This window comes from Corythoichthys intestinalis, chromosome 10 (assembly GCF_030265065.1).
Source record: "Corythoichthys intestinalis isolate RoL2023-P3 chromosome 10, ASM3026506v1, whole genome shotgun sequence".
NCBI lineage: Eukaryota > Metazoa > Chordata > Actinopteri > Syngnathiformes > Syngnathidae > Corythoichthys > Corythoichthys intestinalis.
This window is the reverse complement of record NC_080404.1, coordinates 23,765,698-23,909,876: the sequence shown is the minus strand read 5'-3', so window position 1 is coordinate 23,909,876 and position 144,179 is coordinate 23,765,698. Positions and strand designations below refer to the sequence as shown.

Below are 144,179 nucleotides of genomic sequence, written 5' to 3'. Positions count from 1 at the left end.
CGCAGTGCATGAGTCACGTCACGGCAAAATAACCAACTGCCACCACGCCAATAATATACCGATTGACAAATCAGAGCAGTTCACGGCAAAAGAAAAATAACACTTTGTGAGTTGACGGTTCCGGTAATAATAACCACTGCCTAGTCGATTGAATCCTAGCAGCTAATTTGGGCAAAAAAAAAAACTAAAAATTAAAGTTTACTCACCAGTAATAAAATGTCGGCTGCAAACGTAAATGTGCCTGGATTTAGGTTCCCACAGGCGAGAATGGTCCACCGTCCACGGAACCGTCTTCTTTAACTGTTCCTCAATTGATTGCTTTTAGCAATTTGCTTCTCCTTTTCTTCTCACGAGGAAGAATGAAGAACTTGAAATGCGGCTCCGAACTCTTTCTTGTGTTACAACCCGCAACACAGCAACTTTTAGTCATTCCGACAGAAAAAAAGACCACAAATAAGACAAGTTTAACGTGTTTGTAGTACTAGTGTTGCACCGATACCATTTTTTTGCCCCGATATCTGGCTGTGCAGTATCGGCCGATACGATACCATACTGATACGCCGATCCGGTGCGTTCCGGCTCACTTTCACTCCTGGTTCCGTCACATTGTATTTCTGTTGTGGAAAATGGAGCAGGGAAAACGCAAGTTCTCTTCCGTGTGGGACCATTTTGATCTCATATCGGAGAATAAGGTATTTATTTCAATCTTCACCCAGTATCACAGAAACTTTCCACTTGCCATGTTTAATTCTTCTAATTCCAATGATTTTCAAGATAACCACATTATTTTATGCAGGTGAAATGTCGCATTTGTATGTCCGAACTGTCATTCACTAATACAGTGCCTTGCAAAAGTATTCGGCCCCCTTGACCCCTTGCAACCTTTCGCCACATTTCAGGCTTCAAACATAAAGATATAAAATTTTAACTTTTTGTCAAGAATCAACAACAAGTGGGACACAATCGTGAAGTGGAACAAAATTTATTGGATAATTTAAACTTTTTTAACAAATAAAAAACTGAAAAGTGGGGCGTGCAATATTATTCGGCCCCCTTGCGTTAATACTTTGTAGCGCCACCTTTTGCTCCAATTACAGCTGCAAGTCGCTTGGGGTATGTTTCTATCAGTTTTGCACATCGATAGACTGACATTCTTGCCCATTCTTCCTTGCAAAACAGCTCGAGCTCAGTGAGGTTGGATGGAGAGTGTTTGTGAACAGCAGTCTTCAGCTCTTTCCACAGATTCTCGATTGGATTCAGGTCTGGACTTTGACTTGGCCATTCTAACACCTGGATACGTTTATTTTTGAACCATTCCATTGTAGATTTGGCTTTATGTTTTGGATCATTGTCCTGTTGGAAGATAAATCTCCGTCCCCGTCTCAGGTCTTGTGCAGATACCAACAGGTTTTCTTCCAGAATGTTCCTGTATTTGGCTGCATCCATCTTCCCGTCAATTTTAACCATCTTCCCTGTCCCTGCTGAAGAAAAGCAGGCCCAAACCATGATGCTGCCACCACCATGTTTGACAGTGGGGATGGTGTGTTCAGGGTGATGAGCTGTGTTGCTTTTACGCCAAAGTTATCGTTTTGCATTGTGGCCAAAAAGTTCAATTTTGATTTCATCTGACCAGAGCACCTTCTTCCACATGTTTGGTGTGTCTCCCAGGTGGCTTGTGGCAAACTTTAAACGAGACTTTTTATGGATATCTTTGAGAAATGGCTTTCTTCTTGCCACTCTTCCATAAAGGCCAGATTTGTGCAGTGTACGACTGATTGTTGTCCTATGGACAGACTCTCCCACCTCAGCTGTAGATCTCTGCAGTTCATCCAGAGTGATCATGGGCCTCTTGGCTGCATCTCTGATCAGTTTTCTCCTTGTTTGAGAAGAAAGTTTGGAAGGACGGCCGGGTCTTGGTAGATTTGCAGTGGTCTGATGCTCCTTCCATTTCAATATGATGGCTTGCACAGTGCTCCTTGAGATGTGTAGAGCTTGGGAAATCTTTTTGTATCCAAATCCGGCTTTAAACTTCTCCACAACAGTATCTCGGACCTGCCTGGTGTGTTCCTTGGTTTTCATAATGCTCTCTGCACTTTAAACAGAACCCTGAGACTATCACAGAGCAGGTGCATTTATACGGAGACTTGATTACACACAGGTGGATTCTATTTATCATCATCGGTCATTTAGGACAACATTGGATCATTCAGAGATCCTCACTGAACTTCTGGAGTGAGTTTGCTGCACTGAAAGTAAAGGGGCCGAATAATATTGCACGCCCCACTTTTCAGTTTTTTATTTGTTAAAAAAGTTTAAATTATCCAATAAATGTTGTTCCACTTCACGATTGTGTCCCACTTGTTGTTGATTCTTGACAAAAAAATTAAACTTCATATCTTTATGTTTGAAGCCTGAAATGTGGCGAAAGGTTGCAAGATTCAAGGGGGCCAAATACTTTTGCAAGGCACTGTAAGAGCAGAGCACCTCCTCAATGCTGCATTGCTGAGGCATTATCAAGCCAAGCATGAGAATGAAGTTCCCGATACACTCAGGATGAACACCGGTATAAAGTCATTCCCAGCTGCATTTTTGATAATTAGAAATCGGTAATTAAACTGTGATTTTTTTTTTGTACAGTCCCCTTCATCCTTTGATTTTTGTTTTTCTGTGCTGCCCACTGCATGTTTAACAATCCAGCTTCCAGGAAGCAGTCAATAGACGAGGCACTATTGAACTTCATTCTCAAGGGCTGTCAGCCCCTCAGCATTGTGGAGAGTGAAGGTTTCAAGGAACTGATCCAGGTCCTTGAACCCTCATATGTTTTGCCAACCAGGAAGGTTTGTGTGGAAGTTATATGAAGTACTAGTTGCTATAACTAAATTATGTCAACTGCAATTTAAATTTGTATATTTGTGTTTGATTTAAGTTTTAGACCATCAAACAAATTGTCAGGGAAATCCAACTTTGAACTCCAAGACAAGTGTTACCTCGATAGCTCGATTAGAGAAATAAATACGACTCCAACCTTGGATTGATTTTCTTCGAAGTCTTTATAAACAAGAGCTCTTGGGTACAGAATGATGTGACCCAGCCAGAAGCTGTGATGACCCAGAAAGTACAAAGCAGTACAAGAGGCTGGAATTCACACCGGTAACACACCAGAAACGTGAACGTCGCGTCAACGATTCCGCCGCGATAACGCACCAGTGACGCTCAGCGGCAATTCCCATAGGACGCGTTTCACGAGCACCGCGTCAGTGGAGAGGCTCGATCGGTTCACGCAAGGATCGCAAGATCGCGCGAAAATAGCGGGTATTTAAAGATAATAAAACAACAACCATTTGCCTTTCAGACCCGGCATATTGGCCAGCTTTCTCTTTGAAAGAAAGAACAAAAAAAGTCATGTGCTAAAGAGAAAAGCAATCCCAATGACAAAGATTTTAACATGTATTTTACAAATGAAATGCCTCTGATTTTTTTTTCCTAATGAACATTTTTCTAAGCTTTATTGATGGTTATTCTCAAGTTAAAGCACTACGCAGAAATTAACACATTTAATTGTATAGCAGGATTTGTGTATAATTCATATTCATTAATTACAGGTGTTTTAGCTCATTTCAATTTATTTTATTTATATGGGAGATTATTTTATTATGTATTTATGTTTTACAAATGTGATGTAGTATTCATTTATATTCTATATTTTATGTTGTATTACTTTAGTTACTATGTGAATATTAGTTCCTACTTGTTTGGTTGTGGTAGGAGGGTTTTTGTCACATTCTGCTGCTGGTTAGATTTTGTTTTCCGTTACAGAGCCGGTGGTGTGGGCGTTCCCCTCATCGCACCTGCGGCTAATTCCAGCAACTCAACATTAGTATATAACGCCGGTGATCCATGCCAACGTTGCCGAGATATTTGCTTGCTGTTCACCATTTGACACCTGTACTTTGGAGGCTCGCTGCCCACCGCTTAGTTTAGTGTTATTTGATCCCCGTCGACCTCTTGTCACGGACTCCTTTTGTTATTCTCCCTTTTTCCGCGATCGCGTGTTTTTTTAGTTGTATTAAAAAACTCTTGTTACTATTCCCTCAGTTGTTGTCTGCTCTTGGGTCCAATCTTGTTTTCCGCGTTCGTGGATCGTAACAGTTTTGTATTGAACACGGTTGTACTAATGCGCCGAGATTAAAAGCAGAGGTGATACTGTCCTGCCGTGTTGGTTGTTATTATTATAGCAGAGAAGTCAGCAGTAAACCAACAACAAGTTAACTGTGACCCGATCTACCCACAACATCAAGAGAGCTGATGGACTCAGAAAAGTAAGTTACGATTGCATATTATTTTGAAAATTGACCGGATCCACCGTATTTTTACACGAGTGACTTCCGGCCTGCCTGATCCTACCTAGTAGTATTGACGCAGGGGGGCCGCGTCTCGCGTCAAAAAACAAACTCTGCTATTCTTTTCATGTGCAACGCGTTGAGCACTTCTGGGACGCGTCCAACACGCGGCCGCACTGCAACTGGTGTGCATTGGCTGATTGACTTGAACGGCCTTGTTTCACTGCGTTATCGCGGCGGGATCGTTGACGTGACGTTCACGTTTCTGGTATGTTACCAGTGTCAGAATTTATACTGTTGAAAAGGGCGGTGACGAAGCCCACCGAAAAACGAGACTAAGAAACGAAACTTATTATATCACAAAGCTGGGTATTTTTCCATACAAAAACATCTTTGAGCTGAGACCTTGCGCACCGGTCCCAGCTGGAACAATGATAAGAAACCTCAGTCCTCCTTTGTATTCATTCAGGGCATATTGAAAAACAACGGAACATAACAGTCCATATTTGGGCATATTGATACTGTCTACAATTGTCAAGGCCATGAGAAGGCCCACTCAAAAAGATTACAACAGATTATTATAACAATGATACTCTATGCTATAATGTTCTCATGCAAGGATAACAAAAGCATTCAACATATAATGTATAATGGTTGTGTTTTAAGCATGAATAAATTCTCTCACACAAATAGTGGCCAAAAAGTACCTGGAGGAACGGGAACATGTGGAAATGGAAGTACAGAAAGCTGTGGCAGTAAGTATAACAGCTGACATGTGGACATCTGTGAACATGGAAGCTTACTTGGCTTTGACCTGTCACTACATACATTTGTGGTCAAAAGTTTCCATACACTTGTGAAGAACATAATGTCATGGCTCTCTTGAGTTTCCAGTTATTTCTACAACTCTTATTTTTGTCCGATAGAGTGATTGGAACAGATACTTCTTTGTCACAAAAAACATTCATGAAGTTTGGTTCTTTTATGACTTTATTATGGGTGAACAGAAAAAGTGATCAAATCTGCTGGGTCAAAAATATACATACATGGATCTGAAAAAGCGAATCAGTAGCCACGTTTACATGCTGACTTTTATTCATACCGATTCAAATCATTCCGAATGGAAATTTCACATCAGCTGTTTACATGTCACTTCATCTATTCCGATCCAGCGTTTACATGTGACTGCCTTTATTCCGAAAGGACGTTTGACAACTGCCGTCTGACATGCGCAGATTAATCAAAACAAAGCGTCACGTTGCAAAACATGGAGATCGATCGTCAGATCAGCTGCTGTTTTAACTTTTCGAGTGGAAACAAAACTTCAGAATGATACGCCGTTCATTTAAAAAGTTGTGTGGGTGCGCTGTGCGTGTGCTTGGAAGCCATGTTGCAAGTGACGTTACTTACGTCACCAAGTGACGTCACCACGTCAGTACGGAGCATGCGCAGAAAGAACGCAACCAGACACCATTCCGCTTCCCTGTTTACATGATATAATTTTTCTTCTAATCGGTTTGGGAAAAGGAATATTCCACCCCTGTGAATCGGAATGAAATTCCATTCGGTTTGGGCCTGTTCATTCCGAATGAGGTGTTTATATGGAACACATTTATTCGGTTTGAACAAATATTCCGATTGTAATTGGAATATTTGGCTCCATGTAAACGTGGCAATTGACTTGAACAAGTCAGGAAAGTCGCTTGGAGCCATTTCAAAGCAGCTGCAGGTCCCAAGGGCAACAGTGCAAACAATTGTCTGTAAGTATAAAGTGCATGGCACTGTTTTGTCACTGCCACGATCAGGAAGAAAACGCAAGCTATCACCTGCTGCTGAGAGAAAATTGGTCAGGAGGGTGAAGATTCAACCGAGAATCACCAAAAAGCAGATCTGCCCAGAATTAGAAGCTGCTGGAACACAGGTGTCAGCGTCCACAGTCAAGCGTGTTTGTCATCTCCATAGACTGAGAGGCTGCCGTGCAAGAAGGAAGCCCTTGCTCCAAAAGCGGCACCTTAAGGCTCGACTGAAGTTTGCTGCTGATCACATTGACAAAGATAAGACCTTCTGGAGGAAAGTTCTGTGGTCAGACGTAACAAAAATCGAGCTGTTTGGCCACAATGCCCAGCAATATGTTTGGAGGAGAAAAAGTGAGGCCTTTAACCCCAAGTACACCATGCCTACCGTCAAGCACGGTGGTGGTAATATTATACTTTGGGGCTGTTTTGCTGCCAATGGAACTGGTGCTTTACAGAGAGTAAATGGGATAATGAAGAAGGAGGATTACCTTCAAATTCTTCAAGATAACCTAACGTCATCAGCCTGAAGATTGGGTCTTGGGCGCAGTTGGATGTTCCAACAGACAATGACCCCAAACACACATCAAAAGTGGTAATGGAATGGCTAAATCAGGCTAGAATTAAGGTTTTCGACTTGTGGACAACGCTGAAGAAACAAGTCCATGTCAGAAAGCCATCAAATTTAACTGAACTGCACCAATTCTGTCAAGAGCAGTGATCAAAGATTCAACCAGAAGCTTGCCAGAAGCTTGTGGATGGCTACCAAAAGCGCCTAATTGAAGTGAAAATGGCCAAGGGACATATTAGCGCTGCTGTATGTATATGTTTGACCTAGCAGATTTGATAACTTTTTTCTGTTCACCCATAATAAAGTCATAAAAGAACCAAACTTCATGAATGTTTTTTGTGACAAAGAAGTATCTGTTCCAATCACTCTATCAGAGAAAAATCAGAGTTGTAGAAATAACTGGAAACTCAAGAGAGCCATGACATTATGTTCTTCACAAGTGTATGTAAACTTTTGACCACAACTGTAAATGAGAATTTGCAGTTGTGTACGTCAGTGTTAGGTGTGCAATACTTTCCACAAAGTCACACTGCAAACAATTTGGCCCAAGTCAAAAGGGGCATGATGGAGGAATGGGCCATAAGCAATAAACTAAAGTGTCTTGTGACTAATGCAGCCACTAACATGATAGCATCCACAAGACAACTCCATATTCGCCACTCAATTTGCATTGCACATACTCTTAATTTATTACGAAATCATGTGATCAAATCCACACACTTACAGCCATCAGACACAAAGCTGTAGTAGTGCTGGAACATATTTTCGTTCCAGCACTACAGCCAAGGAGAAGCTTGCTCAGGTGCAGCAACAGATGGGACGGCCAACACTGAAACTCGTCAATGAGGTACCCACAGTACTTATGATATGCTATTGAGGCTTAATTATGAAAGGGAACCAGTGTGGGTATCTCTCTCCTCTCTTCAGACTGATTTGACTCCACTGACAGCTGATGAGTTCACCATCATTGGAGAAGCACTTGTCGTGCTTGCTCCATTCCATCAAGCTACAGTGGAGTTGTCTGAAGAGAGGCGAGTTTCAGGTTCAAAGGTCATCCCGATGATGAAAATGCTTTATTTTGCACTTGAGCGTCATGCTTCGACCTTGCACACATAGACAGCCATGCAACTCCATGATCAGCTCAAGCGTCGAGTCACCGACACTGCTTCTAGTCTGGAGTCTATCAGTGTGTTAACACTTCTAGACCCCAGATTCAAATCACTTGGGTTCCGCAGTTCCTCCAGGTGCGCTGAGGCAGTGACGAGACTGCGGTCTGAGTGTGCGCGGGTTATCGGCATTGGCGGAGTTTGATTTTTGGGGCAGGGGGGGCACAACATGTTGATGACCCCGAAACGTAGTGTCAGCAATAAAATTAACTTACAAAAATATTTATAATCATAAGTTGACAATGAATGTTTTTTTTCCCCCATCATTCTTGAGGGGAATTCTAAATCAGGCTGCTTAGGAAATACTTTTTGCCAAGATTGTCATCCATTGAATAAGGTACGCCCTCTGGTGTCGTGCCAATGTAGTTACCCCAGTCAAAAATTGTATCCCCTGGGCAGAGCCATATAGAGGTAGATTTGTGTCTTTATTATTCAACCCCAAAAAATGTCGCTTCAATTAAAAAAAAATGTGTTTGAATGCAAAAATAAATTCGAAACTCCATGTGTTTGAATGCAAAAATTAAAAAAATTAAATTTTAAAAAATGCACGTGAAAGCTATTTTTCTTTGATTTTTTGTTTTGTTTTGTTTTGTATTTTTGATTGATAAGTAATGTTGATGTGTTTTGGGGCCACATTTTGGCTAGGACATTTGTGTCTATATTATTCAATGAAAAAATAAGTTGCTTCAAAAATAGATTTTAAAAAAGAAAACCATTTCAATCAAAAAAAGAAAAATTTCAATCATAGAAAAAGTTTTTGAATGCGAAAAAATATTTGAGATTGAAAAATTTGCATTTGAACACTTAATTTTTCATTGAAAAAGTTTTCTTTGATTGAAACAATCCTTTTTGTGTTTGGTCCATATTATGGTTAGGATATTTGTGTCTAAATCATTCAATCCCCCCCAAAAAGTTGCTTCAATCAAAAAAAAAAAAAATTTTCGGTCAAAGAAAAAAAATCATTTTTTAGCATATTTCCAAAAAAAAATATATATATATATATGCTAAGCAAATGACCATCTAAGGTGCTCGAAAAATAATTTGGACCCATTATAAAAATACATTTTTGTTCATTTCATTCATTTTTGTTGCAGTTTTATTGCTTTTCAACTTTTATATATATAGGAAAGTCAATTACAAGCAATGACACTTTTCGGACACCAGGGGGGCCTGCCCCCCCATAAAATCCACTTATGGTTATCGGGTGCACAAACGAGGCCCAGCCCAGACCATCATCTCAGCTCTCTGCAACCATATCTGGCATGTTGTTCATCATTATGTTTTATTTGGAAGTTGTACTAAAATGCTAGTACATGCTAAAATGCTATTGTGTTTTTCGATGGCCTGCGGCAGCATTTGGATAAAGAAGTGGGAAGACAAGGAGGGAATGCTACTGTTGATGCAATATCAGAAGTGCAGCGATACATGGCAGAGCCAAATATTGCACGAAATGCAGAGCCACTCCAGTATTGGAAGAGCCAAAGATCTTCCTATGCACATCTGTTTGAACTCGCAAAGGAATTCCTGTGCACACCGGCATCCTCTGTTCCACGCGAGCGTGTATTTTCAGGAGAAATTGCAAGCAAGAAATTGGGATTTTCACATTACTTTATGTTCACATTATTCAAAGATGTGGAATAATACAAAATGAATGCAAAGATTTAAATGATTTTAATGAACATACTAGGTCGTCAAATCAGTGTCAGTCTGTCAAGTGGGTTGCCTGTAGGATTTTTTTATGTCCAGCAAGTGTCAGTATTCAATGACACCGTACCAACACTGTGTGTCAATGTGTCGACATGCTTCACGAGGCCTCACGGACCCGTCACTACTCTCAGCACCTTGCTTCGCTGCCTTTTTCTCGCGCAAACGCCCACTTCTCCTTCTACGCTTAACTAGTAAGCATGTCATATTGTAGGGGACAGCGGCCCCTTGGGGATGCCGGTAACAACTGGTTGGCTGGTTACTTCCGCTAGCTGTTTGTGCATTATGCCTCGAAAGTGTTGTGTCTCACAACAAGTGTCAAATGCCACTAAGAGACAAAAAATGAAAATTCATGGAAAACAGGGCAATGGATCACATAGGCATCTTTTATATTTGTAATGTTTGTGAACAAGACAAAATCTAAGAGTTGCCTGTTCTGACTTTGAAGGTTAAAACAGCCCACTCAGTCCTGTGAGAGACCTGCACTGAGAATCACACCTGTTCCCCTTTTCTTGTTGCTGGGGTGTGTGTGTGTGATATGTTTACATAAGATGATCCTGCTGGACAGTTGTTATTACTGTTGCACTTATTTTCAAGTTTTGATATTTTCTACAATGCATTTATTTTTTTAGTTAACTGATTAAGAAGAATGGTAGTTGTAGGATTTTAATGTATGTCCATGTTGTTTTCTTTGGAGTAAAATTACAGCTCTGTTGGAAATAAAACTTCGGATGTGCATCATTAATCTTGGTGTGGCACACTGATTCACAAGAAAATTTGAAAGTGGCACTCCACACCAAAAAGGTTGCTGACCCCTGTTCTTTATTACATGATCCATTCTATAACATCTTTCACATCAAACATGTTTATATGAACTGATTGAAGTGAACTTTTTCATTCCCCAAAAACATAGCAACATACCAACATTTTTTTTTTTTTTTAACATTTTTTTCACCTATATAAGAATGTAATGGTATACAAACTAACTTTGAAATGCCTTTTTCCTGCTGTACTGAACCGTGACTTGTGTGTGCCGTCACACCCCTAATATATAGATATATTTTTCAATATATTGGTGAGGCTCTGAAACTCTTGGTAAGATAAAACAAAAACATTATTATTATTATTATTATTATATTGTAGCATCGGCAAGTACACCCACTACTGACAAAAATAATGCTGTTAGTAATGCCGTTATACTCTAACGCCGTTATTAACAACACTGATGGCGAGTAGATGTCCAATACATTTGAAGTGGAGAGGGTGGCAGCAAATGTTTGTTCATTTGCTGCCAACCCTCCTACTTCAAATGGATTGGAAGTTTAGCGCAGCCAATGAGTTGTTAATGGATTTCCTTAGTCTGAAAGGGCAGGTGAAGACTTAAATTTATGGGCATTTTACTTTGTCAAATTGTATTGAATGCATCATTCGCTGTCTCAAAACTCACATTACCAAAAAGTTTTTTTTTTATTGGCCACGTAGTTTTTGAGTTAATGCCATAGCAACACCTTAGCAACGAGGGACGCGCCTTGCTGCCGGCAGCTACCTGATGACGTCAATTCCCGAACTCCTCGACAGCACTCCAATACGAAAGTATAGCACCATGCTATTCTCACCATTTATTGCAAACATTTTTTGGGTTTTACTCGCGAGATTCCTTATGCCATCTCGATGTGTAGCGATGAATTGCTCACACGAAGGCTCGAGGCCAAAAAAAACTTCTGCTAGGATTTGGACATCTTTTTGTGAGAGTGGAGCGGAAGAACTTCTCCACGGCTCTTCGATCGCATCTTCGTTTTAAACATTTCTGCAACGACAGCTTTGAAAGCCTAAGATGATACAACCTTGGTTTTTCAAAGACGTAAGTAGACCCTTACTGGCTTTTCTGATTCTAAAATTTGATGCAATTTTCACTATAATAGGAGGGCAAAACCAACTGCCTGTTCCTTGAAGTGCGACCTGTTTTTTTTTTTTTTTTGTTGCTTGCCTGTCATTAGACAGCTGACAGGTTGTCTACTCATGTCAATTTGATACGTTTATTACTTGAGCGCAACCTGTTTTTTTGTTGCTGTTGCTTGCCTGTCATTAGGTTTGTCTATTCATGTCAATTTCATATATAGATCTAGTAATAAATGTAACGACTTGTCTGTTTATTCGATTAATGATAATTATATCACAGAATGACATGGGAAACAAAGGTTAAGTGAGAAATTACGATGCTAGACATAGGCCTTTCGCCAAGTGTCGAGCTGCCAACCGGCGTCATTACCAACGTCTGCTGTGTCGAGTAAATCATTGTCATCTGATGCCTCAGGCTCAAACGGAATTAATGGTGGATGATCTTTCCTGGTAGCCTTTGCCATCGTTAGCGTCACGAGACAGCGATCCTGAAGGTTACTTACGGAGGAAATATCACTGATATCGCTGCTGCTGCTGCTAGGCTCGCTGGGGATAGTCTTCTGTTGCGTTCGGGAATTTACATCACATTTCCGGGTTTGGTAATGCAGTAATGACGAAGTGCTAAAAATTTTTTTTTTAAATATCCTTGCAGTTACACGTTAGAAATTACATGTTTTTTTTCGACGAAATTGTCCAAAGTTTATATTTGTAAAATTACACCAAAATCCAAAAAGCTCTTCACCTGCCCTTTAAGTGTTGCAGGTGTTGTAGTGTGTGCTCAATTCAAAAAGTTTATTTTTAACAACGACAGCCACTAAGTTAAATAGCGACACTGTTGGGTATCTTATCAGGCGACATGTTGCAGTAAGGGAATTTCAGTTGGCAGTTCCTCGCCTTGATGTCGCAGCTGATCTCTTTCAGAGTCTTCCGGAACTTCTCCATAGAAGCTTTCACCGTTTTTTCCAGGAAGTGCTCATCAGGGTACATTCCCAAGTAGAGCTGTAAGTACAGAAAGGAAAATGCGCAAGTGGTGGCAAGTTCTTCACATACCGACGCATCAAGGAGGTACCTCGTTCTTCTGGAACTGGCTGAGTGCCCAGACAGCCCCCAGGTGCCAGCTGGAGCGTCCTCGATCCGGAAGACTCTCCATGATGAGGGTTATATCCGCAGAACCTTTCCGATCGGGCGGGGGCTTCCGCATGGTTGATGGAGCATTGGGAATCCAGGAATACCAGTCGTACTTTGCAAACGGAGAGAGATTTGACATTTAAGCAATTCTACTGAAAAGTAGATGTATTTTAAAATCTCCATGTTGATGATGAAATACTTGGACTGAAATCTCTAATCTGTAGCGTACTTGTCCGAAGTTGACTGCTGCATGTTGGGCCGAAGCCGTGAACACGATGACGGTCAAATATTCGATCAGTTCCTCGCGGGATTTAAGCGACTCGGGGAACTCTGCGAAGAAGGTTAGCGTGTCAACAGATTGCTATTGTGTACGATGTCTCGCAAACATTGGGTTACCCACCACATTGATGGAAGTCTCTCATACCATAGTCACGTACGTCTTTGACAAAAGCCTGAATTTCTTCGTCTACCTGCACTGTTTCATCGCTACTGTAGTAGATGTCGATCACGTCGGACACAAAGCTGCAGGAGCAAAAGCCAAGTCAAGAATGCGCAAGAAATCTTTGTTCCTTCAAATTGTGTTCACCTCTTAGTGGCCTCCCACACTTTGTTGCCGTCGTCTCTGTAGAAGTAGGAGGGCAGCTCCTGCTTGCTGTCCACACCCCGAGCTTTGATCTCATCCGGGAAGCAGAGAGACCTGAAGGTCAGGGTCTTCATGACTTTCTGAATCAATTGGACGTGACCGCCTCCACCTGTGGCATTTGCCTTCATATGGGGGAAAGAAGGAGATTCTTGGGATGTTTTCAAAAGTAATAGCAGCTAACCCTTATTTCTCTTCTCTTCAGTTTCCCTAACTTGAAGCTGTGTCAACCTTGGATCTTGTGCCTGGTACTAGGTCTTCAAAGACCCCTACGAGACCTTCAGAGTCAGGCAAGAATAGCCTTACAAGCCTCTGAGACTGAGCACTGGCATACCCTCACATTTTTAGAATTTGATCCTGCCTCTTTGGTCTTTGAGCTGCTGCCCCTGGTCTCTGAGGGCACGAGGCATGGCCAGTTCCTGTCAGGCCTTTGGATGTTACCTCAGACAGATAGTTTTCAATTAACTCTTTCGGTCAAAGTATGAAGCCCTGAAAGGCAAATTCTGCAGTCTCTCTGTACCAACTGTATCTCCATTGCAGCAAAGTGTGCTCTCTCCCATAATCATCAGAGACTACGTCGCCACTAAATTTTCTTACCAGAACTTACTTTTCTAAGGCTATCCTCAGGCAAACAACAACCAAGTTAGTTTAAGGAACTCACCTTATCAAAGAGACCCCGCTCACAGATAAGCTCCTCTCTGGCCTTGGTGTTAATGGCGATGGTGAAACGGATGTGTGGAATGAGTAGCTGTGAAGAAGCACATCGGCTGCTAGATATGCCAGTCCTCCATTCAAAATAATGAGCAAGAGTTTTCACCTTGAAGACGGGGTGGACAGCAGGGAGCTGTCTGAACATGGCGATAGCAAACATCTCAGAAATCAGATGTGTTCTGAGCAAGTGCGTGACCGTCTGGTGGTGCTGGAAGTCGGATGAACGCACCCAGATCTTTGCCAACAGCCAGTCGTGCTCACTGTCTGTAGGCAGGAAGATGGGGTTGTCCTCACCTGGAGTTTGACCCAACTGTGACGCGAGGAGAGAAATGACGGTAAAAGTAGCGCAACACTTGCTCATCTTCAAAACAAGAATACCTGAATTGCTATTGGCAAGATTTCGTTCTGTGTGTTCTTGTACAGAAGACAGATGGGAGCGGTCATGTATTGTGGGGTCAGGGCGTCTGTATCGTTTGCTTTGACGCCATCTAACACGTCATAGTCCACTATGTAGATGTTACCGGCCTGGATCAATCAAAGAAGCACGGGACACAAAAGGTTAGGTAGCTTTGTGCCAAAGACCAGGCAGACCTAGACTTGCCCATAATGTCAAGATTTTGGGAATAAAACCAAGTCTACCTTCACTTCCTGTTCAAGGGTCAATTCCCTCTCCAGACTGACGGCCACCATTTCATTGGTGACGGGAAACTTGTCAGGAATTTTGCTGATCTTTTGGATGAGGACAGGATTGCAGCCGTTCAAGAACTGGTAGCTGAACAGGAAATCCTCTTTCCAGTGTTGCATCACATACTCTGGAGCCCAATTGAAGGAAAATTTGAAATTTCAAGTGTGAAAGATTCAACAAAATATCAGAGGCTGACCTGAGCTAGTGTTTTTGATCCTCCTGAAGATCTTTTTAAAATCATCGAAGTCCTTCCAGGATGACTGGAACTTGTGTATGAAGTGGTTCAAGAATAGGTTCTGGATTCTGCAACGTTCATCATCAATTCACTGTAACACCTTTCGATTGGCTGAGGACCCATCTGTGAACTAAAATGTTTGTGAACCACGCTAGCGCGGTTATGTTACTTCTGGAAAAGGGAGTGTGCAGTTTCAGTTTTCCAGGTGAGTGTTATGCACTAGCTGTCAGGATATTTCAGCTTCAGGCAATTCGATGCGATACATACGCTTTGTTGTAGTTCAGCACGAAATCCACTGATTTTTCACTGTCAAACTGAACGTCCCGGGGCAAATCTCGGTGTCTCTTTGCATCAATGCTCATAGGAAATCCTGGCTGCCACTCCATCCATCTTCAAGGTATGAAAGCAAGTTAGAGTGCGTGGTTCTCGCTAACTGACTGAGCAATGAGATTGAGCATACCTGAAAGCTTTGCGTCTTATTTCCAGCTCATTTTCTCTGTGTTGCTTGAGCAGGTTCGTCTTATCATCCTGAGGCAATCGAGCTACCGACCCAAAGAAATGTGTAATAGAAGAATTAACCAAAATCTGCCATTTTTTTTTTACTTACCTCGCCCATCCCGCAGTACAACTTCCTTGTCATCCACCAGCCAGCGATAGCATGGAAATTCCATGTTGTCTCCGCCTGGAGTCCTCACCGAGACGTACCTACAGTACCAGTCGTCCTTTGCTAAGTACTTTTTCTTCTCCAGCTTCACCAACATAATCTCACCCAGGGCCTCCTCCACAGTTATCGGGTAGGAATCCACCTGTGAGCAAAGATGTCAAGGTTTGCAGTGGCATTCATAAGTTTTGTTCCTCTAAAAACTGCTCAATTAACTCATGCTGTATATATGATACTTTTTTTCCCTTTGGAATGACTTGAAAATCACTGATTTACAGTGGGGCAAATAAGTATTTAGTCAACCACCAATTGTGCAAGTTCTCCTCCTTTAAAAGATTAAAAAGGCCTGTAATTGTCAACATGGGTAAACCTCAACCATGAGAGAAAGAATGTGGGGGAAAAAAAGAAAATCACATTGTTTTTTAAAGAATTTATTTCCAAATTAGAGTGGAAAATAAGTATTTGGTCACCTACAAACAAGCAAGATCTCTGGCTGTCAAAGAGGTGTAACTTCTTCTAACGAGGTCTAACGGGGCTCCACTCGTTACCTGTATAAATGGCACCTGTTTTAACTCATTATCAGTACGAAGGACACCTGTCCACAACTTCAGTCAGTCACACTCCAAACTCCACTATGGCCAAGACCAAAGAGCTGTCGAAGGACACCAGAGACAAAATTGTAGACCTGCACCAGGCTGGGATGACTGAATCTGCAATTGGTAAAATGCTTGGTGTAAAGAAATCAACTGTGGGAGCAATTATTAGAAAATGGAAGACATACAAGACCACTGATAATCTCCCTCGATCTGGGGCTCCATGCAAAATGTCAAACGTCAAAATGATAACAAGAACGGTGAGCAAAAATCCCAGAACCACCTGGGGGGACCTGGTCAATGACCTACAAGGAGGGCTGGGACCACAGTAAAAAAGGCTACTATCAGTAACACTATGTGCCGCCAGGGCCTCAAATCCTCCACTGCCAGACGTGTCTCCCTGCTGAAGCCAGTACACGTCCAGGCCCGTCTGAGGTTTGCTAGAGAGCATTTGGATGATCCAGAAGAGGACTGGGAGAATGTGTTATGGTCAGATGAAACCAAAATAGAACTTTTTGGTTGAAACGCTGGTTCTCGTGTTTGGAGGAGAAAGAATACTGAATTGCATCCGAAGAACACCATATCCACTGTGAAGCATGGGGGTGGAAACATCATGCTTTGGGGCTGTTTTTCTCCAAAGGGACCAGGACGACTGATCTTTGTAAAGGAAAGAATGAATGGGGCCATGTATCAAGAGATTTTGAGTGAAAATCTTCCATCAGCAAAAGCATTGAAGATGAGACGTGGCTTGGTCTTTAAGCATGACAGTGATCCCAAACACACTGCCAGGGCAACAAAGGAGTGGCTTTGTAAGAAGCATTTCAAGGTCCTAGAGTGGCCTAGCCAGTCTCCAGATCTCAACCCCATAGAAAATCTGTGGAGGGAGTTGAAAGTCCGTGTTGCTCAACGACAGCCCCAAAACATCACTGCTCTAGAGGAGATCTGCATGGAGGAATGGGCCAAAATACCAGCAACAGTGTGTGAGAAGCTTGTGAAAAGTTACAGAAAATGTTTGGCCTCCGTTATTGCCAACAAAGGGTACATTACAATGTATTGAGATGAACTTTTGGTATTGACCAAGTACTTATTTTCCACCATGATTTGCATATAAATTATTTAAAAATCAGACAATGTGAGTTTCTGTTTTTTATATTGTTTTTTATATTCTGTCTCTTATGGTTGAGGTTTACCCATGTTGACGATTACAGGCCTCTCTAATATTTTCAAGTGGGAGAACTTGCACAATTAGTGGTTGAATAAATACTTATTCGCCCCACTGTATATATTTTACATATTTGGCGAACATTGACGGCGCTAAACATCCAATCCATTTTGCCTGGGAGAGGAACAATGAGCATTCTGTCATTCTCCCAACATGGATTAGACTTTTACCTCTGTCAATGGTAAGTATATTAGGGCTACCGTGATCATTGACGAATCGAATAGCAAATGAATCGTCATATACGGTATTTTGATAGTCATTCAGAGACATTGTTGATCTCAAAATGGTCTAAATCCATTTTGTTGGACCCCCGTAACTTATTCTCAGCCATTGACTTGAATAGACATCAAATCCATTGATTTGATTGAATCCAACTGATTTCTGGACGATGGAAATTTCACATATTTACTTCCACAGGCCACACAAAATGATGTGATGGCCCCTGAGCCACATGTTTGATACCCCAACCAAACCCATAGCAACACATCTGTTTCCCTCAGGACAGTGACTGAGTGACCTTACAAAAAAGACAAAAAAGACCAGGGACTCATTTGACCCCAGAGTGATAAAATGACTTTGGCCATTGAGAGTTTCAGTCCAAACAGTGCAAAACTTGAAAGAACCTGAACCAATCAATGTTCAATTCCACAAAAACTGCTTCAAAGTTGTTTGCTTTTTTTTTTCTATATAAAAGCGTAGGAGGGGATTTGCGAGGCCTGTCCGCATACCTCCTTCAGGCAATACTTTGGAGCGTAACATGACACCGACTTGCATTTTTGTTTTTACATCTGCAGAGGTTTCCTCGCAGTCAAAATGATTTTACTGCTGAAAAACATAAATATGATCAAAATATGGATCAAATGTCACTTACCGATCCTCTTTCAAAGTCATCGTGCTGAGGTTTTTCCAATCGAGTCCTCTGACTAAACCCCTCGGTGCCCACCAGCGTTATGGAGATGTAGTTATCGGTCCCCGCCCGGCCTTGCGTCCCTGTGGCGACGGTCACCGTGTACGATGGCATCGCTGTCAACGATTGAAAAGTCCAAAGAGAAGTGAACGCAGAAGTGGGAGTTTCTCTGAGATGATAGTCTCCTCCTCTGCACCCCTTCAATGCTGCATTTGGCACCGGAAGGCACTTTCTTGCTCACAATGTACTAGAATGCATTCACAGCAGTATTAATCGCGCTTTATACAGCCAATGCCACAAAATGTAACAGTCCTAACTGCGAGCTGTTCTGCTCTGTCAGGCTAAGGAAAGTGATAAAAAGTACCAATTTTAACTGCATCTGGTGATAAGTTTGAAAGTAAAGCAATGGTAGCTTATAGTCGATAATGTTAACAAAATAAACCTGTCTCAGTTCTCTGCCATTGCACTGAATTGAGTTACATTTTTGTTATTGTTTGTTAAAACTTCATTTCAGGTTTGTGCTTTTTGTTAGGTTTGTAAAAAACTATGGGAAGTATTGATAGGGAAATGTTGTATCCGGATATGATATTTGAATGCAGAAGTATCAATACTCAGTTATTTGTTTTTGTACGACCACAGGTCACCAGAATTCTGTTTTCAGATTTTAATAGAGGTTATGTTCGCATTTTCCTTGTTGATGTGAACGTTTGTTTTAATGATGTATCTGAAATGGTGTCAATGGAAATGTAGTATCGAGTTGAACATTTTAGTACCAGGACAATGCTACTTCATGTAAGACAATAAATAGCTCATCATAACACATCAGATCATAGTTATGATTTCAAAATTCATGTCAATTAAACTCTTTGGCTTCCATGAGAGTGCTACTAGACGTCCGTTCTACTTGACGTCCGTTCATTCGCTGCCACCCTCCACTTCCAATGTATTGTACGTAGGTCTACTAGTGATAAACTCATTTAAATTCTCAGGAAAGGATGATTGGAAGGAACAAAACTGGACGTCTAGCATCGCCAACGGCGCTGAAACTGGATTATTCAATCCCAGCCATCCCAGTTCAAATGGATTGGATTTGATAAACTCATTTCAGTTCACAGCGAAAGGATGAAAAGAGCCACATGATTGGACGTCTATAACCATCAATGACAATCATACATGATCATTCAATGCTAGCCATCCTAGAGCAAATGATTTCGACATCTATCGCTGTCAATAGCAGTCAGTGAGTTGGTTGTTTATCAAACATGTTCAGTGAAAATTTCGAATCGATGCTGTCATCTATTCATGACTAAAACATGAGTAGAACGCAGCTGTTTAAAAAAAAAAAAAAAAAAAAAAACAGTTCGAATACTGTATTGGATAGTTTGCATACCACTAGAGGGAGCCAACTCCCAATATTTTGTTGCCTGGTACACCAGACTCACCGCTTTTCCAGCTATAGACCCTACTCACGTGACGTCACAGCCACGCCCCCGCGCCATGTTGTCCGTATACTCGTCATGTTAATGCATTAGCGCTTCGTAAATTCCTTCTATTATGGCGTGTTTTTCTGCTCGTTAACATTAATAATCAAAATGGTGAAGTCGTGTGTGGCGGTCGGTTGCAAAAACAGAGAAGATAGACGGAGAGACTTGAAGTTTTACCGTATTCCGAGAGACCCGGAGAGGGGAGCGAGATTGACTGCTGCAATTCGACGAGAAAACTGGGCTCCAAACGACGACCACAGATTATGTAGTAGTCATTTTATATCTGGTAAGATGCATTTAATATATATTTAGAGGGTTTTGGGCTGACAACCACAATTAAGATCATTGCTAGGCTAATCGCCAACAACATACACTCAGACGTTGTGAACGAACTACCTGAAAATATATAATTATAAGGGGATAATCAGACAGTTGTCATACAATTAATTTAAAATTTCACTATTGAGGTCAAAAGCCAAAAAATAAATTCAACTAGGGACAATCTGGAGTAGTGCTATCGCACTTCATATTTATTACATATTATATATGTATGTAGTGAGAGTGCTATCGCTAAACCATATAAACATTAAAAGCCCTAGCTCCATTGACAAATGACATGAAATACATTAGACTTGACAGTGGATGTTAGCAAGAACGAAAGATTTTGAATTGAAAATTTCGTAACTCACCTTCCCGAGCACAAGATTCTTGCCGAATTTTCGTGTACGAGGACCTGTTTCACCCAACCAGCAACGTAGCATTTATAAGCCTCCAAGCTCTTAAAGTTTTTCAAATTTTCGTGAGAATAGGCTGATTTTGTGTGGACAAGATAGTTGTAAATATCAGGGTCAGGCAAAGACGGCGAAGACAGCGGGTCGAAAAACATCGATTTAGGCATCAAATATGGATCTGGCGAATGGATAAACTGAAGCTTTTCCATGTAACGCCTTTTATGCAACGCATCCAATGAGTTTACAGCGTCAGATAACACCGGGGCTTCCATGAATTGCTCTATAACTTGCACGACTAATTGAAAACAATGAGAATAGGTCTAAAAAATACGGACAATATGGCGGCCGGATACAGCGACGCGTCATTTTGTGACGTAGGTGAGTAGGGTCTATAGACCCCACTCACATGACGTCACAACCACGCCTCCGCGCCATATTGTCCGTCAGGTCGTCGTGTTTACGCATTACCGCTACGTAAATTCCTCCTATTATGGTGTGTTTTTCTGCTCGTTAACATTAATAATCATAATGGTGAAAGTGTGTGTGGCGGTTGGTTGCAGTAACAGAGAAGATAGATGGAGAGACTTGAAATTCTACCGTATTCCGAAAGACCCGGAGTGGAGAGCGAGATGGACTGCTGCAATTCGACGAGAAAACTGGGCATCAAACGATCACCACAGATTATGTAGTAGTCGTTTTATATCTGGTAAGATGCATTTAATATATATTTAGAGGGTTTTGGGCTGACAACCACAATTAAGATCATTGCGAGGCTAATCCCCGACAGCATACGGTTTCAAATTCAAGATGCTTATTTCTTCCACCATCATTATATTTTGAATAATATTTAGCTGGTACCAAGTGAAAGAAGCTGGCCTCGTCTACGGATCATCAGTTAAACAGGTGTGTCCAAACCTTTTGCAAAGGGGGCCAGATTTAGTGGGGTAAAAATGCGGGGGGCTACCTTGGCTGATTTACATAGAACAATATATTTAAACAAATTTTAGCAAGCCCTTCTGTGTGTCACATTTGCTTTATTATTTTTTTTAATTCATAATGTCAACAATCTCGTCTTTGTGGCGTTCTCTTTTGACACTCGGGCTCTTGCGAAATACTGCTGCTGTGAAATTAAACTAGCTTCAAGTTGCTATAATTTCTCGCTGTGTATCTTCCCTGTAATGTTGTCGTACATGTCAGCGTGTCCTGTACGGTAATATCATTATCGCGTCACATCGAACTCTTTGAAAACAGCGACTTGTACGTTGATGGATATATATCGAGAGTGATGACTGACGGATCGAATCCCGGGAGCGACCGAGAGGCAAGGGCTGGGACAGACGGCGGACCGTCAGCTCGATCCCGAGATCCAACTACAAACTTTTTATCTGCAGCAACTTTTTTTAGTGGCGGGAATAGGCTTCCATAGATACGCTATTGGAGCTGGAATTACCGAGGACAGCGGGAGAAGGCCCGTCTGAATGCCACCGAGGGTCTTTTAATGTCAGGTGAAAGTTTGGCTTCCTTAAGCTCTGCTGTCTGATAACACATTCCTCGTATCCTCAACCTTCGTTAATATTTTTCTAATCATTTTATAAATTGTGATTTATTGACCTGTTTTGCACATGCACCAATCGTTTTAAATAAAACAATGGGATCATGTTGTCCAAATGTTTTTATTGCGATCATTATCTGCAATAAAAAAGAATGACATATGATTTTTGTTTATACGTACATACCTTTTATAGTATTTCCTTGTAACAACAAAATCCATGTCAGCCCTTCTGCATTCGGCAAATGTGATATAATGTGTAATTTCATCGCATTTTGGTCACTCAAGTGGCCAGCGTATCAATCTATACCTCACATCAACAAAGGCTTACAGGTTGTTATAATTTTGTCCACAAATGATCAACGAAGTGATAAGAACAATCATACCATCTAATCGACGTCGTGCTGAATCCATTTATGGAGATTCCGTGAGTTCCTCTGCTTTAATTTTGCAGTTTTAACTTTGTAAAAACACTACTTACTTACATATTACAACCGTAATTCATCTTGTTTTTTTCCTGAACCAAAAGTTCGAGGCAGACATTGTCCAAGATTGCGTCGCCCATATTTTGCTCAGGAAACTTGTCTATAGGGCTTTCAAAAACATTTGCTAATGATATTTTCAGTTTCCCTCGTGACATTTTGATGTACAGTGATCCCTAGTTCTTCGCGGTTAATGGGGACCAGAACCTGCCGCGATAGGTGAAAAACCGCGAAGTGGCAAAAAAACATTTTTGTGTGTGTGCTCAGTGTATTTATTTAGATTTAGCATTGTAAAGAGATACGTATAAGACATTTTTTTCTTCTTCACTTTTTTCCCCCCAAAGTATAAAAAAAACAAAAATAAAACTTATATATATACATATTAATAAATGGTTTTTAAGCACTACAAATGTAATAATTATGATAAGTTTTAAACATGTTTCTGTCCCACCGAATTATTTTTATACACGAATAAAGTAGAAAAATGTTTGGCTATATTTAATGCTTCATTGAGTGAGTCCACTCAAATCTGCTCAAGCTGCTCACTTACATACTATGAGTTGCCACAGCAACTGTTTAAAAGTGAAATAATGATTGATGCGTACGGCGCTTTGAAGTTCGCGTCTCTGGCAAGATCAAACCCAAACATCTGTTAATCATCGTTAATTTTAATAAGCAACTCCAGTGCACTGCCTGACCAACAAACAGCAGGGAGAGGGAAGGAGAGTGAGACTACGTGCTTGGCTCGCAACAGCTTATCTGTATTTATTGATTTTTTTCATCGAAAAAAAACATCCGCGATGGACTGAGGGCGCTAATTTTCAAGTGCGAAGTAACGAGGGATCACTGTAGACCATTTTTCTCAATTTGTGTTGTGAGACAAAAATTTCCATCATTTTGGTGATGTCATTTAAAGGTAAAACTGTCTTTTTATTGTGAAAATTGGGCAATATTTAAACGAGAACATCCTCACACGGCGACGCTGTTGGGTATCTTATCGGGGGACATGTTGTAGTAGGGCAGTTTCTTCCTCTGGTTCCTTGTTTTGATGGCACTGCTGATGTCGGCCAAGCTCTTCCGGAATTTCTCCATGGCTGCTTTCACCGGCTTCTCGATGAAGTGCTCATCCGGGTACGTTCCCAAGTAGAGCTAGAGGGTGTGAGACGTTTAGGAAAGCTTAGGCAAGTCTCCTAACCTAGCTATGATGAAAGGGATTTATAGAGCCACCTCGTTCTCCTGGTACTGACTGAGGGCCCAGACGGCCCCCAGGTGCCAGCTGGAGCGCCCTCGGTCCGGGAGGCTGTTGATGATCAGGTCCACGTCGGTGAAACCCTTCTGCGTTGGGGGAGGTCTACGCATGGTGGAGGGGGCGTTGGGAATCCAAGAACACCAGTCGTACTTGCTCGGAACCACATGTGACACTTGATGTTATTAGATGTTTCCTTTTTTTTTTTTTTTTTTTTTTGTGTTATCTGATTGGCTGCTATTGACAGCACTGGACGTCCAGTTCATTTTGACTAGCAAAGCGCAGATGAACAACTCTCCCACTTCAAATGGATTGGACGTCCTCAATGGCAGCCAATGCGTTATGAAATAAAATGGGTTCTTCAAATGGTAGAGCGCTCACTTAGAATGCGAGAGGTCTTGGGATCAATACCCACATTCTCCACCTAACTACCTCCGAATAAACCTGTTGAATTTTTTGCAGATGAAAATATTTTGAGTATTTGTCAACTAAGACTAGATAAATACTGTTTGAGTATTCGTCAACGAAAACTAGACGAATACCAACAAATTTTGAAATGACTAAAACTATTAAGCATTTTGTCCAAAAGACAAAGACGCAAATAAAAAGAGCTCCCAAAATCAACCCTGCAGTAAAGAGAATATGCATTAATTGAAAAATTAAAAGAAAAAAATGTTATAATTTTTTTTTTTTAAATGTGGGTCCGGTATTAGGGGCAGTTTACATGGCGAATCTGCGAAATGACTGTGTTATGGAGTGGCCTCGCGTGCATATGGTGTCGGCGAAGACGGAAGGCGAACACGAAAAATTCTGAATCCTGCCTCCAAAGTGGAAGAATTTGATTGCGGGGGATAGAGGGGGGCTTCCTCCGCATGCATATCAAAGGCTCCCGATAACATCAGCACTCGTACACATCAAATTGGGCGTGCACAGCGGTGCTACTAAACATTAAAACTGGGGTTGCGCCGATCATGTTTTTTTGCTCCCGATCCGATCCCGATCGTTTTAGTTTGAGTATCTGCCGATCCCGATATTTCCCGATCCGATTGCTTTTTTTGCTCCCGATTCAATTCCAATCATTCCTGATATTTTTTCCCGATCATATACATTTTGGCAATGCATTAAGAAGAAAATGAATAAAACTCGGACGAATATATACATTCAACATACAGTATATAAGTACTGTATTTGTTTATAATGACAATAAATCCTCAAGATGGCATTTACATTATTAACATTCTTTCTGTGAGAGGGATCCACTGATAGAAAGACTTGTAATTCTCAAAGGATAAATGTGACTTTGTATATTGTGACTAAATATTGCCATCTAGTGTTTTTGTTTAGCTTTCAGTAAATGATACTGTAGCCATTTAACGGTTCTGCCCAAATGCATGATGGGAGGTATTCCTGACTGTCTCAGGAAATTAGAATATTGTGTATTCTAATTTCCTGAGACAGTCCTGTATATATACACAGGACTGTCTCAAACAATTAGAATATTGTGTATTCTAATTTTCTGAGACAGTCCAGTAGTGGCACCAATTGATATATCTTCTCTGCGTTGGCAAATAATACATGGTGTTAAGAAAAAGATCAACTACTATCTTTCTTCCCCACATTGCTTCCCACGATAGTCCTAATTATTGAAAGGGGGATTGTAAGGCTTTAGCCAATTAAAAAAAGGTTCTAAAGACTGCCAAAACTCACTCTACTCATCTTACGCTGTCTATTAGCTCTATATATAGGTGAAATGGCGCCATTATAAATTGAATGCGACAATACGTGAGTGGCTCGTGCAGCGCATGCGTTAATTGCATTAAATATTTTAACGTGATTAATTTTAAAAAATTAATTACCGCCGTTAACGCGATAAATTTGATAGCCCTACTTTAAGCCAAAACTAAAGACTCTGGATGAGTGTAAGACATTTTGTCTGTAACGTTAAATACAATTAGAAAACGATTTAATTAATAAAAATATATATATTAAAAAAAGGCATGTCCGATATTTTTTTGCCGATTACGATACTTTGAAAATGACGTGATCGGACCAGATCCCGATCGATTGGGACATCTTTAATTAAAACAGCAAATATGGCGGAGTGTCGGCTTTAATTTCTTGTTTTAATAATATTTTCAAATTAAATATGTTGAATGTTTCCGTTTTTGTGCCTTTCTGAACAAGAGAAAAATGCCATTGCTTCGAGTGGGCAGTTATATTTTTTTTCCACGCTGAGGAACTTTGGTGGGGTCAAAGTGCATCATTCACTGTCGCCTTGTAAATCTGCACTGCCCCCTAGGGCCTGGCATGAGTACTACATCGTTTTCATGCGGAATTGCGACATTGTTCGAATGGAGACGGGCCCATATAAATGCAAATTTGAAATTTTTTGTATTCTCGGAGAGTCACCATGTAAACGGCCCCGTAGTTGGTGCTACAAAGTCGGGTGTTGGAATTGCTATTGGAAACCAAAAAAATGGCATCGGTGCAACACTATTAGGAAATGATTTACTACAGTATTTTGATTTCACGGTAAAAGAAAATGGGCAAAAATCAAAAGCCACTACTTTTTTCTCTCCCGCTTTGAACCATGCGCCTTACAGTTCAGTGGGCCTTTTACGAATAAGAATTTTTGCAAGCTAATTTGCTGCATGTCTTTTAGTGTATATATACCATATTCAAAGCCATATTTTTTACTTGAGTAGATTTCTGAATATGAAACATTACTCTTACTCCGCTACTTTGGGTCACACTAGTCGTTACATTTTTCCTCTTTATTCTATATATTAGATTTTACTTTTTTTTTCAGCGATACTAACAGTAGCTCTACCTGTTTCACCAATAAGACATCGCAACAATAATCACATGACTCCATTATACCAATCAGACTCAAGCTTGCCGTTCTATGATCAAGCTGGCCTGTTCAATCACGTGGTGTTTTTAAAGCTCGGTAAAAAAATTAAGCATTTGACAAAGAGCGCTGCCCTCAACATGACTCGAAAGTGTGAATTTTAATTTCTCTCCCAGATTTGATTTGGCATCGATTGACACGGAATACCAGAGATAAGATCCTTTTAATTTCATAATTGCAACTATTCAACTATTCAAACTAGGAACTATTTTTTCCACTAGAGGGTACCCATGCTCTTTGGATGAATGATACTTCAGTTATGCAGATTTTTTTTTTCTCGCCGGAATTCAGGGATTTTTTTTTTTTCTGACTTTTTTTTTTTTTTTTTGCTTGATGCAGTTATGTAATAGGGTATAGTACAGTATAATACTAAGAGTTCATATAGATCAGGGGTCCCCAACTGCCGGGCTGCGGACCGGTCCCGGTCCGTGGCGCATTTGGTACCGGGCCGCATAAGAAATAATCATTTATTAACGACTGCATATTGGCCAAATTAACTTTGGCCTGTTCCCCTTAACACACCAGTATCCCGGTCTACTCTAGATATAATACTACAGGATGGAATGTCGTCATAGAAATCCCTTGATTGGACTGCTAGCAGTACATCTTGTTCTGTATATCTATGTGCGCTTGTCCTCGATAATAATGTCTGGCGTAGGGTGGGTGCATCACATTTGTTCCCGGTGCTTTTGCATTGAAATAAGATCGAAAAAGAGGGGGTCGTCTTATATTCGCGGTCTTGACATAATACCCATTCACGACGCTAGATGGCGCCAGATATCATTGAAGCAATGTTCTGTCATGACTGATCTCAGCTACTCTCCCCATTCTCGACGCTAGATGGTGCCAGATATCATTGAAGCGATGTTCTGTCATGACAGATCTCAGCTACTCTCGTTTAACCAGTTTGCATTACTTTATTGCAATGTTTTTACTTATTCAGATTTGTTTCAAGACTACAGTTACAGTTAGACTTTACTTTGATGGTTAATGCAGTTATTGCAATTTTGTTGTTTTATCACAATAGATTGGTTTATTTACATTTCAAAAACCAGAAGCCATTCATTTACGAATGTGATTGCACTTTAGTTAACATATTTAAATCTTCAGATATTAAGATTTGAATGAGGCAAAATAACATGCTTTTTCTCTCATATTGTTATAATCATTTGTTTCGGATGTACTGTAATTATTTTCTGTATAAAAATTAATTTGGTGTTCAAAAAGTCTTTTTTCAAACTTGAGTCTTGAAAAACAGGGGGTTGTCTTATAATCAAGGCCGTCTTATATTCGGGCCAATACGGTAATTAGCCCCCACACTAGAATGACTGAAAAACAGACGTCTTTGGACAGATTTTTTACGGGGAAAAGGGCACATGACGAGCCAGAAGAAAACAAAATCTACGCAATTTCCCAATCACCCACAAACTGCAAAGGAGTGGATTCGTGACCCGTTTGTGAATAAACCGAGTGATTCGAGCATGTCTGTGCAACAGGAGGATCAATTTGTAGAGATCACAAATGACGGCGACCTTAAACGTACACTTGAGACAACAACTCTCCCGAGGTTCTGGATTAAAGTCATTCCAGAATATCCTGACTTCGCTAGGAGAGCATTGAAAACCGTGCTACAATTTCCAACATTGTATCTTTGTGAAGCGGGCTTCGCTCACTCTCCCATCAGACTTTGATTGGACCATCTCGTCTCAACGAAACAAGCTCAGGCCTCCCACTGATTCAGCAGGTGAGTTATTTGTACTTAACACAACGGGTCTAAAAACAAATGTTATTTTATATTTGCTGTATTTTTTTGCCGCACGTTGCCACTGTTCTGACAAATTTTCCATGCGCGTAACGTTAAAAATGGCCGCGAATGCAGCAATTCCAAAGTACACACTACAAACTTTCTTTTGATGGTTTGCCATGTTAGCTGCACACAACAACTGCACGCAGTGATAATAATAATAATCACATCAATCACTTAACGACTTCACTGTGTTGTTAAGCATTAATTTACGCCATTTTCGTGTTGCACATCTATGGTTATGATGTAAATCGTTTTTTAGCACTGTTGGATAACATTGAGAGTCCAACTGAAAATAAAAGAGGGCTTTTTCAACGTCACAAAAGCTTTGGGAGCAAAGTTTTATAAGGGTGCAAAATTTCAACACCAGTCCATGAAAAAACAACCCAAATCACACCGGTCCGTGGTACAAAAAAAGGGTGGCAACCCCTGATATAGATAATGTGTTGAGAAAAAAAATCCAACATCGGAAGCAGTTAATCCCAATGTTACCCATTACTTTACGAGTATTTTCACCAAATCTATTTTTTACTTGTACTTGAGTACATTTTTTGGATGATACGTTTACTTGAGTAATATTTTGAAGTATCGCTTCCGTTACTTGAGTAAAATTTTTGGCTACTCTGCCCACCTCTGACCGTAATACACCCGTAATTAAACGTTTTGGAAAATTTTCTCATCCAACAGAATGATGAAGCAGGTGTCTAAAAACCTTTTGACCGTAGGTATACTATCTATACACCTGTAGTTTATAGTCCATTGCATCTTACAAATGAAAAAAAATACAAATTTTCTCGTAAAATACGATTAGTCAGGTGCAACTTATAGTCCAAAAATGATGGCAATTTGACTGCACAACGTGCTAATTATACTAGTACATGCATGACATTCAGAAAAACAATGTTTCCGATTGGCAGAAATGTTCTGCATCGGGTTTTACGTACTTGTCCGAAGTTGACGGCGGCATGTTGCGCGGATGCCGTGAACACGATGACGGTCAAATATTCTATCAGTTCTTCACAAGATTTCAGCTCAGTGGGGAACCCTGCAGCCAATTGACAAAGATGCCATCTTGTGAAAGACGCATTGAACAAATGCAGAAAGGCCTTTTTCCTAACATCCGACCTCATGAGTTGTACCTACCGCAGGAATCTGAGTTCTGCATACCGAACGTACGCACGTCTTTAACGAAAGCCTGGATTTCTTCGTCTCGCTGCACCTTCTCGTTGCTACTGTAGTAAATAGTGACCACGTCGGATACAAAGCTGCAGAAAGAAGACGGGTCAAGTATAAGGATGTCCCCAACCCGATCGAGAAAACGGGGAAAAAAGATGTTTTTTTTAAAAACTTATTTCTTTTTAAGTGTGAACTCACTGGCTGCAACTGACGATGATAGACGTCCAATCCAATTTGACGCATTAAACCGTCGACAATCAATCAATATGATTGGATTGGACATTTATTCCCGTCAATGGCGGTGAAGCATGATCACACTATGCCAGCGTTCCTAGTTGAAATATGTCTACAACTGTTCATTGCAATCAATGATTTAATGGCAAATATATGTATATATTTTTAGGGATTTCCCAATTGCATATTTTCAGAGTCACCTGATTTTGAAAATCTGCCGATACAGAGTAAAAAAAAAAAAATGTCCAAAAACCCTACAAACTTCACATAGTGTGACCTGCCTTAGAGTTAGGGTTAGGCAACCTTATTTTGTGCTGCACAACTGACTTGCTGAAAAAAAAAACAAAGGATGTGATTTTTTTTTTTTTCTTTGCTTCGTTGAAACTACTGCTTTACTAATAACCCTTTCATATGGCTGTAATGGTGGGATAGCTTTGTTCAAACTGGTGGGGAAAAAAAAACATTTAGATGTGCCCTACACCTCCAATACATTTCCGAGGTATCCGATCGGGACTCTTTATCGGCAAATCTTCAAAATCAGGTGACTCGCATGCAAAAATACGTGATGGGACCTCCCAAGTCGAGTGAAGAAACCGAAACACTGAGTCATTTTGTATTGATGGTCCTGACCTCTTGGTGGCCTCCCACACTTTGTAGCCATCGTCTCTGTAGAAGTAGGTGGGCAGTTCCTGCTCGCTGTCCACTCCGCGAGCTTTGATCATGTCGGGAAAGCAGAGAGATCTGAAGGTCAGGGTTTTGGTGGCCTTTGCGACCAGCTGCATGTGACCGCCTCCACCTGTGGCGTTTGCCTTGACGGCCGTTTAGGACACAGGAAACTTTTTTTGGGATCAGGAGCGACTAAGTGTTAACAATCATTATTTGCAAACATGTCAACTTTAGTAGACGAGCTATAGAGCAGCAGCAGCAGGCAGTGGGCGTCGGTTTAGCTTTCTTGTGGAACATCTGGTTCTGTTCCTTTTTTCAAGCAAATAATCCTTCATATCACGTTTATACACAAGACGCTTCACAGTTTCCTTCCACAGTCTCTAATGTGGTATCAAGAGCCACTTTGTACTTGGATTTAAGGCCGCAACAATTAATCCACAACAAATGGATTAACAACTGTTTTTTAGTTCATTCATTGTTGGAGGCAATGTTGACCTCGAAATTTTCCAGATTTTTTGAGAGGCCCTTAAGACCAAATATTCTCTTTTCCCCCCCCACAAAAAACTAAAGGTTAAAAAAAAAGGTTAATATTATTTTTTTATGTATTCTTTTAATATCATTTTCCTTTTTTTTCAATTATTTACATTTTTTCAATAAGAAAAAAATTTGAAAGATCAAACAAATCCTTTTTTGAGGCCCTTAATAGCAAATATAAATATTTCAGTTTACTTTGGGGGAAAATTAGGGGGACAGTGAATATTTTGTTTTTATCTATTTTAATTAAATATTAAATATGAATTACCATATTTTTCGTACTATAAGTTGCAGTTTTTTTCATAGTTTGGCTGGGGGTGCTACTTATACTCAGGAGCGACTTATGTGTGAAATTATCAACACAATTTTATATCATTTCACATGTTATTTTGGTGTTTTGGAGTGACACGGATGGTTTGGTAAACTTGTTAGCATGTTCTTTATGCTATAGTTATCTGAATAACTCTTAATACCTATGGTCATGTTCGCGTTCTGCCTTTGGCAATGTGTGTTCAATTGTATTATTGACTTTCTTCTGAAATACATGCTTTTAGTTTGTGGCGCTTTCACGCCCAAGTGGGGGCGCACTCGCACTTGTTTACGCGAAGAAGAGCGCTCACACGTTAGAAGAAGGCGGACAGCTACGTAGCGTCTGAGCGAGTGGGCGAGAGAGAGAGAGAGAGAGAGAGAGAGAGAGAGAGAGAGAGAGAAACACGGCTGCGAACCTACGTTCATTGTTTATGCTAGTAAAATATCTCTACAGAGACAGCGCCTGTGTGTATCATCTTTTCTGTTGTTGATGTTGTGTGTTTTCCACCCGCGATCGGACACTAAAAGCCAGTTATGTGGTTGTTTGAACGTTGTGCTAATGTGAGCGAACGCATGCTAACCGTTTGTGTCATTGCTGTAATAGCAGCTAATTATCATTTATTTACGTTGATGCAAACCTGTTTGGTGTCGAGGATGAAATAGATTTGTATTATTTCTATTTTAGTTTCACTCTTCAAATGATGGTGTCATAACGACGGCCAAAATAAAGTCAGCAAATTATACGGACGTCCATCATCGTTATTTGGGAGTTTAGCTCGCTGTATAGCCAGGACTGAGCCGTAGCGTCCTGGTGAGGACAGTACATTCGCATTTCGTTGTTCATGCATCATGTAACATTATTATACTTTACACTTATTTAGCATGTTGTTCTCTATTGTATTTTTATTTTAAATTGCCTTTCAAGATGACATATCTGTTCTATGTGTTGGATTTTATTAAGTAAATTTCCCCCAAAAATGCGACTTATACTCTGGTGCGACTTATATATGTTTTTTCTTCTTCGTTGGGCACATATGGCTAGTGCGAATTATACTCAGGTCCGACTTCTAGTCCGAAAAATACGGTAGTTATTTTGCATTTTCCTTCTTACAGCTTTTTAACGAGAAAATATTGTTTTTGTTGTTGAAAACAGTATTCCTTTTAAAATTAAAACAAACCTTTATAGAGTAAGTGACTATTTTTAGTTAGTTTTTTTTTTTAAATTATAATTATAAATGTCTTTATGAATAATCTTCAAATATTTTAAATTAATAAATACAATGACAAATTAATACAAGTTACAACACTATTGAGTTGTTATTGTAGTTGTTTTAAATTTCATTGTATTTAATGTACACTAGGATGGTTGAAATTTAATGCGCCATTGATGGCACTAGACGTCCAATCCATTTTGTCTAGGAGGGGACGAATGACCGACCCCCTCCCCCCAAGTCAAAATGCATCAATGGAAGCTGATCAGTAGGAAAAAAAAATATTCTCACCTTGTCAAAGATCCCACACTCACAGATGAGCTCTTCTCTGGCTTTGGTGTTAATGGCAATGGTGAAGCGGACATGTGGTATGAGTAGCTGCGAAGAAATACATCTTTCGCTTAGCTCAATTAGCTACTTAGTTTAGCCAGCTTACCTTAAAGACAGGGTGTACAGCAGGGAGCTGCCTGAACATGGCGATAGCAAACATCTCAGAGATCAGGTGTGTCCTTAGCAAGTGTGTGATATTCTGGTGGTGCTGAAAGTCAGCCGAGCGCACCCAAATTTTAGCCAAAAGCCAGTCGTAATGATCGTCTGTGGGTAGGAAGATGGGGTTGTTCTCGCCCGGAGTCTGACCCAACTGGGAAAGAACCAGAAGTGATGATTGGCAACTATTTGATTTAGAAAATGAAATAAGAAAACACGACACAGCATTGACCTTTTTTGTTCCAATTTATTTTTAATTTTTTTTTATTCTTTACATTTTTATAAATGACTAACACAAATAAGAAAAAAAACGGGACCACCGGGCCCTCCCAGTTCACAAAGATTGGACGTCTATAATGGCCGCTAATGAGTTAATACGTACCACCGTACCTGTATAGCTATTGGCACAGTCTTGTTCTGTGTGTTCTTGTACAGAAGACAGATGGGAGCTGCCAGGTACTGCAAGGTGCACGGATCTGTACAGTTGGGTTTGATGCCATCTAACACTTCATAGTCTGCCATGTATATGTTACCCGCCTGCATTACATGACATGACAGACAATGCCTGACAATGAATATTCTACCATCATTAAATCCATCTTTTTTATGTGGTCCTCAGATGCATCACCTTAACTTCATCTTCTAGACTCAGCTCCCTCTCCAGACTGAGAGCGACCATCTCATCGGTGACGGGAAATTTGTCGGGAATTTTGCCGATCTTTTGGATGACGACGGGATTGCAGCCGTTCAGGAACTGGTAGCCGAACATGAAGTCCTCTTTCCAATGTTTCATCACGTATTCTGAAGCACAAGTGTTCAAATAACATCACACGAGGTATACGGTTTCAAAGACAAATTGAAGGCCGACCTGAGATGGTGTTTTTGATTCTCAAAAAGATCCTCTCAAAATCAGCAAAGTCGCTCCAGGACGACTGGAACATGTGCATGAAGTGGTTGACGAACAGGTTCTCAATTCTGGAAATGTACTTTTAATCATCTGCTTAATTTCCAAGTGTCGTGTAATTTGAGGACATACGTACGCTTTACTGTAGTTTAGTACAAAATCCACTCCTTTCTCACTGTCAAACTGAATGTCCCGAGGCAAATCCCGATGTCTTTTTGCGTCGATGCTCATGGGAAAACCCGGCTTCCACTCCGTCCATCTAAACAGGGGAAAAAGCTTAAGGCGTTTGCTAACAGACGGTACGGTCAGATCAGATTGCGCGTACCTGTAGGATTTGCGTCTCATTTCCAGCTCGTTCTGTCTGTGCTGTTTAACCAGACTCAACTTATCATCCTGAGACAAGTGAGCTACCGAGCCAAAGGCATAATTAGAGAATGAAATGAAATTATGGTCACCTAACCTGGCCACTGTTTGTGACTGTACCTCTCCCATCCCGCAGCACGACTTCCTTATCGTCCACCAGCCAGCGGTAGCACGGGAACACCACGTTGTCTCCGTCTGGAGTCTTTACCGAGATGTAGCTGCAGTACCAGTCGTCTTGCACCCAGTACTTCCTCTTCTCCAGCTTCAACAACAAAAGCTCACCCAGGTTCTCATCCACCCTCACCAGGTAGGAATCCACCTGCAACACGCCCAAACATGCAAATTAGGAACTGCAAAACAACAGGCTAAAGATTGGAATCTCTTAGTCTCACCAAAATTTGATATCAAAACGCCGCTATTTATTTCCAATGGCGCTATTCCAGTGGTTCTTAACCCGAGTTTGGTGAGTCACTTTAAGGGGATCGGCAAATGTTAAGACACGAAGAGCCCAATTTTCGTATTCTGACTAAATCTAGGCAAAGTAGTATTTTAGACCAGGTTTTGGACTGGGTTGCCCCCAATTTATTCCATTTCTTTCAACTGCTAGTCCTCTATCTGACAGGAGAAGAAAGTGGTTTGCTCAGTGTAAGGTCGGCTCGTGCCGGTGTTCTGTTATGAGGAAATACAACAGATCTACAGCCAATGTTGACTTTTGACCTGTTTAAAAACCTGATTTCAAAATGCGAAGATTATTATATATTTACTTTAATCATTCGCTGGTCGCAATGAAGACATGCTTTGCTTACTATTGCTTGCAATTAAATGTTTTTGTCTTGAACAAACTGGTAGGATGATACGAACGGTGCCAACCAGCTGCTCTAGACAGCGGGGCAAGGACAGCATTGCTATGTTGGAATATTTTGACACACATGTATTAATTCCACCTACACGCACACACAAAGCGAAACAAATTCACTCGGTGTCGCTCTTGCTTTTAACCCCAATCCCTTTTGAAGTAAAATAGCCCTTTGTTGATAGGGCCATCCGAAATAAAAAGAAAAGGAACGGAGGGTTTCAGTTAGAACGATTGTGGAATCTGTATTGTGTCATCTTAATAATGCATTGTATAGCTTCCCTTCGCTCCTTGCAAGCTGTTCACTTAAATCAAGTGCCTTCTCTCCTTATTTTCTGTAATGTTTATAAAGATCCTTTCAAGGATTTGTATTTGAGCTTGACAATTTGAACAGGAATTTGTTTAGATATTAGTGTGCAACACATCCTCTCAGACTGCAAGGCTGCACTGACACAGGGCCGGTTCAGGTGGCGCCATGATAAAGTCCTGTTCAAGCTGGCCGAAATCCTTGAGGCCCATAGGCTTGAAGCTAACAACTCCAGCCCGCTAACATCACACCAGGGTATCCAGTTCATCCAGCAAGGAGGCAAGAGGCACAGCAGAAGTACTAAACAGTGGTCCCATCCTTTCCCCTGGAGGCGAGTGGAACATGAGAGTCGACTTGGACCGGCAACTCTATTTTGGATAGACACCGCCTTCGAGAGAAAGACGGAGAAATAAGCCCACATGGCTGCTGCATGTCCCCAAGCAGGCTGGAAGGCAACAGTTTTACAAGCAGAGGTCGGCTACAGAGGCTTGACAGGAACCTCGACCCAGCGGCTCATGGTGTCACTCGGAGTCACGGGAATGATACTGAGGAAAGCCTTGAAGGACCTTGCAGAGGAGGCAGAGCAAGGTAGCTTCTGGCTCTGGAGGAAAGCTTGAGCATGGGGGAAACAAGGAGCTTAGGACCTGCGTGTTCGCTTGATATGCGGTCAGGCTTGCACTTGACTCAGGGACTGGGACTGCCCTGCAATGCATGGTCCCTTGAGGCTCAGCCCATAAGCCAGCTGCAGGGAGTGGCAGGGAGACGTCCCTGTCACTGCCTCACCACCGAGAGATGTTCCTGGATGAAAGGGGCGAACATTGATAAGGGGTGGGTCCTGGCTGACGACCCTGCAGCGGGCCCACCGGCACCGTAGGAGGTGCGACAAGCAGTGATGTTCAGCAGGTTCCACCTACCTGTACTCCAATCTAGCCTGCTAGCATAGAGATATTGGTTTTGAATTTGAAAAAAAAAAGAAGCATCCCAAAGTGTTCAGTGAATAGAAATGTGAAACTCGTGGGGTCCGGTACCTTTAGCAAGGTTAAGACCCACTGCTCTATTAATTTCCATTGGAAAACAAATATCAACAGGGAGTGAGCTCGGAATGCCCCAAAAATCAAAAGGAAACCGAAATGAACCCATTGACTACAATAGACATCTAATGCATTTAAACTGGGAGGAATGGCTGTGAACGCTTATCTTTCAGTGCTGGAATTGGGAGGGGCGAATGGGATTGGACGTCTAACAACATCAATGAAAGTCCATGAGTTAACAAGGAAGTGTCCTGAAAAGTCCCCAAATGAAAAGGAAGTGACCCATGGAAGAGCAAAGCATCTTCTAGTCTTATAATTGCTCTTCATGACGATAGAGGGTGAGAAGCTTGGTCATCCGTGAGGGACTCAGTGTCGAGCCGCTACTCCTCAACGTTGAGAGGAGTCAGTTTAGGTGGCTCGGGCATCTTGTTCAGATGCCTCCTGGACGCCTTCCTGGAGAGGGGTTCTGGGAATGTCCCACCGGAGGGAGGCAGACACCCAGGACATGCTGGAGAGAGGGAAGTCTGGGCTTCACTGCTGAGGCTGCTGCCTCCGCGACCCAACCCCGGACTAAGCGATGATGGATGAATGGATTGATGGATGGACAATAGAGGTCGTGATGTTAGGTTTAACTAAAGATTACTTTTTGACTATTCATCCAATTTTGGCACTTGGATAAGGAAGGGGACAGGAATTGTTTATGACTCATCAACTTAATGGAATGGATGTTCCTGCATCCCTAGAAGAGACAAAGCCTTTGAAGCAATTTTTTAAGGCGTGCGCGCATTCCGGCAGCTGCCAACACTTTGGCAAATCGGAAGCTTCTTTCAGTTTAAACACAGAAAGGTGGGGCCACTGGACAATTAACAAGTGTACAAAGAAGCAGTTGTTGGCAAAATAGTCTTTGCGTAACATGGTAAGCATACAGCAGAAACCTATTTCAAAATAAATATAAAATGAAAAACTTTCAATATTGTAATTTGTATTTATTTAAAGGAAAAAAGCAATGTACAGTAAATATTCTCTAGTTATTGTCATGTAAGTAAACGAGTCATTCTCATTTTGGGTCAAGTAGGCCACAGTTTTAACAAGTGTTGCCTCCACATATGCAGACACCAGTTCTTAATGAATTCTGTATATTTAAAAAAAAAAAATAAAAAAATCATTTTACATTAGATCTATTTATAATAAATGACTTCCAAGACAAATCTATTCTAAAATAAAATGCATGTTAGTAAAATATTAATTAAAAAAAAAAAAACTTGTTCTGGCCCACAATATATATATATTTTTTTGCCTGCCATTGTTGGCAACAGATGTCCAATTCATTTAAACTGGAAGAATTAGCTGGTGGGCCCCCTCCCAGTCAAAACGTTTTGGACGTGTAGTGCCGTCAATGGTAGCCAGTGAGTTCAATGACTTTCATATAAAAGGTTAAGGCTCTGCAAATACCTCATTTATTGGTGTGCAATAGATTGGTTGAAATGTCAACCCTGCACCTTTTATTTGATCTTCCTCTTTTCAGCATCATACATCACCTTACATGCACCTTTCTGGCTGATCTTCATCTAGACTCACTTACCGCACCCCTCTCAAAGTCATTGTAAAGCGGCTTGTCCAGCAGAGTCCTCTCGCTGCATGAATGCGCGCCCACCAATGTGATGTAGATGTAATCATCCGTCCCCGCAAACCACTGGCTCCCCGTAGCGACGGTCACCGTGTACGACGGCATTGATGGAAACGCTCCAAAATATGCTTTTACAGATAAGAACAATCAATTCAGTCGCCCGTCGACTTGAATGCCGCAAGTGCACTTCTCAAATTTGCAGATGTCCTCACTTCTCTTTCACAAATGCCACAAAAATGCGTAACTCTTAAAAGCAGATGTAGGCGGTGTGCTACGGGAACAGCACTGACACTCCTTCCCTCGTTCACTTGCAGACTTTACAAATAAGTGAATAATTGAAGCCTTATACGAGAGGTCAAATTTACAAGTCAAATCTTTCTGCGATACTAAACAATGCCTAGTAGTATACGGGATATGCAAATATCAGAGTACAGCGGTCCCCATTTTGGACTGTGAGGGTAAATGTTGTGCTTCAGACCAGACTAGCCGACAAAATCCAGTAATATATACATATACGTATATAACATTTGAACCCGGAGGACTACAACCCCTAGCAAAAAGTATGGAATCACCAGTCTCGGATGAGCACTCACTCAGACATTTTATCATGTAGAACAAACTAAAATATAGAGCTTGAAAAAATAATGAATTAGTTCAAAAGTTCAACTCTTTAGCATTCAGAAACACTAAAAGAAATGAATAAAAAACATTGTGGTGGTCAGTAAATGTTACTCTTATAGAGCAAGTGCAGGGAAATATATATGGAATCACTTCATTCTGAGGAAAAATAGATGGAATCGTGAGAAACAAATAATCAAAACACATCTCTAGTATTTAGTAGCACCACCTCTGGCTCTGAGGAATGGACTTGAGTATTCTTCATCAATTTGGTGCAGACTCTCTCTGATTGCAGTTGCCAGATCATCCTTGCAGGTCAGAGCCTTGCTGTGGCCTCCCCCCCCAATTTCTACCGCAGGTTTTCAATAGTGTTGAGATCTGGGCTACTTGCAGGCCATGGCATTGACTGGATGAGTCTTTCTCCCAGGAATGCTTTAACAGTTTTAGCTGAGCCATGATGCATTGTCATCTTGGAAAATGACGTATTTTGAATAGAAGGGATACGAAATCTGTCTAAAATTTCAATGTAAACATGTGCATTTATTGAAGATTTAACCACAGCCATCTGCCCAGTGCCTTTGCCTGAAATGCAGCCCCATATCATCAAGGACTGAGGGAATTTTGATGTTTTCTTCAGGCAGTCATCTTTGTAAATCTCACTGGAAAGGCACCAAACCAAAGTTCCAGCATCATCACCTTGTCAAGAGTCAAGAATCTGCATTGGACAAGGTGTTGAGAGTCAAGAATCTGCATTGGACTCTCTTGCAACGCTATTGAAAACCTGTGATGGAAATTGAAGAAAAAAAAAAAAAGGTCCACAGCAAGGCTCCGACCTGCAAGGATAATCTGGCAACTGCAATCAGAGTTGGTACCAAATTGATGAAGAATACTCATCAAGTCCATGCCTCAGAGACTGCAAGCTGTCATAAAAGCCAGAGGTGGTTCTATAAAATACTAGAGATGTGTTTTTATTGTTATTTCTTTGTTTCTCATGAGTCCATATTTTTTTCCTCAGAATGGAGTGATGCCATATATATTTCCCTGTACTTGCTCTATAAAAGTAACATTTACTGACCACCACAATGTTTTCATTCATTTCTTTTAGTGTTTCTGAATGCTAAAGAGTTGCACTTTTGAACTACCGGTAATTCATTATTTTTTCAAGCTTTTTATCCGAGTTTGTTCTACATTATAAAATGTGTGAGTGCTCGTCCGAGACTGGCAATTCCATACTTTTTGCTAGGGGTTGTAGTTGTGAATGCTCATCTTTTAATGCCAGTGATGCTGGTAGACATCCCATCCATTGTGACTCGGAGGGGCGAATGAACGAATGAGTGCCCTATACAAAATATCATTGCATATACTGTAATTGACTTTCCAATACTGAGCCACAACTGGGCGTACCATATTCAATGGACGTCCTTGGCCAAAAGCACAGCTGTCCTAAGGAGCCTGATTTAGAATTCCCCTAAAAAAGGATGGGAAACAAAAAAATGCTTATTTTCAATGTATGATTATAAATATTCCAGGCTGGAATATTTAGTAAAAAAAGATGCCGTCTCCTGTTTTGCTGCCGCCATTTTCAAACTCACCACGGTTGAGGATTCCGCAAAAATCTGCGTCTACTTCTCTATAGAAAAAGTCCTGCGCTCACACACGCACGCACAACCACACACACATAAATGGGATACCTGTATTTACGAGCGTGGGCTAAGCTACTAAACGAGCGTATATCTGGGAATTTCATTTTATTGCTGACGCTGTGTTTTTGGTGCATCAACATGTTTTCCCTCCCCCTGCCACAAAAGTCAAACTCCACCTATGGCCCTATAATGGGTTAACAGCAATAGATCAGAGACATAAATCAATCAAGACAACAGTTTTGAATGGACTGAACAGGACATCATTTAATGTCAGCCCCTGTTTAAAAAATACAAAGTAGCCAAACAGACACAAAATAATGCAGTATTTACATCCAAAGGCATCTTTCAGTCATTTCTGAAAACAAATTGATCAAGTAGCGCGGCACATTGTACTTTAAAAAAAAAAAAAAAAAAATTGTTACAAGTATATCATATACAGTATTAAATATATTTGATGATTTCATGATTTCCTGTTGTTGATACTGGAGAAAAAGAAACATGCTTTGTGAAGACTTATGTAAGCTCATTGTTTCTTAATCGGAAAGACTTTTTGGGGTAAGAAAAAAAACAAATCAATGAAACGGCAAGTTTTTAATTTATGAAAAACAAAACATTACAGCTCAACATTTTTGATATAATTTGTGAAAAAATAAATTGCCACATTTGATGATTATTTTCATAATTTAGCTTTTTTTAAAAAAAAAAGTGTGAGGCCCAATTAACTTGGATTAAATGAACTAATTAGGCGAGCCATTGATCATCTATTGCTGTCAATAGCACTGAATGAGTTAAAAAAAAATCTGACATGTTAGATATTAATAAATTTGTTCATCCAAAACTGTAAACCAACTGCAAGCAACACTGCCATCCAGTGCCAGCATGGAGCTCAAATAAATAGTAAACAGTTAAAGTGCAATTGTTGGATCTACATTCATCTTAGATCCAAATATGGACATCAGCATGAAAAATCACAAATGCTGTAGATTACAAATGAATATTTGATTTTTGGCAAAAGAGAAAGCATTCACAAAGTAGTCAGTTTTTGAAAATTGATAAATAGACTGCATATAAGGCAAATATGCTGATACTGGCACCCCAAATATTTAGAAAGCTGAACTCTAAATATTGCAAACTTTGATTTCAGTTTTATCAAACTTATCACAAACAGATGTCATTTCCCCCCTCACATATAGCAGATCATTTGCTGACTTTAATATTGTTCCCAGCTGCCAGTTGTATTTACTGTAGTCATGAAACACAGGATACAGTACCATGGTATCTTGACTTTCCAGATTTTCTGGTGATCAGCTACTTGTTGGATATTTTGTCAATGAGTATTATTTTATCACCTGGTGGCTAAATGGTGCACTTCGGGAAAATAAAGCACAATTAATTAAAGCATTTAGTATAAACTCAAATTCTTTACATTATATTTAATAATTTTATTGCCATTTTTTAAGGTTCTAACTTTACATCAACATTAGATTGTCCAAATAAAATTGGTGATTTTAATAACGATACTTCGAACTGGAAATTGAACAAAACGCCAAGCGTTATCAACATGGCTTTGTTAAAAATTCTAATGTCAGAAATGCCACAAAATTTTCAAAATTCTATATTGTGTTATATGTAAACATATCGTATTAAAATGATCGTATTAAAATGACCCAAAGTCAAATCGAATGGAATTTCCGACACAAATTTGTCAAGATATCGCATTAATTATCATAAAACTGGTGTTGTTGTTTTTTTAAGTCCAATATTTTCCCATTTATTGGTTGTCTTTTATAATAGTATAATATAATTTCCATTTAAATTAATGTGGACAGATGATTTCTTTTAACATGCATTAATGACAAACTCAAGTCAAGACACCATTGTAATGTAATAACACTGAATTACATTTAAAAAATATGATAATAATAATAACAATAATGAGATAAATTGGGGTAGGACTAGATGAGGTTTTGTACTTTTTCTTACTTCTTGAATTAAAAAAGTCATTTTTGAACTGATTCTGGAAGTTTGAAGTTTTTTTTCAATTTCATTTTAAAAAATATTTGCGTATTTCCTCGGTTTGAGATCAAGTGAAAATACCCGTATGTGTAAACAAAAATGTAAGAAAAAAAGTTCATCAGGTTAACCTGATTAAGTAAAACCAATGTGACACTTAGATTCAGTTTAAATTTCTTCTGCATGAAATCGAGACATCCAATCGATTTTGACTGGTGGGAGCGAATAAACATTTGTTCATTATTCAAAATGGATTGGATGTCTAACGCTGTCATTGCCAGCCGATGACGTATCGGGTGGGCTTCTCCCTCTAGTTTAGGTGGAGTAGTTGCTTCATGAACTCATAGGTTGTGAAGGCCACGGCTTGAGACGGCACGCATCGGATGTAGTTGAGGGAGAGACCTCGGTATAAGCCGTTCTTGATGCCGTACTCCTTGTAGACGTAGGACAGTGTTTTGCTCAGGGAGCTGTTCCAGAGGAAAATATTGTATTGTAAACCCAACGGAATTTTCTCTCTAATTCTACAGTTTATAGTGTTAGTGTATTATAGGGTTGTTCACATATTGACCATAAGATGTCGTACTTGCACTGGAAAAAAAATGCCTCTTCAAAAATGAGAACATGTTTTTTAGTGACTTTTTTTTTACCATGGAGTATTAGGGCCACACACACACACAAAAATGGCCCTACGACAATAAAATTGGAATATTATGATGTCCATCTCGTCATATTATGATAATAGAGTTGTAATGTTTTAGGAAAAAAGCCATATGTGATCATAGTCTACGCCTATGTATCATGACGAGAAAAATTGTAATGTTGCGTAATTTCACGTCACCTTACGAGATTCAAATCTTAATTGGGGCTGTCAAACGATTAAAATTTTTAATCGAGTTAATCACAGCTAAAAATTAATTAATCGTAATTAATCGCAATTCAAACCATCTCTAATATATGCCATATTTTTCTGTGAATTATTGTTGGAATGGAAATATAAGACACAAGACGGACATATACATTCAACTTACTGTACATACTGTATTTGTTTATTATAACAATAAATCCACAAGATGGCATTAACATTATTAACATTCTTTCTGTTAAAGGGATCCACGGATAGAAAGACTTGTAGTTCTTAAAAGATAAATGTGAGTACAAGTTATAGTAATTTTATATTAAAACCCCTCTTAATGTTTTCGTTTTAATAAAATTTGTAAAATTTTCAATCAAAAGAAACTAATAGCTCGCCATTGTTGTCATCGGCGAGCGGGACGTCACATGGACTCCCTGCCTTTCTTCTACAGTGTCTTAAACTATGTAAGGTAGTGATTGAAATACACCACGAGGTGTCAATGGAGAGTTTTAAATTAATTAGAGATCTAGCCACGGCAAAGTCTGAGTAAGTTTTATGCGTATTTTGCATATCTATTTTGATTGGGAATGCCAATTCTCTTTGCATTGAGTGCTTATCTTTTTGTGAACATTATTTTTTTGGAGAGATAAGAATATTATTTTTGTTGCGCTTTCACTAAATGGTCCTGTAGAGACTTAACTGTTCTGGCCAAATGCATGATGGGAAGTTGGGCAACCATGACTGTCAGTGGTGGCTGCAAATGGAATATGTTCTGCGTTGTGTTCCATATAGCGTGTTAAGATCATCTCCTGTCATTCTTCCCCAAGTCGCTCGCCACAATAGTTATGTTTGTTGTGAAAGAGTTGCCAAAGTCTATGGCAATAAAAGGAACGGTCCAATGAACGCCTGTGTCCACTCACATATCACCGCCTTTTAGCTCTAAATGTGCAAAAACGGCGTCACTGTAATCTGTTTGAGGCAATACATGAGTGGGTCATTCGGTGCATGTGTTAAATGCGTCAAACATTTTAACGTGATTAATTTAAAAAATTAATTACCGCCCCATAGCACGATAAATTTGACAGCACTAATCTTAATATTCCGAGAATATTACGAGCTTTAAAGTCTGAGGTGACGAAGCGCTACGTACATAGAGTATTAGCTAAATTAGCCGTACTGCATCCATACATATGACAAGTGTTATTATTTTTTTGTTATTTGAACTGTGATGAGAATCGATACCAGGAGCCAAAAAATGCTTTTGATGCAAAGATAGTACTTACACACACTTGTGCGAGTCAGGAAGTACAGATCCTAGCTGCATCCTTCGCCGAGCTACGTCTAAAGGATAGCTGGTAGAACAAACAAACAAAAATACATTTAGCTCAGAGTGTGCAATCCAAGGTGGGAGGAGTATCCTGTGCTTACGATATTGTTTGAGCTATGGCGCCGGCAACGCCGCCGCACAAAAGGTTGACTTTGGTCTTGAGAACCAGGACCTCGGGGTTGTCCGAGGACGGTCGGCCCAGTCTTTCGGGGAAGTGTTTTAAGCCGAGACTTTTCAGAGTGCCGAAGGTGAAGAAGGAAAAACCTGCGAAAAAAAATGTGAAACGAAAATATCAACTATTATTGAGACCTCCAATTTTGGGACTTATTATTTAAAAATAACAGTCTTTATGTGGTTGGATTGAGTTTTTTTAATTGCCAAAGTATTGCTCCAAAAAGGGTTAAATGATTGAAAAAAATGTTTTAAAAACTTTTGGAAAAAGTCCTAAAATTTCTAAAGATATCATAAAGTATATAACCAATTTTACCTGCATAAGGAGCCATTCCAATAAGGGTCGGTGTAAGCCCCCGGTAGAAGCCAAAGAATCCACCTTCCTGTGCCATAACATGCAAAAAATGTGAAAAACTCTTTCCAACCAACCCCAGCATGAGCTAGCGCACCTGCAAATAAATCGTCTGAAAAGCGTTGCCAATTCCGGTGTAGCGATGCTCCCCGGTCACCTGAAAAGCCAGTCTGGCTCGAACCACGTCCAATGGATATGTACATATCACCGCCGTCATACCTGCCATGGATCCGGCCATAAGGCGGTGAATATGTCCGGAGATCCCAAGTTGCTTACTAAGCAACTGAGGAGGAAATTTCAAAGATAAAGACAGCATTTAGTGACAAATTTGAAGGATTTGTTCTACAAGGGCCGGCCCTGAGCAGAGGCGAGCTAGGCGGTCGTTTAGGGCATCACCTAGTGGAAGGGGCGCCAAATTGCTTTGGGGGAAAACGATACTTGGGGTTACTCGTGATGATACACCTCCCGAACTTTTTCTAACATATCAGGTACATTACAACATGCTACAAATAAAAAATATTGGAGGTGTAAAGATAAATTCATTTGAATCGGAGTGGGTCGTCGACTGCCCGTGTTTACAGCTACGAATCAATTCATTGATCCAGTAACTTTACCACCATTAACCTATTAACCTGCTATTTTGTGGCACTCATGAGGCGGGGAGGAACAGTAAACGGTTAACTCTGGTTGTACACAGAATAACAAACTTCCATCTTCTTCTTCCTTCTTCTTTCATCTTCTACGAACAATGACAAATAATGGCAGGGCATTAAATCAAAAGTCACGGTCTCAGTTTCAAAACGAAACTAAAATAATCACATAACATCAAACTAAATACATACCTGTCAAGTTGTACGGTTTTGGCATAATTTGTACAAGTGAGCACTGATTTTTAAATGTGTACGCCGTACGTTCAAAATCTGTACATTTTTCGAGCATTCCTTTTTTTTTTCTCCGTTCGGATTTTGTCACCGTTTCGGCAACGAGACAATGTGCGTCACTACGTTGGTTGAATGACGCGAGAAAAGTCAGAGACACGGAGAAAGGAGGGAAGAGTGTTGTGACGCTGTTGCAAACGCGATGCTAGGCTAGGTGGCTCCACTTGATGCTACACTAGATATATGCATATAGAACTAGATGTGAAATGACAGACTCGGCGTTAGTAAACAACCGCCATTTTAAACTGTAGACTTCTCAGAAAGGCTCTGTTGTAGTGAACCTCCCTAGCGTACCTAAGTAACTTTTTATCTAAAATACTCCTAAATCGGCAAAATCTTGACTTGAATCTATCTTTAAATGATGGAACAGTTTTAAATCTTTCACATGTCGAACGCAGACAGAAGGGAACTAATGCAAAAATGGGGCAACTTTAACGGTTGATTCACAAAATTAAATGACTTCCAAACATAGCAAAGGTTACTGTCTTATTTAAAAAAAAAAAAAAAGAAAGAAAGAAAAAAAAAAAAAGAAAAACATTAAAGGTAAAACCAGTTACTTTGCCAAGTAACTAATTCCTCTTACATTCAGGTAACTGAGTTACTAACTCAATTACTTTTTGGGAGAAGTAATTTGTAACTGTAATTAATTATTTTTAAAAGTAAGATTAGCAACACTGGTCATAAAGATGCAGTCTGCAGAATGAAAAGTGACGAAAGCGGAGATTTTATTCTGCCAATTTGTTGCCGAACACAATTTGCCTGCAACTATTGCTGATTATTTCTCAGAATTAGTAAAAGAAATATTCTCTGACTTAAAATATTGCATCGGTAAGTTAATTTTATCAACTGACCTTTTTCATCTATAATTGGACACACTAACGAACTACCTTCAAGTCAAACTGTATTGCGGGCTGAAGTGCAGCCATCAAGACATGATAGAAATTGCCAAAAGTGCTACATACAATTATAACAAAAGTCACTGTTAAATTTTAGTAATCATGATGTAGCTGGAGATATTGTTCTTTGATTGCACCAGGTTATATGTTACAATATTACCGATAAATTCATATTATTTTAAAAATTGAGTTTTATTTTTGTTTCATATTGCACACAATATATAACGTTGTAAGATTGGTCACCAATTTGTTAGGGCATAGGTCACTATTTGTTAGATTGCCAATGGCCTTGGGTTGACAGGTATGTAAATAGCATTACTGGTAATGAACGAAACAATTGGAACAGTAACTGAAGAAAAAGCACAAAACATGAACTTTGAACATTATTTACAGCAGTTTATTGCATGCTGGGAGGCACGCAACATGTTGTGCGACAACACTGTTGACAGCAGGTGGCAGCAGAGGTTGCCTGTCCCTCCCAAGGGAAGTAAAAGTTTACATTGAGCAGTGATGGCCAAATGAAGCTTCTTGAAGCAATGAAGCTTTGCATCCCAATGAGTCAAAGCTTCATGGGGCTTCCTTTTCTTAAAAATACAATATCTAAAAAACAGACAATAGTTTAAAAATATGTAGTCATTTTGGTGGGGATGTTGGGGGGGGGGGGGGGGTCACTTTCGCCCAGGGAACCTAGTCACCCAGGGCCGGCCCTGTACAGTTCCATAATAACAGAAGCACTCTACCTTTTTGTAATTGTCAAAAGCCATGAACTGGATCGCACCGTAAGGAAATATCCTCACCATCATCGCCCCGTTACCCTTATACAAACCACGGAACCCTTCTTTTTTGGGCACGGCTTTGAGAGTGGAAAACACGCCTGCGCACAAATAAGTAATGATTAGAAATTGAATTTTGTTCTTATTTACAGACATTTTACCTAAGTGTTTGTAGTGAGGATTCTGTGCTTGAAGCAGAATCTTGACTCTGTCCAGAGGAGCGATAGTCGTCTTGGCACAGCATCCTGCCACACCTACGGCAGAAAAATACATAAGGTGAAGTTTTTCGTGAAAAACGCTCTTTCAGTGCCATTGACAATGATAGACAGCTTTTAAAGATGAAATTAAAACTTTAAATGGGTTTACCACTAGTAGTCGTCCAATCCATTTGAAGTGGGAGGATGGCAGCGAATGAACGAATGTTAAGCCCTCCCACTTCAAATGGATTAGACATCTAGCGGGGTCAATGGAAGCCAATGAGCCAAGTTCTTGTATACTAATAATATTTCTGACATAAAGAACAATTTATAATTTCCGTGATGGCAATAGCAGAAGACTTCAACTTTATGGCTGCCGCGATTGATTGACTAATCTGCAGAAAGCACTTTTTCCTCATGATGTCTTCACAAGGCTCAAAAATAAGAATGTGTTAGGTCTTACCTCCAGCTATAAAGGAGCGAAGCCAGTAGTGGTCCCTTTTGGTTGGAGTGCTGCCGATGGTTGGAGGTGTTGAGACAGCAGGAGCAGCAGACTCCGATGCCATCCTGGCTGCTCACAAATGCACCACATGCGTAGCTGTCAAGCACAAATGCCCATTTAATCATTTTTTAAGATAGTGGGTATTATTCTTCAGCGTCATTAATCCTATAATCAAGACATGTAACATTTTTTTACACTACGTCAAGGTGTTAGAGCCAATAAAATGCAGACACTACTATACTTACGGCGTGACATACTTTACAGGAAGAAGGTCGATTGGCAATTTTTTCCCCAATAGATTTCTCCGCCACCTTCTTCTTCGACAAGACCCTAGCTGACAAGAGACGACGCTAGCTAGCGTAGCGAATGTTAGAGTCGCCTACTATTCATAATTTGACACCAGAAATACGGCATAAATAGAAGTTAGAACAACGCTTCCGCTGCTCACTTTACATGGAGAAAAGTGCCCTTCGCTCTTGGTTTACCGCCGCACGCCAATGACGCAGAGGTGACGTAATTTTGGCGCGCCTTGGCGAAATCATGTTTATATTTTAAGACTTATTTTTATAACCTTTGGGAAAGTCGTTTGCTTTCAATTTATTTATGACTGTCAACATGTTGTATTTTTTTTCTTCTTCTTCTTCTTCTTTTTTTTTTTTTTTTTAACTAAATTATGATATATGTTGATTCTTCCCTTTGAAAAATGCGACTCGCTCTCCAAAACGAGACTTTATCATTGTATTATTTTCCCCCCTCAAGTTTTTTTTTTTAAATTTTACGACTTTTTTCTCGTGTGCATTTATAGTCACATTATTGAAATGTGCACCATTTTCTCAAAAAATGAATAGCTTTGTGATACATTATTTTGAGGACAAATCACATATTTGAAAAAAAAAAAACTATATTTTCTAAGGCTGGGGAATATCTCAGAGTTAACTCATATATTAATTACCATAGTTGATTATTTCAAATGCACATGAACGCATTGTGAGTTAGAATAGATTCATATTTCATCAATATACATTCTAAAATAAAAGTGAGCTAAAACTATTTTGCTTATACAGCCTGCGATTAATCGCAATGAATCTCATAGTTAATCATTTGAACTGCGCATTAACTCATTGTCTCCCGTTGATTAATCGCTAGTTTGTCACTAGTAGACGATCAATCCGTTTGAACTGGAGGAACGTTTATTTGCTTCCAGCCCTCCCACATAAAATGGATTGGACGGCTATCGCCGTCAGTAGCAGCTATTGAGTTAATATAGATTATTATCCAATCAATAACTGAAATAGAAGTTGGCAGTAAGTGGTTGCTGCCAGCCCTCCCGTCAATGGAACTTGCTGTCACAGCCTGTCCTTCCAGTTCAAATGAATTGGACGTCTATTGTTCAATGTATTGTATCAATGGCCGGCTATATGTTAAAAGGCACGCACACACTACACACTCCTCCGATCCGATCCGGCCCCCACTGACAGCTTCTTCCGTGTCTGGTTTTCGCGCCTCCCATCCAGCCCGCAGACGACGATTTCTACCGGGGCTGAGCCCGAAGAAGGTCGGTGTCTGGCAGGAGGGACCGCGGAGAAGCGAGCGAGCGGGGCTGCCCTGGCCTCAGCTGTGACACAAGAGGCTTTGACGTTTTGACGACGACCAGCAAGCCAGCGAACGTGGCCACCGGGCTCCCCCACCCCCTCGCCCGCCTGTCATGAGCGCGTCGGTGCTGGAGCTCAGCAGCCGATTGCCTCGCCATCAGCATCGGCGGGCTAAATTTGCCGAGGAAGGGAAACGCATACAAGGTCTCGCTGTCTCCGTGGAGTATTATTAGCTCTTCAGACGGCGCAACTGGCTCTCTCTCTGGTATGTCAAGCATTTTCTGTCTCAAAAAACGCGTCAATAAACCCACACGAGCGACACAACCGTGTAGAAAGTGGCGTTTGTCTTCGCCCCCCCCCCCTCCACCCACAACCCCAAATAGGCGCTTTAAACATAGGCGGTCAAGTGCAAAAAAAAAAAAAAAAAAAATGGGAGTAAAAGGGCGATGGGGGAGGCGTTTGTAAGGTTGTAATAAGCACGTTCGACTACAGGATCTGGCTCCGAGCCCTAGTCGGCAACGTGTTTGCCCTTTAAACTGCTCACGCCAAGGAGGAAGCGCTCGCGTCGTGTTTGGGTTTAACACAACTTGTTATGAATTCTATCTTTTGCTCGACGGTTTAGAGACTAGATTGTCCTGGGTCATGAGTCAAACGTGGCCACATTCTCAGTCCAGACATTTAGATTTTTATTATTTTCTGAACTATAAACCTTACTCTGCATTAAAACAATTATCTTTTTTTACTCTGCCCAGATGGTAAAGTGTCCTAGTGGTTAGCAAATCCACCTCATAGTTTTTAACTTTTAATTTTTTAATGCTAATTGTCCAATAGTAGTAGTGTTGCACCGAATTTATGCACCCAATACCGATTCAGACACCCGGTTGTGTAGTATTTGCCGATGCTGATACTGTACCGATACTTCGTTTTTAAAGAAAGAAAATCCTTGTTTTTCTATTAATACTAAACCACTGCATATTGAAATGTAAAGTATTTGCGTCATTCATTCACTGCCAACCCTCCCACTCTAAATGAATTAGACTTCTACTAGTGATTAACCAATTGCAATTACCAGCAGAACGATGATTGGACACCATACAATTGGACGTCTATGCCGTATAAGTACTGCTGCAACACTAATGAGCAGTCTGTGTTGCACCCTGCCTTGAGTATCTGTTTATTCTGTCCTCATAGGTCATGCATCGCAAGCTTCTGCGGCCCCAACAAACACACTAGAGGTGGATTTTAGACAGAATTTAAACCAAAATCTGGCTCCCATGCTGGCTGTAAAAAAAACATCCCTTCCATACCCTCAGCCATGCCTGCCACCACCAAATCTGCAAGGAGACGAACCCCCGCTCAGAGAAAGAATGGCCAGAAAATCGCTGGCCCTAAACGGCAAACCAGCAACTCAAATAAGGGCAGGGGGCGAGCCTCGGACCGTGTCCAGAAAGTTGCAAGTGTCCCCGCGAGGTCAACCGGCAGAGCTCGGGGACGTGGGACAGGTAGCCGCTTGTCAGGTCAGGGCAGCGTGTCCCCAAGTAGAGTTAACCATCCCCTTAGTGTAAAAGGATCCGCCAGACTTCGAGGTTTGTGCAAGGTGTCCGACCACTATGGCCAGTTAGATGATACCCTATGGCGGAGGAAGTCCCCACGCGGGCCGCAGTTGTCAGCTCGTTCCTGCTTGCCGCCTAAACCCTGCAGGGGCGCAAAAAAGACCAGGGGAGGAGCAAACATTAGAGATCGGCCGTCAAAGACCAGCAACACCAACGCGAATACCGATGAGGACCTCGAGAAGTCAGACCCCGAACAACTTCTGCCAGTTTCGCTTAAAACTGATTTTCAAGGGCCTGCTCACATTAAAGGTGCTAAAGAGGGCAGCCCACTCAAAGCGGACTCCCCGCCGTGTAATGACACCCTGGAGGACTGTGTGCCACGAGACAACCAGACCTGCATAATCAGTAAGGCTGTCACCGAGACCCCTGGGAGTGAAGAACTGCAACCGGACCTCTGCGACAACACAGGTCCGGATAGCCCTCGCGGAGTAGCTGCTACTCAGATTGCCTCTCTTGTTTCGCAAGGACTGCAAAAATCCTCTTTGACAGAACAAAAACTCAGCCACGTTAAAGATGACGCCGATGCAATCTTGGAAGAAACTATGATCGAGGATAATGTCGACTCTGAGATAAATCTGGATGTGGTGCCAGAGAAAACATCCGAGAAATTGGATGAAGTCGAGAACGAGAAGGAGGAACTGCCTGACGGCGAAGAACGACCAAAACAGAACAATTCTGGTGAGTCCCACCTCAGTACTGATATTCTCTTACAACCTCCGGATACACTTCAGTCCGTCGAGCAACTTCCAGAAAAGTCGCTAGACAAGGTGCTAACTGTCCCAAACACAGCTACCTCAAATTCCACCAAAGCCCCTGAAGCCTCAGAGTCACCCCTACCAGAGGTTGCAAAAGAGGATAGGACAGACATGCAAACTATTGTTCACGGTGCTATACTTTCAGCCTTGAGATCCTCTGCTGTACCAGAGCTCTCCGTGTTGCAACATACCCAGCCAGTAGCACGGAGTACTCCTGTTATTATTCGTAGTGATTCTGTTCTAAAAGAAAGGAGCTTCTGGGAGCAACTGAAACGTCTAGAGAACCCGTCTCTTACTGCTTTGCCAGCCAAAGATAGGAAGTCCTCTCCAGAACTGTCGGATCGCCAGAGCCAGGTCGAGACTCCGGGACAGTGTAACTCTGTCCCCAATGAGAATAGAGGTGTAGTCATTACAGCTCCTGAGCTCGACCTGCCGCCAAAGATCTCCACCCCCTCACTGGATGGCAGCTCGGCCTTCTCCTGCAGCTCTGAGAGTACTCGCTCATCCTTCTCCCTGGAAACAGAGTCAGAGACAGGCTATGGCGAATCCTCGGTGGCGTCACTTACCTGGGGATGCGAGGGAGGACTCCGCCCGCCTTCATGGAAGCAACAGCAGCGCAAGGAACGGCGGAAGCGGAGCAGGTGCGGGAGGTGCGAACCGTGCCTGAGGACCGTCAGCTGCGGCCGCTGCAGCTGCTGCCTCAACCGCAGCACCGGCCACCAGATCTGCAAGCTGAGGAAGTGCGTGGAACTGAAGAGAAGAAGACCATCCTTGAAGGGCGCTCTCCCTGCTGCGCAGGTCAGTTTTGTTTTTAATTTCTGACAAAAAATCCCAAAGGGTTACTACTATCGGTTGTGTCCTGCCACCTTCTAGCGAGGGTAGCGAATCCCTACTAGCAAGAATAGCGAGTCAAAACTGAACATTTTAGTGGTAAACTGAGATTCTATAGATGGAATGCAGCCTTCCTGTGAAATTTCTGAGTCGGGGGAGGGGCGTGGAGAACAGACATCCCATGTGAATGCATGTGTGACTAAAGTGAGTATGCTGGATGGTGCCTTCTTTGTTTTCATGAGCGGCAGCCGCTCAGCACGTGGTTGGAGTAATGCGTCTGTTATGCGGGTGCTAGTGTGTGGCTGAGAACTGGGAGGGCTGGCGGCGAATCATGTTTTTGTGCCATATATGGGGATGGATATTTAAATGAGGGTAGCCAGGTGATTAGTGTGTCTTTCTTCACTCTGAAGTTCTGGTTTAGATATCAGCGGTTGTTTGTATGGGGTCTGTGATTGGCAGCATATCTGGGGTGCGTATCCAGTCACAATGGAATGAATACCTAGCGCCGTCAATGGCACTGAAGCATGAGCATTCACGGCCAGTCCTTGCAGTTTGAATGAATTAAACTTCTACTGTGTCAATTGCTGGCAATGAGTTATATACTGTACTTTTAAAGAAAATAAACTCGAGAGTGCTATTGAGGGCCATAACCAGATTTTCTGATTGACCAGCTCAGAGAGAGCAGGCTTCGTCCTAAGCAGCCAAATTCAAATAATTGCCGTATTTAACACTTTATGCCGCCCAACTGTTGTTACATTTACCTTTGGTCTCGTGTACCCAAAAATGTTATTACTTTTTATCTTCTTATTATATCACCTACCATGCAAATATGAGTTCAGTGGGCTAATCCTTCATCAACTATTGCAAAATTCTCTTTTTTAACCTCTATGATCTTTGACCTCATTACCACAACATATAATCATCTCTTCTGTTTCATATTACAAGCAAATCCCTTTATTCTTTATATTGAGCAGAAACATATTATAAGGTACAGGTTATGGTTATCAATGTAAATTTCAACTGACCTTGTCTAATTTATATTCCTCATAATCTTGGTTTCTAAAGGCCAACATGTAATTTGTCCCCACATAGGACAGCGTTTGAACCCTAATGTTGCTTTGTTATCATCGTGTATAACACAGCTGCTGTTTGTAATTCACATAATGGCCCAAAATGACATTATTCACTATTTTGTTGGGGGTTAGGGTTTACTCTCCCTACCTCGGGGCCATTGTGTGGAAGCTTAATCGTGACACACGCCGATTAGCAGAAATGTCCTCATTCATTTTTATGCGTTGTTGGAGTCATGCCGCGCACCATGTGCGTAGCTCAATGGTCTCCATGCGGCTGGGGGGAGGGAGAAACCGAGAGCGAGGGTCCATGTGGCTCACTGGCCCTCCCCGTCCATCCATCCGTCCGTCCCAGGCAGATTAGGAGGGACTGTTATATAACACCTGCAGAATCACTCAGTGGAGACCTTTGTGCGCTGTTGCGGAGCATTGGAGGACAGAGTGCAAGCGTATTATAAGGAATGTCACAAAATGTGGGTCAATGTGCGGCTGGCTCTGAGACTCGGCTCGGATTTGTTTATGTACAAGGGCTGCCACGAATCGACTAACCCACTAATCTATGATCGAATGAGGCATCCTCTTTCGAGAGACTATTTATACTCATTTATACTATTTTATATTAGTATTATATTCATTTATACATACTATCTATACTCTTTGGCTGCCTTACACGCCATTAGACGTCCAATCCATTTGAAGTAGGGGGGCTGGCTCCTTGAACATGAGTGACCTGAACTCAACAAAAAGTGGCCCGTAAATGCCCCAGTAATAATATGTGACCAATGTACAGGAAGTAACCCAAAAGTACCCTTAAAATGAACAAGGAAGTGACCTAAAACGAACAGCGATAGAAATCCAATTCGTTTAAACTGGCTGTGAAAGCTGAATTTCAGTGCCATTGACGGCGCTAGACCTCCAATGCATTATGACTGCTCTGAAGGAACGAATGTCAAAATAGATTGGACGTCTAGTACCGCCAACACAAACCAATGAGTTAAAGTGGTCCCTAGGGTTGCCAACAGTGCCGGATTGCGCGGGACATCCTGGAATTTAGGAAGTTCAGACTGATACCGCCGTCTAGTTGTCCCTGAAGGTGGTTTTAGCATGTGGTGCTAATATGCATGTGTGCTTGCCTGCCTGCCTGTCGGCCTGCGAGGCCGATCATGACTGCCCAATACAAGACGAGGCCACAAGGGAGCCATCAAGCTGGCCTGAGTGAAAACAGACATGATTTAAAAAGAGAAACCTCCACCACAATTCTGCTCTCACACAAACCTGGCAAGCCTTTGTGTACTTACATTCCCTTTCGATCGGTTTCCTATCACTATTATTACTATACTGCACCGAAACAAACCACAGTTGCGGAAAACAAGAAGAGCTACAGACAAGCCACTACACGAGTCGCTCCACTTGGCCTCTGCCCTTTTTCACAATTCTGTGGAAGAGACGTTTGTCAGGAAGGGTGTGTGAGCTTCATCGGCACGACTGGTCCCCCAGCGAATAAATAGGCACATACGCTATTGCTAAATAAGCTATTGCTACATATATTGCCACGAATGAAAATACTGATGACTACGTTACAGATGAGTAAAAAGTCACGTCAGTTAAGCAAAATAGAGGAACCGCTTGGCTCTTAATGAGCGCAAATCTCATAGCAAGCATGCGCGTGTCTGGTCATATACGTATGAATGACATTACAGCTGAAACGAATACTCGAGCAACTCGAGTAACTCGAGTTTAAAAACTGATCCGAGTAGTTTTATTCACCTCGAGTAATCGTTTATTTTGACAGCTCTAAGCATCACGTTTTGCTTGGACTACTTTTAATGCGGGACGCGCTGATGTCACATACGTAGAGGAAGAAGAAGAAGAGAAAAAAAACTTACTGCAGCCGACAGCCGCTAAAAACGACGCCGACGTTGCTAAATACTAGCCCACACGATGCTAGTTGGTAGCAGGTAGTGTCTGATGAGTCTCATAGAGATCACATGTATGTTGAACTAGATGCGAAATGACAGACTCGGCCGCGTCTGGGCAGCGTTAGTAAACAGCCGCCATCTTAAAGCAGTAGAGCGCTAAGCGCTAATAAAGAGCGCTAGCCACTAATAAATAAGATTAACGTAACGTTAGCCCTGCGGAGGGCTAGGTTTCTATTAATTATGACCACTGTCGATGCTTGGCTAACGTGTCTTACATACAGGCTTTAACATAACATAGCGATGTGGAGTGATGAGGGTGTAAAATAAAAACTCAATAATGCTAACTATCAGTTTTAGCTCAGTAGTCATTGCTGGATAAAACACCAAGTATCACTGGTCCCTAATGTGCTCCAATACAGCCTGTAATCATACATTTATTTTGAACACTGCAAAAACTCAAAATCCTATCAGGACTTACAATTTAGACTAACTTAAAACTTAACTAGAACTTAAAAATGGCTTGACACAGATAGAAATTCAATGGAAACACGTGGGGAAAAAAATCCTAACATTTAAGTGATGTGTGTTATCAAGCGTAACGGCATTTTTAGATATATATATATTTTTTTTTTTTTTTTAAATAAGATCTAAAGGTTTTTTGAGTGAAAGCAGTGAATTTGTCTTTTTTTTTTTTTAATTTTAGTTACATCTGAGATGCAATTGTTGGCTGTTTTCAACAACATACATAGAAAATAAAGACATTGATTGACTGAAAATGGTTCAAGATTAGATGAAATGTCTTGTTTTCTCATGTATATTTATAATTGCTCTTCACCCAAAAATATATTTGTTTTATCCGATTACTTGATAGAATTTTCAGTCGATTACTCGATTACTAAAATATTCGATAACTGCAGCCCTAAATGACGTGAGTTTTGGGGATGCTACATATAATTAGACATGTGCCGATTACCCGTTTCAAGGTATACCGTGGTATTAAAACATCAAGGTTTCAAAACCGCAGAAATTTTCCATCATACCGTCCCTAAGGTATTATGGTAGCTGATTTTATGTCCCAAAAATGCATGGAGAAATCCCTCGCTTTCAGCAGTAAGGCTTAACCCTCCCAGCTGTGCTACACGATAGCTAGAGGAGGTGAAACTGCTGAATTTTTTCCTCCATCGATGAAAACTAAATCGCTGCTATGGGAATACTTCGGCTACTGAAAAGTTACAGACAGCCGTGGTTTAGAGGAGGAGGCCCAACCGACATGTAAAACATGTTTGTGCAGGGTGGCTGCCGAGGAGGCAATATCTCCCATATTATTTCGCATTGACACAAAATTAAAGGTTGGTAGACGCTGTCATGAACGTTTCCCACCAGCTACGAGAGTAAACTCCAGTGTGTTTAGTTTGTCTAGCGGTGGTAAAACATGCAGTGTTTCTCTCTAGCAACTGTCTGTGTTGAGAAAGAGAGCGTGTGCACAATGATTCGAGTCTTACAAGTGCTTTTTATGTAAAATAGATTGCTTTTGTTCTGATGGTAATAATGTTGAGCTGTGGCTTTAGGCTCACCTAAAGGATTGCATTTATTTTTATTTTACAGTATTAAAAAAAAAATGTTATTTAAAAAAAATCTATTTTAACTTAACATTATACTTATGTTCCAATTTGCTAATAAGTTTTGAAAAATAAAATCCTGTTCAAAAGAATTTTTTTTTTTTAACCCGGGTATCTCAAAGTAACACATTTCAGAGCTGTTAATTGCAATACTGTGAAACCGTGATATTTTGGCTTGAGGTTAACATACCGTCAAAATATCATACCAGCACATGCCTACATATAATGTTAATGTTTTTCGTGACTGACCAATAAACAATTGATCTCATCGATCATGTGTCCGCCTCAAGCAAAATGATATCCAGTTGGAAACACATGAAGAACATGTGTTTCCAAGTGGATAGGAAATGACAAATTTAATATATATATACAGTGCTGCTCGAAAGTTTGTGAACCCCACAGCGATGGTCAGATTTTTTGTAAAAAAAACTAAAATAACCTTATTAAATGTTAAGTTATACCCAAATCCACAATACTGACATTCCAAATAATGGACTGAAACAAAAGAAATAGTTATATTGTCATTCTTTATTTAACAAAAGTGGTTGATTTAAGAAAAACTCAGATATCATGTGTGCAAAAGTATGTGAACCCCTTCAGTTAATAGGATATTGCGCCTCCTTTTGCAGAGATTACCTCAACCAAACGGTTTCTGTAGTGACTAATCAGCCTCTCACATCGACTTTGGGGGATTTTTGCCCATTCTTCCTTGCAGAACGCAGTCAGTTGAGAGAGGTTTGATGGGCGTCTGGCATGAACTGCTCGCTTCAGATCCCGCCACAGCATTTCAATGGGATTTAGGTCAGGACTTTGACTGGGCCAGTCCAGAACACGAATCTTCTTCTTTTTCAGCCATTCCTTGGTTGTATTGCTGGAATGCTTTGGATCATTATCATGTTGCATGATCCACCTTCTGCCAAGCTTTAACTTCAAAACAGATGGCGTCAGGTTATGTTCTAGGATTTGACAATATTCCTCAGAATTCATGATTCCCTGGACTATGTGGAGTTGTCCAGGTCCTGAGGATGAAAAGCAGGCCCAGATCTTGACATTCCCACCTCCATGCTTCACTGTTGGGAGAAGGTTCTTTTGGTGGTATGCAGTGTTGACTTTTCGCCAGACATGGCGGTTTTGGTTGTGACCAAACAGTTCAATTTTGCACCTACATCAGTTGATGAAAACTCTTTTTAATTTAGTCTCGACAACACAACTGTTAAAAAAACAAAAAAAAAAACTACTGAATTGATTGATTAGGAAATCAGGTTGAAATAATAGAAAATTCCAAAATGTTGAGGGGGTTCACAAACTTTTGAGCAGCACTGTATGTGTATATATAAATGTGTGTGTATATATATATATATATATATATATATATATATATATATATATATTATATATATATATATATATATATATATATATATATATATATATATTATATATATGGCGGAAAACACTCAGGTGACTTGAAGTTCTGCTCTGAGAGCCCCAATGTGACCAAATTTCAAAATTGTCTGATATGCATGTGTGATACATCATTGGAAAGCTTAAAATCTCAATTTTCTGGGGGAAGAAAAATTTTGCACAGGAGGGCAAAAAAAAAAAAAAAAAAGGGTTTTTAAACAGCAAAACCCTATCTAGAGGGGAGAGCACGCGAGAGCAGAGTTACAGACGCCGTAACTGTAACGAGATATTATCGCGTACTTACCTTGTTTCAATCCAAAAACTCCATGTCGCATGTATCACTGTGTGTAAAGACACAGCTGTAATTGGCCACAGCTGCATTTTTGGGGGATTTTATGGGTGAAACATGGTGATATAACAAAGGTGGCGATGCAGAAATCGCAGACATAAAAGAGTGGTTGAGATTTTCTTTTTCATGTATTTATCCTTTTGAACGTTTTTTTCCCCCCAATTTTTCTTTGTTTGAATCGATTATTATCATCTAAAATATCAGGAAAAATGCGACAGTAACAAAAAAATACAATTTAGCGGTAGTTATGAGGTAGATATCTGTGACTTTTTTTACAGACGCCATTTTTTTCATTGTGACATAATTTGTTTAAAAGTTTAAAATATGCGAGTGACTAATTTTTTAAAGTCGTTTTTTTCTTTTTAAACAAAATATTAGACACCAATTAATGATCCAAAGCTAAAAATGACAGACATTTTGTATAATATATATAATTACTTACCTTGTTTTCATGGCTGGGTTGAAACAAAAAACGGTTGCACGACGTCTGTAAACGGGGGTTTCCAGGGTAAAACGGGCAAATTAAAAATAGTTCGGGGTCTTAATGCACCATGAACCTGCTATGGCAGCATATAGACATATTGTTCTATCAAACACAACAGTTGTTTTGGCTTAAAATACAGCTGTTTCTTTTAAAGAGGAGTGCAAGAGCCGAAACTGCTTTTTCAGTCTTGTCTGTGTTTTCCGCCATATATATATATATATATATATATATATATATATATATATATATATATATATATATATATATATGTATATATAAATTCACATGAAACATCCTAAACAAAAAATAGTAAACTAAGTAAAACTACTCCACTTTTGAGGTCAGATATCAGATGCGAATGTTCAAAGTCATGATGATTGTTGTTTTTTGTTGTTGTTTTTTTTCAAATTGGCCATTCATGAAAACGAATTTCAGTTTGGTTCTGCGTTGCTCTAGGCGTCAATAAATCCGCAGAAATGAAAACATTTGAAAAATGTCATTCTTCTGTACAGGTGCAGTGCCAATAAACAGTTCTCAGGAGGGACTGTTTCGAGCTCCCCCTTACAGACTGTCCCTTAAAAAGACCATTTCAAGATTTAAGTCCAAAAATTGCATTCAGGCTGTCCCTCCCCCTTTTTTTGTCTCCAAAACGGGAGCCGCCTTAATGTAAAGCAAGAGTAATGTGACGCTTCCCCCTGCTTGGTTGCCACAGCGACCACATTGTCTGCCGCCCACCTTTGACCCGCCTGCCTACTCTGAAGAAGGATTCTCAGGGTCATAATGAGGCTTAGCCAGAGATAACCAGTGTGCACGATTAAGACTATGAACTCAGTAACCTGCATCCAGGTAATGAGACTAAACTTTTTTTTTTCTTGTGCCACTGACAGCGCTAGACGTCCGATCCAGATCTCATGTCTACTTGCGATGAACTAGTGACAAACTCGTTTAAATCTACAGCAAAAGCAATTGGACGTCCATCATCATCAATGTCACTGAGAGAGTTAATAATATATCATGACGGTGAACTGTATTTGACTCACTAAAGTCACACGGCACACGTATGGTGCATAAATAAAACAGATTAATTATGAGGTGGTGAACATAATGCATGATATTTTGAATGTATTCATTTGTGTTATAGCTTAGTTCCATTTAAAAAGAAATTGTAAACTTTTGTACTGAAGTCCAAAATGATGACACGTTTTTAAAAATTTATTTATTTCGTCAATGTGCTTATTTTTTATTCTTCTTTTTACTTTTCTGTATGATAGTGTTTTTTTATACACTAAAATTGTCGTAGCCTATGTTTAGGACTTTTTAAAGTGTAAAATTTTACATTTAATTAATGTTTCAGTTTAATATTCAATGAATTAGGCATATTGATATTTTCTATTTGTATATATCATAAGATATAATGTATAATAGTTGCATTAATTGTATTATATCATAGCAGTATTAATACATTTGGTATCTATTATATTATTATATTTTTGATTTACTATTTTAAAGGTGTAAAATTAAATTTTTAATGAATCTTTTAGTTGATTTTTAATGAATTGTAAGCTCTTGTACTAAGATCAAAGTGGAATTTTCTATTCATTTTTATATCTCGTTCAAATTATAACATTTATATATTCATATATCTATATATGTAGTATTCATATATTGCGTAATATATTCTACTATTTATCATATGCTCTTTATTTACTCAAGTGTAAAATAATACTTTTAATGTAAGATTTAGTTGAGTTAAATTTGAAGTAAATTTTGCACTAACTAAATTGACATTTCTCTGTATTTTGATAAATTAGACAGTATAATTGATAAAAATTATGTATAGTAGCAGTATTTATATATTTTGTATCTATTCACATGGCGTATTTTAATTACAATTTTTTAAAAAATGTAAATTTGCTTTTTAATTGCGTCGAATAAAGTGATTTATTTGATTCTGGCGGTACGTACAATATGTCACGTGATCTCTTGTATTCCTGCTTTCAATCCATGTGCGTATACGTGCTGACTCACCAAAGTCTTTTTTTCTGTCTCAGCGCCAGCAGGCAGCCACGAGGCCCCTAGGGGGTTGGTTAATGGGTGGGGGTGCACAGAGGCCAGGGCTACGTTGCTAGGTGCTCTCCTGCATAGTTGGCGCATGGGCCTGTTTGTCGCTCAACGCGTAAGTTTGCATAAACTGAACTCCATCTCACCTTTGCGTGTCCTTCGCAAGGTAGGGGCGGAGCTGATTTCCATTCACGTCCATTTTTGGTCAAAGGAATGAAAAACATTTCACAAATTTAGCTTTAAAGTCTAGCAAATGTATGCAATGTGCTCCTGCGGGTCTCTTCCTGTAGATTTTTAGTCACTTCCTATTCATTTTGAGCCATTTTTGGGTCACTTCTTTGTTAATACGCCGACTGGCGTTGATGGCGTGAGACAGCCAATCCCTTTTGACTGTCGAAAGGGATTGGACGTCTAGCGCAGTCATTGGCACTGGAAGATGAGCTTTCAAAGCCAGTCCGTCCAGTTGATATAGCAGGCAATGTCATACCTGACAACCCGAGGCCGTTGGCAATCTTACAAATAGTGACGTATACCCTCACAAATTGATGACTAATCTTACAACGTTTTATATAGCGTGCAATATGAAACAAAAATAAAACTTAATTTTTAATATAATATGAATTTATTGGCAATATTGTCACATACATACATACACGGTGCAATCAAAGAGCAATCAATATTTTCAGCTGCATCATGATTACTAAAATTTAACAGTGACTTTTGTTATAATTGTATCTAGCACTTTTGGCAATTTCTATCATGTCTTTTGATGGCTGCACTTCATAGCACTTCAGCTCGCAATTCAGTTTGACATGAAGGTAGTTTGTAAGTCAGGGAACATTTCTTTTGCTAATTCTGAGAAATGATCAGCAATAGGCAAATTGTGTTCGGCAACAAATTGGCAGAATAAAATCTCCGCTTTCGTCACTTTTCATTCTGCAGACTGCATCTTTATGACCAGTGTTGCTAATCTTGCTTTTAAAAAATAATTAATTACAGTCACAAATTACTTCTCCCAAAAAGTATTTGAGTTACTAACTCAGTTACCCGAATGTAAGAGTAATTAGTTACTTGGCAAAGTAACTGGTTTTACCTTTCATGTTTTTCTTTTTTTTTTTTCATTTTTTCAAAAAAAAAAAAAAGACATAGTAACCTTTGTTATGTTTGGAAGTCATTTAATGTTGTGAATCAACTGTTAAAGTTGTTAAAATTGCTCCCATTTTTGCATTTGTTCCCTTCTGTCTACGTTCAACATGTGAAAGATTTAAAACTTCCATCATTTAAAGATAGATTCAAGTCAAGATTTTGCCGATTTAGGAGTATTTTAGATAAAAAGTTACTTAGGTTCGCTAGGGAGGTTCACTACAACAGAGCCTTTCTGAGAAGTCTACTGCTTTAAGATGGCGGTTGTTTACTAACGCCGAGTCTGTCATTTCGCATCTAGTTCTATATGCATATGATATCTAGTGTAGCATCAAGTGGGCTTAGATTGTAAGCTGTCAGCTACAGTCAGGAAATATTGGAGCCACCTAGCCTAGCATCGCGTTTGCAACAGCGTCACAACACTCTTCCCTCCGTTCTCCGTGTCGCTGACTTTTCTCGCGTCATTCAAACAACGTAGTAACGCATAATAACGCACATTGTCTCGTTGTGTCTCGTTGCCGAAACGGTGACAAGATCCAAACGGAGAGAAACAAAACGAATGCACGAAAAACGTACAGATTTTGAACGTACGGCGTACACATTTAAAAATCAGGGCTCACTTGTACAAATTACGCCAAAACCGTACAACTTGACAGGTATGCAATGTGTTCATTCTGGGTCACTTCCTTGTTTATTTTAGGGGCCTTACAGGTCACTTCCTGTTGATTTTGGGTCACTTCCTGTACATATCAGGGCATTTCTGGGTTACTTTCTGTTAGTTTTGTTTGAATGAATGGAAATGGGGGGGGGGGGGGGCACCCCCGCACCCCCATAACTATGAAATTTTCTCTGCCTTGAAGTTGCCACGTTTTTCAATCTGGCTTGTCAGGAATATAAACTTCTGTTTGTCTTGTTGTGAACTTTGTCATGTTATGTCCAACCAGTTCAACAAGCTATGAGTGACAGTTCCTATCATTGCCATCTGTAACTGACACTGAACAGCAGTCCCATTTTTACGTACCCAGACGCTTCAGAAATACACTCAAGTAGGTTCACGGGCCGAGTTAAACATTGGCTGTCATTGACAGCACTAGACGTCCAATCCGTTTGAAGCGGGAGGGCAGTGGCCAACTGTTCATTAGTCGCCAACCTCACACTTCAAACGGATTGGACGTCGACCAGCGTCGAGCTCATTTCAATTCACAGCACACAATTGGAACTCAGTCATCATCAATGGCACTGAAAGAGTTAAGGGGGGGAAAATGCCTGGAATCGACATTGGTTGTGTATTGTTTGCCTCCTCTGTGAAATACTCAGCTGAGGTGTCCTCACTGCAGTGTCACGCACAACCACATGCTATGCTATACTCTTGTCCTTATATGACCCTGACGTGTATTGGGGCTGCCATTAAACCTTTTTTTGGGTAAGTGACTATTTTTGGACATTAAAAAAAAGCTTAATGACCTGGCAATCACGTTACATGGGCATCCCTTTTATCATATATGTTAGAACCCATATTGAATGTGGATGTCAAGTCGGAGTTATTATTATTTTTTAACTATCATTATACAGTAGATGTTTTTTTTAAAAAAGGCTTAAATGAAAGTAATTTTAAAAAAATCTTCAAATTTAACTGATTGCCTTCTATTGACAACTATAGAGGTCCACTTCATTTCAACTGAATGCGTCATGTTTTAAATTTAATTTTATTATTGTCAATTCAAAATCAGTTCTTTATTCAAATAAAAAAAACAAATAAGAAAAACAAATCATACTTAGTGTTTTCTCCTTTCCTGTTTTGTCTTTATTTAGAAATGTAAAAAAAAAAAAAAAATCTTGAGCATTTTAAAAATGAAGTGGGGAAAATAGTTACTGTTCACTTTTTAGCTGCCATTGACGACGCACGCCGTCAATAAACTCTTACTTTTGCCCAATTCTTTATCGTCTTCAGCGTGTTCTTTAACAACCAAATGTGTCAGTGTGTAACTGTGTCAGCTATCGTAAAAGGGACAAAAAATAGGGCTTGATGTCAGAGGTCACGTGCCTTGAGTCAGGGGAAGTTGTTTTCGAAGGAGAGGAGCTTTTCTGTCACAGTCATGTGAGAGCAAGGAATGTGCACCGCAAAAACACTTTTCACACCCATTTTATCTCTGACGAGCAGTCCGTTGTCGGCCCTGGTCATTGATTAGTCGAGTAGCTGATCGAGAAGATGAAAAAGTATCTGAACCTTTTGGAATTTCTCACATTTCTGCATAAAATCACCAACAAATGTGATCTGATCTTTGTCAAAATCACACAGATGAAAAAACAGTGGCTGCTTTAACTAAAATCACCCAAACATTTATAGGTTTTCATATTTTAATGAGGATAGTGTGCAAACAATGACAAAAGGGGGAAAATAAGTAAGTGGACCATCACATTTAATATTTGTTGCTTTACGTCATGCCATAGCATCTCAATGGGGTTCAAGTCTGGACTTTGACTTGGCCACTTCAGAACGTGTATTTTGTTTTTCTAAAACAATTCTGAAGCTGATTTACTTCTGTGTTTTGGATCATTGTCTTGTTGCAGCATCCATCCTCTTTTTAGCTTCAACGGTCTGACAGACTGCCTCAAGTTTTCCTGAAAAACATCCGGATAAACTTTTGAATTAATTCTTCAATTAATGATTGCAAGTTGACCAGGCCCTGAGGCAGCAAAACAGCACCAAATCATGATGCTCCCTCCACCATGCTTCACGGTGGGAATGACGTTGTGTGTTACTCCCAAACATTTCAACTTTCATTTCATCAGTCTACAAAATATTTTGCCAAAACGTTTGTGGCGTGTCCAAGTATCTTTTTGCAAACATTAAACAAGCAACAACCATTTTTTTAGACAGCAGTGGCTTCTTCCGTGGTGTCCTCCCATGAACACCATTCTTGATGTGTGCACAGAGATATTGGACTGTGCCAGTGATTTCTGTAAGTCTTTAGCAGACACTCTAGGGTTGTTTTTTAACCTCTCGAGTACTCTGCGCTGAACTCTTGGAGTTATCTTTGGTGGACGGCCACTCCTTGGGAGAGAAGCAACAGTGGCAAACTCTCTCCATTTGTAGACAACGTCTCTGACTATCAATTGATGAACATCCAGACTTTTAGAGATGGTTTTGTATCCTTTCCCAGCTTTATAAAACTCAACAATCCTTGATCGCAGGCCTTCAAAAAGCTCTTTTGATCGAGCCATGCTCCTCAGACAATGCTTTTCATCAAGACTATTCTTAGTCCTATTCCCATAAGACATCTAGACCCCTAAGGTCATCTGGAACCGGTCTCCTGCATGTTCCAAGAACAAGAACCAAGCAGGGTGAGGCAGCATTTAGTTATCATGCTCAGTTACCTGAACGTCTGAAGTATGCTCAAACTGTTAGCTCTTTTAAATCAGGGCTAAAAACGCTTTTGTTTAGCACTGCATATCCATAACTGTCTATATATTTCAATCTACTTGCTTTCTATTCCTCTCGTGCTTATCTCCATTGTTGATTTCACTTATTATTAGTAGTAGTAGTTTTTGTTTTATTTTTATTCTATTTGTGATTAAATGCGATTTTTATGTATAATTTTATTTCCGATTTTGATTGTCTTGGTTTTTACGTTGTATTGATTTTAATGTGATTTTTATGATCTTCATGTGATGTAAAGCACTTTGAATTGCCTTGTGTTGAATTGTGCTGTATAAATAAATTTGCCTTGCCTTACCATGTGTGTTTTTTATACTGGGCAGGGCAGCTTTAAAGCACTCATCAGTGATTGGGCACACACCTGATTTTAAATTGTTTGGTAAAAATTGCTTTTTGTATCCTATCCCAGCTTTATATAAATCAACAATCGTTGATCCCAGGTCTTCAGACAGATGTTTTGACCGAGCCATGATGCACTTCAGACAATGCTTCGATTGGGGATTTTATACAGAAATGTGAGAAATTCCAAAAGGTTCAGATAGTTTTTCATACCACTCACTGTAGGTGGCTGGAAATCCATGGCTGGCAGTTAATGTTCATTTTACAAGATTAACATTTTTTTTACAATCTATTTGTTTAAAAAAATGGGGAGTGGGGTTAGATCAAGAGATTTCATCATTTTTTTAAATTATATCTTCAAACATGATTTGACAAGCAATATTTCGTCAAAATGTTGCATATTTTTGTGAAGCCCTTTGAGACAATAGCCCCTTTCGCACTGCAGAAACCCTTAGCAGTTCATAGGTTGGTGTAGTTGCAGGAACCGCCAAAATTTGGTGTTTCCAAAATAAAGCAACAGTGTAGCTCCAGCCTCCAAGAACGCTTTCAGGTCCCGATCCCGGCCGAACAGGGTCTTTTAGGGGAGAGGTCACAGGAACTGTACGATGCGACCACCGAGACCGCCTCTATGACCGTCCTGTCCCTTTCTCTCCGAATAAATTCCACCACGCCTACAGTTGGAGCATAATAATACGTCACTGCTGCCAAAGCGTAACTAACACGTCACTGTCGTGTCGGGAAAAAAATACGTCAATCGCTATTGCGGAAGTCAGCGTCACACTGCCTCCTTCCTTGTTTTTGTCAGCCCGTTGAAACGAAAACAGACACGTTCGCTAGGAACTATTTAGAGCAGGGGTGTCCAAACATTTTGCAACGGGGGCCAGATTTGGTGTGATTAAAATGTGGGGGGCCGACCTTGGCTGACGTTCTTTACTTAGAACAATATATTTGAGCAAATTTTAGCAAGCCATTCTTTGTTTCACATTTGCTTTATTATTTTTTTTAATTATTACATTTCAACAAACTCGCAACTAGCCTTTATGGTGTTCTGTTTCGATTCTTGGGCTCTTGTGAAATACTGCTGCTGTGAAATTAAACTAGCTTCAGGTTGCTTTAATTTCTCACTACGTGTCCTCCCTGTAATCTTGTTGAACATGTCAGCCTGTCTTGTTTGGTAATATCGCCTCACATTGAACTCTTTAAAAATAGCGACTGTCTCTTTGCAAATGAGGCAGACACAGTTGTTGCGTATTTTAGTGAAGAAATAGTCAAATTTCCACCTATCCTTGAAGTGTCGGCCAAAGCAGTCAACTTTTTTTTTGTTTTTTTTGTTGATTGTTGCCATTTTAGAAAATTGGGAGGGTAGGGTCATACGGGGTATGTTGATGTTGCTTAGAGTGCTGCTGCCTTTTAGTGGGTAAATGAGGAGCAGCATTTGTTTGTAAGCTACTTCATATGCTAGTAGCAGTACTGCTGACCAATCTATTAAAGTCTGCATGCGGGCCAGACGTTATTGATTTTATGACAGAGGCTGGGGGCCGGATGAAATTTGACCAGGGGCCGCATTTGGCCCCCGGGCCGGACTTTGGACATGTCTGATTTAGAGCTTATAACTACAACGGCGTCCTTGTCACTGATCGGTGCAAAGAGGCTATTGTTTTGATTAAGCCCTGTATAATCAAATGTAACTTGACTCGTCACAAAACTTAATCAGTATTTGGGCCTAAAGTAGCCATTTTTATGGCTACCTAGAGCAAGAAAAGCGTAACGCACTTCAAATAGAATCCACGGCCATCGCCCTCCGTGGCAGCCAACGTGTTAATCTTCCCTCGAGTCCTTCCATGTGGTGCCTCAGGGGTTAATCTCTCTTGTGGTGGGGGCCAGATCCAGCATGTGCGTAACCTCCATTCCACATCTTGCCTGTGATCCCCGCTCGTAGTACTGGAGTAAAAAGCCCACATAGGGGATCCTTTGTTTAGGAGAGTCTCGGCCTGGAAGATAATTTACAAACCGTGAAGCTGCTCGTGCGATTGGCTGATGAGCGCCTATCTGTCCGCTCCTACACGTGTGCGTTTCCACATGTGTGCGTAACCTTCAGCTGTGGTGCTGTTTGGCTACGAACAACCAGAGTGCCCGCGATTCGCGACACCCGGCGGTTTGCCCCACGCTCGGCTACTGTAGTCTTTGAAGGCAAAGCAAGATGGCCACCGATACCTTTTAGTGTGTGGGGTCACAGGGGGCACGCTGCTGAAAGCAGAGGGGTTCCCTAGCAAAAAAAAAAAAAAAAAAAATCTAGCCGAGTGTGTGACTTAGTGCCGGGAGTGGAGCTGAAGTGGAGTGGAGCTCATCCCTGGGATTTAGCTGATTGAAGGGCTTAATTTGGAAGCTGTTTTTTAGTCTGGCTGAGGAGCTTGTCATTTGCAGGTGGGTTTAAAAGGCCTCGGTCCGACGGTGCTTTGTCTTGGGGCCATTTTGGCCCTAACTTGTCACTTTTTGGAGAGGCATACTCTAATGTGCACCTGCTGTTTTTTCTGTCATCCCGACTGATCATTTGTCAGGCCACACAGTAGTTGCTCTGATTTTCTACATATGCGGTCTGGAGTCCCGTCTTTAAACTACCTTCGTCGTCCTGTTTTTATCACGCGCTCAACTCTCACGTGCGCAAAGTGTTACTACTTCCACTCTTTGCCAGGGAGGAGAGACACGCTTTCTCCGGCATGGCTTCAGTCAGCTCTCAACCACCGCCGTGGCTGTTCGTTTGCAGGAAGAAGAACTCATAACCTCCATGGAGACGCGTCGCTCTCACAGGGAGGATTGTTAGGATCGGAGCGTCTGTAACACCGCCGTTGCTAGGTCGATCTCTGAACGCGTACAAAGATTCCAGTTCTGAGTCAACGACTGGAGTGTTATGTCAGCCCTGAATACGCTCTGATGTTTTCGAGGGACCCCGACGAGAGAGGGTTTTTTTTCCTGTGTAAAAACAGGGGTGTCGTAAGGCAACACAACACAAACCCATGGTGTGTATACAGTGATATGAAAAAGTATCTGAATCTCTTGGAATTTCTCACATTTCTGCATAATCACCATCAAATGTGATCTGATCTTTGTCAAAATCACACAGATGAAAGAACAGCGTCTGCTTTAATTAAAACCACCCAAACGTATAGGTTTTCATATTCTAATGAGGACAGCATGTAAACAATGACGGAGGGGGGAAAATAAGTAAGTGAAATAAGTAAGTGAACCCTCTGCCTAAGGAGACTTAAAGAGCAACTGAAAGCATTTTTTACCAAACAATTTAAAATCAGGTGTGTGTGCCCAATCACTGATGAGTGCTTTAAAGCTGCCCTGCCCTGTATAAAACACACACATGGTAAGAATAGTCCTGATGAGAGCATCGCCTGATGTGCATGGCTCAGTCAAAAAAAAGAACTGTCTGAAGACCTGCGTTCAAGGATTGTTGAGTTTTATAAAGTTGGGAAAGGATACAAAACCATCTCTAAAAGTCTGGATGTTCATCAATCGATAGTCAGAGAAGTTGTCTACAAAAGGAGATAGTTTGGCACTGTTGCATCTCTCCTAAGGAGTAGCCGTCTACCAAAGATAACGCCAAGAGTTCAGCACAGAATACTCAGAGAGGTAAAAACAACCCTAGAGTGTCTGCTAAAGACTTACAGAAATCACTGGCACAGTTCAATATCTCTGTGCACACATCCACTATATGTAAAACTATGGCCAAGAATGGTGTTCATGGGAGGAAGCCACTGAGTTAAAAAAAAAACAAAAAAAACCCCACACAATTATTGCCCATTTAATGTTCACAAAAAGGCACTTGGACACTTCACAGAAGGTTTGGCAAAATATTTTGTGGACTGATGAAACCAATTGAATTGTTGAATTGTTTGGGAGTAACGCACAACGTTGTGTGTGGAGGAAAAATGGAACAGCTCACCAACAACAACACCTTATGCCCACCGTGAAGCTTGGTGTAAGGAGCATCATGATTTGGGGCTGTTTTGCTGCCTGTGGGCCTGGACAACTTGAAATCATTAATGGAAGAATGAATTCAAAAGTTTATCAGGATGTTTTGCCGGAAAACGTGATGCCGTCTGTCAGACAGTTGAAGCTAAAAAGAGAATTGATGCTGCAACAAGACAACGATACAAAACACAGAAGTAAATCAACTTAGGAATAGTTTCAGATGAACAAAATACACGTTCTGGAGTGGTCAAGTCAAAGTCCAGACTTAAACCCCATTGAGATGCTGTGGCATGACCTAAAGACAGCAATTGATGCTAGACATCATAGGAATCTGACTGAACTACTGCAGTTTTGTAGAGAGGAAAGGGCCAAGATTAGTCCTGATTGATGTGCCAGACTGATCTGCAGCTACAGGAAGCGTCTGGTTGAATAATAAATGTTATGGTTCACTTAATTATATTCCCCCCTTCTGTCATTGTTTGCATACTATCCTCATTAAAATATGAAACCCTATAAATGTTTGGGTGGTTTTCGTTAAAGCATACACTGTTTTTTCATCTGTGTGATTTTGACAAAGAACAGATCACATTTGATGGTGATTTTATGCAGAAATGTGAGAAATTCCAAAAGGTTCAGATACTTTTTCATACCACTGTATAAAACCAATCAGTTGATGGAAATGAATAAATATTGAGGTGGGTGAATAGATACGTACATCCAGAGACTGTTTCTCACAAAGTCAGTGAAAAATATTGAATGTTTGCAACAAGTCATTTTGATTCATTCTGGTCAACCAAAACAATGGTTGCACTGACAAAACACCTGCTTTTAAATAATTTCTTCCATTGGTTTATTTATCAATTAAACAAAAAAGTACTGCATTAAATATTCTTTATTTGGTTATTTAACATAAAAATAGATATTTTTAAAAACAAAAGTAAAAAAAAAAAAAAAACGAAATATTTTCTATTTGTTCTCCATTTATTTAGCTCTTTTAATTTGATAAAAAAAATATATATATACAGTGAGTAAAAATGAATGGCAGGTCACGAGTTAATATTATCTACTCAATTATTTTTCAAAATTTTAAACTTAAACTCTGTGTCATTTTGGGGTTCTGAATTAGCGCTGCAGCTATCGATTATTTTAGAAGTCAATTAATCCATAAACTAATCAGTTCGAATAATCGAATAATCGGATAAGGAACATAAAAAAATACCTGAACTGAGCCAAACGGTATTAAAAAAAAAAAAAAAAAAAGAGGATCTAAGTACAACAAACGAACAGTTGGCTAACTATATAGCAAAAAGTCCGCTAGCTTAAATGCTATAAAATGCTAACTTTTTTTTTTAAACTACGCTCTTAACAAATGGTTCAAACACAAATTCACACAAAATACCTATAGACAAAATTAAGAATGCATTATAAAAACATTGCCTCACACAAAAACTTAGCTTATGTTGGTCTTAAGGGGAGCAGCTGGATTCAGCTATGTGAAATTTATATTATATTTACTTTTGCCGCTAGAGGGCAGTGTATCCACCAAAATCAATAAAACCAAATTCAAACACTTTCAAAACAAACCACTACGCCACTTTAATTAAACAAATATTCGAAGCAGCAAAATTAGAAAAAAAGTTAATCGGTTAATCGTTGCAGCACTATTCTGAATCCAAATGACCTGAGAATGGCTTGAAATAAATGTTAACAGTTAACTACTTAACTAGCATTGACAGTGATAAATGTCCAATCTGTTTGGACTGGGACTTAACACGGACACTTAACACTTAACAAACTTACAAAACAATAACAAAATGGAATAGTTTGCTTTTCCAGATCGGCGCTCTAATGTTATGTTTTCTGTGTGGTCAAGAAGCCACAAGCTTTTCCTGTCAGGGACCATTTCCCTTTCAGAAGGTCCTGTGAGGGCCCTACATGTATTGTATATGTTGTAGGTGGAAAGTTATGTAACTGCTAATAGCACTATTATTGAAACCTAGGGAGGTGTGCTTTGCTCCGTTCCAACTTGGAAACCTTCCAAAAATTCACTCTCTTTGGATTTCGCCCCAAAGATAGCAGCCCCCCCCCCCAAAAAAAAGCCCCATTCTTTTTCAATGGCAAAAACATTTCAAATTTCTAAATGCTACTGCCCTACTGTTTTCACAATATCGGGTTATCAGGCAATTTTTTGACTCCCACAAAAACATGTCCATTCACACCTACTGATTTTCAACTTGGACTTGCAAAAAATCTCTCCACTAATGGTGCTAGATTCGCAATCCATTTTGATAGGCACAAAACAAAACATTAAAAAAAACTCCCACAAACTTAGCAGATGGATTGTTCCAGATTGTCCCATAGATCTGCTACGAATATATTTCACACATCAAACGAAGAAAGATCCGATGGAGAACCTTCCAAAAATATACGGCTGGACGATGGCTCTTCAAAACATTGCTTCAAAAAAAAAAAAAAAAAATGCTTCAATCGCCCCTTCCGCTAAAAATGGATTGGATGTCTCATGCCATCATTGGTAGCCAATGGGTTAAGATTACTTTCCCTCTTCCTTGAAATGTAAAATTTTTTTTTTTTTTTTTTTTTTTTAACTCCACCAACCTCTTTCTCTTTTTAAACCTGGACCTATTGTTGTCCGGTTCAGGATGTCTTTGAGCATTTGATGCTGACCAAAGAGGGACTCCGTTTTGGGTTATTATTGTTAAAGCCAGGGCCAACGCAACAGTGCGAAACAGTGTGACGGGCTGCCACAAAGAATTATTTTGATTGTTGATTAATCACCTACTATTATTTTTTAATTTTGGGGGGGAAGCAAAAACTACAGTGTGTGCTTTCTAACACAAAGCAAATGTTTTATTTGAATTAATGACAAAAATAATAAGTCCGCTTTAGTTGAAGACTTCAGAAATCAGAGAATATTAATTGTTATGCCATTTTTATTTATTTATTTTTTAATAGAGAAGCCGCACTGGACTATAAAACGCAGCTGGCCTCACTGTATTATAGGATATTTACACCAAAAGATATTAACCGGTAACACTTTATTTGACAGCGGCATCATAAGACTGTCATAAGACCAAATGAACCACCATGAAGCTTTGAACCAATCAGCTGCAAAGCTTTATTGATTCAAAAAGCTTCATTTGGCCATCACTGCTCCCTTGGGGGTAGACAGTCAACCTCTGCTGCCACCTTCTGTCAACACTGTTGTTGTCCAACATGCCTCCTAGCATACATTGAAACTATGCAGATGTAAATAACAATCAAAATTCATGTTTTGTGCTAATTATTTATTCAGTTACTGTTCCAGTTGCTTTATTAATCGCTAGTTATGGTATTTGGTAACACTTTATTTGACATTAGCGCTATAAGACTGTCATTAGACTGCCATGAGCATTAATGAATGCTTATGACAGATGTCATTTTGTGTCATCCGGCAAATGATCTCACTTTTGAATGGATGCAAAAGATTCAAGCTAAATTCGACATAAATGGAGTTAGTGACATATAATTTACTGGATGACACTTGATGACATCTGTCATAAGCATTCATCAATGCCCATGATAGTGTCATAGTTTCATAATTTTGACAGTCTTATCTTATGGCAGTCCTATGACGCCGCTGTCAAATTATGTGTTACCAATTAACCCAAATAAGTCAACAAATAAACTCCACTGGACTATAAACCGCAGGATTCAAAATGAGGAAAAAAAGTAGCGGCCTGTAATCCGAAAATTATGGTACATAGTTGTTGATGAATTCAATAATCACTTTGTTTATTAAACAAGGCAAACCTAGATGTCATTATTGCATGTTGTAAGGAAAAATCCTATTAAAGAACCACCAGAAAAAAGGTTTGGTTCTCCAAGTTCCACCACGTTCTACCCATTTAATGGGAATGTGTGGTTTGTGAGCCCTGTCGAAGAATAATTTCTGTCACCATCAGGGACATATAATAAAGTATGCTATTTAAAAAAAAAAAAAAAAAAAAAAGGACTGACTGACTTGTTTAAGAATTGCAAGTTGAAAAAAAAATATTTTTTGTTGTTGGCTAATTCTGAACAAACTAAACTAGTGGTGTCATTTTGGTTGGCAATGTATGTCGTCAATTAGATCTCACGTGGGCCAGACTCGTTTATTTTAGTCCAAATATGTTAAGTCACCGGCTGCCGTTGAACAAATGTTCATTCGTTCGCCCCTCCCAGTCAAAATGAATTGGACGTTGAGCGCCTTCATCAATGGCAATGAAAAAGGAGCATTCACAGCCAGTACTTACAGTTTAAGTCAAATGGACATCTTTCGTTGTCAATGGCAGGCCATGTGTTAACTGTAAGTCACTTCCTTATCATTTCAAGATACTTAGGGGTCCATTTCCTGTAAATTTTGGATCATTTCCTGTTGATTTTTTAGGCGTTTTGAGGCTTCTTCCTGTTCGTTTTGGGTTGCTACCTTGTTAATTCATTGGCTGCCATTGACGTTGATTGACGCTCAATCCATTTTGACTGGGAGAGAGGGAAGGGCGAATGAACGAATGTAACTGCGAACACAAAAGGGACCCATGTGCTGTAGCGCACGCACTTGGTTACACAAATCACAAATCTGCAGTTATACGGCGCCAATGTCAAAGAGCAAGTTATTTTGTATGTACAGTATGAATGAGCTACAGCATGAAAGCACGCAGGCAGTTCTTGCCCACGGGCCGTAAATTTGACACTCCTGAACTAAAAGCATTTGTCATATTAGTTGTGCCTAACACTTGTGCAAAAACATTATTCACTGGTCCATCCTACATAGCTAACAATTTAAGATTATCAGTTCATGAATGACAGACAGAGGAGCAAGATTTCAAAGTAAGTGTCCAGAAGAAGAAGAAAAGGCCTTCTGCCTGTAAAAATGATATCATTGACGTGACATTTTGGGTCATGCTGGCCACAATATTAATATTTGATGTGGCCGCCAGCCACATAACACTCACTTTAAAGGGTTAATACCATTCATGACTGGTTAGTTTCCTGACAGAGGTCATGACGGCGATTATTTCTGATGAGTCTGTAAGACCCTGATAGGGATAAAGAGGCGTTTCTCCCATGTGAAGAAAAAAACAGAAGCTTGATAAGACTGCGTTCCCCACATTTCATACTCATACAAACCTGAAAATCCTTATCTATGTTTTTAATGTAATTTTTTAAAATACACTGTATCTGTAACCAAACTACTGAAATAAACTAATTTCTCCATGTCGTTAATTGACACGTACCTTTATATATACTAAATGAAAAGAGAAAATTTACTCTACTGCTTTTTTTTCCCTTTTAGTTTTTACATAAATATATGAGAATATTTATAGGTTTTATTTCCTTTTTACAATATATATATCTATATATAGATATATATATACTGTATATATACAGTGTATATATGTATATATCATAAATTTAAAAAAAAAATTAAATTGAGAATATTTCCTATACTATTTTTTTCTTATTTTTATTAGATTTTTTTAAATACAAAACTATTTCCAGTATTTTCCTTTACACGTATGTTAAAGTATATATTTTTGAAAATAAAGTTACAAAATAGAGATTATTACTGTATTATAACTGTATTAATGTACTGCTCTTGATCCTTTTCTTAAATAAATATATTTTTAAATGTAGGTGAATAGAGGTTTTTTGTTTTCAAATAATATGTTTTTTTTCTTTTTTAAACAAATACTACTTAAAAAGAAAGTAGTTGGAAAACAAATACTAAAAAGCGTTAAAGTAACTAAATATTTGTGCAGACCTACAGGTGTGCTGTTATGAATATTCACACTGCATTGCTCTTGTTTGCCTTTGCGAACATGCTGCAAACACACACTTGTGTCGGCCGCCCTCGTGTTCCCGGCAACCCGAGTAGTGATGCAATCCTGCTCCTCGCTCCACTCTAAACACTGAGTCGTGAGTCTTTGTTTCTTTAGCTAAGCCCCCGTTGAGGCCTTGAACATGAGTGTTTTGTTGCCACATGGTCGGATTCCTTGTTTGCCACAATATTTTCTACCGTCTTGCCGGCGGAGGTGGCAGATGCCCTCACTGTACCGAGAGGAGGTGTGTTGCGTTGAGTCACCCGTACCGCCGCGAATCGTTGACTCACCGCTTTCTTCTGTCACAGGTGGTTCCAGAAAGCCTGTCATTCAATGGCAAGGGAGAGGCGCAGATGGACGGCACCCACAGGGCGGCAGAGGAGGACGAGGAGGAGGAAGGCCACATACATCGTACAAAAACTCTACCCGAGACTGCTCGCCACCACCAGAACCTCGGCGTCCGGCCGGCACTCGGGCTGCAGCTGAGAGATGTCGCGCTTCACCGACATGTCTGCAATTCTGCGAATCTCCGCAACGGTTCCTCCGATCCCCCGACTAAAGCCAACGGCGTTAACGTGACGTGCGGGAGTCCGAAGGCTTTGTATCTCGGGCCCGCGATGGCCTCCGAGCCTCAAAGGAGCGTCATTGCCACCGTACCGTCTCGGAACGGACCCGAGACTCCAAGATTGAAAAGGATCAAACTGGAAGAGGACGAAGAAGCGATCACTTCGCACGGTTTCTGTGAAGACCCTCTGTCCACCTTGGCGGCGGTCGTGTGTCTCTCTGTCACGGAGAGGCGAGGGCTAGAGGAGAAACTTTTGAGCTCGCGTCCTTCTGGTCTTCGGTGCATCAAAACCGAGCCAACAGATTTGCGCTTTATAAAAAAAGAGTCCGTGGACTCGTTTGGTGCTTCGGGGAACCTCGCAAGGCCCCCCCAGATGATCAAGAGCGAAGCGCCTTCAAATGATCTCTTACCGAGTGTTCAGACTTTGGCAGAGAAAAGGAATCTTAGTTTTGACCAGGCTATTGCCATTGAGGCCTTAACCCAACTGGCAGCTATACCTCAATGTACCCCAATGTTCATGAAAACCGAACGCAAGTGGGAACCTCCTGTGTCCGCAACCTCAACGCAAGAAGCAAAACGCACACCGGCGATTCGCTACAACAAAGTCTCGGTCATCAGCTCGCCGGCTCACCAGACGTCAGTAATACGCCCACCCATGGCTCGACAGGGCAACGTCATCCAGCGCTGCCTGGGTGCGAGGCCGATAGACCCCTCAAGAGATGGTAACGGGACCCCCTACAGGAAGACGTACTCCGACATTGGCTCCCGTGTCATCAAGTCAGAATACAACAACTCGGATCTCAGCAATGACCGTGAACGTCTCCTTTGGGAGAACCGGGAGAAAGCAAAAATGACGAGGAACCGAGACGAGGAGGAGGTTGCCGCGCAATTGGCCGACTTGGCCTTCATCATCCAATCTCGGCAGAGCCGGCTGCCGGAGGCCCATCTTGTGAAGGGAACGCCTGTGTCGGCCATCAAATACAACTACCGCTCACAGTTATCTCTCGCTCAGAAAAAGACCCCCATAAAAAAAGCTAAAATGACTCCTTCGAAGCCAAGGAAGAAGAAGATAAATGAAGATGGAATCAACCGCCGGACCCCTCTATCCAAGCGCGTGACGAATGGAGACACTTCCCATCGAAGCAGAGGCAAGAAAACCCCGCCACCTGGCAAGTCTGTTCTGCCGCATCGGAGGAATCTGTTCCTCCCTCAGGCTCAGATCGACCTGAAAAGATACCTAGTTAAAGCCCAGGAGGAGGCCGGGCAACTCATTCATCACCAGAGCTCCCTCCCGGAAAACCGACTCTTGTCGTATCTGCACAATCCGCTCCGCCGGCACGATCCTGCTTCGGGTCCTGGGCAGGAAAGGTGCTTGCTCACTCAGGTAATGCAGCCCCTCCATGGGCCGCAGCACGGCACCGAGCACGGTCCGATTTTGGCGTATGACAGCCTTTCCGGTGCGAGGGTGTCCCCGCCTCCTAGCCAGCAGAGCTACTACAAGCTGGAGAGGTCGGGGCCGGTCGCCATCTTGTCTACGTCCGCCGATGCCGACGCGGGCCGATCGGCGGAGTCGACCCCTTCCAAGCACAGTGTCAACAGCTTCCTGGATTCACCTTTGGCTTATCTGGACACCCCGACCAAGAATCTGCTCAACACGCCTTCCAAAAAGCTGTCTGAGCTTCCGTGCTGTGATTGTGTGGGTAAGTTGAAACTGCCAAAATGTATTGATGTACGGTATATATTGACTAGTGTTAGACCGATACCATTTTTTGGCTCCCGATACCTTGCCTTGTGGTATTGGCAGATACTGTACCGATATCATGAAATCATTACAATTGCCGTGATGTCTTGGTGTGACTCGTTGGCTGCCATTGATGACTCTAAACATCCAATCCATTTGAACTGTGAGAGTCGACAGGGGATATATATAGATTTTTTTTTTTTTTTAATTCCCCCTCAGCCCTCTCAGTTCAAATGGATTGGACGTCTGCTCATGGTAAACATTTCATTATGGTAAACATTTCATTTAACGGCATAAAAAGTGCATTCGTCGCCCTTCAAATGGGCTGCCCTTCCTATCAATGACAAGACCACTTGAAGAGTACATCATAGTCATGTTATTTCTTAGTACAGATACCGATGATGTCATTTTCGTGCCGTATGGATACCGACACAAATTCTAATTGTGATGTTGCACAAAACCGCCCTCTGGTGTTTGAGTTATAGCAAGTTTGGCAATCGGCCTTTGTGACGAGCAGCCCCATTGTCCCCTGCACATTTGTAATGGATCTTTCCCTCCCAGACCAAATCATTGAAAAGGAAGAAGGTCCTTACTACACTCACCTCGGAGCAGGACGAAGCGTTGCTGCAGTAAGACACCTTATGGAGACCAGGTAGCGTTCCTCACAGTAAAGCTGTTTGAACATTCACAGTGCACTAGTTTTCATTTAAACACTTACTACAGCAAGTACTTGTTGGATGTTGAATAATGTAAACGTTCAAACCGCTTGCCATGAGTTTGTTAAGCTGTTATTAGCTCTTAGCTAACAGCAATATAACCCTTAGCAACATGACCCAAAATGTCTCAGTGATGATTGTTATATATTTCTTAATTGTTAATCATCATTTTTTTCAGAATAAACAAAATGATATATAAATAAAAAGACAGTTCAAAAAGAGACACTGGTTTTATCACACTCTAAAAATCATTTATAAAAACAAAATGAATAAAATAAACAGGGCTGTCAAATTTATCGCGTTAACGGGCGGTAATTAATTTTTTAAAAAATTAATCACGTTAAAATCGCAATTAACGCATGCGCAGCACGACCCACTCACGCATAGCCGCAAATAGCCTACAATGGCGCCGTTTTACTTGAATACATAGCTAAGAGGCAGTGCCAAGTGAGTGGAGTAGATACAAGCATTCATTGGGGCCGTGTTTTTAATTGGCGAAAGCTTTAACATCTCTCCCACAACAACGATATATATTTTGGGAAGCGACGTGCGGACGAATGACCGGAGTTGATCTTTATCTTAACACCCTGTATTGTACCCAATGCAGAGAAGATATAGCATTTGCAGGCACCACACACAGTCATGGTTGCACCACTTCCCATCATCATACATTTGGGCAGAACAGTTAAGTCACTACAGTGTCATTTACTGAAAGCTCAACAAATACACTAGATGGCAATATTTAGTCACAATATACAAACTCACATTTATCCTTTAAAAATTGCAAGTCTTTCTATCCGTGGATCCCTTTCACAGAAAGACAGTTAATAATGTTAATGCCATCTTGTGGATTTTTTGTTATAATAAACAAATACAGTACTTATGTACAGTATGTATACTGTATATCCGTCAATCAATCAATGCTGAAACGAAAAAACAATGTTGTAATAATAACATTTTCACCCTTTAGAGCAGGGGTGCTGATTGTTTTTTGCGCCAAGATCTACTTTTCAAGGAGACAACCTCCCCTGATCTACCTTATAGCGGGTAGGGAGATGGGGTGATGATAGCGTTGCAATCGACGTAACGGGCATCCTTGCTTTAAAGGGCAAGTGACAAATGTATTTATTTATTAATCATGGCTGTATTTTTATTACTTGTGATGTTATTTATAAAGAGATATTTTCGATATACATTATCGGTCTTCAAGTACTAGTACTACTACTTCTACTACTGTTGTGGTAGTTGTTATTATTTAGCTTGCAACGTGTGGCCGTGTTCACATGCTGAGCGTGTCAAGCTCAGGCTCGGTGGAATGCGGAGGGGTTGCCCGAGGAGACTGCCTGCCATTAAAAGGAAGCTCGCCCAGCATGTGCGCCTGACATACACACACACACACTCACGCAAGCGACATGTTGAGACAGGAAAACAGTGATGTAAAAGACATGAGAAACTGCAGCCTTCATTGGGTTAAGAGTGTCCAAAACTATCTGTGTTATAACGCAGTGAAGGCTGCCTGCCTCCAAGGGAGCGTTAAACGTGTTACTGTATATCCGGTAATGTAGAAGCTAGAACGTCTCTTACATGAACCTATGACATAGGTGCCAAACTCAAAGCTAGAGGGTCAGAGCTGGCCCGCCACATCATTTTGCGTTGCCTGCAAAATGTAAGGCATTTGCATCAATTTGATATTTCGGGCTAAAATAACATTTCTGTAGAAATGATAGGAAATTTGCTGTTTTTTTTTTTAATTTTTTTTTTTAATTAATTTAAAATTTCCCCACCAGGGGGCCGAATTGGTAGGGCCAAACGTTTGACACCCAGTATTTAGTCACTGAATCGCAGCGGCCCTAATTCCCCACTAAATGCTTAATATAGCCGATGATGCTCACTTTCATGTTCCACATAAAATGTCACGCAGATGTAGGCTTTAGGTTTGGCATGTGCAAAAATGAAATGTTAATGATGTATTGTATGTATCTGCGTTTTGCAGATATGGCGCCAAGGGAAATGCAGTGCGCTTGGAAGTGGTTGTGTACACTGGAAAAGAAGGAAAGAGCTCCCAGGGGTGCCCGATCGCTAAATGGGTACGTCGTGGATGCAGGTGCTTGTGTGAGCCGTGTAAATATGGATAGAGATGACCTGTATGCCCGACTGCGTGACAGGTGGTCCGGCGTAGCAGCGAGGAGGAGAAGTTACTGTGTTTAGTGCGGCAGCGACCAGGGCACTACTGTGACAGCGCGGTGCTGGTCATCCTCATCCTGGCGTGGGAGGGAATCCCTCGAGCTGTGGCCGACCATCTCTACCGGGAGCTCACGGACACCCTCTTCAAATACGGCTCGCCCACCAGCCGACGCTGCGCTCTCAACGAAGAGTAAGCGCTTTACCCTTTATAAGGGGTTCATTTAACGCCTTGGCTGCCATTGACGGCGCAAGGCTCCAATATGTGAAAATCAGTCAACTATGACAAGCTAATGTTGACAACCATTCAGGAAAATGTTTAAAACTCTGCAAAGAACTGAAGCGTTTAACTGGTACTGGGTGAAAATATAGAAAGAATCTATATGAAATACCAATCATATAAGAATATCAAAAATACGAAGTGTATGGCATACAAAAAACTAATGGCAGATTTGAACCGTCCTGTTGTCCTCGGGACTGAAACAATGACATTTTGCGGCTCTCTTCGTTGCGTTTTCCTCGTTCTGAATAATTCCCCCTCAATGGGCTGAATAGTAAAACCGATGAGCCCAGTCTACCGCTGACGTCATCCACCTGTTGGGGCCGCTAAAGCCCTGTAATGGTAGGCGTGGCTAACTGGCAGATTAAAAGACTAATTTCTCGTCATCTGCGCTAAACTAATGGCAGATTTCAACCGTCCTGTTGTCCTCGGGACTGAAACAATGACATTTTGCGGCTCTCTTCGTTGCGTTTTCCTCGTTCTGAATAATTCCCCCTCAATGGGCTGAATAGTAAAACCGATGAGCCCAGTCTACCGCTGACGTCATCCACCTGCTGGGGCCGCTAAAGCCCTGTAATGGTAGGCGTGGCTAACCGGCAGATTAAAAGACTAATTTCTCGTCATCTGCGCTTTGCTAAATTGTTGTATATAGTGGAATCGTCTCAAAATATGATTCTAATTCACATAATAATGCCATTTAAGACTTTTTTTCTCGTGTCGTATGCTCTTTAAGCCCCCCCCATATACATAGTAACATTTTGGGTTATACAGGTCTTTATAGTATTGTTGTCGCTGTATTTTTTTCATGAGCTAAAATGGTCTCTAGCCCTATGAAGTTTGTCCAGGTTTGTGAGTTTTGCCTGACAGTTAACTCTTATGTGCGGATTCTCTTCCACAGTCGTACCTGCGCCTGTCAGGGTTTGGACCCGGATACCTGCGGAGCCTCCTTCTCTTTTGGCTGTTCCTGGAGTATGTACTTCAATGGCTGCAAGTTTGCCCGGAGCAAAGTGCCGCGCAAATTTCGCCTGCTCGGCGACTACCGGGAGCAGGTGAGGCAATTGTTGACAACCGTACCGAAACAGATCGAGATTGGCAAAAATAATACAGTTGCCGGCCTTAGACGATCAGTGTCATGGACAAGTGATGATTTTTAATCTAATGCGCTTCCATTGACAGCGCTAGATGTCCAATCTATTTTGACCTGAGGGGCAAACGTTCATTCCTCCTCTCGGCCAAAATGAATTGTCTAGCGCTGTCAGCGGTACTAAAAATTAGCTTTTGCAGCCAGTTTAAATAAATGGATGTCTATCGTTGTCGATTGCTGGCAATGAGTTCATTTGATGTCACTATCTTTTTCATTTTAGAGTACACTAACAATTTGGGTTACCCCCTTCCCAATCAAAATGGATTGGCGCTGAAAGATTTCAAGCCATTTAAAGCCACTCCTCCCAGTTGATATCAATAGCGTACCGCACGTAACGCATCACCTTTGCTCATTAGTATTCATGACGTTAATAACTGTTGTTGGGGGGGGTCAAACTCGCATTTGTCCCTCATGCTAGATGATGTAAATAGTGTATGAACAAGATGTTTGCTGAGCTAAACCTACCAATTCTGTCCGAAAATGATGTCGCTGGTGCCAAATTCACTGGTAAAGATATGGAAGAACATACAACTGTTCAGTTAAAGAGATAGCTTGAGTGTCGAGGGTTGAAAAAGAGCTAACCTGATCCAGAGGTAGCTTTTTTATCGACACCTTTTTCTTGTTTGCATTGCCTTACCGCACTGACGATGACGTTGTCCTGTTTCCATATGCCCCGTCTTTCTTATATATTATATCCTTTCATTGTCTTACGTCTCTGACAGGTCTTGGGGGTAATTTATATTGCTATTTTTGTGTAGAGATTGCAAATGCTACTCAGTGAAAGCCAATGAACTCTTTTAATTTTTTTCAATAATAATAATAAATCTTAATTCTATTAATTTACACTTCCCCCTTACTAACGTTGTTTCTTTACAACAGAGAGGATAAAGCTATTAAATCTAGAGCCTACCTGTATGAATGAACAGGCTTACTACAAAAAGACCAAGGCCGACATGACTAATGTATTTATTTATCTGTATTTTAGAAAAATAGACCGACCTTTGATATTACCTTTTGTATATACAGTGGGGCAAACAAGTATTTAGTCAACCACTAACTGTGCAAGTTCTCCGATTTGAAAATATTAGAGAGGCCTGTGATTGTCAACATGGGTAAACCTCAAGCATGAGAGACAGAATGTGTAAAAAAAAACAAAAAACAAAAACAAAATCACATTGTTTGATTTTTAAAGAATTTCTTTGCAAATCATGGTGGAAAATAAGTATTTGGTCAATACCAAAAGTTCATCTCAATACTTTGTTATGTACCCTTTGTTGGCAATAACGGAGGCCAAACGTTTTCTGTAACTCTTCACAAGCTTTTCACACACTGTTGCTGGTATTTTGGCCCATTCCTCCATGCAGATCTCCTCTAGAGCAGTGATGTTTTGGGGCTGTCGTTGGGCAACATGGACTTTGAACTCCCTCCACAGATTTTCTATGGGGTTGAGATCTGGAGACTGGCTAGGCCACTCCAGGACCTTGAAATGCTTCTTACGAAGTCACTCCTTTGTTGCCCTGGCTGTGTGTTTGGGATCATTGTCATGCTGAAAAACCGTCTCATCTTGAATGCCCTTGCTGATGGAAGGAGATTTTCCACTCAAAATCTCTCGATACATGGCCCCATTCATCCTTTGCTTTACACAGATCAGTCGTCCTGGTCCCTTTGCAGAAAAACAGCCCCAAAGCATGATGTTTCCACCCCCATGCTTTACAGTGGGTATGGTGTTCTTCGGATGCAATTCAGTATTCTTTCTCCTCCAAACACGAGAACCTGTGTTTCTACCAAAAAGTACTATTTTGGTTTCATCTGACCATAACACAGTCTCCCAGTCCTCTTCTGGGTCATCCAAATGCTCTCTAGCAAACCGCAGACAGGCCTGGACATGTACTTTCTTCAGCAGGGGAACACGTCTGGCAGTGCAGGATTTAAGTCCCTGGGGGCGCATTGTGTTACTGATAGTAGCCCCTGTTACTGTGGTCCCAGCTCTCTGTAGGTCATTCACTAGGTCCTCCCGTGTGGTTCTGGGATTTTTGCTCACAGTTCTTGTTATCATTTTGACGCCACGGGGTGAGATCTTGCATGGAGCCCCAGATCGAGGGAGATTATCAGTGGTCTTGTATGTCTTCCATTTTCTAATAATTGCTCCCACAGTTGATTTCTTTACACCGAGCGTTTTACCTTTTGCAGAATCAGTCTTCCCAGCCTGGTGCAGGTCTACAATTTTGTCTCTGGTGTCCTTCAATATCTCTTTGGTCTTGGCCATAGTAGAGTTTGGAGTGTGACTGACTGAGGTTGTAGACAGGTGTATTTTATACCGATAATGAGTTAAAACAGGTGCCATTAATACAGGTAACGAGTGGAACCTCGTTAGAAGAAGTTAGACCTCTTTGAGAGTCAGAAATCTTGCTTGTTTGTAGGTGACCAAATACTTATTTTCCACTCTAATTTGGAAATAAATTCTTTAAAAATCAAACAATGTGATTTTCTGTTTGTTTTTTTCCACATTCTGTCTCTCATGGTTTAGGGTTTTCCCATGTTGACAATCACAGGTCTCTCTAATATTTTCAGATGGGAGAACTTGCACAATTAGTGGTTGACTAAATACTTATTTGCCCCACTATACAAAAAAGATTTGAATCTTTTTCAGGTCATTCATTGCCAGACAGAAGTAGCACCGCATAACGCCACGCTGAAAAATTAGTAAAAGTATCACAATGGCTTACCTCTTCGGGACAGACAATGGGATTAGGATTGTCGATCCGTAGGACCATGGCCCCCAACAAAATGTTTACTGCATATGAAGCTGAATGGCTTTACCTTGCTGGCGTTAAACTGGTCTTTTGGACGTCCGGACAAGTTGAACCATTGTTCACATTTTTCCCCTTCAGTTTTTGGCATCGGGAAACGTAGGAAGAAAACATCCTTCATATATGGACAGTCGTAATGTCTAGAGTTGTTTCTACAAGCGCCATAGCAGCAGGGTTTACTCTGCATGTTCTTTTTTGAAAGAATTCCGGCAGAAAACAAGTAGTACTAGCATTAGTTGTATGCGAGCGCGCTTCTATGTTGACCCCCTTCCGGTTTACGATGGTGACGTCACGCAGCCTTGCGGTCTAAAAATAGCCTTCATGCGGTGTGCTATTGGATGTGTAGCGTTGTTATTGGCAACCGATGAGTAAAAAAAATTGAAATTTAAAAGAAGGGTGTTTTTATGGGCCATTAGCAGAGTATAATGGTGTTTTTTTTTATATATTTTAATTTTTAGTTAGTTTTTTTTAATTAAGGTTTTCATTCATAAATGTATATTTCTCCCCCTCAGAATTAAAATAACTCTGTAATTTTTCCTCCGATTGAAGTGATTCTACTCTTTTTGATCGGAAAAAACTATACAATTCCGACTACTGTATGTTTCGTGTCATGTCTATGATTAGCTTTTTTTCTCTAAGCCATAAACTAACAACTAAGTGAACATCTACAGAGACCGATGATGCTATCATTTTTGCAAGGGGTTGTATTCCACGCAGTGCTTTTGGACATTCCAAATTGTGAAGGTTTTGCATCTGAAATCATTCAGGAGGAGAAGGTGGAGAAAAACCTCCAGAGTCTTGCCACTGACCTTGCACCACTGTACAAGTGCCTCGCTCCTGAAGCCTTCCAAAACCAGGTACTGAACATGAAGCACTTTTGTTTCCTCGTCCTGTATTTTGTTTTCGCCGTTTAAACAAAACGACTCTGTTCCAGGTGGAACAAGAGGAGAAAGGCGGTGGCTGCCGGCTTGGCCGGCGGCCGGGCCGTCCGTTTTCCGGAGTCACGGCTTGCGTGGACTTCTGCGCGCACGCTCACAAAGACAACCACAACATGAATAATGGCAGCACTGTGGTAAGCGAGCGCTGACCAATGGCGACGGAGACAAAATTCCAGAACGAATGAGATCCGAATCTACTGGGTTCTTCTCGGTGTTCTGTCTTCCAGGTTTGCACTTTAACAAAAGAAGATAACCGCGCAGTTCGGAACATACCGGAAGACGAGCAGCTCCACGTTCTTCCCCTCTACAAGATCTCGGACAGGGATGAGTTTGGTCGTATTGAAGGGCAGTGGGCCAAGGTCCAAACTGGCGCCCTCCAGGTTCTGTCGGCCTTCCCAAGAGAGGTGAGCGAGCAAACAGTCTTTAGTCAATTTGTTCAAATTTGGCCAACTTTTGACAAAATTTTGGAAGCAGTGTCATTTTTGGCAGCCCTCTTCATTTTCCCTTAGTCTTTTGTACAAATATACATACAGAATATTCAAAATCTCAATTCAAAATCAATTTTAAACCAATTGTCAATTTTGTTCAGATTTAGTCAACAACCACTCAAAATGTTTTTGTCTGGAAAATTCAAGTTTTAGTCAAAAAATAAAGGTCACCAACAAATTGGAAAGAACACTGATAGACGAACACATATTCTAGCGTCTACAAGGAAAACTCTAAATTCGTGATAATACGCACTCAGCAGGATTTCATTTCAATTAATTAAACCCACCTGGACGCCACCAACTGTATGTAAAAATAAAAAAAAAGTTGTCTGAGTGTTTAAGACAACGCTTGCTAAAATAAACGCAAATGCTATGCTAACGCTACGAGTTAAATTTAGTGTGCGATGATGATCACGCAGCACAGACCTTTAAAGGCTAAAGCAATAATTTCATATTCTCTCTGGCCAAGATAAGAAAACAGATCATACCGTGTGTTTCAAAACAAGCAAGCCTGGAACGCAGCCTAGCTTAAAGGACATCCTAAACACCGGTGAGGATGGGGTCGGGGGGGGGGGGGTCTCAGCACATGTCTCATGAGTGACAAGACCCAAACACTGCTACAATTCGGGCTGTCAATATAAAAACGTCACGCATTGTGAACATTAAATAGGGTTGCCACCTTTTCAGAAATAGAAATACGGGACGTTCCCCTCGCGGCCAAAGCTGTATAGGCAGGAAAAAAAATTGACATCCCCAAAACTCCTAAAATGCATAGAAATGTATCTATTCACATATATTCACTATTGGTTCAATACGGCACGCAACATTTAATTCCCAGTTACGGATCGTTCCTTATTTCAAGGGACGGGTGGCACCCTTAGAACATATGACACAAACTATGTTGCATTTTTGTCTCATCAATGAAAACCTGGCCATAGTGTCCTTATGTTTTAGTCTCCCAAGACACGTTTTTCCCTCGTCATTGCATTGTCATGAAAAAATAGGTCGTCGACAAAATAGTTTTGTTATTGTCATCGCTGACCAAAACAACAATGCTTGGAAGGAACCGTTTTGATTAGTTTTAACAGTTAAACTTATATGTCCACACCTTGAAGTTCAGCTACATTGCTTTCTTTCAGCAGCATGTCTGCTCTAATTATATCTGCCGTTTTAGCGCCTCGAAGCGGGTGATGCCATGAACTGCATGTCATTTCTGATATGGAAGTAGACCATCAAATCCAACAACAAAAAATAAAACAAAAAGTAATAATGAAAAAGTGGGGGGTGGGGGTTGATAATTGTAAAAATGACACTAAAATGTGTTATTATATATACAGTGTATATACAAACACACATTTTTCCTATTGTTGCATATTCAGGTTTGTGACAAATCAATTCCTTGTGACAGGTGGACTTGCTTCGGCTTTTGACACCAATCTCAATAGAAATATTTTAGCCAGAATGCACTTTGAATCAGCTTGGGGAAAAAATAGTGATGGTTGTACTTGTGCAGTGATTTCTATTGACAAAATATAGTAAAATAATATAACAATAGTTTGAACCTTTTTTAAGAAGAACTACATCTCACGTAAGGCTTCTTGGCGATTCCTCTAAAATGTGTGTTCCACTGTTGATTTATTCTTTTTTTTCTCCTGGTTATAATATCAACATATAGATTTAGTCCCATAAGGGAAACAAACACCTTATCTTGAACGGGAGGTTGTCATTTGGGCTGCTTTTTATTGAACTGGACAGGTCTTACTGTGTGATTGGGCTGGAAAGTGTCTTTGATCAGAAAACGATGTGACCAGTATGTAACTATGACATAAATATTGGAATAAAATACCAATTTGAAGCTCTTTTCTTTTGCACAAGGTGCGTCTGCTAGCTGAGCCGGTAAAATCAGCTCGCAAGATAAGGCAAGAAGCTCGTTTGAAGGCTCAAGCTGCCAAAGTCAAGCGGGAAACCCCCACCAAAGGTGGTAAGTTAAAGTCATGTCTTACTTTTAAGTTGTATACGCAAAAACAAGAAAACACCTTCGATGCAATATACACTGTAATCTGTAGTATAGCGATTCTTCATGTGTGCTTCTAGTCTAGTCTAGTTCAGTTTGCCTTTACTTAGAAATGTATTTTTTTAAATGTCCTAGGCCATCAATGGCAATGAAACATGATTATTCAATGCCAGCTATGTCTACTAAACTAGCCAAATGTCCTGTCTATTGACCATGTTGACCTAAGAATGGTAAAAATCCTTTCTTTAGCCTCTTAACTGATAAGCTTCTATTGACGGCGCTAGACGTCCGATCCATTCGGCGCTGATAGACGATTGTTCAACGCTTGCTATTTCAGCTCAAATAGATCTAATGTCTATCACTGTCAACTGCAGTGAACGAGTGAAGAACCATAGTAGATTTCTCTGTGTTGAAATCCTATTTATTTATTTATTTTTTGCTTTCTAAACAGAGCAACTTGCCTTTTCCAACAAATTATCGCCTGGCCCCGCCAGTGTGGACCGGTGCCAGGCCAGCACTTACAGTCAAAGCACCAGCAACTACCAACAACAGAGGGACCTGCCATCCCCCCGCCCCCACCTCCGTCCCGGCTTGCCGTCGGGAGCTGCTGACGTGGCGAACGGTTACCCCGGCATCTACCCTGGCACTATCAAACGAGAGCCGGGCGAGGTGCACTCATTCTCCCCCCGACCTCCCTCCGAGGGCCTGTACAGCAGGCTGAGTGGACCCGGCGTCTCGGAAGAGGATGTTAAGCAGGAGGAGGTGTGGTCGGACAGCGAGCACAACTTCCTGGACCGCGACATCGGCGGCGTTGCGGTGGCTCCCTCACATGGCTCCGTCCTCATCGAGTGCGCGCGGCGCGAGCTGCACGCCACCACGCCCATCCTCAAACCCGACCGCCGGCACCCCACGCGCATCTCCTTGGTCTTCTACCAGCACAAGTCCCTCAACGAGCCGGGCCATGGGATGGCTGCGTGGGACGCAAAGATGGCAAGGAGGGAGCGTGAGAGGGAGGAGGAGGAAGAGGAGGAGAGGTTGAGGTTGGAGGAGGGCAGCAGAGGAAGAGCCACGGAGGAGGAGGAGCCGCACGGGGAAGCCGCCCGGGTCCCCACGCGGCAAGCATGGACGCTGCCAAGGGACGGGGTGGTCACCGTGTCGCCTTACGCCCTCACGCAGGTGACGGGTCCTTACAACAGCTGGACTTAGGCAACACAAACACACACACACTGAGCTTATTTATGCCTTACCTCAATCAACTTTAGACTCTTGTTTTTTCTACCTGGTTTTAATCAAGCTCTTCTGATTTAAGGTGAGATGTTTGAGTATTTATTCAATATTCTGAAAGGTCTGTGTAGTAGTACGCTAGGTATCCTTACTTGGAGGACATGTACCCTAGGGGGGTACGTTCATTCGCTGCCACCCTCCCAGTCCAAATGGATTGGACGTCTACATTCGTATATAATATAATTAAAACAAGCTAAACTGTCTCACCATTAACACGTAGAGGACTTATTAGCATGCAAAAATGTTCCCACTAGTGAAGCGTACTAGTACACAAACCTAACGGAAATGAAACGCTCATGCAACTTCACACATTGGCTGCCACTGACGACAATTGAGGTCCAGTTATTTGGAATGGATCGGACAACTATCGCCGTCAGTGATTGAATGGAAAGCTGTTTGAGCATTTTCATGTGATGTAATAATGGCTCAAACGTCTTGCTTTGTGCTCCTTGGTCTTTTTTCAACTGTGAGTTTTATGTTTGTAAAAAAGATGGTGCTTTGAAGCATTTTTAAAGAACGTTTTTAAGTTGTTTTTTAACTACTTCATATATACAGTATGTCTACACACGATAAGAACAAAAAACATGATTATTTATTTCTAATCATTTCTATTTAATTCCTGATGTTAAGCCTGTTTACTGCAAGAGTTCAGAGATAACTGTCGCGTGCGAATCGGAATCGACACCGCTGTTTTGACGTACGAGTTTCACGAGCAGAATTTGAGGTACGTTTTAGATGGAAGTAAATCAAAGGATGAGCTCTGATGGAACTCCTAAGTCCAAGCAAGTGTCGCTGTCCACGCACTAACAGGCTTCTATTTGACGACAGATGATCTCACGTAGCAAAACGGCTTTCCACGTCTGCTCTCCTGCTTTTCGTTGTCCGCGAAAGAAACAATTTGTTGTGTGGAAGGTTGCTAAGAAGCACTTTTTTCATTTTTCTCACTTGAAAATTTCGCCCAAATGTTAGGCCACATTATGTACAGATAGTGATTTAAATATACATATATATCTATATAAATATATATAGTTTTATTTTACAGTATTCAAAAACACTTAGCATTCAGAGAAGGTATAATTTACAGCAAAGTGCTTATCATGAGTGGCACTTATTTGATATAGGCTCATCTGGAAAGTTGGGATCATAGGATTTTGGAAGTTTTTCTGACTTTTAATGGTGCTTGTTAAAACCTCAGTTTGTCATTTATGCCAACATACTTTGCCTATTTGTACTGTATTTACTTACATCAAATAACAAGGTGCAAGCAACCCAATTTTCACCATTTTAGTGAATTAAAAATATATATATATTTGACAGGGAAAATCCTTAAATTCAACCCAACTATGTGAATGTTTGTACCAACAATTTTAGCATTTACTGTGTAAAAAAAAAAAAAAAAAATTAAATAAAACAAAAAAAAAGAATGACAACAACAACAAAAAACACTCCAGTCATCCATCATCGATTGAAGCAGTTTTGACAACTTCATACTTCCTTCACAGCACCTAAAGAATGTGATTTTTTTTTTTTTTTTAAATTTCAAAGTTTGACACATTATTTTTAAGGCTCTTGGTGCTAATGGGACAAGTTAGTTCACTGTCTCAACCTGGTTTTATACTCAATAGGGATGGTGCTCTTTTTAAGATTAAAAAACTGTATTCGAGTTCTCCAAATCAGTTTTGGTGCTGTTGCGACCCACGGTCAATAATGATTTATTCATACAGTTAAATGCAATTCATAGTTCGGTTTTATTGTCTTCCACGAAACAAAAAATGGAATGAGTGTTGGGAATCAGTTGATTTACAGGAAACGCCACGACAAACCTGATTTCTTGTATCAGTCTACATTACAAAAGAGCAAAGGAAGTGTTTTTCATTTTTGTATTTTTTAATCAACCAAAAGCTATCACCAGCATTGAAAAACTTGGGGGGGGGGGGGGGGGGACTTTTTACTAGTTAAAATGTTGTGTAAATATGTATGTGAACTCTATTGTTTTTACTGTATTGTGTGTAGACGATTGATGCTCTTGCTTACTTTGCAACTCAATTACTGTTATGTGGCAAAAAAAGATATCCATTTTAGACTTGAGATGAGACTACATTTTGCATTTCTTTGATGGATGTCCGATCTCTTTGGGGATTGTGAAATAAAGTCATATTTATATTTTGGACTCGATCATAATAGTCTGTATATTGTTTGTCACAGTTATAGGCTTTACACAACACAGAATGCAATAATACATTAACGTTTGACTCACTGCTGTGAAATTTAGACTTTATCCTTTTGGTGTGTGAGGATGAGTCACATATTTTGATGCAGTGTGACTGCGGAACCAATGATGCGGCTGATCATTTAAAATGAAGAATTATATATTTACAAACGTATGATTTTTTAAAATGATAAATACCTTGCAATATATGACACATGTTCGTGTTAATAGTATTATCAACTAGTGGTGGTCGTTCATGTTTGAGCAGTCTGGTTTTACATATGTACAAGTGGCTATTTTTGTGTGACGATTCTGACGAAAGGGCTAATTATTGCCAAAAATTTATTATCTAAAGTGAAATTGAAAAGGCTCAAGTGACTTGAAGTTTCGCTCTGAGACTCCCTTTTTGGCCAAATTTCAATATTGTCCTATATGCATACAGTATGTGATACATCATTGGAAAGCTTAAAATCTCAATTTTCTGGGGGAAGAAAAATTTTGGACAGGAGGCATTTAAAAAAAAAAAAGTTTTTTTAAACAGCAAAACCCTAACTGGATGTGAGAGCATGAGAGAGCATAATTAAAGACGTCGTGATTTTAACGAGATATTATCGCGTACTTATTTCTTTTGGGGCGCAAAAACACTATCACCGAGTGTCAAGACAGCTGTGAATGGCCACAGCCGGATTTTGTGGGGGATTATAATGGTGAAACATGGTAATATAACAAGGGTCGCAATGCAGAAATAGCAGACAACAAGGAGTGGTTGAGTTTTTCTTTTTCATATATTTACCCTTTTAAACATTGTTTTTTTTCCTTCAATTTTTCTTTGACTGGATCGATTATCATCTCAAATAACGGTGAAAATTTGACAGTAACAAAAAAAAAAAAAAAAAAAAAAACAAAAAAAAAAACAATTACATGATAGTTATGAGGTAGATATCCGTGACTTATTTACGGACACCTTTTTTTTTTTTTTTTTTTTACTGTGACGTACCTTGTTTAAAAGTTTAAAATATGTTGAGTGAATACTTTTTTTAAGTTTTTTTTTTTTTTTTTTTTTAAATATGACCGTAAAAAAAAAAAAAGATACAAAAATACAAAAATAATTTTATTAAGTCGTTTTTATTTCTCTAAAGTAAATATTAGACATCAATTAATGATTGTAAGCCAAAAATAACAGACATTTCAAATAATAAATATCATTACTTACCTTCTTTTTATGGCCGGGTTGAAACAAAAGCGGTTGCGCGACGGCTGTAAACGGGGGTTTTCAGGGTAAAACGGACAAATTAAAAATAGTTCGGGGGCTTAATGCGCCATGAATCTGCTATGGCAGCATATACACTGTTGTTCTATCAAACACAACAGTCGTTTTGGTTTGAAATACAGCAGTTTCTTTCAAAGGGGAGTGCAAGAAACTGCTTTTTCAGTCTTGTCTGTGTTTTCCGCCATATACATTGTAGTGACCACTACAGAATTTACCAAGGGAAATGGTGTGGGGCATGTAGTGTTCCAGGGGGGAAAACTTTGTTGTCACGCGCGTTTCCGGCACAGACACGAGGCACGAGCGGCCGGATACGGTGTAGGCGCACTATCCTAGTCCCCTCACTATCCACTCGCGGGGGCCTGCGCTTGTCAGTGACGTTCCTTATTCTCGCTATATGAATATACAACTTTAGCATTTGTTAATAATACGCTCTGTGTGTAGTATCATCCATCGATTTTCCTTTTTAAATGAGCACTTTTAAGCGAACGCAAGAAGTAACAACGGGAACATTTTTAAACAGGCATTTCACGGGAGAGCATTTCGACTCTTCGGCCAATCACGGGAGAGCATTTCGACTCTTCGGCCAATCATATAGCGAGAGCGAGTGGCTAGTGAGGGGAAGAGGATAGTGAACCTACAACGGCAACACGAACTTTACTCAATGAGCTATCGAGACTCACAACATCATTGGCTACAACATATAGTGTTGTTTGTACATGATTAAACACTAGTGTAGTGTTCGATTCATATTTACATTACATTAAACGTTGAGATTATTCTGCTACTCATATTGAGTAAATAAATAACAATGTATAATGTATAACAATACGATTTTTTTTAAATAACAGAGAATTGTAATATGCGACATATACTTGTCAGCCGTGTTTGGGCGGATGTTTCCAAACGCTAGCTGGCTATCGCTGTCATGGATCAAACGCCATATTATGTCTACATGTTTTGTTTTTTAAAACGCAATTTTTAGGATTTAGTGGTAAACTATGTTTGAATGGTATGCTACCGGCTTCCGTACGCAAACGGCTACGGTGTGACGCAGCTACCTTAACGGGCAGATCAGTTCGACTGTCAAGATGGCGACATCGGAACCGGTAAGTAGAGCAAGAGCTAACTCGGAAAAAAACAACGTTTTCCCTTTCAGTAAGCTATCGCATCCTGTGGTTGTTTGACTATCTTGCTATTTAAAAGCACACTGTCGAAACGGCATGGCGTATTTACAAAGAAATTCATTCGCTTACGCTTTTTTTGACGTGGGTAGCTGTTTGCATTTTAGCATCTAGTCTGAGGCTCACTTTGTCGGCAGGGAGGCTTGGCTGCCTCATTCAAACTCCACTCAGTGACTGCGTCTAAAAAAAACAAATACAACACCGTAAATACGCTCTTGTTATTTATAATGATGCCTCTACGTTTTCCTGACTGGTTTAATAGAATTTCATTGAACGTCGTCTTGCATCGTTAATTAAATTTGTGACACGTGTGTGATTGTGTGCTTGGAGCTAGCTTGCCTGCCGCTAAAGATACCATTGTACACTTAATACATAATTAACTCATTGATGGCGACGGTAAAACCAGAGTTGCTTTCAAAATATATATATTTAATTGGACCACAAAGTAACTGTCAAAGTACTACTTACAACACTGAGGCTAAGGAAACGGGTCAACATCATTCCGACTTTTCTATCGACGTGACTGTTTTTCATAAATGAACACCTATCGCCATTTAAGGCGATACAGTCCAAATGGTTTGACGTCTATCGCCGTCAAGCAATACCAGTTCAAACGTATTGGACGTCTATCGCTGTCATTTACAGTGAATGAGCCAATGAAAAAGAAAAATAGGAGAATAACAGCATTTCTAGTACAAAGGTACATTTTTATTAACTAATTTACAGTAAGTCGCTAGTGTTGTATGACGGCAGACCCTTTAACACCTGGGCCCATTTTGTCTGAATTTGCATCCCATTGATATTGCCTTTTTATGGTAAAGAAAAAAATGTTCGCAATGGCCTAGTTGGGTCCTTTTTTCAGGACACTATAATCTTCTTCAAAGTAAACTGTTGTTTTCCTCACGAACCAAATGTAATCAACATTTTGCACCCAAAAAGACAACAAAATCCCAACATTTTTTGTCAAAATGTGTAATATTGATGTTCCATTCACAACCTAACATGCTCAACGCAACGTTTTGAAGCGTGGTAATATTTATTCAAATTGTTAGGATAAACATTCAATAGGAAAGAAAATGAGACTGAATAGTTTTATATATGATAATCCAACAGAAACAGCAGGTATGATCATAGGCGTTTTTGTCCTTTCTACAAACTATAGGTCTGGAGCGGGGGTCGGCAACCCGCTGCTCTTTAGCGCTGCCCTAGCGGCTCCCTGGAAATATATTTTTAGTTTTAATGTGGTTTCTGTAGGAGAAACATTACACAAACATTCTTCTAATTCATTAATATTGTAATCAAGTTAAACCTGAGAGTATTCACGTGGTGCGTCATTCTCTATAAGATTCACTGCAGTGAAAATAAACATTTACCGTATTTTCCGCACTATAAGGCGCATCGGAGTATAAGGCACATCTTCAATGAGTAGCACTAGTAGTTGGCGTTGCGTTATGCATCCACAAGCTGAAGCTGAGCTAAACGGAATGTTGTGCCATGATTAACTAATATTGATCCATATATATATGGCACATCAGAATATAAGGCACACCTTCAAATAATGGCCTATTTTAAAAGTGTTTTCGTGTGTAAGTCGCACTGCATTATAAGGACCAGTAGTAGTAGCTAAATAGAATGTTGTGCCCTGATAAGCCAATATTGATACATGTATGTAAGGCACATCGGAGTATAAGGCAAACCTTCAATGAATGGCATATTTTAAATCCATTTTCATGTACAGTGGGGCAAATAGATATTTAGTCAACCACCAATAGTGCAAGTTCTCCTACTTGAAAAGATTAGAGAGGCCTGTAAATGTCAACATGGGTAAACCTCAACCATGAGAGACAGAATGTGGGGAAAAAAACAGAAAATCAGTTTGATTTTTAAAGAATTTATTTCCAAATTACGGTGGAAAATAAGTATTTGGTCACCTAAAAACAAGCTAGATTTCTGGCTGTCAAAGAGGTCTAACTTCTTCTAACGAGGTCTAACGAGGTTCCACTCGTTACCTGTAATAATGGCACCTGTTTTAACTCATTATTGGTATAAAAGACACCTGTCTGCAATAGGTAAAACGCTTGGTGTAAAGAAATAAACTGTGGGAACAATTATGAGAAAATGGAAGACATACAAGACCACTGATAATCTCCCTCGATCTGGGGCTCCATGCAAGATCTCACCCCGTGGCGTCAAAATGATAACAAGAACGGTTAGCAAAAATCTCAGAACCACACGGGGGACCTAGTGAATGACCTACAGAGAGCTGGGACAACAGTAACAAAGGCTACTATCAGTAACACAATGCGCCGCCATGGACTCAAATCTTGCACTGCGAGACGTGTCCCCCTGCTGAAGCCAGTACACGTCCAGGCCCGTCTGCGGTTCGCTAGAGAGCATTTGGATGATCCAGAAGAGGACTGGGAGAATGTGTTATGGTCAGATGAAACCAAAATAGAACTTTTTGGTAGAAACACAGGTTGTCGTGTTTGGAGGAGAAAGAATAGTGAATTGCATCCGAAGAACACCATACCCATTGTGGAGCATGGGGGTGGAAACATCATGCTTTGGGGCTGTTTTTCTGCAAAGGGACCACGACGACTGATCTGTGTAAAGGAAAGAATGAATGGGGCCATGTATCGAGAGTTTTTGAGTGAAAATCTCCTTCCATCAGCAAGGGCATTGAAGATGAGACGTGGCTGGGTCTTTCAGCATGACGATGATCCCAAACACACAGCCAGGGCAACAAAGGAGTGGCTTTGTAAGAAGCATTTCAAGGTCCTGGAGTGGCCTAGCCAGTCTCCAGATCTCAACCCCAGAGAAAATCTGTGGAGGGAGTTGAAAGTCCGTGTTGCCCAACGACAGCCCCACAACATCACTGCTCTAGAGGAGATCTGCATGGAGGAATGGGCCGAAATACCAGCAACAGTGTGTGAAAAGCTTGTGAAGAGTTACAGAAAACGTTTGGCCTCCGTTATTGCCAACAAATTGTACATAACAAAGTATTGAGATGAACTTTTGGCATTGACTAAATACTTATTTTCCACCGTGATTTGCAAATAAATTCTTTGAAAATCAAATAATGTGATTTTCTGTTTTTTTCCCACATTCTGTCTCTCATGGTTGAGGTTTACCCATGTTGACAATTACAGGCCTCTCTAATATTTTCAAGTGGGAGAACTTGCACAATTAGTGGTTGACTAAATACTTATTTGCCCCACTGTATAGGGCGCACTGCATTATAAGGCGCAGTAGTAGTAGTAGTCGTGGTTGGCATTGCGTTATGCACCCACAAGATGGAGCTGAGCTCAGCGGAATGTCGTGCCATGATTAACTAATATTGACTCATATATGAGGCACATCGGATTCTAAGGCACACTTATGCTTTTGAGAAAATTAAAGGCTCTCAGGTGCAAATTATAGTGCGGAAAATACGGTAATAATGAAGGCTGTATTTATAGCCAATTTAGTCATTTTGATAGTTGGCTAATATAGATACAGTGTGTGTTGCCTTCATTATAAGGCTTTCAATTTTTTGAATTTTTTTTTACAGCGTGACAATGCTTCAAAGATGATTTGGGTAAACCTGTCGCCATCGACACATCTGGTATTAAAGGGTTAACGGATGTAGGTTTCGGTTTTTTAGGTTTCTGTTCCCTATTTCATATCCTGTACTTGTCTTTTTTTGTGTAAAAAAATCATGGTTATATTCTTTGAGCTAGACCAGAACTGTCAAAATGTGCTTTTACAAACAATTTTTGTGATAAAAGTATCATTTCCTAATGTTAGTGGTCAGCATCTTCAAAATAAGAACAAAAGTCATGGAAGTGTGACCTTGTTGAAAAGTGTTTCCAAAACCTACCGTAATTATTTGATTTATTTATTTGATTATTAGTCTTTGTCATATTTTAGTAATTTCAAAATGTGTTCGTCTAGTTTTCGTTGATTAAAAAGTCTGACAAATTTAGTCTAATTTTAGTCGCCGCTATGCAATCTGGTAAATCTGCTCAATTTATCGTGATACGTACTTAAGGCCATATCGCCCAGCCCTAGTCCATATACTACATCGATGAATTCTAACCTGTCATGACTGAATGGAAGTTAAGAAGGCCAAATCAATCCATACCGGTGACTATAGATAATGTTGCAAATATTGTTAATTCAGTACGTGACACAGATGGATTTGGACCACAAATAGTGTCTTGCTCATGTAGTAAACCTAGCTGCTAAGAGAGCTGTAGCAATCAACAGTGTGCCCAGCCTCACTTTACAAAGAGTAAAGATTGTTCTCAGCACTTTTATACAAATTTTTTTCAGATCAGTAAGAAGTAAGCATATAAATATTATGCGCTAAAATGCATGTTTATATGATGGCAATTTAATTTTTGCTCGTTAGCAAAAAAAAAAAAAAAAAAAAAAAAAAAACGGAACGAAAAACATAAATGTTTTTTTTTTTTTTTTTACAGATCATTAAATGTATTGAATCGGATCGAAAATTGTGTCCCCCGTATCAAAAATCGTACCGAACCGTGACTTAACTGTAGCGTTGCATCCCTATGGAACACAATTGCAGAAGCTATGACGGAAAAAGTTTTCATTTGCCTAAATGCTTAAGTTATTAAGTGTAATTTTTTTTTTTAAACACATATTTATTCTGTGTTTCTGTGCGGTATCAATATTGTTGTTTTTTACTTAAGAGGCATGGTCTATTGTTTTTAGTTGTGATTTCTTAAAAAGTATTTTTGAATTTAAGAGTAAATATTTATCGTGTTTAAATGGGTGTACTTGATCTATTAATATATACTGTATTCTCACTGTGCTATTGTAAATTGGTTAAAAAAAAATTGGGGGGGGCGCAATAATATCGCATATCGCAATAATTTATGAGAATAATTATCGCACACTAAAATTTGTTATCGCGACAGGCCTAGTCACATGAGTGACACGACCCAAACACTACTAGTATGCAGGCTGACAATAGGAAAATGTCACACGTTGCGAACATATGACAGAAATTTTTTTTTTTTTTTTTTTGGGAGGTTCGGTCCCGTCGGATGAAAACTGTCATTGGTCTTATGTTTGTTTTCCCCAAGACGCGTTTTTAGCTTGTCGCGTCATCATGAAAAAAATGTTCGTCAAAGAAAGATGGTCATTATTTCCGTCATTGACGAAGACAACAATGTTTGAAAACATTTTTGCGCATTTTGTGACACATCACAAACCAAAACAAGAACTTGTATTCCTTTGCCTATTTTCTGCTGTCACAATTTAGGAAAAGAGATGGAAATGAAAACAAAGCCTCTAATTTAGTGAACCTCAACGCTCCAAATGTTGATCATTCATTAAAACCTTCAGTACATACCAATTAATCATCTGCTTATGCTGTCCATTAAGTCAGTAACGATACACATATCGAAACTGAATTCACGATACTAGGTCACGATCCCGTCTGGTGGTGTGAAACTATAGAATTGTGGCACTCCTTCATGCAGAGTCAATGCCAAATGTTGGCATTTGCTGATAACTTGCAACGAGATGAACTGAGGCATCGACAACGACCTGTGAGATTGGAAAAACGTTAAATGTTAAGAAGGGATAAAACAGCTGGCTGGGGGGGGGGGACTGAAAGAGGGAGGGCAGGCGAGCGGGAGAGACACTGTGTCCTTTCTCCACGGTACCCTGCATCCTTGCACCGACCGTCTCTTAAATTCAAGTCCTTGCCATTATATTTCCTCATCTACTCGCATGTGAATTAACCCATTCGTTAAAACATTCTCTCATCAACTAGTTTTCTCGCTGACAAGTGATAAATGTCCTCTCTCCTGATTCGCCTGCCACGGGCAAACAGCGGAGTACCCCTCTAAAATTTGTTTGAGTTGCAACGTTAGAAAATGAACAAACGTTTGCTCCAAAGTATCTTTAAAGGCTGTCTTAACCAAAGCAAGGAGCATGGCCCAAAAAAAAAAATCCTCCTTTCAAACTGACACGTTATTCTGGTCCTCTGTCCTTTTTAAACATTGAAAAACGTGTCCGCTCACACAAATGGCAAGAAAGGGGGGATTGTTTAACAAAAAGCCTGATGGTCAAGAAGTGGATGGCTCGAAATCAAGTCACTAATCTATATTAGGGCTGCAGCTGTTTAATAATTAGTTAATCGATGAATCTATTAATTAGTTCAAAAATTCGAGTAATAGGATTACAAACATTTAATGTGTTGCAAAATACATTTTAAGATATGTAAAACAAGTGTTTATGCTTGCAAGAAGTTGCTTTCAAAAGAGTATTAAATGCGAATACAAAATAAAATTCCTGAGGTATTCAAACTATGCAGAATTGCACTTTCATTTCACAAGAGCAAATAATGCATTTTAAAATAAATTCCCTGAGCTTAGCCTCACCTATTAAAAAATAAATGAGGATCTAAGTACAACAAAAGAACAATTGGCTAACTTGCAAAGCAAAAGTCCGCTAGATTATATGCTACAAAATGCCAACGTTTTTTACAATGCTCTGAACAAATCATTCAAACACATATTTTCAAAAATAACCGCTAAATATACTTGTAAACTAAATAACAAATGTCAACCAAAAACATACTTTGTTGGTCTTAACAGGGAGCAGCTGAATTCAGCCATGTTCAACGAGTTATGGGATATTCACTGTTGCCACTAGAGGGCAGTGTGTCCACCCGAAACAATAAAACTGTGCAACACTTTTAAAACAAACCATTACAACATCACTGTAATTAAACGAATAGAGACGTGCGAAATTTCTGATTCTTGAATTATTTGCGATTCGGCCATGGAAGATTCGAGAACGGTTCACAAACATCCAAATTCCGATGATTGAATTATACCAGGTAAAGCAGAACTAAAACACAGTCAGCGTGGTCTTCGGGATGCAATGGGGAACGGACCGAGAGTAAATATCATGGTCAACTCATGCCCCTAGATAAAAAAAACAATAATACCTGACTGCGGCCGACAGCTGCTACAAACAACGCCCAGTTGCTAGTTGCTACAAACATAGGGCCACATACGGCTAGATATCAAATACTGTATATGTAGAACTAGATGCGAAATGACAGACGATGGCGTTAGAACATGTAAAGAGAGCTAGATGCGAAATGACAGACTTGCCGGCGTTAGTAAACAGCCACCATCTTAAAGCAGTAGATTTGTCTAGAAGGCTCTGTTGTAGTGAACATAAGTAACTTTTTATCTAAAATATACCTAAATCGGCAAAATCTTGACTTGAATCTATCTTTAAATGATGAAACAGTTTTAAAACTTTCACATGTCGAAAGCAGACAGAAGGGAAATTATGGAATAACGGAAGCAATTTTAACAACTTCAACGGTTGATTCACAACATTAAATTAATTGAATGTAGTTTAAAGCTGCTGATACAGAATGGGGACTGGAGTTTTTTATTTACTGTTTTTAACTGTTAACTTGATACTGAAATATTAGTTTGATTTACCCTAAGAGGATTTTTGGAACTAAAGAGGAATTTTGGAACTAATGTACAAAATATTAAATGCGAGAGTTGAGGGTACATCAATATCAAATCTGAGCCTCTGAATCATAATCGAATCCTTAGGTGCCCCAAGATTCCCACTTCTATAAACGCATACTCGAAGCAGCAAAATTTGATCCAAAGCTTTTTTTCTAATCGAATTACTCGAGTTAATAGATTATTGGTTGCTGCACTAATCCATATGAATAAGGGTGTAACGGTACATGTAATAGTATTGAACCGTTTCGGTACGTGGTAGTCGGTTCGGAACGGACGCGTACCGAACGAGTTTCTGACACTTACTTTTCGAGGCTGTGAGTTGATCGGGTTACAGTTTCTTTGTGTTGACTATATTTACTCAGTCTTCTCTACTATAATGAGGACCAACACGGTTGGACAGTCCAGAAACGTCAACGGCGCGACAAAGTGGCAGCCGCGAGAACGCAGTGAAACGCGGGCGTTAGAGTCAGTCAGCCAATGCACACCAGTCGCAGTGCGGCCGCGTTTTAGATGCGTCCCAGAAGCGGCTCAACGCGAAGCACGCGAAAAGAACGGCAGAGTTTATTATTTGACGCGAGACGTGGCCCTCCTGCGTCAATAGTACTAGCTAGGATAGACCGGAAGTCACTCGAGTAAAAATACGGTGGATCCGTTCGATTTTCAAACTAATATGCAATCGTAACCTACTTTTTGAGTCCATCAGATCTCATGAGTGGTAGATCGGGGCACAGTTGACTTGTCTTTGTTGATTTACGGCTGTGTTCTCTGCTATAATAATAACCAACACGGCCCCCGTGTTCAATACAAAACGCTCCTACCACAACAAAACAAGCAGGAACTAATTTTCACATAGGAACTAAAGATATACAATATAAATGAATACTACATCACATTTGTAAAATATAAACACATTATAAAATAAATAATAGCCCATTTAAATAAAATGAAATGAGCTAAAACACCTGTAATTAAGTAATAAGAATAATTCACACATCCTGCTTACACAATTAAATTTATTAATTCTGTGTGGCGCTTTTAATTGAGAAAATCCACCAATAAAGCTTTTGAAAACCGTTCATAAGAAAAAAAAAGTTTCATTGAGGCATTTCATTTGTAAAATACATGTTAAAATCTTTGTCATTGGGATTGCTTTTCTCTTTAGCACAGGACTTTTTTTCTTCTTTCTTTCAGAAAGAAAGCTGACCAATACGCGGGATCTGAAAGGCAAATTGTTGTTGGATTATCTTTAAATACTCGCTACTTTTTGAGCGGAATTCTAGCTTTGTATAGGCTAATGTTCCTATTGTTGAAAGTACAAAAGTGTGTAATAAACAACTAGCACATTTATATTTTGCATTTTGTTTTTTTACTGTACCGAAAATGAACCGAACCGTGACCTCAAAACCGAGGTACGTGCCGAACCGAGATTTTTGTGTACCGTTACACCCCTACATATGAATGAAAACATTCGCCAACGTGCTCTTCAATGCCGTTTCATCAGTGAAGGAGAAATACAGTACATGGCATTCTTATTGCGCTACTTCCGGTTTCACAATAAGAGTGCCCCAGTTTTAACATAACAGCGGCATCCGAGTCACTTTCCTATGTATAAAAGTATATCTGCAATGTATGCGATAGTAGAAAAACAGTTCATTAAAACTACCTATATATGCGGGTTTTTGGAGACATTTTCGGGGGCAAGGGTTTATTAATGGTTTGACGTAGAGATAAAACGAAAGTTTTAAATCGGCAAAACAAGTTTTGACGTAGATAGCTGCCAGGTTTTTTTTCCACTTCAGTTTTGGCTGAAAGCTAAAAAGCATTATCATTGTTATTATTTTGGGGAAGGGGGCAGAGAATTGTTGTTGGATATGTATTTTTTTCTTTTTAGTTCATTTATTTATTTTGCGTAAGTGTTAAATTTTGAGGGGATTTGTTCCATAAAATGTTAGAATTAATGTAATTTAAGTAAAATATTTTTTCACATTTAAGAAAAAATGGTTTTGTATATTGAATACTCTATTGACATAAATGTAGTTGTTAATGCATTATGCCTGATTGCAGAAAGCCCCCGAAACTGAAGAGCCGCAACCTGACAGCCAAGTCGCAAACCAAGAACAGTACATCAAACACCCCTTGCAAAACAAGTAAGAGACAATTTCGTTCCATGTACAGTCAAAGAGAAAATGTCACAGCAAAAACCGGCGGTAAATGATCATGTCACAGTGCCGTGGATGGCGAGCAATGTCGATTATCACCGGAGACCAATTTTCCTTTATAAATCATTGGAACCCGCGTCACTTGTAATTAGAGATACAGTCAAGTAAAAAAATTAAGACACCTTATGGAAGCCTTTGTGTTTTCTAACATATTTGGTCAAATGGATATTTAATATCAATTTTAACAATCTTGAGAGTTTCAAGTAATAGAACTAAACAATTGAAACTGACTTAAAAAAATAACTTTCTGTAAAATGTAATTTTAAATAAATGCAATACCTGTTGAGGAATAAATTAGGACACCCCCACATTCAATTCAACTTAATATGGCTAAAATCACAGGCATGGGTATCACATCAGGTGCACATGATTAGAACATCATTACCCAGGGTTTTGGAGGACGCTTGCCTTCTTTAAACCTCACGTTAAGTTTGGTGTGCCCCTGACTGTTGAAGTGAGAGAAAACACCATGGTGAGATCAAGGAGCTGTCTGAGGCCTTCAGAAAGAAGATTGTAGACACTTATGAGTCTGGTAAGGGTTTTCAAAAGAGTATAGAATAAGCCATTCCACTGTCCGGAAATAGTCTACAAGTGGAAGACATTAAAAACAACTGCCAACATGCCCAGGTCTGGAGGTCCAAGCAAGTTCACCCCTAGAGCAGACAGCAAGATGCTAAAAGAAGTTTCCAAAAACCCTAAGATGTCATCACGGGACCTACAGCAGGCTCTTACTACTGTTGATGTGAAAGTGCACACCTCTACAATCCAGAAAGAGACTTGACAAGTTTAACCTTCACGGGTGGTGCGCAAGGAGGAAACCTTTGCTTTCAAAGAAAAACGTGAAGCCCAAACTGAAGTTTGCCAGAGTGAATGTAGACAAAGACCAAGACTTCTGGAATAATGTTCTTTGGACAGATGAATCTAAAATTGGATTATTTGAACACCAGAACAGAAAACATGTTTGGCGTAAACCCAATACAGCATTCCAGGAAAAGAACCTCATACCAACTGTGAAGCATGGAGGTGGAAGTGTCATGGTTTGGGGATGCTTTACTGCAGCAATATCTGGCCAGCTCACCATCATAGAATCAACCATGAATTCTATCGTCTATCAGAGGCTGCTTGAGGTATATGTGGGATCATCTATTAAAAAATTAAAGCTGAAGTGAAACTGGACCCTACAACATGACAATGACCCAAAACACACCAGTAAATCCACCAAAGAAATGGAGAGTCCTGGAATGACAGAGTCAAAGCCCAGATATTAATCCCATTGAGATGCTGTAGGGTGACTTGAAACGGGCTGTACATGCAATAAAACCCTTGAACATCTCATAGCTGAAAGTATTCTGCGTTGAGGAGTGGGGCAAACTGTCTTCAGATCGATATCAGAAAACTGGTAGATGGCTACAAAAAGTGTCTCACTGAAGTTATTTCAGTCCAAGCTATTAGATGGTAGGGTGTCCTAACTTTTTCCTCAGTTAGAATATGCATTATTGTCGATATATTTGGTTTAATGAGTAAAACAGTATTTTTTTAAAAAAAATTTTGTTTACCTGCAATTAAATCACTTTTTTCACAAAGATAAAGAAAAACAAGATCAAATATTTAATGTGAACAATTGTTTAATAAAGAACTGAATATTTAATGGGGTGTCCTAATTTTTTGACTTTTTGAATTTATGACTGTCGACCGATCATCGGCCGGGCCTCTCTCTCCTGCACTTGTATTCACCCCGTCCTCTGATTGGTTAAATGATAATGGCAAATGGAGTTATACTTGTATTGCCTTTCCACCTTTTTTAAGGCCCTCAAAGTGCTTCACACTATATCCTCATCTACCTCCTGCTGACCTAGCATCAGGAGCAATGTGGGGTCTTGCTCAAGGATACTCAAACGAGGTCTTAAAGGTCGGCGAATCGAACCCACAACCTCTGTGCTAGGGAACAACTACTCTACCACTAAACCATGCCTATAAACTATTTTTCATTCTTTAGTTATGAGCAGTTGAACAGCATAGACAATGTTATGCAACTTAGGTAGCGAATGAATTGAGAAAAAGAGAAGAAAAAAGAAAATTCTCCTATTTGCCAGTCACGCCGACAAAGCCCACAATGCAATCCCAGGTTGTAAACAAACAGCAGTCAGTTTTTACGACTCTGTTGGTGTCATTTGGTGAAATAAAAAAAGGGGGAGGGCGCTCGGCCGGTCACGGAGTTCAGCCGATGGCCTAGCATTGCCCCCGTTCGCTCGCTCGCCCGCCTTCCACACAAATGAAAGAATCACCTCAGTAGCCAGAAACAAAGGCTGCATTTGTGCTGCGCTTTTTGCTCTTTACTGGCATTTCGGACACCCCTGTTTATTGCTCTTATTGCTTCATAATGATGATGACCAACGCCGCCGCCGGAAGCTAATGTTAGCAAAGGCGTTATTTGTCAAGGGGGCGTGAAAGCTGACTGTTTGTTGTTGTTGTTTTCCAACTCCTCAGATGGGCCCTGTGGTATTTCAAAAATGACAAAAGCAAAAGCTGGACAGAGAACTTGCGTCTCATTTCCAAATTTGACACAGTGGAAGACTTCTGGGCGTGAGTATTGAGATTTTTGTTCAGCCCGCAACGTAGCCCAGTCCAGTTCATTTTTAAATTACATTTTAATGCGATAAATAGTCTGTTTTCACATCATCGATTTCACATTTTACCTTGATCCATTTTATATTTTTACATGATGAATTTCTTGTTTTAAGGATTTGAACATGGTACCTTATCATGTGATGATTTTCCTGTTTTAAAGTCATCAACTTTACATTTTAAATTTTCAAACCTACGTTCGCGCCCCCCCAGTCAAAATGGAATTGTCATCTATACCATCAATGACTGCCAGTGAGTTGAATGAGTGCCCTGTAAAAGTGAAAAAAAAAAAAAAAAAAAAAATAATTCATGAATGAAATGTTACATAATATGTAAATACGGTCAATAAAGATATTCAGATTTGACATAAAATGCTACATTAGAGGTTCATTGACATTAAATATGTAAATGTGCCTTTTTCAGATTATACAACCACATACAGCAGCCCAGCAAGCTCCCCGTAGGTTGCGATTATTGCTTGTTCAAGGTACGCCCCTCGTAAATACTTTACACTTGGGCACTCGGGCATGCTAATGAGATGATGCGTTCTAGGACGGCATCAAGCCCATGTGGGAGGACACCCGCAACAAACTTGGGGGACGGTGGCTGATGACGCTCAACAGAGTGCAGCGGCACAACGACCTCGATCGCTACTGGATGGAAACGGTGAGAGCGAGCGAGCGTCATCTGCCTTTGGCCACGCTGTGTATTTGACAACGTTTTGCCGCAGCTCCTGTGTTTGGTGGGCGAGTCATTCGACGAGGCCAGCGACGACGTGTGCGGCGCCGTAGTCAACGTCAGGCACAAAGCTGACAAAATCGCCATCTGGACCAGCAACTGCCAAAACAGGGACGCCATCATGACGATAGGGTGAGTCTTGTGTTATAGTCAATCGTTCAGTAGTCCAATGATTTAACACAAATTGAATTTAGACTCGTTAGTAGTTCTAGCCTGGAGTTCACAATTATGGAACAGGAAACATTTTCCACAAGAGGGCGACAAAGTTATACTGGAACTGCTTGGAAAAGCACACTAATTCCCAGAAGTGTGAGATCAAAATGCCTAACATTTTGAGACTAGTATTATCGATTGTATTTTTGTAATAGTTTTGTGTTCGGTTTATGGAAGCGTATTGTGGTTGCACCAGGGGAAAAAAGTACATTTTCATGTGTTACATTTGAACATTCTGCATTTAAACAAGATTTTACATGAGAAATTCTGCATTTGAATCTTAACATGATTGATTTCACATTTTAATGTTCTCAATTTTTCATTTTGATGTCATGAATTTCCTGTTCCAGTGAACAACTTCATCATTCCACTTTAACTTTTGCGCTTTGGCCGCCATTGACAGCTATAGACCCTACTCACGTGACGTCACAGCCACGCCCCCGCGCCATGTTGTCCGTATACTCGTCATGTTAATGCATTAGCGCTTCGTAAATTCCTCCTATTATGGCGTGTTTTTCTGCTCGTTAACATTAATAATCAAAATGGTGAAGTCGTGTGTGGCGGTCGGTTGCAAAAACAGAGAAGATAGACGGAGAGACTTGAAGTTTTACCGTATTCTGAGAGACCCGGAGAGGAGACCGAGATTGACTGCTGCAATTCGACGAGAAAACTGGGCTCCAAACGACTACCACAGATTATGTAGTAGTCATTTTATATTTAGAGGGTTTTGGGCTGACAACCACAATTAAGATCATTGCTAGGCTAATCGCCCACATCATACACTCAGACGTTGTGAATGAACTACCTGAAAATATATAATTATAAGGGGATAATCAGACAGTTGTCATACAATTAATTTACAATTTCACTATTGAGGTCAAAAGCCAAAAAATAAATTCAACTTGGGACAATCTGGAGTAGTGCTATCGCACTTCATATTTATTACATATGATATATGTATGTAGTGAGAGTGCTATCGCTAAACCATATAAACATTAAAAGCCCTAGCTCCATTGACAAATGACATGAAATACATTAGACTTGACAGCGGATGTTAGCAAGAACAAAAGATTTTGAATTGAAAATTTCATAACTCCCCTTCCGAGCACAAGATTCGTGCCGAATTTTCGTGTACGAGGACCTGTTTCACCCAACCAGCAACGTAGCATTTATAAGCCTCCAAGCTCTTAAAGTTTTTCAAACTTTCGTGAGAATAGGCTGATTTTGTGTGGACAAGATAGTTGTAAATATCAGGGTCAGGCGAAGATGGTGAAGACAGCGGGTCGAAAAACATCGATTTAGGCATCAAATACGGATCTGGCGAATGGATAAACTGAAGCTTTTCCACGTAACGCCTTTTATGCAACGCATCCAATGAGTTTACAGCGTCAGATAACACCGGGCCTTCCATGAATTGCTCTATAACTTGCACGACTAATTGAAAACAATGAGAATAGGTCTAAAAAATAGGTACAATATGGCGGCCGGATACAGCGACACGTCATTTTGTGACGTAGGTGAGTAGGGTCTATAGCCAATGATCGGTGCTGGATGTCCTGGTCGAGATGGATTGGATGTCTATTGCTGTCATTGGGTGTTTATCAAATATCTGATTAATCTTTTTTTGCTAACTACCAAATCTGTAAATACTATACATATACCTGTGTTGTGGAGAATGAGTTATCAAAATAAATAGCATTTTAAGGTGAATTTCCTTATTTAAAATGATCAATTTCACATGTTAACACATTTTAGTGTGAATTTGCCATTTTATACTGAGCATTTTCACATGATAAAATGAATTAATTTTGGGGGAATGGGGGCATGAAAGCAATATGCTGCCATACCAAAAAAAGTCCTGTTTTTGACATGATATAAAAACTGAGTGACCACCAGATGGCGACATCAACCTTAAATTTGTTTTTGTCTTCTCGTGCCTGTAGGCAAACTTATAAGGACATTCTGAGCATCCCCAGCAAAGCCATGCTGGGCTACCAGTCGCACGATGACACGTCCAGCAAGAGCGGCTCCACCACCAAGAACATGTACTCCGTTTGAAAGGATGACACCTTAGAGTTTAACAGCGGTTACAAGCCTAAATCATCATGTTAACATTTTGGAGTCAACTACTGTAGTGTTGTTTCCTTTCATCCAGAAGATAAACAAACATTTCAGCGCATTACAGTTTGCAAGAAGAAGAGAACGTATGCAAGGGGAAGCAGTGAAGGGCAGTTTTTTTCTCACCACGGGGCATGTGACACGCCATCATAAACAATAACTGAAAAGTCGATTCGATTGGTAAACTGTGGCCACGCTCCCCAGTGGTTTTCATTTTTAAGGCCACTTGTTGTTTCAGCCATGCTGGAATTGTGAATTATTGCTTGTAGTATTTTAAAACAATTTTTTTTGTTTTGTGTTTCCCCCTTTTGCCCTCTTTACATTTATTTATAATGTATATGCCTTGCAGTTGATGAACTTTTTTTGGATGGTTGATAATGTGGACTACTGCATTCTAGATGACATTTTTTTACAGTAAAGATAATGACGCAACCCTTTGTTTGTGTTTTGTAGACAACTATTTTAGGTGTCTGTCGCAGCGAGTTAAAATGTATTACCTACACTTAATTTTATGAAGTGTTTCCAAGATTAAGAATTTTTTCAGTCAACAGCAACATTTTATAGGAAAACTATAAACAGTTTTAATTTAAAATGCAAAAATATACATTTATATTGTAGATATTTTTTCAAGTAAAGATAAACTAAATATTTACATTAATATATATTTTTTTAATTGTTAGAAATATGAAATTGATGCTCATCATTTACTTTTGCAGACGACACAAAAATAATAGGGTGGGTCGGATCTGGCCTTCGGGCCGCCAGTTGGACACTATTGCGTTAAAGCATTGCATGGTGGACACTAGGATTAATATACTTTTTTAAAAATTTTGAGGAATACTTTGCAATGAGTTATTTCACTATAGTAGACTCCAATTAACAAGGAAAATGCAAAAATATCCTTCATTACAATCATTTACTCTATGACAAATTTCCGGATGACTTGTGGTCGTGCAAAAATAACTGCGTATCGATACTTTTGCCAACCTTGTCGGATATAAAAAGACAATAGTTTTCCTCTTCACCTCGACAAAGCCTGCGTGTGGTCATTTTTGAAACGGCTCTTTGGTTTTACTCCATCTACGTCCACCTTGACGGCAGCGTGGCAACGGCGAGGGTTGCCAGGCAACCATGCATTTCCGGTCCACTCCAATGAGCAACTAGCAAACAGGTGATTATTTCCAGCTTCGTTTTTCAGGCACGCGTGAGTCAAACACGGCATTTTACGGCAAGTGGGATCGACATGTTGGTCTGGGAGTAGTTTTGTTTAGGTTTTTACTCGCATGTGTTTCTTTAACGAAACCGTCAAAACCGGCCGGCTTCGACGGGTGCCTGTGAGCGTCAACAATTCGGCGGCTCGCCTCCCCGTGGCCGAATTCAACCAAGTCGAACTTGAGGGGAAGTTTTTTTCTGCCGCTTGAAATTCAGGTATAATATCAAGAGCAAAGTTAAATGTTATCGGAGTTCAGAGTACGGGACTTATTCGGCATTTTAGTACAACAGCACGCTACAAGTTCGAACTCAACTCCTGTAAGTAAACTATAGGTGAGAGCGGGGTGGTTGTCAACATCTTCAGTCTTTCAAACAAATCTTTGAATAATTGGTGGGAGGCTGTGTCTTGGCCAGAGGAAGAACAAAATAGATATTTTAACTCAATACTGCCATTGACGGTGATAGACGTCCAATCCATTTTGCCCGGGATGGTGGCAGCAGCTACTTCAAGTACAAATGGTTTAGAGGTCTACTATTGATAGTCATTTAATTTCACAGTAGAACGATGGAAAGAGGCAGCCACATCGCTGTCAGTGGAACTAGGGGGAAAAAATGATAAACAATGTTGCATATTTATCATTTTATCATAGTAACCTGCTAATGACCAGAGAAAATAAGATGGCTAGTAAAGAACTAGATTTTTAATGTTCATAATTCATTTGAAAACTTCAGTTTATGCTAAAATGGTGCGACAAGCTCAATAATCAGGGTGGATCAACTTTGTCCTCATACTTTATAATGGTAACACATGACAATAAGCCCCTAAAAAAGACATTGATGACCTTCAAATTTCAAAATGGACCCTGAAGAGAATCTCATTGCCTCTTTCCCTAAAATAATGTGTGAGTTTACAGTAAAGTGTCACTGTGTGTGTTCACAATTATGCCCATCCTAATACTGATATGTTGAATTATAACGAGTGTGACAGGCAACTCTGCTCTCTCCTACACACTCTGAAATCCACTTTTTTAACCTGACTCTTAGTTCATTTCCAAGAAAAAAAAAGATAAGTGCCTTAACCTGATAGAATATATGTATCTACTAGGGCTGGGACGATCCGCTTTTGTCACGATCCGATCGGTATCCCGATACCTGTGTGGCGATCCGATACGCATTCAGTACTTCAACTACGGCAAAATATTACCTTTTAAAATTTATTTAAAAAACACAAAGGCATGTACCTTTGTATAAACTAGATGTCATTTGATGTTTATTCTTTTTTTTTTTTTTACATTGAAAAGTGCATTAACTGTTGCAGCAACTGTTCTTTTGCAAAGCAGAACAAAAACTATTTAAAACACTATACATTTTGTACCGGATTTAAACTTTATCATTTTATTATAATAACCTGCTAATGACCAGAGAAAATGAGATGGCTTGTAAAGAACAAAAATAACTATATTTTTAATGTTCATAATTCATTTGAAAACTTCTGTTTATGCTAAAATGGTGTGACAAGCTCAATAATCAGGGTGGATCAACTTTGTCCTCATACTTGATAATGGTAACACATGACAATAAGCCCCTAAAAAAGACATTGACGACCTTCAAATTTCAAAATGGACCCTGAAGAGAATCTCATTGCCTCTTTCCCTAAAATAATGTGTGACTTTACTGTAAAGTGTCATTGTGTGTGTGCACAATTATGCTCATCTTAATACTGATATGTTGAATTATAACGAGGGTGACAGGCAGCTCGGCTCTCTCCTACACACTGAATCCACTTTTTTAACCTGACTCAATAGTTCATTTCCAAGAAAAAAAAAAGATAAGTGCCTTAACCTGATAGAATATATGCATCTACTAGGGCTGGGACGATCCGCTTTTGTCACGATCCGTATCCCGATACCTGTGTGGCGATCCGATACGTATTCAGTACTTCAACTACAGCAATATATTACCTTTTAAAATTTATAAAAACCACAAAGGCATGTACCTCTGTTTAAACTAGATGTCATTTGATGTTTCTTCTTTTTTTTTTTTTTTTTTTTTTTTTTTACATTGAAAAGTGCATTAACTGTTGCAGCAACTGTTCCTTTGCAAAGCAGAACAAAAACTATTTAAAACACTATTCATTTTATACCGGATTTATACTCAAGTAAATAATACAGAAGCATATTGCTCTCATATTGTGATTAAGTTGGCATTTTGATGTCTTAAATTCCACAGTAAAACTTTGACTAGAGTGTTAGGAGAAGGAAAAAGACGCACACCTATACAGGGACCCACAATATCACGTTAGGTTAAAATGTTGTAACTCCTCACAATATCACGTTAGGTTAAAATGTTGTAACTCCTTACAATAAAGATGGTTTGTTTCAACATTACATTTGACATATATAAATGCAAATTCAAAGGTTTGTTCCCGGTAGGTGATGTCGGGCGGTCTCCAAGTATTTCCTGGTGCATGGTGCAGCTGAGCCGCATACCATCTTGTGCCGTCCTCACTCCGGACAAGGCAGGTTCTTATTATAATTTACCTGTCCAGTACAGTGAGCTCTCACTATTTGAAGGAAGAAAAAGTTTAACAATGACAGTTAACTTTTTATTATTATTATTATTTTATCAATTTCCCTTATGATATCAGAGCCAAAAAACTCAAATCTGAAACAGTCAGTTGCTTTTTCTTTGATTTCTAGTTTTACGTTTATATTTTAAAAGTTTTGTATAACCAAGTTTTAAGTCAAATAATAAATTTTAGAATGTACTTAATATTAACATAATCCAATATCTAAGATGTTGTTTTTATTATTTATAATTGTACTAATTAGCAATACAGTATTAAATCAAACTTTTTAATTTGAAATTGTTGCCCTTTTTGTATTTTATCCTTCATCCTTCCAAAACATGATTTAAATAATAACTCATTCATTATATAATAATACATATACTGCATAAGCTTAATATTGTGCATCATGAATGATTAAATGGACTATTCATTAATTCACAATTATTCAAAAATTTTATCATTAAATAAGAAATCTCCATGAAACCATTAAAAAAAAAAAAAAGAACTAAATTCAGCCAAAACTAGCATCTCAAAACAATTGGGGAGGGGATGTATAGTATATACAGGATGTATAATTATTTATTATTATTATTATTATTTTATATTACTTAAGATAAAAAAGAACATATTTTTAAAAAGCGCTCCAGAAATATAATTGCGCTAGCTTGTTTCACTCATTCATGAATGTAAATACCAACACTACTTTCTGATTAGCCACTTTGTTACATTTTGACTCAGTCATGAATGAACAATCATTTCTTAAAAAAAAAAAAAAAAAAAAAATGTATATACTGTATACAGTGCTGGCCAAAAGTATTGGCACCCCTGCAATTCTGTCAGATAATGCTCAATTTCTCCCAGAAAATGATTGCAATTAAAATTGCTTTGATAGTAATATCTTCATTTATTTGGCTTGCAATGAAAAAACACAAAAGAGAATGGAAAAAAAAAAATCATTATCATTTTACACAAAACTCCAAAAATGGGCCGGACAAAAGTATTGGCACCCTCAGCCTACTACTTGGTAGCATAACCTTTAGACAAAATAACTGCGAACAACCGCTTCCGTTATCCATCAGTGAGTTTCTTACAATGCTCTGCTGGAATTTTAGACCGTTCTTCTTTGGCCAACTGCTCCAAGTCTCTGACATTTGAAGGGAGCCTTCTCCAAACTGCCATTTTCAGATCTCTGCACAGGTTTTCTATGGGATTCAAGTCTGGACTCATAGCTGGCCACTTTAGAAGTCTCCAGTGCTTTCTATCAAACCATTTTCTAGTGCTTTTTGAAGTGTGTTTTGGTACATTGTCCTGCTGGAAGACCCACGACCTCTGAGTGAGACCCAGCTTTCTTGGGCCCTACATTATGCTGCAAAATTTGTTGGTAGTCTTCAGACTTCATAATGCCATGCACACCCAAAACATCAAGGAGCCGCCGCCATGTTTGACTGTGGAGACCGTGTTCTTTTCTTTGAAGGCCTCATTTTTTTCCTGTAAACGCCATGTTGATGCCTTTTTCCAGAAAGCTCTACTTTTGTCTCATCTGACCAGAGAACATTCTTCCAAAACCTTTTTGGGCTCCTTAGGTAAGTTTTGGCAAACTCCAGCCTGGCTTTTTATGTCTCTGGGTCAGAAGTGGCGTCTTCCTGGGTATACTACCATAGAGTCCCTTTTCATTCAGACACCGACGGATAGTATGGGTTGACACTGTTGTAGCCTCGGATTGTAGAACAGCTTGAGCTTGTTTGGATGTTAGTTGAGGTTCTTTATCCACCATCCGTACAATCTTTCGTTGAAATCTCTCGTTAGTTTTTCTTTTCCGTCCACATATTGGGAGGTTAGCCACAGTGCCATGGGCTTTACACTTATTGATGACACTACACATGGTAGACACAGGAACATTCAGGTCTTTGGAGATGGACTTGTAGCCTTGAGATTGCCCATGCTTCCTCACTATTTTGCTTCTCAAGTCCTCAGACAGTTCTTTGGTCTTCTTTCTTTTCTCCATGCTCAATGTGGTACACACAAGGACACAGGACAAAGGTTGAGTCAACGTTAATCCATTTTAACTGGCTGCAAGTGTGATTTAATTATTGCCTCTACCTGTTATGTACCACAGGTAAGTAACGGGTGCTGTTAATTACAGAAATTACAGAAGCATCACATGATTTTTAAAAGGGTGCCGATACTTTTGTCCGGCCCATTTTTGGAGTTTTGCATAAAATTATAATGATTTGATTTTTTTTCCATTCTCTTTTGTGTTTTTTCATTGTAAGCAAAATAAATGAAGATATTACTACCAAAGCATTTGTAATTGCAATCATTTTCTGGGAGAAATTGAGGATTATCTGACAGAATTGCAGGGGTGCCAATACTTTTGGCCAGCATTGTGTGTGTATATAAATATATAATGTATATACAAAGAAAGAAACCGTCTTGAGTTGGCCACTAATGTAACATCCGCTTTCTTTGCATCGTTTTGAGACTAACTTTCCTGCTGTCGAACCCGCGAGGAGCCTTGTCTTCCTGTCTGACCTTTCCTGGAATCTTCTGTCATGCTGCCACTTTAGCAGCTAACTTACACTTTTGCTCTCAAAAAATGAATGTCCGGTAGATGAAGGTCCACTGTCCCATCGCGGCTTATTCAAATGCACTTTTTTTTTCTGACTGCGATACAACTACAGAAGGTCTGGTGCAGCTTCATTGTTATAGAAAGCCCCAGGGAGCATTCTTTGAGAGAAGGTGTGCTGTTTTTGTCACTTGAGTACAGTCATCACTTGTTTGTGCGTGTGTGCGTTCCTGTCTCGGGAAGTGAAAAATAGTGCTTATTAATGTAAACAATCATTTTCCACCGAGCCGATACTTGCTTGTCCTGATACACTGCGTTGAATGAGTTCAATGACCTGCACTAAAAGTCTACATTGTATGGAACTCCCCCCTTAGTTAAGGAAAAAAAAAAGTGGCAATTATTCTCAGCGAGTGAACGCGGGGCAGCTTTAGTGCGCTTGGCCTCCCAGTGTGAGTCCTGGCAGCTGTAAAACTCTGCTTGCGTGTCAAGACCGAACAGACACCGGCGCTCAACGGAGAGCGGGCCGAGCGGAGCGACGCTACCCTTTCAGCCGCCTAGCCCTCCACAAGGACTCTGGTCTGTGTGTGTGTGGCTGGCGAGGATTACTGGTATTTTCAGATTACTGCTCAGCAAGACAAACTGTCTGACCCCCTTCTTGGGGAAAATATCTCGACCATCGCTGTTCAAATGAGGGCCTTCGTTCAATGTTTGCGACTCGCCGCCACACGCTGGGCGATCCACGCTCGTACTTGCTGAAAAATTGTTTTGCATTGGCAAAGCACATACTCTATCTGTAGACATCAAGGCCCGAACTCTTTTGCTGCCATTGACGGCGATACAGTATACATCAAATCTGTGCCAACCGGGATAACCGGCGTCAAACCATCACGCTTTGCTGCCGATCGAACGATCGCCGCCAGCCCTCACGGTCAAAAGGGATCGGACATCTATGGCCGTCAATGGGAGCTATTGAGTGAAGAGGCTAAAAAAACAGTCGGACCAATTTCAGGTCAACAATGTGGATGGACTTTAAATTGATTTTAGCTGGGGTAGCTAGCATCGAACGAACACGCTTCGTTGCCATTGATGTCCCAAGATGTCCAAACCGATTTGAAAATGACAGAAAATAGTTATCAAATTTGAGAAAGGTTCCTGGTATAGAGCAGTCCTCCTGGTCGAAATGGATTGAACATCTATCGCTGTCAATGGCAGTGCATGAGTTAAGAGGCTAACTCTAAACTACTAGGGTTTTTAATTCTTTCACCGCCATTGACTTTAAATTTACATGACGTGAGATAGCCGGCATTGAATGATTGTGTTTCACTGCCATTGACGGCAATAGAGGTCCAATCCAATTTCCGCCCTTCAAAAAATGCTCATTTGTTTACCATTTTGGCAAATATACACAGTTCACATGCTATTTTCCCCACGCCAGTGCATTGCGGGATACCGAGTCAGCTGTTCGTTCGTATTTTGGATAGTCCTGCAAATGCATGCCAGTGGATTGAACTGGTGTGACAATGATACTCCATTTGTTCAAACGGATGGGACGTCTACTCGTGACAAACTCATTTAAATCCACAGCATAAGGACCCAAAGTGTTCTGTGAATTGTACGTCTATCATCGTCAATGGCACTGAAAGCGTTAATATGTGTAGTTTTCCATATTTCAAGATTTGTTAAGAGGATCCGATTGCTGAAACTGTCAGGACTGGTGCAGCTAAGTGGCATTATGCCAAAAGTGCGCCGTGTTTGTTTACAGTAAAAGCCTTACGGATAAGTGATCCGGCCCCCCTGTAACGTCTCCCTTCATGGACATCTTAATCGAGCCCTGCTTGAAACCTAAAGAATTGGCTGGCATCAGTTGGCATGGCTACCGGGGGGACAGTGCCCTGCCCATCTGCCGCGACAAACACCCACCCGCCCGCTGACACACTAACAGGTGCGTGCGTGCGCGCGCGCGCACGCGCCGCTCGTCCTGTCCTCACTTAGCCCAGCGAGCAGATGGTGCCCCCCGCTCCATTTCCAAGCTCGCCCTTACTTCCCCGCGCAGCCCCTCTTTGTGTGGCTGAAAGGCGAACCCCGCTTGCCCCCGCCCACCCCGTCTCCATTGGCGGGACTGGGTCAGGTGGGGAGGAAACGCCGCTTAATCTGCCCATCGCGTGCCACCGGCCACGGCCTGGCCTCTTTGTGTCTGGCACCCCTCGGATCGCGCCCTCCCTTCCCTCGCTCCCTTCCTCCCTCCCTCCGCCCCCTTCATCTGTCTTTGCCCCTCCGTCACAACCCAGTTTCTCCACGCCCAAGACGGTGGCAGCCTCGCCCTCGTCGGACTTTCCTCCGGTTTATCGCCACTGTCAAAATCTGATCTTAACTCGTTCACGGCTGCTGACTACATTAGACGTCAAAATCATTTGAACTGGGACAGCTGGCATCAAACGATCACGTCTCTGTCCCGCTGACGACGACAGACGTCCGATTCATTTGGACTGAGAGGGTCGGTAGCGATCGTTCGTTCATTTGCCCTCACAGGTCCAAATGAATTGGACGCCGAGTGACGTCAATGGCACTGAAATATGGGCATTAATAGCCATCCTTTCAGTTTCATTGAATTAGATATCAGTGGCCGGCAATTGTGGGTCACTTCTTCATTTCCGGCTACTTACAGGTCACTTCCTGTGGAGCATCGTGGGGATTCATTTTTAATCATATCGTGTTGTTGGTTTTTTTAGGGCATTTCTGGCTCACTTTCTGGTGTTTTTGGTCACTTCTTTTTGGTTTTGGAGTTGTTACGTGTCAATTTCCATTGGTGTGGGGTCTCTTTCTGATGATTTAGGGACATTCTCTTTTCACGTCCTGTACTTGTGACAACTCTGTTAGCTCATTGGCTGAAACATCAGCATTCAAAGACAATCGTCCCGGGTTAAATGAAATGGTTTTCTATCTTTGTCAATGGCAGGCAATTCCTGAGTCTCATCTGTACATTTTGGGTCACCCCCTGTTAATTTTGTCTTGGGGGGGGGGTGCAAAAATATTGTCCCTCAATTGAGATATTTTTCTGGTCCGGGTTAAAAATCAATCAGACAGAATGGAAACGTTTCCGTGTGGAGTTGAATGGGCCATCGGAATTGAATAGACACATTGAAAAAGTATTTTTGTCAAAATACTAGTTGATAACTTTTGTGCGCCTTTTGTGAATGTTTTGATGGTTGAATTTGACAAAACTAACTAAAGCTAATGGTTGTTGTTTTTTTTGTCCCCCCCAAAAAGTGTTTTAGATGCAATCGTGAATTTTGGGAGCGAAATCTAAAGAGAGTCTGCCTCACGTGAATTTTGGAACATGGCTTGCGCGGCACGCCCATAAAGTAGACAGCAAAAAAATACATTTTTCCATAGCGGCCCTGCAGTAACATGCGATTTATATATGTGCGAATGAGGTGACTCATTACTAAAATAACGGACTAGTCAACTATGAAAATAATTGTTGGTCGCAACCGTACTTCAAAAATCTACAATATGGCGAGGACATGAACGATGAGCTGCGATTTAGAGAAGGCTTTGCCGTATCCTACGTTGGAGTGACCTTTACATTTCTCGTACGTAAATGTGAGCATTTAACCCCCACGTATCTCGTGAAAGTCACGCATCCATCATGTGTGGGGGACATCCTGGCACAAGGTGCGGTGCTCTGATTAGGATGAACGATACTTCTCTGGAGCATTGGGTTGCGTCACCGCAGAGAAAGTGGGGTTGGGGGTCATTAACATTTGACCCCCGCTGACCTTGGCTTTAATTGACCCCTGATTTGGGCAGCGGTCCGACAGGTCAGAGGGCAAAGCGTCCTCAGCTGTGCTGTCATGGAAACACCAGCGCTCGCTCCTCCTTGTGCTCACTTTCAATCTTTGTTTGTTTTGGCTTCCTGGAAATGATGACTTCCACCCATTTTTGAAAAGGGAATAGTGCCAGAGTCCCAATTATTTTGAAATTTTATACTCGATTATTTTTTCGACCAAACATCTCCCGTAAATCAGGATATTTAATGTTTTATATATTTACAGTATATATGCTTTTACATTCTAGGTAGATACTGTATGTGCATTGGAACCAAAAAGTGGGCCCATGATTACTCTGTATCATTATTTTTCCAAAGCCAAAGCAGGTATCTGCAGGTACAAAACTCACATTTAAGATTTATTACAGTGAGGACTTCAGAAATCCGGGGAAAAAATTGTATAGACCCCAATCACCAAAGTCACACAATCACGTGATTGCTGTATTGTGCCGCCATATTGTCTGTCATTGTGTGTCCGTATTGTCATTGGTCGAAGTTTCTAAAGGTGGATTCACTTGCAAATTATATAAGCCCCGGTGCTTTCAGACGCTGTAAACTCATTGGATGAGTTGCATAAAAGCTGTTTTTGGAAAAGTTTCGGTCGATCTAGTTGCCAGATCCATATTTGATGCCCAAACCGATGTTTCCTCCCGTCCGGTCCCGTGCGCCAGAGCTCGTCCTGAGACCACAAAATTTCCAATAATACTCCAGTTTATGTCACGGTGAGGAGTCGGGTACCCAAAATCGACACCGGCCCGAATATAAACCGACATTTGGTCAGCTGAGCATCACCGTTGTCACGATTATAAAATGAAACTTGATCGACAACAGGCCGGTGTGTGCCGAAAAATAGCCGCCCCGCGTGAAATGTCCCCTCCTGACGGGAGCGCTTATTCATAAGGCTTTATTGTTTTCATGGACGCATTACAATAATGGATTTACGACTGTAAGATCAGTTTTAAATAATTAAATTACACAAAATATTAGTACTGTATTTTAGTAACAAATCGTGGACTGGGCCACATAACAAATCTTTGAACAGAAATGTATTAGTCTACAGGTTTTCACGACCATATCCCAATGACAATCACACAGGTATGACATTTATTAGTTCATGTAGAGTAAAATAATCTCCGTCTGATGATGTCTGCGATCGTGTTTGCATCATATTGATGTTTTCGCCGCTCTCTAACGGCTGTCGACACAAACGTATCATTGACCGAGATAAAACACACCGTGCTGCTTTCGAGATTTGCCCTTTTAACAATGGGCCGACAGCAACTACTAAAATGACCGTTTATCTTCTCTGTTACTGCAACCAACCGCCACACATGCCTTCACCATTTTGATTAATCAATGTTAACGATTGTCAAGAAGGTTTTTGGGTTCGTTTACTAGGCGGTGATTCCTCAGACAAGCAGAAAAACACGCAGTAATAGGAGGAATGTACGTCGCGGTAATATGTAAACACGATGAGCTGACGGACAATATGGCGGCACCAGTAAAGGGGTGGAGTTGTGACGTCACGTTTTCCGGGTTTTCCACTTTTTTTTTTTTTTTTCATTTTAATATCATCATAAAGGAGATGAACTATTGAAAAAAAACTAAAAAGTTTGTTTTACTTTTTATTTGATATAAAATATTTTAATATTACAACTATAAATATTTTTTTTTACATTTTGAATTTTCCTTAAAAAAAAATATATATATATATATATACATATATATATACATATATATATATATATATATATATAATATACACCGTAATGTATCATATTTTTCATTTTTCATTATGTACACTACTGTTCAAAAGTTTGAGGTCGCTTAGACCCCAAACGTTTGAACGGTAGTCTATTTATATACTGTATATATCTATCTATCTCTATCTATCTATATCTATCCATCTATATATATATATATATATATATATATATATATATACACATGGCGGAAAACACTCAGGTGACTTGAAGTTCCGCTCTGAGTCCCCCATTTTGGCCCAATTTCAAAATTGTCCGATATGCATTTGTGAGACATCATAGGAAAGCTTAAAATCTAAATTTTCTGGGGGAAGAAAAATTTTAAAGGAGGTCATTTAAAAAATATGTTTTTAAACAGCAAAACCCTAACTGGAGGTGAGAGCACGCGAGAGCAGAATTAAAGATGCCAAGATTTTAACAAGATATTATCGCGTACTTACCGCTTTTCGATCCAAAAACTCCATGTAGCATGTATTACCGAGTGTCAAGACACAGCTGTGAATGGCCACAGCCGGATTTCTTTGGGATTTTATGGGTGAAACAAGGTAATATAACAAGTGTCACGATGCAGAAATCGCAGACAACAAGGAGTGGTTGAGATTTTCTTTTGCATATATTTACCCTTTTAAATGTTATTTTTCAATTTTTCTTTGTTTGGATCGATTATTTATCATCAAACATATCGGGGAAAATGTGACAACAACAAAAAAGATACAATCAGGCGATAGTTATGAGGTAGATATCTGTGACTTATTTACAGACGGCAAGTTTTTCATTGTGACGTAATTTGTTTAAAAGTTAAAAATATGCGGGTGAATAATTTTTGAAAGTTTTTTTTTTTTTTTTTACTAAATATTAAACATCAATTAATGATTCTAAGCTAAAAATGGCAGACATTTCGAATTATAATTACTTACCTTTTTATGGCAATGTTGAAACAAAAGCGGTTGCGCCGATGTCTGTAAACGGGGGTTTCCAGGGTAAAACGGACAAATTTAAAATAGTTCGGGGGCTTAATGCGCCATGAATCTGCTATGACACCATATAGACATATTGTTCTATCAAACACAACATTTCTTTTAGCTTAAAATACAGCAGTTTATTTTAAAGAGGGGTGCAGGAGCAGAAACCGCTTTTTCAGCCTTGTCTGTGTATATATATGTATACAATCTCAGGCCTCTGGTAGAGGACCCGAGCTTGAAAGGAGAGACCATACCGCCCGGGTGGGTGAGACGAGGATTTATATACAGCAGGGGTCAGCAACCCTGGTCCTCGAGTGCCACTATCCAGCTTGTTTTCCATGTCTCCATCCTTTAACACACCTGAATCAAATAATCATGATCGTTATCAGGCTCCTGCAGAGCTTGCTGACAAGCGGATCATTTGATTCAGGTGTGTCAAAGGAAGGAGACATGGAAAACAAGCTGGATAGTGGCACTCGAGGACCAGGGTTGCTGACCCCTGATATACAGTATACATATACAGTATACATATATATATACAGTGCCTTGCAAAAGTATTCGGCCCCCTTGAATCTTGCAACCTTTCGCCACATTTCAGGCTTCAAACATAAAGGTATGAAATTTAATTTTTTTGTCAAGAATCAACAACAAGTGGGACACAATCGTGAAGTGGAACAACATTTATTGGATAATTTAAACTTTTTTAACAAATAAAAAACTGAAAAGTGTGGCGTGCAATATTATTCGGCCCCTTTACTTTCAGTGCAGCAAACTCACTCCAGAAGTTCAGTGAGGATCTCTGAATGATCCAATGTTGTCCTAAATGACCGATGATGATAAATAGAATCCACGTGTGTGTAATCAAGTCTCCGTATAAATGCACCTGCTCTGTGATAGTGTCAGGGTTCTGTTTAAAGTGCAGAGAGCATTATGAAAACCAAGGAACACACCAGGCAGGTCCGAGATACTGTTGTGGAGAAGTTTAAAGCTGGATTTGGATACAAAAAGATTTCCCAAGCTTTAAACATCTCAAGGAGCACTGTGCAAGCCATCATATTGAAATGGAAGGAGCATCAGACCACTGCAAATCTACCAAGACCCGGCCGTCCTTCCAAACTTTCTTCTCAAACAAGGAGAAAACTGATCAGAGATGCAGCCAAGAGGCCCATGATCACTCTGGATGAACTGCAGAGATCTACAGCTGAGGTGGGAGAGTCTGTCCATAGGACAACAATCAGTCGTACACTGCACAAATCTGGCCTTTATGGAAGAGTGGCAAGAAGAAAGCCATTTCTCAAAGATATCCATAAAAAGTCTCGTTTAAAGTTTGCCACAAGCCACCTGGGAGACACACCAAACATGTGGAAGAAGGTGCTCTGGTCAGATGAAACCAAAATTGAACTTTTTGGCCACAATGCAAAACGATATGTTTGGCGTAAAAGCAACACAGCTCATCACCCTGAACACACCATCCCCACTGTCAAATATGGTGGTGGCAGCATCATGGTTTGGGCCTGCTTTTCTTCAGCAGGGACAGGGAAGATGGTTAAAATTGACGGGAAGATGGATGCAGCCAAATACAGGAACATTCTGGAAGAAAACCTGTTGGTATCTGCACAAGACCTGAGACTGGGACGGAGATTTATCTTCCAACAGGACAATGATCCAAAACGTAAAGCCAAATCTACAATGGAATGGTTAAAAAATAAACGTATCCAGGTTTTAGAATGGCCAAGTCAAAGTCCAGACCTGAATCCAATCGAGAATCTGTGGAAAGAGCTGAAGACTGCTGTTCACAAACACTCTCCATCCAACCTCACTGAGCTCGAGCTGTTTTGCAAGGAAGAATGGGCAAGAATGTCAGTCTCTCCATGTGCAAAACTGATAGAAACATACCCCAAGCGACTTGCAGCTGTAATTGGAGCAAAAGGTGGCGCTACAAAGTATTAACGCAAGGGGGCCGAATAATATTGCACGCCCCACTTTTCAGTTTTTTATTTGTTAAAAAAGTTTAAATTATCCAATAAATTTTGTTCCACTTCACGATTGTGTCCCACTTGTTGTTGATTCTTGACAAAAAATTAAAATTTTATATCTTTATGTTTGAAGCCTGAAATGTGGCGAAAGGTTGCAAGGTTCAAGGGGGCCGAATACTTTTGCAAGGCACTGTATATATATCATAAAAGTCTATTTATTCAATAAATAGACTTGACTGTTTTTTGTTTTGTTTTTAAGATTAAAAAAAAAAAAAAATCCTTTTTTTGTTTTGTTTTTTCTTTTAAATACTTGTTAAACTTACCAAAAGAATATTTACAGTTTCTTATTGTTTTTTCTAACCGATTGACGGCACTTGACATCCAATCCGTTTGGACCAAGGAGGGCTAGCGGAGATCGAATGTTGGTTCGCTGCCGGACCCTCCCCAATTCAAATGGATCGGACATCTCTCGCATCGCTGCCACTGAAACGTCAACGTATTCGATCATCGTCAGGTGACTTCATAGTTGAAAACGATAGTGTTTTGCTAGTCTGCCATTGTTGTCCATCAAGCCCACCTGCCCCCATTCCACAGTTTCTCTTCTCCACTTCCTGTTTGTGACCGTTGTGAAAGGGTTTCCTTGCAATCAGCCAGGCGGTTGGGGAGGGAAGGAGGGAGGGAGGGAGGGAGGGAGGGAAAAATCAATACTATGAATGTAACGAGTAGCCACAGAATATGGCGATGATTTATGTCGGCGGAACTAAAAGCCTCTGCCACTTCTCTTCACTTTTCCGCCCGACGCAACCGTCCCATTGCAGGACGGACCACTGGTCGCGAACGACGTACTGTACGGGCGTACCCGACCGCCCCGCCCCACCGCTGTCAGGATGAATAAAAGCTCGTTCGTCAGAGTGTACAGTGAAGAAGGCGGGGCTCCGAATGGAGACCGAAGCGGGAAAGAATGTAAAAATGAAGCTTCATCAAATGATGCGTCTTTGCTTTATTGCAGTGGCCCCACCTACCCCTCCATCCCAGTGAGGAGGCGGTCCCGAGAAGGAGAAGAAGAAGAAGGAGGAGGAGGGGAAGGCTGGGGTCCCCTCCCCTAATTCTGCCTGATGCACATACATCCACTCACTTCTTTCACGCACTCCACTCCACGAGGGGAAAGGAGCCGACACGCCGGCGTCTGCAGGTGTCCCGCCCTCGCGGATGCTACAAAACGGTACGATTCACCTCCCGTAAAGTTTTCCTCCTGCGTCGCCGGGGAATTCCTCCCGCGTCGGCTTAATCCGCGTGCACGATGCTTTTTTTAGTTTTTAATCTGCTCGCTCCATTCCGGAAGTTCTATACGGCGCACGTGTGGGTAAGCTACGGCTAGCGAGCCGTGCGCGGTCCGTGACCAGATTTGAAATGAGTCAAAAGTGAAGGAACTTTTGTAAAAAGAATTCTTAAAAAAGGCTTCAACTGTGGAATCATCGGATGCGAAATAGTGTAAGAATGTGGTATAGTCGCAGGTTTTTGTGGTTACGGTGTGATATTTCGGCTTTATTCTTTCTTCAACATTTTGTAGTTAATGCAGGCATTTTAGTCTTTGGTAATTTGTTTATCCCAATGGGGCGGAAGGAAGGAATGAGTCAGGACGACAGCGACCGGCGGTTGGCCTCCAACGTGCCATATTGGCAAGCAACCAACACCCCCTTGGATTACAAATTGGGCTCCACGTGTCTACCGAGGACAATTCTGCATGCTGGCCAATTCGGTATCGTGGCTTTTATTGGAAAGAAAACATTGTTTTAGCTTCACTAATGACTTTGTTTCATATTTTTCAATATTATTGTTCATGTCTTAGTCATGCTGCGTGGAAATCCGTTTCACCGACCTTTGAATCAGCATTTTAGATGACTTTTTAAACTGAGCGGTACGAAGAAGCTATTAGGATTTTCCACATAAACGTGCAATTGCATTTCTGCTTTGATACAAAATATCACCCCCATGCCCTCCCCAAATCACATACACACACACAATCATGTATTGACCTGCTAATAGTATTATCCACAGAGTGTGTGGCTGCAACGGGGTCACGTCCCTCTTGGGTTTTGGATGGTCAGCCCCTCAGGACACTGTGGCTGTGGCCGGCCGTACACGCGCTCATCCTTCAATCTTGCGCCTTTTTTTCCCCCTCACAGAGGTCACGCAAGTCAAAGGGTAATAAGTTTAACCCCCGGAGGCAGTAGGAGTCATGGGTCAGCAACAAGGCCGTAGCGAGGAGGTTTGCATCATCAATCAGTTGCTCCCGCTGCTCATATCGATGCCTCTCACTCATTTGCATGAGTTTTTGGAAACGGGGCATGGTCGGATTGGACTGAAAGACCAGAAAAAAAGGCTTGGTTGTTTGCGCCAACTTAATGAGAGTTAGCTATGGCGTCAACGTCATCCCAAAATGGTGGCCGACACGAATGGTCGGAGTTTGTTTTTGCAGATCCCACATGGAAGCCACACCTTTTTCAGCGCCATGCGGCATGGAAGGGAACCCCCCTAAAAAGGCACCAGTTACATCGTCACGTTTGCCCTCAATTTTTTTTTGCGGGGGGGCAATATTTTCGTGTGTTCCATAGAAGCAAATTCGGATGGTTCGGATATATTTTTTTCCAGTTTAAATCGAACACGTTCAGCTGAGATGCATGAAATTGCGAGATTTTAGTACAGATGGAGAAATAGATAGGAGGGAAGCTTTGACAGTTGTAAAATTGACCATCAGCATTTTGATCATCCACATTTTTTTTTTCAAGAAAAGCAGCATGAAAGGATTGAAATAGATACTACCGACGACGTACGAATTGAGAGGAGCAAGATTAGGAATGAATTATAGACTGTAGATCATCAAACATTTACATTTGTATTATTAAACGAACAATTGAACTACTATTTTTTGAATAGTTCATGCACGAAGGACCTGTTTATCTTGATCAGGTGTGTTGTAAGTATATCTGCTCATTTCATTGGCCTGCCTAATATTCTAACAATAAAAGTAAACATGGTCTGCATTAAAAGCTGAGATCATTTTGCTGTAGAAAAACGTTTTGTTCATTTTTTGGAGGAAAAAAGAAAAATAAAAAATATTGGATTTTACCACAAATCAAACGTTATTATAACCATTGTTTTATTTTTTTTACAAAAAAATGTTTGTGTTTTTTTTTTTTTTTTTTTTTTTTTTTTTAATGATTACTTGTTGAGTACGAGAACACAAGACAATTTTTTTTCGAACGATAATCACTTTTCTTCCATGGACGATGATACATGTCCAATACTGTGGTTCTTTTCATCCATTACTTTGTCATAAGTAGACATCCAATCCATTTGCAGTGGAGGGCCATCCCTCCCCTTCCCACTTCCACTTCCCACAGGATGTCTATCGCCATCCAAGTCCAGTGAAAATGACTTTTTCACATCAATGTCAGATTAAAACACTTTAACTTAGTTTACCACGAGTAGACATTCGATCCATTTGAATTGAAAGGGTGGCCATCCTTCCTGCTTCAAATGAATCGGACGTCTGTCGCCGTCAATGGCAACCACTGAGTTCAATACATTTTTCTGCTGTGTTGACTCACAGCACCTTTAATCCGTTTTAGTGCAGGTGTCACCATTTTTCTGTGTGCAAAGGCTCAGGAAATTCTCCATCTTGGTAGAGACATCCGAGATCTCACTGCAGATAAATGTACCTATTCACCTCGTCTGCGTTTCAGCATCTCTAGAGGTCTCTGTCCACTTGGCCGACATTAACCGAGTGTCAGCATTACGCCGGGCCTAAAGCCAGACAACAGAACGATCGAAAATTCTGAGGGTTATGTGTCATCGAGGTGGCACGGATGTTTGTTTGAATGTATTTTCTTTGTGATTCGACAGTGCGTGTTATGGAGCAGAGCCAAAATGGAAGGAGGCAAGGCTAAGTTCACCTAGCAAAGCCAGTCAGCGGGCGTCGTCATTAAATGGTATGTAGACCACGTGCTATCCAATGGCTACTATCCAATTGTGAACGTAGGAGACAATTGATCAAAAAATGATTAACAAATGAATGAATGAATGAAAACGATGTTTAATTTTTCTTAACCCTTTATTGCCAAACGTATCACATTTGATACACCTAAAATTTCATGATTTTGAGAGTAATTCAGAATTTTGACATTTCTTTTTGAAAAAAAAAATGATGGATGCAAGTCAACACATACATCTGCAGGTTCCATGAGGGAAAAAAAAACAGGATTTAGCTAGGGTTACAGATAATAGAGCACTTATTACACATATTCATTTTGACATGTCTTTTTACAAATTTGAAAGAAAGGTTTCATTAGGGCCTTATTCAAATTTAGGATTCTCTGATAATTGCTTCATGTTGCAGGTCTTTAAGGGTTTAATCTGTGTTGTAGGTTATGAGTATTAGCATTTCTTGCTAAGCATGCTTGCAAAGTGTTCGAAAAATCGCAAAGTAAAACAGTGATTTTTGTGAAATTTTACACAAGCTCATTGGCTCTTATTGATGGCGTTAGACAGCCGATCTATTTTGAATGGGAGGGGCGGATGAACGTGATTGGACGTCTTGCGCCATTGGTGGCACTGAAAGATGAACATTAACAAGCAGTCCACCCAGATTAAATGAATTAGACGTCTAGCGCCGTCAGTGGCATGCAATGGTTAATATGCTATGGGGGGCGGGGGGGGGGGGGGGGAATTTTAGAGATTTACATGGGGACATAACTCGAGTGTATTTCTATTTTTATTTAATTCCATAAATGTAGCTTTTAGAGTGGTATTGATTATGAAATTATTCATTCATAATTATATGTATGTAAATAATATTTTTAAAAAATGATTAAAAATGGTTGTAAAATAGAAATAATTTCTTATATTGTTTTTTTTTTTTTTTCTTTTTGAATGACCAAAAGGTAGTTGCTTGCATATGAAGCGTTAAATGTCAACTGTGGTGATCACTGTCCCAGAAAGGGTTAAATTTGACATTAAAAACTATTTATCCAAATAAAAGTCAAGTCGAAATTTTGGGGAAATATACAGGGATCAAGTCAGAATACGATTAGATTAGAAAAGAAAAACTGATATTGCTCCTTTTTCTTTTTTAACTCATGATCTGCCTTCGACACCGATAGTTGTCGCTTTACCCTCCCTCTTCAATGGATTGGACGTGATAAACCCATTTAGATTGACAGCAGAAGGATGATTACATGCCACGTTTGGACGTCTGGCAGCGTCAACGGCAGTGATAGAGTTAAATACTGCACATTTCGTGACTACGCCATGGGTACAGACCATCTGCTTTAGAGAGGGTGCACGTCAAGACCTTGGATAAGAAAAACCCGAAGCGTTGTGCATGCAGTCGTCGAGAAGGCGTGCGACAAACGGCAGGTGCGCAAGCGTGCGCCAGCAAGCGTGATTGCGATAACGACTGCGATGGATGGATCACGCACTCAAGGTCTTCGCTGTTAGTTTGATCAGCTGCACGACTAATACGTGTGTGTTAAGAGAGAAAATGAGCAATTTTAGGATGAGAACAATGCCCCCCTAAAAAAGTTATTTGGGAAATGCAAGGATTTTCTGCCCACTGACAGCAGATTTACAGTTTTGTCTTATACTTTTAGATAGGTTGCTTTGAGTTGGAATATTGCTAGTAAATTTCGGAAATATTTCAGATACATTTCTATAGGATGTTAAACTGAGGAATTACATTATGATTCCGATTTGGAATATTTCTGTGGTAAAAGTATCGTTTTGAAACTTAAATAGTATTTGTTGTTTTTTTTAACCACAACAGCATTTTCTAGACCAAAGTGCCACAGTGGTTGCGGGTTTTCGTTGCAACCCATCAAGACACCTTTTCACCAATCTGGTGTCTTACAAGTTCAATCAGTTGATTGCAGTCAGGTGCTTCTTGTTTCCCCGGACCCCTCATTGGTTAAACTGCCTGTGCTGAATCAGTTGTAAGAAAGACCAGGACCAGGACCCTTTGGGGACCGGTTTTCCCACCCCTGTTCTAGACTCTAAGGCGCACGTAACATCCTTTCATTTCTCAATATTGCGCCTTATATACAATATGAATTGTGCTTGTGCTTAATGACCTCCAACCTATTTTGTTTTGGCGTAACTCTATTATACCCATGAATAAACCTATAAAACAAATTGTGAATGCATAAAACTATAATTATAAGAGACAAATGCACCTCATTGTCAAAACAAAAAAAAAAACGTAATATGGAATTAAGCCATTGAACCCAAAAAAATTGGATTAACATTTTTTTCTGATATTTATTTAAAACAAATTTGTTGAATGATTATTGTGCTTGCTTTTCCCTGTAACTTGACGTGTTTTTTATTTTTTTGACCCCCCAAAATGAGTCCATTCCTGCACATTTAAGTTTCACTGAACCACTATTACTCAACTCAAATGTAAATTTTTAATACTTTACAATACAGTAGCACTACGTCCAGAGTAACCACGTGGCCTCGTCGCATAATGGCGCCGGGCTGTAGTCATATGCCCAAGTGCGTTTTGGAAAGGTCGCCTGTTAACGGCTTGTACCCAATAAAACGGCAATTGAGCGAGCCTTTGAAACGGCACTAATTTAATGTTGGACTTTTTGCCAACAGACCGCATGCGAAAAAAAAAGAAAAGAAAAACGCTTACGGTCGTGGCTGCCGTCTGCCCTCGGATGACGCCGGGGATTCCTTTGAGCGAGCGAGCGCTTCGGCACACGCTCAGAGGTTTTGGACTGTCGTGCAGCCATATGAAAAGCGGATTTATAGCCATTCGGGAAATGAGTCCCAACGCGGGCGGTAACTGCGCTGCAGAAACCGGTCTATTCATGGCGATAAGGACAAGAGACATGGAAAATGTCATCGTTTTGGCGATATACAGTATATCGCGAGTCGGAACTGAACAATTTCCATTCCAGCCCATGTGTGTCACATTCACTCTCCCCTCCTATTCTCCAATCATTTTCCCCCCCGTCCTTCCCTTTCACTCCTGCGGGCAGGACTCTGAAGGGAAAATCCAGGAGCGATACAAATGCCACATCAATTCACAGAGACAGCCATTGTTCTGTTACCACGGGTACTTTGACGGTGACCGGACGAAGCCCTGAGTGTCAAAAATCGGACAAACTTTTCGCCTCGTCATATTAAATTTGACCTGTGTTTCCTTGTCATTACATGTATCTTCAACAACAAATTGGATTTAAAAATGCGGAAATGGGTGTCAAGCAAATGTTGAACTCTTAAGAGGTCAACTTGAAAGTTTCTAAGGTGAGAGTTTGTTCATCAAGCTTTTAGACAATACCGTCTCCCCTAAACGATGGCTTATTTTATGTTCAATCGGGATTTGTGAACTCATGGGCTACCATTGACGGCGATCGACATCTAATCCATTTGAACCAGTTCGTTATGAGTTCCTGAAGAAAACTTGAACATTTGACTTACATTGACTTAAAATTTTAAGTTGGCTTAAATGATTAGTATGAATTATTATTATTATTGTAATACTCAGCTCTAGGGGAAGAAAACTCAACTTTTAGGCGATATTTTGACCATTTTTGCACATTCCGTAAAAGTGATTTTGATAGTGTGATGGGTTCCCCCTTGTGGTATGCAAAAGAATCACTGCTCAGGCACAGTTCAGTTGTGTTTAACTTCTAAGCTCAACACTTATTTTTTTATTACCTCATTTCTTTTCTAACATTGAATCTTGGTGATAATGTTTAACTCTGCCATTGACGATGATAAACATCCAATTATGAGGCTCTTTTTTATCCTTCGGCTGTGAATTGGAATTAGTTTATGACTAGTAGATGTCCAATTCATTGGAACTTGGAAGGTGACAGGCAGCCAAGAATGCACCTGATGCAAAATGGCCACCTTTATTTTTTTTGGGGGTCTGATGCCAGCATTGACAATAAATGAGTAACAATTTAACTTAGGCCTTCCCTTGTGTTTGATGAAGGTTTCTATCTAAACAACGTACCCTTTTTTAAAACACAGATTATAACAATGAAATGCAGTCGTAAAGTGCGTATACTTGACAGTACTTAGACGGGTGCCCGCTTATACATTTAGCATTTTTCAGGGTCATAACCTCTGCGGGAAAGCATGATTAACAACCAAAATGGGTTGGACCTCTCTTAGAGGAAGGTATTCTCACACGAGCGCTCTCCAACCGAATCTTCGTCCTCCAAACCCAAAAGTGGGACGTCAACAAATGGTACATTATGGCTCCGCGGTGGGGGGGCCCTCGTCATCGAGACATTTCATCATTTTGGCCAGTCCCTCTATTGTATCGGCCTTTCTTTGATAAATTTACCTCCGGCTGATATGACGCGTCAGTCTTTTTGTTCCGAGCCGAGACGATCGCTGGTGCGACGGAGGTCCTCCGGGCCTTAATGAAGTGCTAAAGCGCACACAGGGCAGCGGGGTCATTTTATCGCTCTTAACGTTGGCTGACAGCTAACGGAACGGACACCGGCTATTGAATGGAGTCCCGGACTAAAGTTCATGGGATGATATCATTACGGCATTGTTGGGCGCCTTGTGCACGCTGAGGTCAGCAAAGCGTAAAGGAACTCCTTTAAGTCTCTGAAATATCCGTTGATGAGTCTGAGGGAGTGACTCGCTGAAGAAAACAATAGACGGAGAAACACTTGAACGTACTTGCATGAACCCTCTGGCTCCCAAGATGACCGTTTCTGTCCACTTTGCCTCTTTATCACAGAAAAAATAGTGGTTTACACTTTCCATTTTTTTTTTTTTGTTTTAATGCAAAACAAGAAAAATGACAAACTCCAAACAAGAAGAGTGCAGCTGCCTTAATGAAAACAGTATCGTAAGCCTGCTAGTCATTTTAAACTTGATGGCGGCAATAGACATTCAATCCATTTAGACTGGGAGGGGCTGAAATGGCACAAGAGGGAGCCCGGCACACGTTCAAAATCACCACTTTCACTGAAATAGCAACACATGGTCCAAATATCCCTAAAAAGTGCATTTTTGCCCCCGGTGCCACGTATTAAAGAATAAATTGAGTTTGAAACCAGAAGTCTTGTTAAAATAGTAAAAAAAAAATGTTTAAAACTAGGGTTGTCAAAATTATCGCGTTAACGGGCGTTAATTAATTTTTTTGATTAATCACGTTAAAATATTGGACGCATTTAACGCACATGCCCCGCTCAAACAGATTAAAATGACAGCAAAGTGTCATTTCCACTTGTTACTTGTGTTTTTTTGGTGTTTCGCTGCCCTCTGCTGGCGCTTGGGTGTGACCGATATTATGGGTTTCAGCACCATAATTATTATTGACATTAACAAAGGCAATCTACTAGTCTATTTTTTGATTGAAAATTTTATAAACTTTATTAAAACGAAAACATTAAGAGGGGTTTTATTATGAAATTTCTATAACTTGTACGAATGTTTATCTTTTAAGAACTACAAGTCTTTCTATCCATGGATCGCTTTAACAGAATGTTAACAATGTTAATGCCATCTTGTTGATTATTGTTAAAATGAACATATAAAGTACTTATGTACAGTATGTTGAATGTATATACAGTATCCGTCTTGTGTCTTATCTTTCCATTCCAACAATAATTTACAGAAAAATACGGCATATTTTATAGATGGTTTGAATTGCGATCAATTACGATTAATTAATTTTTAAGCTGTGATTAACTTGATTAAAAAATTTTAATCGTTTGACAGCCCTATTTAAAACTAGAAGTAGGCTACACTGTAAAAAAAACTTCATTAAGTTATACTCATGTAAAATTCTAAATAAGCACAACTCGTGTGTTTTCTTCCGTAACTTTACCCATAACTCGTCAAGTTAACTTGTTTAAATATTCAAATGGAACGGACATCTATTGCCGTCAATGGCAGCCGATGAGTTGACTTTTCACAAATATGCAGTGCTGTTCATAACGGCGTTATAATATAACAGCGTTACTATTGGCGTTAATTTTGTCAGTCGTGACTAATCTGATTAATTACTTTTCCCATCTTTGCAACACCGTTACTGAGGATGTAAAGGCGTGCGTTACTATGCGTTACTACGTTGGTTGAATGATGCGAGAAATGTCTGAGAGAAACACGGAGAGAGCAGAGCGGGAGAGGGGAGGTCGGGAAAGGGGTTATGACGCCGTTGCAAACACGATGCTAGGTGGCTCGTAGCGTTAGCATAGCATTCCGTTAGCATAGCATTCACGTTCTCGCTCGCATTAGCATTTAGCATGGCGAGCGTCATGTTAAATGCTCGGGAAAGGTTTTACATACAGTTCGTGGCGTTCAGGAGGGTACAATTAATTGAAAATAATGGACTGTTTTCCTGTTCAGTTTGCATTATCATCACCAAGTGGGCGTTGTCCTTGTAGATGTTACAATATAATGATAATTTTTTGTTTTTTATTACCAAAATAGTCACTTGCCTTAAACTTTTCTTGAATGACGTATCATTAAACCATGTGTGATTTTTTTTTTAATCAAAACAATTAGAGCAAAGATAGGGATAGAAATTTAAACCTCACCTGCATTTTGAAAAATATATTTATATATATTAGGGGTGTGACCATACAGACAAGTCACGATTCAGTACAAAAGGAAAAAGGCTTTTTTTTTCCTCACAGCATTTGAAAGTGAAAGTTTGTATACCATAACACTCTTATATAGGTGAATTTTTTTAAAAATGTAAAAAGGGTGAGCTTTGTTTTTTGGAATGAGAACGACAGTTCAATTCAATCAGTTACTATAAACATATTTGATGCGAAAGACATTATAGAATGGATCGTGTAATAACATGTAGAACATGAAAAGTAATGTCCGTTACTTTGCCGAGTAACTAATTACTGTTATGTTGAGGTAACTGAGTTACTAACTCAATTACTTTTTGGGAGAAGTAATTTGTAACTGTAATTCCTGTTTTAAAGTAAGATTAACAACACTGCACATATGACAAACTGTTTTCACTATATCCCAACTGAACATTGAAGGAGCGGTAGATGGACTCATAGGCCATCATTGATGAGGAGAGACATTATTTTCTAAATGCTGTCGCCTTCGAAACTTTCACTTGAACTCTTTCGGTGCCATTAGCGGAGTGAGTCGTCCAAACTTTCCAAATTAAGTGAGAGAGTACAAAAGCGGTCATTGTTGTATAATTTTTCAGCAACAAAATTGAAAAGAGCCCAGCAATAATTGGACCTTAGTTTTTACTTGGACCCCCACCCCACCAGCTACAATTCCGCTAAACTTTTTGAGGGGCCTTTTTTTTTTTCTTGTGGGGGGAGTGCGGCAGGGTGCTGAAGATTTCAGGACAGATGGCATTTAGCTCTAGCTGTGCCGATCTCAGTGGGACCCAAAGCTTAAGAGGTTAGGCCTGTCAAAACCACTCTGTTCATTTAGCGCCCAACAAAGTCGGGACTGTCAGCCTGTTCCGTTTAATAAACTTAAGATTTTTCCTTTTGTCAACGTCCGAGCAACATTTTCGGGCGACCCCGCCGATATCCGCGGTTGCACCGCGACTCGGCGGGAAGGAGAGTTTGTTTATGGCGGCTGGTCCGCGGATCCAAAAATGAAGAACTCATCCATAGTTCTGCAGTTCTGCAAAGGGTCTAAAGAAATCTATGGAGGTTTGAATTCAGAATTTTGGGGCACATTCACGTGTTCTGTGCCATTGATGGCAATAGACGTCCAATCGTCCGCCCAGTATTCTAACAATGAAAATAATTTCTGTAACTCTTTCAGTGCCATTGACAATGATAGATGTCCAATGAGTCTTTCAAAGTATTAGTTTGTGGCCGGGAGGCGGAAAATTTAAAATTACATTAAAGAAATACTAAGATCTTGTGTTCAGTGACCATTTTGAACTCTAGTCTAGTGAATGTCGAAGATTGGTTCGGATGTAGATTGCCACAAGAGGACGACATATTGCAGTGTTGAATTCTTCTCAAGTCCAAAAGATATCAAAAGGTTTCACAAAATATATATTTTTGGAAATAATAGAATATTACAATATTAACATTTTTAATTCAATGCATTAAAAATAATAAATATTTTAAAATAAAAATGAATAATATATATATATATATATATATATATATGTATATATATATAAACGAGTAAATAACATTTAAATAAAAACTTCAAAAGGAATTATCAATAGTATTACAAATTGAAATATGTGAAAGTAATATTCTTACAGTCACTCCCACTTTTCCCACTTTGAGTAGTGTAAGTACAGTTTTACTTGCAGTACAAAAGTGCAACTCTTGAAAGTACTATGGCTCAATGCAATGGAATTGGAAATATGTTACATTGGTGCAAATGCTTGTTCTTGCATATTTTTGGAGTGCTGAATCCAAATGTGACCCACCCAAGTTTTTTTTCTGTGTAAGCACTAGTTTTGTTTAGGTTTTTTTCCAAATCAAGATTGATTATTTTATGCTATGCAAAATTATTATTTTTTTTTTTTTAATCGAGCGGATGTATAGCTGGCACTTCAAAAGTCTTTCAATGTAACAAAATATTAGCTGTCATGCCATGTTTTAGACAACTGCAGACCAACAATAGGCTGCCAAAACTATGAAAAGCTTGTCAAAGGTTGTCAACGATTCAGAAAAATTGTATTTAACTGTGCAAAGGGCTGAAAACTGTGATTAGGTGAGAATATATGAAGAATATGTATATATTAACTATATGAATATCAAAAATGACCTGCGCATTAAAACTGAAGGCAGATTTGAAATCGGTGACTCAAATTATATAAGAATTAGTTAACGCTTTGGCGTTAATTTAAACTGGGAGACGCTCTCCCAGTTCAAACGGATCGGACGCCTACAGTGTATTGCCATCAATGGCAGTGAAGGATTTCAAAAACAAACGTATGCAACAGAAAACAAAATGTTGACCAGTGTAATAATAATAATGCGTGCGAAAAGTCATGAAACTTTTCTGTCATCTGGAAAGCCAAGTCCAAAATATCTTCCTCCCTCCATACCCGATGCTGACCTCAACCTCTTTGTCAATTTCTTTCAGTGTCCTTGCGCCGGGGTCAATGGTGAAAGGCTGACATCTGACCCCGGAGGATACGGCTCAACAAAGGCCGGCCAGGCACGTGCCTCGGCCTCGTCACCATTATAACAAAGGACCTCCGGGCGGCGGGGAGGGAAGGGGGGCGCGGTTTATCGGCGCTCGCCATCCCCTCATTGTGATCGGCGTTAACCATCTGCCGACCGATCGACTCCGGAAAAGTACGATGTGCCCACGCCGTTTCAGTGGTCAACTGGGTAATCTCTGCAGGCAACTGTGAAGGTGCTTTTTATTCTCACAATCACCTGGAGAGATTCCGCAGTTTGTCTCGCCAAGTCGCCCTCCAAAGGATGATTCGCAAACTTATTTTCATAGTCGATGAATCGCCACTTATTTTTGCGACGAATCAATTTAGAGCTCATTGATCACTTATTCAAGATGAAATTACTCTGAGCCCTAAACGTGCACATGAACCAAAACGTAAGCACTGAGAAAAGTTACTTTACTCTGTAACTATTGTTTTCAAAGCAGATGTACAATATAAATACAATATTGACTGTTGTCAAAGCAGATGTACAATATAAATACAATATTGACTGTTTTCAAATATATTTTTAAAAATTGGACATTTTTTTACTTTTTTATTTCAATTAACAAATAGGTGAACTTTAAAACAAATAATCAAGTAAATGTTTAAATTTTCACTTATTTTGTTTTCATATCCCAATTTTTTAAAGAAAAAATAATATGCATTTTTAAAAAATTATAAATAGAGTGTATTTGCGGTTTTCCTTTAAAATTGTGCAGGTTTTTTTTTTTCTTTTTAAAAATTTTTTTTTTCTTTTTTTAAACATTTTTTTTATTTATTCCCCCCACCCCCAAAATGAACACCTGTCCAGTTCAGCTGCTTACACATGGAGTGACATTTTTTTTTTTTTTTTTATTCCCCCCCCAAAAATGAACACCTGTCCAGTTCAGCTGCTTACACATGGAGAATGAGTGTCTTTATAGGCTGAACAGTTTTAATGTGCCATGTGGGAGTTTGGTGTACTCCCATGTTAGATGTTTCTCCCCCTAATGTCCATTTAAAAAAAAAAAAAAAAAAGACGCTAGAACAAACTAAAGATTTGCACAATTTTTGCGCAACAATTTCCCTAAACAATAGTTATTTATTTATTCTTTTCTGGAAATTCGACAATTGATTATTATTTGATTAATCATGGCGCTGTTCAAATGGACTGGACATATGTCACCATTAACAACATCCTGTTAGCTAAGTCGCTGCAGACTGTTTACTCTTTGAGTGTCACTGATGACAGCTTTCCATGTGGCATCCAATGATCCTTTGCTGTGAGTTCATCACTAGTAGTCATCCAATCCCTTTGAATTGGGAGGGTGGCAGCGAATGAACATTCATTCGCAGGCATCCCACCCACTTCAAATGGATTAGACGTCAGTTGCTGTCAATTGTACCCAAAGAGTTAAATAAGAATGTTTAGAAATGTCAAATTTCACTATTACAGGGTGGACATGTTCCTTTTTGCTAAAATTTTACTACACATAATTCCACTCCTAATGAGTTGTTTTGTCCTTCATTCACTAGAACATATAGGGTTTCTTAAAGGGATAGTTGCCCTAAATGACAATTTACATTCTCAAAATGACTCGTATAGGGTTTCTTAAAGGGACAGTTGCCCTAAATGACAATTTACATTCTCAAAATGACTCGTTTTATTGAAGTAACTCATATTTAATATCATTTAAACACTTATTTGACGCGCTGTAGTTAGCAGAGGATTGTGTGGAGCATGCGAGTTCAACTTTTTCTTCTGCCCGCCCGTTCCTTTTCCTATGCTCACGTCCCGTCCTGGCCCGGTCCGCCGCCGTCCACACGCATTCTGCCGTGTTTTGGTGAAATCTCAGCTGGCAACTGTGAGTCGTTCACTTGCTCCTCTCACAATGGCCTCTGGGATTATGCTAAACGCGGTGCCTCGGACCCATCGAGCGGCGTCGGCGTGGAGAGCGGCGGGCCCTCAATGAAGATGTCAGAGCGATTACACAAGGGCCGCTCAGCCGCGACCTGTCCGCTCTTCCTCACCTCCCTCCCTCCGACCGCCCCCCAAAAGTCTCTCTTTTTTTTTCCAATTCGGGCTTGGTTTCATAATGCGTGCCTCGCTCAGATTTGCATGCACTCCCTTTCCAGATGCTTACGCTGCCATCTTGGCTTACAGTGATGCCTACTGTACACTCAGATACATTTTCCCATGGCCTTCTTCAATTCATTTTCACTTTTGCTAATAATGAATGGGGATAGAATTCTACTCAGTATTGTATTGATACTTTTTGCGTTCAAATATTATATACTTTTCCATACTTTTGGCGACACTGGCCATGCGTAACCTCCCGTCTTGAATAAACCAAAATATGAAAGGGGAAAGTGCCTGTATAATCCAAAATATATACAAGAAGAAAACATTTCATTTATATAAATAAAAATGACTAATGAACAAATACACAAATAAATACAACAGACGCCTAATACTTTACTTTGGCGTCATCTTGTGGCATCGTTGGGCATTTCAGGAAGTACAACCTTTTGGGGGAAAAAGTTCCACATTTGGTATCGCTTTGGTTCCATCTTGTGGCATTTTAATGCCAACGAACTACTTTTTTCAGCAAATTTGGCCCCACTCATTGACGGCAATAGACGCCCAATACATTTAAAACGATCATTGAAATTTTATTTTTTGCTATTTTGTCATTTTAACAATATAATTACATTTCTTACAGTGTCTTGACGGTGATAGACAATGAATTGTGGCTGTTTTCATCATTTTGTGAATTTCAATTAATTTGTCTCTATTAGATGTCCAAATTGAAGTGGGAGGGTGGCAGCGAATGAATGTGCCACCTCCCACTTCAAACACATTTGCACATCTATCCCCGTCAACGATCCGTGACGACGACAGAAGAGCTTTTTGATGCGGACGATACTGCATCAGGAACTGATTGGCCCGCTGTCCAAACGCCAACAGTGCCTGATGCATTGCCTTCAGCATCCAAAAAAACGTCACACCGCATGTTGTTTTGCTTGCCATTTATTTTTCAATAAACTGATTTTTTTTTTGCTTATCCCAGCATCCTGCCTCATTATTTGACAAATTGTCACGTGACCCGTCTCCAAAAAGTCATTTATTATAATTGCCGATTATTATTATAATTATTATTATAAACTCCGATTATTACCAGTTTTGTCCGAGCGTCACCGACTTCAAACTTTGGGGTACGTTTGGATTTTTTTTTTCTTCTTTGATGAGCTGGAAGGGACATCATGGCAGCAGATGTAAACGACCCGAAATATACCTATAAACTAAATTACGAATGTATTAAAAAAAAAAAAACATGCTCAAAAAAAAACTTTGGTTATGTTGGTCTTAACAGGGAGCAGCTGGATTCAGCCATGTTAAATGAGTTACTATGTCATATTCACTGAGGACAGTGAATCCACCCAAATCAATAAAGCTAAATGCAAACACTTTCAAAACAAGCAATTACAAAGCCACTCTTAATTAAACGAATACTCAAAGCAGCTAAATTTGATTCGGAGCTTTTTCTCTCATCAAATTACTCGAGTTATTCGATTAATCGTTGCAGCACTACATTTATGATGACGTCGATAAATGAGTTTATCGCTAGTAGACGTCCAATCCATTTGAAGAGGGAAGGTGGCAGCCGTTTGTTAATCCACTACCACACCTCCCATTTGAAATGGTTTGGATGTCTATCCAAGTCAATGGCAGCCAATGACTAATAAAAAAAGAATTTTTAAAAAAGCCATGCAATGTGGAAATATCAATTGGAGAATAATAAAGTTTTTTTAATTGTTATTTTTTCATGTAAGGAGAATGTTTTAAATTGAGATATTTTCTAACCAAGTTATTTTTTTGAGGGTTTATTATGAATTATTATTCGTTTATTCGCCCCTGCCAGTCAAAATGAGTTGGCCGTCAATGGCGATGAAATGTAAACATTCACAGTCTGTCCTCCCAGTTCAAATGAATTTGATGTCTGTTGCAGGAAACAAGTTCATTTTAGGGTACTTGCAGGTCCTTTCCTGTACATTTTAAGGTATCACTTTCTGTACTGTTTGGATCTTTTTCTGTTGATTTAAGGTATTTTCAGGCTTTTGTTAAACCTGTTTGGTTGTAGAAGCCACAATTGGTCTCTTGAATTTGATATGATTTGAAATGGAAAAAATCATTCCCATTACATTTGAGCTAAAGACTGTATGGATCAATATCTTTCTCTTTATGAAACTAGACAAGTTTATTTTGCTAAAATTATGGATTTGTTATGCCCTCACAATGCAGGACCTTAAATTTGAGGTGTTGCATGATATGCTTTTGCAAATGCATTTCAAGTCGTTGCCTGCCATTGACAGCGCTAGACGTTCAATCAATCACCCCCTCCTAGTCAAATATTTTTGAAGAATAGAATAGAAAGCCTTCATTGTCATTTACAGAGTAAAAGGAGATTTAAAGCAGCTTCACCATAACGTGCATCACACAAAACAGAACCAAAAGTACAATATGGCTAATATAACAAAAACAAGTTGCACATATTGGGAATAAAGTGAGTAAGTGACGAGCAGTAAGTGGTGATGTCGTGGTAAGGTGAGTAAGTGACGAGCAGTAAGTGGTGATGTCGTGGTAATACTGTATAACAGATGAAAATTTAAAGTATTCAGACTAGGAGGCAACTGGCTGACTTAATATAGAAGATATTGATGACTTAGATTGAGACAGACAACATACTAGTATGTTCTCAGATATCAATCTGGGTACTGCATATGCAATATTTGAGCAGGTTTATGATAACATTTCAACACTGTTACTGTTTCTACTCCAGACTCAGTCCACTGTTTCTGTATGTCCCCCAAGGTCTGGAATCGGCCCTTCTCCACAATCTTTCTCACAGTGCGGTCACCTCTTCGGGTTGTGCAGCATTTCCTGCCACACTTTTTCCTTCCCACAGACTTCCCACTGAGGTGCCTTGATACAGCACTCTGGGAACA

At 40.2% G+C, this 144,179-nt stretch overlaps 5 protein-coding genes across 7 annotated transcripts; 2 read left to right on the top strand and 3 right to left on the bottom strand.

The window, feature by feature from the left end:
* Nucleotides 1-9,841: 9,841 nt before the first annotated feature.
* LOC130923001 (polyunsaturated fatty acid 5-lipoxygenase-like) lies at nt 9,842-18,383 on the bottom strand. The gene is made up of 14 exons (XM_057848353.1): nt 18,220-18,383; nt 15,480-15,678; nt 15,333-15,414; nt 15,140-15,262; nt 14,834-14,940; nt 14,592-14,764; nt 14,331-14,477; nt 14,059-14,262; nt 13,903-13,989; nt 13,188-13,366; nt 13,002-13,123; nt 12,831-12,931; nt 12,543-12,713; nt 9,842-12,472 (listed from the first exon to the last, which is right to left on the bottom strand). Exons 1-14 carry the CDS (start codon nt 18,367-18,369, stop codon nt 12,293-12,295), a joined length of 2,025 nt encoding a protein of 674 aa, XP_057704336.1. The 5' UTR covers nt 18,370-18,383; the 3' UTR covers nt 9,842-12,292.
* Nucleotides 18,384-22,183: 3,800 nt separating this feature from the next.
* LOC130923019 (polyunsaturated fatty acid 5-lipoxygenase-like) lies at nt 22,184-38,330 on the bottom strand. The gene is made up of 14 exons (XM_057848389.1): nt 38,119-38,330; nt 34,466-34,664; nt 34,308-34,389; nt 34,119-34,241; nt 33,947-34,053; nt 33,707-33,879; nt 33,469-33,615; nt 33,029-33,232; nt 32,884-32,970; nt 30,503-30,681; nt 29,606-29,727; nt 29,407-29,507; nt 23,729-23,899; nt 22,184-23,650 (listed from the first exon to the last, which is right to left on the bottom strand). Exons 1-14 carry the CDS (start codon nt 38,266-38,268, stop codon nt 23,471-23,473), a joined length of 2,025 nt encoding a protein of 674 aa, XP_057704372.1. The 5' UTR covers nt 38,269-38,330; the 3' UTR covers nt 22,184-23,470.
* Nucleotides 38,331-40,661: 2,331 nt separating this feature from the next.
* On the bottom strand, nt 40,662-49,054 carry slc25a16 (solute carrier family 25 member 16). Of its 2 annotated transcripts, none has more exons than XM_057848010.1 (9): nt 48,704-49,054; nt 48,408-48,542; nt 47,909-48,001; nt 47,715-47,848; nt 45,238-45,423; nt 45,105-45,171; nt 44,719-44,881; nt 44,574-44,642; nt 40,662-42,904 (listed from the first exon to the last, which is right to left on the bottom strand). In XM_057848010.1, exons 2-9 carry the CDS (start codon nt 48,508-48,510, stop codon nt 42,748-42,750), a joined length of 972 nt encoding a protein of 323 aa, XP_057703993.1. In that variant the 5' UTR covers nt 48,511-48,542; nt 48,704-49,054; the 3' UTR covers nt 40,662-42,747. The 2 variants fall into 2 exon arrangements, with proteins under 2 accessions (XP_057703993.1, XP_057703992.1); XM_057848009.1 differs by having other exon boundaries at nt 48,692-49,051.
* A 919-nt stretch (nt 49,055-49,973) lies between these two features.
* On the top strand, nt 49,974-92,987 carry tet1 (tet methylcytosine dioxygenase 1). Of its 2 annotated transcripts, XM_057848006.1 has the most exons (12): nt 49,974-50,303; nt 51,230-53,204; nt 77,212-79,168; nt 79,771-79,861; nt 81,919-82,012; nt 82,091-82,299; nt 83,285-83,435; nt 87,108-87,197; nt 87,275-87,412; nt 87,506-87,682; nt 89,642-89,747; nt 90,232-92,987. In XM_057848006.1, exons 2-12 carry the CDS (start codon nt 51,354-51,356, stop codon nt 90,984-90,986), a joined length of 5,619 nt encoding a protein of 1,872 aa, XP_057703989.1. In that variant the 5' UTR covers nt 49,974-50,303; nt 51,230-51,353; the 3' UTR covers nt 90,987-92,987. The 2 variants fall into 2 exon arrangements, with proteins under 2 accessions (XP_057703989.1, XP_057703990.1); XM_057848007.1 differs by lacking the exon at nt 49,974-50,303 and having other exon boundaries at nt 50,408-53,204.
* A 2,224-nt stretch (nt 92,988-95,211) lies between these two features.
* eif4e1c (eukaryotic translation initiation factor 4E family member 1c) lies at nt 95,212-139,731 on the top strand. The gene is made up of 10 exons (XM_057848837.1): nt 95,212-95,649; nt 105,303-105,385; nt 107,945-108,040; nt 108,506-108,569; nt 108,635-108,748; nt 108,813-108,952; nt 110,977-112,322; nt 127,038-127,250; nt 129,935-130,020; nt 139,112-139,731. Exons 1-7 carry the CDS (start codon nt 95,632-95,634, stop codon nt 111,089-111,091), a joined length of 630 nt encoding a protein of 209 aa, XP_057704820.1. The 5' UTR covers nt 95,212-95,631; the 3' UTR covers nt 111,092-112,322; nt 127,038-127,250; nt 129,935-130,020; nt 139,112-139,731.
* Nucleotides 139,732-144,179: the final 4,448 nt, after the last annotated feature.

What these genes read in the sequence shown, in the direction of transcription:
- LOC130923001 (XM_057848353.1), bottom strand. Translation starts at nt 18,369, where the DNA reads ATGCCATCGTACACGGTGACCGTCGCCACAGGGACGCAAGGCCGGGCG. An exon ending in ATGACTTTGAAAGAGGATCG is followed by an intron (nt 15,679 to 18,219) that starts GTAAGTGACATT and finishes CTTTGCTCACAG; the next exon opens with GTGGATTCCTACCCGATAAC. An exon ending in TCTTGCCAATAGCAATTCAG is followed by an intron (nt 14,263 to 14,330) that starts GTATTCTTGTTT and finishes CTCGCGTCACAG; the next exon opens with TTGGGTCAAACTCCAGGTGA.
- LOC130923019 (XM_057848389.1), bottom strand. Translation starts at nt 38,268, where the DNA reads ATGCCGTCGTACACGGTGACCGTCGCTACGGGGAGCCAGTGGTTTGCG. An exon ending in AATCAAAAACACCATCTCAG is followed by an intron (nt 33,880 to 33,946) that starts GTCGGCCTTCAA and finishes CTTGTGCTTCAG; the next exon opens with AATACGTGATGAAACATTGG. An exon ending in GTCTAGAAGATGAAGTTAAG is followed by an intron (nt 33,616 to 33,706) that starts GTGATGCATCTG and finishes CATGTAATGCAG; the next exon opens with GCGGGTAACATATACATGGC.
- slc25a16 (XM_057848010.1), bottom strand. Translation starts at nt 48,510, where the DNA reads ATGGCATCGGAGTCTGCTGCTCCTGCTGTCTCAACACCTCCAACCATC. An exon ending in TCCTCACTACAAACACTTAG is followed by an intron (nt 47,849 to 47,908) that starts GTAAAATGTCTG and finishes ATTTGTGCGCAG; the next exon opens with GCGTGTTTTCCACTCTCAAA. An exon ending in CCTGACTCGCACAAGTGTGT is followed by an intron (nt 42,905 to 44,573) that starts GTAAGTACTATC and finishes CCTCTGGAACAG; the next exon opens with CTCCCTGAGCAAAACACTGT.
- tet1 (XM_057848006.1), top strand. Translation starts at nt 51,354, where the DNA reads ATGCCTGCCACCACCAAATCTGCAAGGAGACGAACCCCCGCTCAGAGA. An exon ending in TGAATAATGGCAGCACTGTG is followed by an intron (nt 87,413 to 87,505) that starts GTAAGCGAGCGC and finishes TCTGTCTTCCAG; the next exon opens with GTTTGCACTTTAACAAAAGA. An exon ending in TGTCGGCCTTCCCAAGAGAG is followed by an intron (nt 87,683 to 89,641) that starts GTGAGCGAGCAA and finishes CTTTTGCACAAG; the next exon opens with GTGCGTCTGCTAGCTGAGCC.
- eif4e1c (XM_057848837.1), top strand. An exon ending in ATCGCTACTGGATGGAAACG is followed by an intron (nt 108,749 to 108,812) that starts GTGAGAGCGAGC and finishes GTTTTGCCGCAG; the next exon opens with CTCCTGTGTTTGGTGGGCGA. An exon ending in GACGCCATCATGACGATAGG is followed by an intron (nt 108,953 to 110,976) that starts GTGAGTCTTGTG and finishes TCGTGCCTGTAG; the next exon opens with GCAAACTTATAAGGACATTC.